The sequence below is a fragment of the Loxodonta africana genome, chromosome 21, assembly GCF_030014295.1.
Source record: "Loxodonta africana isolate mLoxAfr1 chromosome 21, mLoxAfr1.hap2, whole genome shotgun sequence".
In the NCBI taxonomy this organism is placed as follows: Eukaryota; Metazoa; Chordata; class Mammalia; order Proboscidea; family Elephantidae; genus Loxodonta; species Loxodonta africana.
In genome coordinates this window covers 78,112,591-78,239,416 of record NC_087362.1, presented here as the reverse complement: position 1 = coordinate 78,239,416, position 126,826 = coordinate 78,112,591, and the positions used below count along the sequence as shown (strand labels likewise).

The 126,826-nt window shown below is 40.6% G+C and overlaps 2 protein-coding genes across 6 annotated transcripts; both read right to left on the bottom strand.

Annotated features, from left to right (window-relative positions):
• Window positions 1-24,103: 24,103 nt before the first annotated feature.
• On the bottom strand, window positions 24,104-68,048 carry HEATR3 (HEAT repeat containing 3). 5 transcript variants are annotated; one of them, XM_010596162.3, is made up of 15 exons: window positions 67,917-68,048; window positions 67,610-67,782; window positions 65,836-65,923; window positions 64,198-64,310; window positions 62,229-62,338; window positions 59,063-59,203; window positions 57,881-58,158; window positions 48,489-48,579; window positions 48,226-48,383; window positions 47,855-47,937; window positions 45,938-46,074; window positions 39,262-39,350; window positions 34,243-34,386; window positions 32,029-32,205; window positions 24,104-26,761 (listed from the first exon to the last, which is right to left on the bottom strand). In XM_010596162.3, the coding sequence occupies exons 1-15, from the start codon at window positions 68,046-68,048 to the stop codon at window positions 26,639-26,641; spliced, it is 2,037 nt and encodes a 678-aa protein (XP_010594464.3). In that variant the 3' UTR covers window positions 24,104-26,638. The 5 variants fall into 5 exon arrangements, with proteins under 5 accessions (XP_010594464.3, XP_023411456.1, XP_064130219.1 ...); XM_023555688.2 differs by lacking the exon at window positions 67,610-67,782 and having other exon boundaries at window positions 67,917-68,020; XM_064274149.1 differs by lacking the exons at window positions 67,610-67,782; window positions 67,917-68,048 and adding an exon at window positions 66,047-67,517.
• A 21,613-nt stretch (window positions 68,049-89,661) lies between these two features.
• Window positions 89,662-109,812, bottom strand: CNEP1R1 (CTD nuclear envelope phosphatase 1 regulatory subunit 1). Its single transcript, XM_010596140.3, has 6 exons — window positions 109,680-109,812; window positions 108,334-108,405; window positions 105,295-105,368; window positions 100,490-100,599; window positions 100,313-100,367; window positions 89,662-96,040 (listed from the first exon to the last, which is right to left on the bottom strand). Exons 1-6 carry the CDS (start codon window positions 109,702-109,704, stop codon window positions 95,999-96,001), a joined length of 378 nt encoding a protein of 125 aa, XP_010594442.1. The 5' UTR covers window positions 109,705-109,812; the 3' UTR covers window positions 89,662-95,998.
• Between the last annotated feature and the right edge of the window lie 17,014 nt (window positions 109,813-126,826).

Here is a 126,826-nt window from a genome sequence, read left to right as displayed (position 1 = left end):
AATAATCACATCTTTGTAAAACTGTTCATATCTATTTCACATCATGACCAGGCAGTGGGGAAAACTTGACTCCAGTGGGTCTTGTGTTTATTTATAAAATGATATAATCTATAGCTAATTTTTCTAAATCACCATAAATATTTTAGAGTAAAAATATTTTACTGCCAAATATGAGAAAGCCAGAAATCACGGTCTTTTTCCTTTACATTTTTTGTTACCATTTCAACCCATGAGATACGCAAGAAGTGAAAGAAAGGAAAAGAACAGAGAACAAGAAAATGACTTGAAATGTCCCTGTGGAATTGGACAAGTTCTCAACTAGTATCACACAAAGGGTTTCCATGGATGAAGAGAAAGAGTCAAGACTGAACTCATTAAATACTCTCAAAATATTTGGGAAAATCCAAACTTCAATCTCTCATTAATATTAGATACCTAGCTTGTGTGCAGAGCCCTGGTGGTGCAGTGGTTAAGAGCTTGGTTGCTAACCAAAAGGCTGGCAGTTCAAATCCACCAGCCACTCCTTGGAAACCCTCTGGGGCAATTCTACTTTGTCTTATAGGGTCCATATGAGTCAGAATCGACTCAACAGCAATGGGTTTGGTTTTTTTGGTTTTTATTCTGTGTATTAGTCTGACAAAGATTAAATAATGGGATCATACCCAGTGCTAGGGAGGGTATGAAAGCAATAAGACTTGTTCACTGTATGTGGAAATGTAAAGCGGAACAAGATTTTTGGAGGCCAATATGTGTCCTATATAGCCCATTAAAAACCTACATGCCCTTTGACCCAGCAAACCCAATTTTAGTAATTTATTTTAGATATATGCTCTTATGTGCTCTCAAAGTTTCTAAATAAGAAGCTTATCTTGCACTGTATGCAGTAGTCAAGAACTGTAAACAACCTAAGCACCCACCAATAGGAAACAAGTTAAACGAAAGAAGGTACCTCCAATCAGTAAAATGTCACTCTGCCACTGTTAAAATAAGTGAGCTGGCACTGCACCTGTGGACATGAGAACTCACTAGAATATATCATTCAGTAGAAAAGGCATGGTACAGGGCAGAGTGCAGACCGTGATCCAATTTCTGTTTGTTTGTTTTTTCCTTTTAATGTATAAGCACCAAAGTTTTCTGGAAGGATTCACAAGAAACCTTTGGCAGTTGTCACCTCTACGCAGTGGACATGGAGGATGGGAAGGTTTCTTCCTTACACTTTTGAATACTGTTTGTCCTCTGCCCATCCTCACCCCTAGGTGTAGATATTACTTTCCTAATAACACTTTTTTAATTTTTTTTTTTTTAAGAAAAAGAATCTATGCATAGCCATGACTGTTTTCTGACCGTGCCTAACAAGTTCCTGGAGCTGTGGGCAGATGGACAAGAGAGTCTTTGCATTATGTCACAGTGAGTGTCTGGCTGAAGGTATTCAATTCACGACATTCATGTCTGAATGTTACTTTTTATTGGGTTTAAATATTTATACACCATGAAAAAGCTACATAGGACAAAATCTTGAAAGGTCTTTTGGCACAGTCTCTCATTATTTCTCTTAATTAAAGAAGTAATTTGGGTTTAACAATGTATTTTGTCTAGCGGGCTATTAAGATACCCTGTATAAAATGGACACTCCAATGTTCTTGCTGGTGAATTGAACTGTTTCAGTATATCTCAGATGGATACAAGTATTCTCTTGAAAACACTAATACCTTTAGACAAGATAGAAAGCAATAAGTATCAATTATCCTAATTTCAGAGAGGTATACTCAAAAAGTAACTATTGAACTCCTACTAAGGACACTGAGGACGTTGCAGTGAACAAAATACACAAAACATAACCCCTGCCTTTAAAGAGCTAACTGTCCAGTAGAGGAGACAAACAACAGGCAACAAAAATAAAAATTTTATATGTATATTAAAGGTCCCTAGGTAGCCCAAGCAGTTTGTGATTGGCTGCAAACCTGTAGGCTGACAGCTCAGATCCACCCTGGCAATCTGCTTCTGTAAAGATTACAGCCAAGAAAACTGTATGGAGCTCAGTTTCAGTCATTAACAAGAGGTCACCGTGAATCGGAATCACCTCAAGGGCAACAGATTTGGTATTGATATATACATACAAAGAGAGAGAGAGACAGAAACACACAGAGAGAGAACTAGTGGTGCAGTGGTTAAGCACTCCACTGCTAACGGAAAGCTGCTCCTTGGGACAAAGATGTGACAATCTGCTTCCATAAAGATTACGGCTTGGAAACCCTATGGAGCAGTTCTACCCAATCTATAGGATCGCTAGGAGTCAGAATCAACTTGCCAGCAATGGGGGTATGTGTGGGTGTGTATGCGTGTGTGTGTGTGTGTGTGTGTGTGTGTGTGTGTGTGTGTATGCTATTGTTAGGTGCTGCCGAGTTTGTTTGGACTCATAGTGACCCTGTATACGACAGAACAAAACACTACCCTCTCCTGTGCCATCCTCACAATGGTTTTTATGCTTAAGCCCACTATTACAGCCACTGTGTCAATCCGTCTCATTCAGGGTCTTCATTTTTTTCAGTGACCCTCTACTTTACCAAGCATGATGTCCATCTTCAGGGACTGGTCCCTCCTAAAAACATGTCCAAAGTAAGTGAGACTAAGTCGCACCATCCTTGCTTCTAAGGAGCTTTTTTTTTTTTTTTTTTTAATTTGATTGTGCTTTCAGTGAAAGTTTACATATCAAGTCAGTCTCTCATACAAAAATTTATATACACCTGGTGGCATAGTGATTAAGTGCTACAGCTGCTAACCAAAGGGTCAGCAGTTCAAATCCACCAGGTGCTCCTTGGAAACTCTATGGGGCAGTTCTACTCTGTCCTATAGGGTCCCTATAAGTCAGAATTGACTCAACAACACTGGGTTTGGTTTTCCTATATACTCCTAGTTGCTCTCCCCCTAGTGAGACAGCACACTCCTTCCCTCCACTCTCTCTTTTCATGTCCATTCGGCCAGCTTCTGCCCCCTCTGCCCTCTCATCTCCCCTCCAGACAGGAGATGCCCACATAGTCTCATGTGTCTACTTGGTCCAAGAAGCTCACTCTTCACGAGTATCATTTTCTATCCCATAGTCTAGTCCAATCCCTGTCTGAAGAGTTGGCTTTGGGAATGGTTACTGTCTTGGGCTAACAGAATGTCTGGAAACCATGACCTCCAGGGTCCTTCTAGTCTCAGTCAGACCATTAAGTCTGGTCTTTTTACGAGAATTTGGGGTCTGCATCCCACTGCTTTCCTGCTCCTTCAGGGGTTCTCTGTCATGTTCCCTGTGAGGGCAGTCATCAGTTGTAGCTGGGCACCATCTAGTTCTTCTGGTCTCAGGATGATGTAGTCTCAGGTTTATGAGGCCCTTCCTTTCACTTGGGCTCATAATTACCTTGTGTCTTTGGTGTTCCTCATTCTCCAGGTGGGTTGAGACCAATTGATGTATCTTAAATGGCCACTTGCTAGCGTGTAAGACCCCAGACACCACTCTCTAAGGTGGGATACAGAATGTTTTCTTAATAGATTTTATTATGCCAATTGACTTAGATGTCCCCTGAAACCATGGTTCCCAACTCCCCACCCCTGATACACTGGCCTTCGAAGCATTCCGTTTATTCAGCAAACTTCTTTGCTTTTGCTTTAGTCCAGTTGTGCTAACCTCTCCTATATTGTGTGTTGTCTTTCCCTTCATCTAAAATAGTTCTTATTGACTATCTAATCAGTGAAAACCCCTCTCTCTCTCTCCTTCCCCACTCTCATAACCATCAAAGAATATTTTCTTCTCTGTTTAAACCATTACTCAAGTTCTTATAATAGTGGTCTTATACAATATTTGTCCTTTTGCAACTGACTAATTTCACTCAGCATAATGCCTTCCATATTCCTCCATGTTATGAAATGTTTCATGGATTCACCATTGTTCTTTATCAATGAGTAGTATTCCATTGTATGAATATACCATAATTTATTCATCCATTCATCCACTGATGGGCACCTTGGTTGCTTCCATCTTTTTGCTATTGTAAACAGTGCTGCAATGAACATGGGTGTGCATATATCTGTTCGTGTAAAGGCTCTTATTTCTCTAGGATATATCCCAAGGATTGGGATTGCTAGATCGTAAGGTAGTTCTATTTCTAGTTTTTTTTAAAGAAGTGCCAAGTCGATTTCCAAAGTGGTTGTACCATTTTACATTCCCACCAGCTGTGTAGAAGTATTCCAATCTCTCTACAATCTTTCCAAAATTTATTATTTTGTGTTTTTTTGGATTAATGCCAGCCTTGTTGGAGTGAGATGGAATCTCGTTGTAGTTTTGATTTGCATTTCTCTAATGGCTAACAATCGTAAGCATGTCCTCATGTATCTGTTAGCTACCCGAACGTCTTCTTCAGTGAAGTGGCTGTTCATATCCTCTGCCCATTTTTGAATTGGGTTATTTGCCTTTTTGTAGTTGAGTTTTTGCAGTATCACGTAGATTTTAGGGATCAGATGCTGATCAGAAATGTCATAGCTAAAAACTTTTTCCCAGTCTGTAGGTAATCTTTTTACTCTTTTGGTGAAGTCTTTGGATAAGCACGGGTGTTTGATTTTTAAGAGCTCCCAGTTATCTAGTTTCTCTTCTGCATTGCTAGTAATGTTTTGTATACTGTTTATGCCATGTATTAGGGCTCCTAGCATTGTCCCTATTTTTTCTTCCACGATCTTTATCATTTTAGATTTTATACTTAGGTCTTTGGTCCATTTTGAGTTAGTTTTTGTGGATGGTGTGAGGTATGGGTCTTGTTTCATTTTTTTGCAGATGGATATCCAGTTATGCCAGCACCATTTGTTAAAGAGACTATCTTTTCCCCATTTAGCTGACTCTGGGCCTTTGTCAAATATCAGCTACTCATTTGTGGATGGATTTATGTCTGGATTCTCAATCCTGTTCCACTGGTCTTTGTATCTGTTGTTGCACCAGTACCAGGCTGTTTTGACTACTGTGGGAGTATAATAGGTTCTAAAATCAGGTAGAGTGAGGCCTCCCACTTTGTTCTTCTTCTTGAGTAATGCTTTACTTATCCTGAGCCTCTTTCCCTTCCATATGAAGTCGGTTTCTCCATCTCATTAAAAAATGTCATTGGAATTTGGATTGGAATTGCATTGTATCTATAGATTTCTTTTGGTAGAATAGACATTTTTACAATGTTAAGTCCTTCTATCCATGAGCAAGTATGTTTTTCCACTTATGTAGGCCTCTTTTGGTTTCTTGCAGTAGTGTCTTGTAGTTTTCTTTGTATAAGTCTTTCACATCTCTGATAAGATTTATTCCTAAGTATTTTATCTTCTTGGGGGCTACTGTAAATGGTATTGATTTGGTGATTTCCTCTTCGATGTTCTTTTCATTGGTGTAGAGGAATCCAACTGATTTTTGTATGTTTATCTTGTATCCTGATACTCTGCTGAACTCTTGTATTAGTTTCAGTAGTTTTCTTGAGGATTCTTCAGGGTTTTCTGTGTATAAGAGCATGTCATCTGCAAATACAGATACTTGTACTTCTTCCTTGCCAATCTGGATGCCCTTTCTTTCTTTATCTAGCCTCATTGTTCTGGCTAGGACCTCCAGCACAATGTTGAAAAGAGTGGTGATAAAGGGCATCCTTGTCTGGTTCCTGATCTCTAAGAAGCATTCTGACTACACTTTTCCAAGACAGGTTTGTTCATTCTTCTGGTAGTTCATGGTCTATTCAATACTCCTTACCAATACTGTAATTCAAACACATCAATTCTTCTTCTTTCTTCCTTATTCATTGTCCAGCTTTCACATAAATATGAGGCAACTGAAAACACCATGGCTTGGGTCAGCCAAGTCTTCCTATAATCCTAATGCCATGTTCTTCATATAGTCCAACTTCTTGGATTATTTGCTCAGCATACAGATTGAATAAGTATGGTAAAAGGATACAACACTAACACACACCCTGCCGACTTTAAACCATGCAGTGTCTCCCCATTCTGTTCAAATGACTGTCCTTGGTCAATGCATAGGTTCCACAAGAGCACAATAAAGTCTTCTAAAATTCCCATTCTTTGCAATGTTTCCATAATTTACTATGATCTACACAGTCGAATGCCTTTGCATAGTCAATAAAACACAGGTAATATCTTTCTCCACCACTCATGTGCCAGTGTCATACTGTGGTGGCTTGTATGTTGCTGTGATGCTGTAAGCTATGCCATTGGTATTTCAAATACCAGTAGGGTGACCCATGGTGGATAGGTTTCAGCGGGATTTCCAGACTAATACAGACTAGGAAGAAGGATCTGGCAGCCCACCTCTGAAAAAACTGGCCAGTAAAAACATTATGTACAGCAACAGAACACTGTCTGATATAGTGCCAAAAGATAAGTTCCTTGAAGCAGGAGATCAGTGGGATGCAGACCCCAAATTCTCATAAAAAGACCAGACTTAATGGTCTGACTGAGACTAGAGGAATCCCGGCGGTCATGGTCCCCAAACCTTCTGTTGGCCCAGGACAGGAACCATTCCCGAAGACAACTCATCAGACCTGGAAGGGACTGGAAAATGGGTTGGAGAGAGATGCTGACAAAGAGTGAGCTATTTGTATCAGGTGGACACTTGAGACTGTGTTGGCATCTCCTGTCTGGAGGGGGCATGGGAGGATAGAGAGAGTTGGAAGCTGGCAAAATTGTCACGAAAGGAGAGACTGGAAGGGCTGACTCATTAGGGGGAGAGCAAGTGGGAGTACGGAGTAAGGTGTATATAAACTTATATGTGACAGTTTGACTTGATTTGTAAATGTTCACTTGAAGCTCAATTAAAAAAAAAAAAAAAGATGAGTTCCTTGAGTTGGAAAAAAAAAAAAAAAAAAGGCACTCAAAATACCACCAGGGAAGAGCTGTCTCCTCAAAGTAGAGTCGACTTTTGTGACATGGATGGAGTAAAGCTTTCGAGACCTTCATTTGCTGATGTGGCAAGACTCAAAATGAGAAGAAACAACTACAAATACCCATTAATAACCAGAACGTGGAATGTACAAAGTATGAATCTAGGAAAATTGGAAGTCACCAAAAATGAAATGGACTTCATAAAGATCAATATCCTAGACATTAGTGACCTGAAATGGACTGGTATTGGCCATTTTTAATCAGGCAATCATATGGTCAACTCTGCTGGGAATGACAAATTGAAGAGGAATGGTGTCACATTGATCGTAAAAAAAAAAAAAAAAAAAATTTAAGATCTATCCTGAAGTACAACGCTGTCAGTGATAGGAAAATACCCATATGACTATAAACAACAAACAAAACCAGTTGCCATCAAGAACCACCCCATACGGTTTCCAAGGAGAGGCTGGTTGGATTTGCACTGTCAACCTTTTGATTAGAAGCTGAGCTCTTAACCACTGTGCCACCATGGCTCCTATGACTACAAGGAAGACCAATTTATACAACTATTTTTCAATTTTATGCACCAATCTTAACGTCCAAGATGAATAATTTGAAGATTTTACCAACTTCTACAGTGTGAAATTGATCAAACATGCAACCAAGATGCTTTGATAATTACTGGCGATTGGACCTCAAAAGTTGGAAACAAAAAAGAAGGATTGATAGCTGGAAAGTATGGCCTTGCTGATAGAAATGACACCAGAGATTGCATGATACAATTTTGCAAGACCAACAACTTCTTGATTGCAAATATCTATTTTCAACAACATAAGCATTGACCATACACATGGACCATGCAAGATGGAATACACAGGAATCAAATCAACTACATATGTGGAAAGAGTCGATGGAGAAACTCAATGTCATCAGACAGAATAAGGCCAAGGACCGACTGTGGAACAGACCATCAACTGCTCATATGCAAGTTCAGGTTGAAGTTGAAGAAAATTAGAGCAGGTCCACGAGAGCCAAAATATGGCCTTGAGTATATCCCACCTGAATTTAGAGACATCTCAAGAACAGGTTTGTTGCATTGAACACTAATGACTGAAGATCAGACACAACTGTGGAATGACATCCAGGACATCATATATGAAGAAAGCAAAAGGTCATTGCCTTAGTCATCTAGTGCTGCAATAACAGAAATACCACAAGTGGATGGCTGCAACAAACAGAAGTTTATTCTCGCACAATCTAGTAGGCTAGAATTCCATATTCAGTTCATCAGCTCTAGGGGAAAGTTTTCTCTCTCTCTGTCTGCTCTGGATGAAGGTCCTTGTCATCAATCTTCCCCTGGAGTAGGAGCTTCTCAGCACAGGGACCCTGGATCCAAAGGATGCACTATTCTCATGGCTCTTGCCTCTTGGTCCCCATTTCTCTCTGCTTGCTTCTGTCTTTTATATCTCAAAAGAGATGGGCTTAAAACACAATCTAATCTTGTAGATCTCATCAATATAACTGCCACTAATCCATCTCATTAACATTATAGTGATAGAATTTACAACACATAGGAAAATCTCATCAGATGACAAAATGGTGGACAATCCCAGAATACTGGAAGCCATGGCATAGCCAAATTGATACACAATTCAATCCACGACAGTCATTAAAAAGATAAGAAAGAAAACCCAAAATGGATGTCAGAAGAGACTCTGAAACTTGCTCTTGAGCGTACAGTAGCTAAAGCGAATGGAAGAAATGATGAAGTAAAAGAGCTGAAGAGAAGATCTCAAAGGGTAGCTTGAGAAGACAAAGTGAAGTATAATAATGAAATGCGCAAAGACTTGGAGTTAGAAAACCAAAAAGGAAGAACACTCAGCATCTCTCGAGCTGAGAAAACTGAAGAAAAAATCCAAGCCTTAAGTTGCAATATTGAAAGCTTCTATGAGGAAAATAACAAAAGACACTGGAATCATCAAAAGAAGATGGAAAGAATACACAGAGTCACTGTACCAAAAAGATTTGGTTGACGTTCACCTATTTCAGGAGGTAGCATATGATCAAGAACCAATGGTACCGAAGGAAGAAGTTCATGCTGTACTGAAGGCATTGGCAAAAAACAAGGCTCCAGGAATTGACAGACTATCAACTGAGATGTTTCAACAAACTGATGAAGGGCTGGAGATGCTCATTCGTCTATGCCAAGAAATTTGGAAGATGGCTAGCTACCTGGCCAACCACTGGAAGAGATCCATATTTGTGCCCATTCCAAAGAAAGGTGATCCAATAGAATGCGGAAATTATTGAACAATATAATTAGTATCACACAAAAGTAAAATATTGCTGAAGCTTGTTCAAAAGCAGTTGAGCAGTACATCGACAAGGAACTGCCAGAAATTCAAGCTGGATTCAGAAGAGGACGTGGAATGAGGGATATCATTGCTGATGTCAGATAAATCTTGGCTAAAAGCAGAGAATACCAGAAAGATGTTTACCTGTGTTTTATTGACTATGTATGGATCATAACAAATTACAGAGAACACTGAGAATAATGAGAATTCCAGAATACTGAATTGTGCTCATATGGAACCTGCACATAGACCAAGAAGCAGTCGTTCGAACAGAACAGGGGATACTGCGTGGTTTAAGGTCAGGAAAGGTGTTCATCAGGGTTGTATCTTTTCGCAACATTTATTCAACCTGTATGCTGAGCAAATAAGCTGAGAAACTGGATTAAATGAAGAAGAGCCTGGCATCAGAATTGGAGGAAGACTCATCAATAACCTGTGATATGCAGATAACACAACCTTGCTTGCTATTAATAAAGAGGACTTGAAGCACTTACTGATGAAGATGAAAGACTACAAACTTCAGTATGGATTGTACTTCAACAGAAAGAAAACAAAAATCCCCACAAGTGGACTGATAAGCAATGTCATCAAAAAAGAGAAAATATTGAAGTTGTTGAGGATTTCAATTTACTTGGACGCACAATGCCCATAGAAGCAGCAATCAAAAACCAAATGATATGTTTGTTGCATTGGGCAAATCTGCTGCAAAAGATTTCTTTAGGGTGTTTAAAAGCAAAAAAAAAATAAAATAAAATAAAAAAATTTCAGGATTAAGGTTTGTCTGACTCAAGCTATTAGTGTTCAATGTGTCGAATCTATTCTTGAGATGGTCTCTAAATTCAGATGGGATATACTCAAGGCTGTATTTTGGCTCTCATGGGCTTGCTCCAATTTTCTTCAGCTTTGATTTGAACTTGCATATGAGAAACTGATGATCTGTTCTGCAGTTGGCCCCGGGCCTTGTTATGACTGATGATACTGAGCTTTTCCATCATCTCTTTCCACAGATGTAGTTCATACGATTCCTGTCTATTCCATCTGGAGAGGTCCATGTGTATAGTTATCTATGTATGTGCATCTTAGTTCTTGTATTCATTAATATAATTACATACACACAAACTTAGATGCACCTACTTACATACCTATAGGAGAACATTAGCATCTTTCAGTTTTCTGTAACTTCCTTTTTGCTCAACAATCTTAGGGTTCTCTTAATGTTAGTAAAAGTAGATCTACTACTTTCCTACTTTTTAACTCCACACAGCATTCCACAGTGTGACGATACTGCAGTTATTTAGCCACATCTCCACAGGGGGTAGTAGGTAGTTTGCAATGTTTTGCTCTCATAAACACTTGGAAGACCATTGCAGAAGCTCATGTCATTCTATATCTTAAAAGCAGATCTTTTAACAAAACTAGACAATGACATCACAAGAAAACAAAACTACAGGCCTTATGAATATAGCTGAAAAATTCTCAACAGAATACTAGGAAACAAAATTCATCAGTATATTAAAGATTATATACTGTAACCAAGCAGATTTATCATAAGGATGTAAGGGTGACTCAACATAGGAAAATCAGCCAATGTAACAGAAGAAAAAATTAATAGAATAAATAAAGAAAAACACACAAGCACACATGATCATTTCAATTAATAAAGTCTTTGACAAAATCCAGTACTCTTCATGATAAAAATACTCAACAAACTAGAAACAGAAGGGAGCTTCATCAACATAATAGAAGACATAAATGAAAAAACACCCATGGCTAGTATCACACTCAATGGTGAAAGATTGAAAGCTTTCCCCGTTACATCAGGAAAAAGACAAGGATGCTCACTCTAGGCTCTTCTATTCAACATTGTATTGTAAATTCTAACCAGAACAATCAGGCAATAAAAAAATAAAAGGCATTCAAATAGGAAAAGAAGAAAACTATCTGTGTTCATAGATGACATGATCTTACATAGAAAAAATCTTAAACAATCCACGAAAAACTATTAGAATTAATATTAGCAAAGTTGCAGGATTCAAGATCAATACACAAAAGTAAGTTGTATTTCTGTACACTACCAATGAACAATCCAAAAAGGAAATTAAGGAACCAACTTCACTTACAAGAACATCAAAAAGACTAAAATACTTAAGAATAAATTTAATTGAGGAGGTGCAAGATTTATACACTAAAGCCTGCAAAACTCTGTTGAAAGAAATTAAAGAAGACCTAAATAAATGAAAAGACAGCTCACGTTCATGCATTAAGACTTAATATTAGTAAGGCGTCGACATTACCCAAAGCAATCTACAGGTTCAATGCAATCCCTATGACTTTTCTTTCAGAAATGGAAAAGTCAATTCTGAATTCATACAGAACTGCAAGTCACAAACTCTTGACAAAGAACAAAGTAGGAGGGGTTCACATGTTGTGATTTCAAAACATACTATAAAGCTACAGTGATCAAAACAGTGTGGTACTGACATAAGCCCATGTCATTCCGTATCTCTTAAAAGCAGGTTTTTTGACGAAGCTGGAAAATCACATCACAAGAAAACAAAACTACAGACCATATATATCTATATTCTTATGCCAGCACCACACTGTTTTGATGTATTTTTTAATTTCTAAAGCACAGCTCAAATGGGTCTTGTCTTGGTTTGCGTTCCAGCCGAAGCAAACACTGAGTCAAGTATTCAAGTAGAAGTGGTTTATTTGGGAGGTTGGTAAGTGAGACAGGGAAGGGAAGGTATCAAGAAAGGGTTTGTTTACAAGTAGGGTACCACTGTGAGTGAGGGGGCAATGGTGGTTCAACAGCAGCATTCTCACCTTCCATGAGGGAGACCAGGTTCGATTCCCAGCCGGTGCATGTCATGCACAGCCACCACCTGTCACTGGAGGCTTGTGTGTTGCTACGATGCTGAGCAGGTTTCAGCAGAGCTACCAGATGAAGGTAGACTAGGAAGAAAGGCCTGGCAATCTACTTCCAAAAATTAGCCAATGGAAACCTGTGGATCACAACAGTCCAATCCCATTGTGCATGAGTTAGGGGCGACTCTATGGCAGCTAACGACACCACCGCTGTGGGTAACTAAAGCATAACCTCACTGAAGACCTCGGGGAGACCATGTAGAACATGGACCTCAGCATCATTCCACCCAAGGGGCAGGAGAGGTATTTATACACTTTCATCTCCTAGTCATCATCGATGGAGGAATGGCGAGCGGTACGTCCATTCCCTGTGCTTCTGTCATGCTGGGGCATAGGAGGAGCTGGTGGCCAAACAAAGCCCACAGGCAAGGAAATGGCAGCTGAAAGTCAGGCTGGTATGCCCCCAAGTGGTAAGGATGAGGGCAGATAGGCAGGACCCCAACAGCATCTGCCAAATCTCTCTTCCTGAATCTCCTAAGTGGGATTAATTGCCTCTTTTTTCCTGTTTCCTTCAGGATTATTCAGCTGCTCACATCATTATGCACCCCACAGAGGCTCACTGGCCTCTCACCCTCAGGAGCAGCCCTGCAAACTCCTGGAAGGCAAGAAGAACAGTGTCTTCCTCACCTCCAGCACCAGCAGGGAGAGAGCGGTGAGTGCTGAGTGATGTGCGGTTTCCAGATTCCTACCTGTCCCTAGCCAGTTGCCATTGAGTCAATTCTGACCCATGGCAACCCATGTGTGTCAGAGTGGAACTGGGCTCCATAGAATTTTCAATGGCTGATTTTTCAGAAGTGGATTGCCAGGCCTTTCTTCCAAGGTGTTTCTGGGTGGACTCAAACTGTGAAGTTTTTGGTTAGCAGCTGAGGTAACCGTCTGCACCAGCCAGGGACTCTGCTTCTCTCCAAAGTCCTTTTTAAAGTAATGAGAAAATCTGGAACACAAAGGATCGTCCCTCTGAGGTTCCTGGTTATTTTTCTTTCCAAATGTAAAGAGAAGGTATCTGAGCAATTTAATTAAAAAATATATATTTTAAATAAGTGTATATGCCAAGTGGTGATAAGTACTGAAAAAGAAAATTATAGCAAAGTAAGGGGATAGAGAGTGTGCGTGGGGTGTGCTATTTTAGATGAGGGCGTGGGAAGATCTCTGACGAAGGGGCTTTTAGTTTCCTAGGGCCCATGTAACAAGGTACCACAAAGCAGCAGTCTTTAGATAACAGACATTTATCATCTCACAGTTATGGAGGCTAGTGGTCTGACTTCAGGGTGTCAGCAAGGCTATGTTCTCTCCCAAGACTCTAGAGGAAGATTCTTTATCTTTCTCTGCTTCTGGTAGCCCCAGGCTTTCTGTGGCATGTAGACTTATCTTCACATGGCTGTATTTCCTCTGTCTCTGTGTCTCTTTTCCTCTTTTATGAGGGTACCACTCAGATTGGATTAGGACCCACCCTACTCTGGTAGGACCTCACATTAACTGACAACATCTGCAAAGACCCTATTTCCAAACAAGGTTCTAGTTAAGACTTCAATGTATCTTTTTTGGGGGACACAATTCAATCCATAACAAGGGTGTGAATATACATACATGTATGTATATATACGTTTATGTATAAACCAAACCAAACCCAGTGCCGTCGAGTAGATTCCAACTTACAGCGACCCTGTAGGACAGAGTAGAACTGCCCCATAGAGTTTCAAAGGAGCGCCTGGCGGATTTGAACTGCCAACCCTTTGGTTAACCACTTAACCACTACGCCACCAGGGTTTCCATATATATGTATATACATACATATACGTACATACACAAACACATGTATATATATCCGAAAAACCAAACCCGTTGTCACTGAGTCGATTCCAACTCATAGCGACCCCCCCCCCCCAAAATCCAAAGCTGTTGCCTCTCAGTCAATTCTGACTAATAGTGACCCTATAGGACAGAGTGGAACTGCACCATTGGGTTTCCAAGGCTCAGTCTTTATGGAAGCAGACTGCTACATCTTTCTCCCATGGAGCGGCTGCTGGTTTCAAACTGCCAATCTTTTGGTTAGCAGCCAAACACTTTGACCACTGTGCTACCAGGGCTTCTTCTATATACATGCATACATATATATGATACTTCCTACCCTTCAGTAATTCATGTTCTAGGATATTACTTGCAGCATTGTTTACAGTAGCAAAGACTAGAAACAATCTAGACATTTAAGAAGATTGTATAGCATTTAATATGTATCACTGCTTTGTTTTACAAATATTAACTCATTGAGCCCATCAATAACAAACCTATAGAGTTGAAACTATCATCACCTCCTTTTTCAGACAAGAAAACTGAGGCACAGGAATTAAATAACTTTTCCAAGTTAACCCTCCACTCTTCCTCCCTAATACATGTTTTTAAGGATTTCATTTTCCAATTGCTCTTAGCATAAAGATGTAACATCTTACAAAGTTCTGGTGGTCTGACCCCTGCCTGCCTCACCAGTCACACCTTGCAACACATTTCTAATATCCTGGAGCTTCTTTGGGTCCCCTCATCCTTGCCTTTCTCCCTCTGGCCCGAGTCTTTGCACATGCTATTCTCTCTTCCTGAAACTATTCTCCCTGCTTCTTCACCTAGTTTACTGCTACTATTACTTCTCCAGGGAAGCCTTTGTGTCCTCTGTGACTAAGTCGAGTCTCTCTTATGGCCTCATAGCAGCAGGCACCCTCTCTTGGTAGCACTTCTCACTTTTGTAATTTTACAGTGATTATGTTTGTCTCTCCTACTAGCCTGTAAGCTCTGTAAGGACAAGGACCATGCCTGTTCTGCTCACCTTGGTATCCTCAGTAACCAGCAGAGTGCCTGGCACTAAGTTAGGTGCCTCAATAAATCTGATCAAGTGCTATGCATCTCTAAAGGTTAGGTGCTTAGAGGGCAGTGAGTTTATGTTAAAGGGAGAGGTGCAATTCAGAAAAGGAGGGTGAGAATGGTTGCACAACTTGAAGAATGTAATCAATGTCACTGCATCGTACAGGTACAAATTGTTGAATGGGTGTATATTCTACGTACGTTTTCAACAACAACAAAATTTTTTACACGAGTGTTGTGAAGGAAGGGCATATGGTATAAGATGTTCTAAGTGTCTAGAGCACTGACCACTGATCCTGTCTGGGGCGTTAGAGAGAGCTTTCCTATGGAATTGTCATCTGAGCTGAGTTTTGAAGGCTGAACGGGAATTAACCAGGGTCACATGGCAAAAGAAACCGGGCAGTGGGTAGGCATATGCACGTGGCAAGAAGGAGCACAGTGCAACAAATTAAAGGATGGAATGATTGAAGCTTAGATCACAAGACAGAGCAGGAGAAACCAGAGGGCTAAGCTGACCCAGACCACGCAGGGCTTTATGGATGATGACCATATAATGAATGCCTAAACCAGAGCACTTAAATTTACTGATTGTTTACATTTCGCTTCATTTGCTTTGTTATTCTTTCTGTTTACTTATAGGTAGATGAATATTATTTTTTCGGAATCATTTGAGAGTAAGTCGAAGACATCATGTTCCTTTACCTCTAAACACTTCAATGTATTTCCTTAAGAACAAAGACATTTTCTTATGTAAACACAACACAGTAATCAAATCAGGAAATTTTTCATTGATAAAAATCTAATTCATGTTACAAATTAAACTTGGTCAGTTGTCCCAATTACGTTCTTTATAGCTGTCTTTTTCTTGGTTCTGGATCCAGTCCTTGACCACACGCTGCATTTAAGCGTCATGTCTGATTAGTTTCCTTTCATCTTAAACCAGGGCACTTCTGATGGTCAAGTAGGGTGCTGCTAACAATTACGCTGGAACAATGGGCAGAAACCTGGGCTCGCTCAGGCAAACCTGGACATGTAACCATCCTACTTGCAGGTCATGGCAAGGATTTTTAACTTTCTCTTTTGTGTAATGGGATAGTGGGAACCTTTGAAGTGTTACCTCATAAAAGCAAGGAGGCAACCTGAGTTAGTTCATGTTTCAAAAAGATTACTCTCACTCCAATGCAGGAAAAGATAAAATGGGATCAATATTTGTTTAATAAAAAAGTAAACATTGAGTGAATAAAGATATCTGTTAGTAGACAATTACATCTAGACGTGTTCAGAAGACACTTCTGACCTTGAGTTTGAAGAGTAACCAACTCAACACAAAATCTATACATGAAAATAGGTAAAAATAGAAAACATGAACACTCTGAACTCTGATGTTACATGGAACATATGTGTATGTGCATGTGATGTTTTAAAAATATCTCCACAAATTCTTTGAAACTCCTCCCTTCAAAGGTGGAGCTTAATTCTCCTTCCTTGAGTGAGCTGGACTTAGTGATTCAAAGTAAGTAGAAAGTTGCAGAGCTGATGTTGTTACTTCCGAAGATAGGTAATAAAAGGTGTTTGGATTTCTCCTTGCTCCCTGTCTTGGATCACTCTCTCTGGGGGACGCCAGCTGCCACGTCCTGAGGACACTCAAGCAGCCTTATGGAGAGGTCCACACTGCATGGCACTGAGGCCTCCCACCAACAGCCATGGGAGTAAGCTATCCTGGAAGTGGATCCTCCACGCCAAGTCAAGCCTTCCGTTGCCTGAAGGCTCATGAGAGACCGGGGCAGAATAACCAGCTAAGCAATTCCTGAATTCCTGATCTATAGAAATGTAGATAAATAAAGTTTGTAGTTTTAAGCTAAGTCTTGAGGGTAATTTGTTACTTAAAAGATTTACATAGTGAATTTATTTGAGGAGTCAATAACTTTCATCAGATTCTCAGAACAATGAATGACTCCCCAAAGATTAAGAACTACTACTGTAAAATAAACACCAAAAACTTCTGTCCTCATCAATGGATTTATTTTTTTATACAAGTTTGGGATTAAGTCCAACGAGTGAGACGATTCAATTTTTCAAACTACTGGAAGGCTCAAAAGAATGTTTCAAAGTACTGTCTCAACAATGGGGGAGAAAGCAAACTTCTGTCTGTCAAGCTAAGATCTAACAGAAAATATAATGGAGATGAAGTAATTTCTCATGTTCAGGCAGAAAGGCCTATCCTAAAATTCTAAAATCATTACATGATTCTGTCACAGTATCAGACCCACGAGGAGGAATCAATCCCTGGAGGAGGTTTTACTGTTAAAGAAAAAAGCAGGTTGCGTAACATTAAGTTCCCATTACAAAAACAACGTATTCATGAATGTATAGATGGTGTGTCCAGAAAAAGTTCTAGAAGGGTAGTGTATCAATCAGGACTTTGGGCTGCAAACAGCAGAACTGATTATGGGTATGAAAAAATAAAGGGGGTTATCATAAAGGCCTAGAGAAGCTCACAGAAACCCTGGTGGTGTAGCGGTTAAGTGCTACGGCTGCTGACCAAAGGGCAGGCAGTTCAAATCCACCAGGCGCTCCTTGGAAACTCCATGGAGCAGTTCTACTCTGTCCTATAGGGTCACAATGAGTCGGAATCGACTCGACAGCACTGGGTTTTTGGTTAGAGAAGCTCACAAAACTGACAAGAGAGCAGGAGGATCAGCTTCTATGAACGGACAGGACCTGTGAATGCAGGGCAGCAGGGAACCCCGTGCAAAGTCTCACAGGAAACTGTCCCAGGAGAGGACACTACAGTGGCCACAGGCTTCTTGTTGCTGCCGTATTTCAGCTAGCCCAGACACTTTACCTTGCTTCCATTTCAAGTTCTGGGACAGAATCATCCAAAAGACCAAGAAATTCTTTGGTAACAATCTAACAGTATCATTGTTGTTGTTAGTTGCTGTCGACTTCAACTCATGGCAACCCCACATACAACGGAACAAAATGTTGCCTGGTCCTACATTATCCTCACAATTGCCGGCATGTTCTAGTCGAAACTTGTGGCCACTGTGCCAATCCATCTCACTGAGACATCTCCTTCAGCCTCGTTAACGCTCTACTTCACCAAACACGATGTCCTCTTCCAGTGATTGATTCCTCCTGATGACATGTCCAAAGCAAGTCAGACAATGCTTTGTTGTGATCCATAAGGTTTTCATTGGCTAAATTTTGGTAGCAGATCACCAGACCTTTCTATCTATGCTGTCTTAGTCTAGAAGCTCTGCTGAAACCTTTCTACCATGGGTGACCCTGCTGGTATTTGAAATAGTGGTGGCATAGCTTCCAGCTTAACAGCAACATGTGAGCCACCATAGTATGACAAACTGACAAATGGGTGGTGAAACAGTATTATGTTGTTGTTAGGTGCCATCGAGTCGGTTCCAACTCACAGCAACCCTATGTACCACAGAATGAAACACTGCCCGGTCCAATGCCACCCTTACAATCCTGGTTATGCTTGAGCCCATTGTTACAGTCACTGTGTCAATCTTCTTGAGGGTCTTCCTCTTTTCTGCTGACCCTGTACTTTACCAAGCATCATGTCCTTTTCCAGGGACTGATCTCTCATGACAACATGTCCAAAGTATGTAAGACGCAGTCTTGTCATCCTTGCTTCTAAGGAGCATTCTAGTTGTACTTCTTCCAAGACAGATCTGTTCCTTCTTTTGGCAGTCCATGGTGTATTCAATATTCTTCACCAACACCACAATTCAAAGGCGTCAATTCTACTTCGATCTTCCTTATTCATTGTCCGGCTTTCTCCTGCATTTGATACGATTGAAAATACCACAGTTTGTGTCAGGCATACCTTAGTCTTCAAGGCGACACTTTTGCTTTTCAACACTTCAAAGAGGTCCTTTGCAGCAGATTCGCCCAATGCAATGCATCTTTTGATTTCTTGACTACTGCTTCCATGGCTGTTGATTGTGGATCCAAGTAAAATGATATCCTTGACAAGGTCAGTCTTCTCTCCATTTATCGTGATGTGGCTTATTGGTCCATTTGTGAGGATTTTTGTTTTCTTTATGTTGAGGTGTAATCCACACTGAAGATTGTGGTCTTTGATCTTCATCAGGAAGTGCTTCAAGTCCTCTTCACTTTCAGCAAGCAAGGTTGTATCATCTGCATAACACAGGTTGTTGATGAATCTTCATCCAATCTGATGCCCCGTTCTTCTTCATGTAGTCCAGCTTCTTAGATTATTTGTTCAGCATACAGATTGAATAGGTATGGAGAAACGATACAACCCTGACAAACACCTTTCCTGACTTTTTAAACCACTCAGTATTCCCTTGTTCTGTCTGAACAACTGCCTCTTGATGTGTGTACAGGTTCCTCGTGAGCACAATTAAGTGTTCAGGAACTCCCATTCTTTGCAATGTTATCCATAATTTGTTATGATCCACAAAGTCAAATGCCTTTGCATAGTCAATAAAACACAGGAAAATATCCTTCTAGTATTCTCTGCTTTCAGCCCCAAACCATCCGACATCAGCAATGATACCCCTGGTTCCACGTTCTCTTACGAATCTGGTCTTAATTTCTGGCAGTTTTCTGTTGATATATTGCTGCAGCCACTTTTGAATGATCTTCAGCAAAATTGTGCTTGCGTGCGATATTAATGATATTGTTTGATAATTTCCACATTCGACTGAATCACCTTTCTTGGGAAAGGCATAAATATGGATCTCTTCCAGTTGGTTGGCCAAGTAGCTGTCTTCTAAATTTCTTGGCATAGACGAGTGAGCACTTCCAGTGCTGCATGCGTTTGTTGAAACATCTCAATTGATATTCTGTCAATTCTTGGAGCCTTGTTTTTTTCCAATGCCTTCAGTGCAGTTTGGACTTCTTCCTTCAGTACCATCGGTTCCTGATCATACGCCACCTCTTGAAATGGTTAAACGTCGACCAATTCCTTTTGGTATAATGACTCTGTATTCCTTCCCTCTTATTTTGATGATTCCTGTGCCTTCAATATGGCAACTCACGGCATGAATTTTTTCTTCAGTTCTTTCAGCTTGAGAAATGCCGAGGGTGTTCTTTCCCTTTTGGTTTTCTATCTCCAGCTCTTTGCACGTCATTATACTTTGTCTTCTCGAGCCACCCTTTGAAATCTTCCATTCAGTTCTTTTACTTCATCATTTCTTCCTCTTGCTTTAGCTGCTCGACGTTCAAATGCAAGTTTCAGAATCTCTCCTGACATCCATTTTGGTGTTTTCTTTCTTCCCTGTCTTTTCAATGACCTCTTGCTTTCTTCATGTATGATGTTCTTGATGTCATTCTACACCTCGTCTGGTCTTTTGTCATCAACGTTCAGCACATCAAATCTATTCTTGGGATGGTCTCTAAATTTAGGTGGGATACACTCAAGGTCATACTTTGGCTCTCATGGAGTTGTTCTAATTTTCTTCAGTTCCAACTTGAACTTGCATATGAGTAATCGAAGGTCTGACCTGCAGATGGCCCTTGGACTTGTTCTGATTGGTGATATTGAGCTTCTCCATTGTCTCTTTGCACAGATGTAGTCGATTTGATTCCCGTGTATTCCATCTGGTGAGGTCCACGTGCATAGTCCCCATTTATGGCGGTGAAAAAGTCATTGGTCTTGCAAAATTCTATCATGTGATCTCTGGCATTGTTTCTACCACCCAGGCTGTGTTTTCCAACTACTGATTCTTCTTTGTCTCCAACTTTCGCATTCCAAACTCTAGTAATTATCAACGCATCCTGATTGCATGTTCGATCAATTTCACACTGTAGAAGCTGATAAAAATCTTCCATTTCTTCATCTTTGGCCTTAGTGGTTGGTGTGTAAATTTGAATAATAGTTGTATTAACTGGCCTTCCTTGTAGGCATATGGATATTACCGTATCACTGACAGCATTGTACTTCATTCTTGAAATGTTCTTTTTGACGATGAATGCAACGTCATTCAAGTTGTCATTCCCAGCATAGTAGACCATATGATTGTCCAATTCAAAATGGCCAATACCAGTCCATTTCAGCTCACTAATGCCTAGGATATTGATATTTATGTGTTCAATTTCATTTTTGACAATTTCCAATTTTTGTAGATTTGTACTTCGTACATCCCAGGTTCCAATTATTAATGGATATTTGCAGCTGTTTCTTTTTGAGTCATGCCACATCATTAAATGAAGGTCCCGAAAGCTTGACTCCATCCACGTCATTAAGGTTGACTCTCTTTGAGGAGACAGCTCTTCCCCAATCGTCTTTTGATTATCTTCCAAGCTGGGGGGCTCATTTTCTGGCACTGCATCAGACAACTTTTTGTTGCTATTCATAAGGTTTCTCTAATTCTTTTCAGAAGTAGACTGCTGGGTTCTTCTTCCTAGTCTTAGTCTGGAAACTCAGCTGAAACCTGTCCACTAGGATGACCCTGCTAGTATCTGAATACCGGTGCCATAGCTTCCAGCATCACAGCAACACGCAAGCTCCCACAGTACAACAAACTGACAGACACGTGGGGAAAGCAGTATCATAGTGTACTTAAGACTTAAATGTACACACTGACAAGACAGAGATGATGATAGACCTTAGTTTCAAAGAGTATATATGGACGGTGTATGTACTATAAGCTTAAGAATCCACATTTTATAAAAATGAAATGACAAGGAAAGGGAAGTCTTCTGCTTCCAAAAGTGAATGTTTGTAATACTATTTCATAAATTTACTGTTTTTGCTGAAAACAAGTATCTTGATATAATGAAGAGAACATTAAAATTGCTCATGTCCTATACATGGGCTAAACACAACCAAACACAGGTTCATGGCAATTTCAGAAAAGTGGGAAACAAGCCTAAAATAGAACTGGAATGCTGAAGAAATAAGGATTTTTCTCTAACTTAACTCAAAGGTATTTTTTTTTTAAAAAATAGAGGCAGAAGATAAAACTGCCATTAAAGAAATGTAATTAAATGACTATTTCAAAATAAATTTCCATCTTACAAGCAAAAAAAAAAAAAACAAAAGCCAGGATGAAAAGTGCTGATTTTTATGTCCTTGGGCAAACATGCCATGGCAGGCTGAACACTTAAAAACATCTCTAACACAAAGGATCTCACATTAATGCACACTCCAACACTTATAAGTCTCTATTTCTAAGGGCTGTTTTGAATGATTTATAAATAAATGCATTTTAAAGCAGGCTATTTTTTCCCAAGTCATGTCTTCTTCATTATACTGTGCCATGAATAATGTTCTTGTCTCCTGCTGAGCTAGTATGTAAACAGCTACAGCTGTAAAGGATATTTAATCTTCATTTCCCTTTTGTTAGAATAACAACATTGCAGGGTGGCAACACAGACCTAACGATGCCCCAGAGTCTATAAATTTTTAGGATGGCACGTTTTCAGTGTAATAACTGATTCCATGGTTTTGTATGATGACTCTGCATCCGACAACTGCTTTAGAGCTTGCCTGATAAAACTTCACTAACATCTATTCATTCAACAAATATTTACCAATATCCTGCTATGTACTAGAATGGGAATTCCAGAACACTAACTTGTGCTCATGCGGAACCTGTACATAGACCAAGAGGCAGTTGTTTGAACAGAACAAGGGGATACTGTGTCGTTTAAAATCAGGAAAGACGTGCATCAGGGTTGTACCCTTTCACCATACTTATTCAATCTGTGTGCTGAGAAAATTAGCTGAAAAGCTGGACTACATGAAGAATGCAGCATCAGGACTGGAGGAAGATGCATTAATACCTGCGATATGCAGATGACACAACCTTGCTTGCTGTTAAGAGAGAGGACTTGAAGCACTTACTGATGGAAGATCAAAGACTACAACCTTCAGTATGGATTCCACCTCAACAAAAAGAAAACAAAAATCCTCACAACTGGACCAATAAGCAACATCATGATAAACAGAAAATATTGAAGTTCCATTTTATGTGGATCCACAATCAACACCCAGTCAAGAAATCAGACAACACATTGCATTGGGCAAATCTGCTGCAAAAGAGCTCTTTAAAGTGTTCAAAAGCAAAGATGTCACCTTGAGGACTAAGGTGTGCCTGACCAAGTCATATTTTCAATCGCCTCACATGCATATGAAAGCTGGACAATGAGTAAGAAAGACCGAAGAATTGATGGTTTTGAATTATGGTGTTGGTGAAGAATATTGAACATACCATGGACTGCCGGAAGAATGAACAAATATGTCTTGGAATTACAGTCAGGATGCTCCTTAGAAACAAGGTTTGCAAAAATTCGTCTCACGTACTTTGGACATGTTATCAGGAGGGACCAGTACCTGGAAAAGGATATTGTTTGGTAGAGGGTCAGCGAAAACGATGAAGACCCTCAATGAGATGGACTGATACAGCGACTGCACCAATGGGCTCAAACATAACGATTGTGAGGATGATGCAGGACTCGGTAGTGTTTCGTTCTGTTGTACATGGGGTTGCTATGAGTTGGAACTGGCTGGACAGCACCTAACAACTATGTACTAGGTCCTGTGCTAAATATCCTGCACAATGTTTATAGGTTGGAAAGCATGGGAAACAAGTAACAGAATTGGAGATGTTTTCCTCCTCGAAAATAATTATATTGTATAAATACATTTTTTAGTGGCTCTGAAACATTTCTTCACTGGAAGAATTATTTTCAAAGGATTCATACTATAAATTGCTTAGGTAAGACCATCATCACTAAACACACACACATCCCAAACTCATCATCCAGCAGTACAATGAAGCAACAGGAATTTTAAGGACCATGTATCACTTCTTATGGGTCCCTGGGTGACACAAAGGTTGGATTATCCGTCAAAAGGTTGGTGGTTCTAACCCACACAGAGGCACCCTGAAGACAGGCCTGGTGATGTGCTTCCAAAAGGTCACAGCCTTGAAAACCCAGTGGGGCAGTTCCACTCTGCACATGTGGAGTTGCCATTAGTTAGAACTGGCTAGATGGCAAAAAACATATCACTTTTTATTGGGAATCTTAGGATATACCACATGAAATTTTTTTTTAAGGAAAAGTAAAAACATTATAAATTGAGATGAAACAAATTTAATCAAAATGTGCTCCATTATGTTCAATTATCTTGTGCCAATGCTATGTTATATATCCCTCTCTTAAAAACTCTTCATCTTTTGAGACTATAAACTGCTCAAATGCTTCAACTACAGCTTCTTGATCTGCTAATCTTCTATTACATATGAAGAGTTCCAGGTGTTTGAGAAGGTGGTAATCCACTGGGGAGATGTCAGGTGAGTAAGGTGGTTCCAACAGAATCTCATAACCTCACTCCTGATTTCCGAGGGGTGGCTTGAGAAGCGTGGTCACACAGTGTCGCGTGGCAGAACTGGCCCATCTCTGCTGGCCAGTCTTTGCTGGTTGATCTGTTTTTCATGCATATGATCAATTTCCTGACAGTATGCGTTTGCACTATTTGACCCTCCTTGTTGCAGAAAAGAATAACGGATTATGCCTTTTGCAAACCACCATAACCTTTTTGGGATGCAATGGTTGCTTTGGACAATGTCTTGGAGACTGCTCTGCAACTAACCATTGCCCAGGTAGGTTGTTATTGTCAAACAGTATCATTTGTCATCACAAATAATGATGCGTTGCAAGAAAGGCTCATTTTTGTTGCAGGTTAGCAGGGCTGAGCACACCTCTAGACATTGAAATTTCTGATTTTCATGTGGAGCCCATTTGTACAACTTTTTCACTTTTCTGAGGGCACTCAAATGGTGGGAAACAGTCATAGGAGACACTCCAAGTCTGCTGCAAGACTTCAAACTATAATTGGGGGTTTGCTTTCCATAATTCTTTCCATTGGTCTTCGTTTATGACAGATTTTGGTTTTCCTTGAGGCTTACTGAAGGCTCTTGTCTCCACAGTGAAATTTCTGAAACCACCACTATATCGTTCACTGGTTAGCAACACCCTCCAAATGCCACATTCATGTTTTTCTTGGCCTCAGCTGCATTATGTCCTAATTTGAACTCATATAAAAATAGTCGTCATGACTGTTTAACAGTCAACATTATTGACAGGCAAAAAAAAAAATCAATGCTTACAAGACCCACCTAGAAAATGAAGTCAAATAATTTATGACAGCTAGCCTAGTAATACAAAATGGTGTAGCCTAATAGCCAATTACCCTAAAATGTCTTATCAGGACTCAAAAACGATTCATCTTGGATCTGACATTTCTTATGATACAACCAATACCCAGTCTTAAACAATCTCAGTGACTGTGAGAACTAGGAACAAATCTTGGATTCCCAATAATGTGTATCATACATAGAGTCCGTAAAATATGTTACAGCTCAGATAAAATGTAACACTACTAGCTCCTTTTATGTAGCTGTAAAAGTAGTAAATGAAAGTTAAGTCATACTAGGTACTGGCCTTTTAACAGGGCAACTGAGAACACTGCGGTGAAATTTCCAACTCTCCATCCACAACCCTCCTGTTCAGGCCGGCAGGGGTACCTCTCAGACAATGGCTCACACTGAAAGCTCCCCCTTGCTGCAGCTGTCACTTTGTCACTGCATCTTCACAGTCCTGTTGCTGCAAACCTTGTTTTTAAGGTCTCACATGTATTCAAAGCATATCTGCTAGCAAGCAAACACACAAGAACAGGACTATCTAGTATTTTAAAGAACACTTTGTAAGACAAAGTTTCAAATAAAAAGCTATTTATTAGAAAATAAGTATCTCTCAATTCCTGTTCCATATTAAATTAAATCAAGGAGTGATGCTAAAAAGCAATAATTAATCAGTTCATCCTGTATAAAAAACCAAAACCAAACTCACTGCCATCGAGTCAATTCCAACTCCTAACGACCCTGTAAGACAGAGTAGGGCTGCCCTATGGGATTTCCCAGGCTGTAGGTCTTTACAGGCTGCCACATCTTTCTCCCACGGAGCAGCTGGTGGGCTCCAGCTGCTGGTCGTCTGGTTAGCGGCCGTGCGCTTTAACCACTGAGCAACCAAGGCTCCTCATTTTGTATAGATGATGATAAGCTCACTAGCATAATCTAGTAAATAGTGAAATACAAATTCAACTCATTCACTTCTTCACAAAAGGTAAACAGTCAGTACACTTCATACCAAGAAACGGTTTTATAAAGCTTGTCTTCATCTTTCAGTTCAAGATTCAGCTGATATAAAATGATACTGACTTAAAAAAGCATCCAACCAATACTTTGGATTTTTTTTTTCTTTTTTCTTCGAAAAATTCAAGGAAAACATGATTGTTCGGAAGCTTCTTCCCTTTCAACGCTCATGAATTAGTTAAAGGCCACTTGAGATTCCTTGAGCTTCCTTGCTTCCACTCTTTGTGCTTCCAGTGATTAAAATATGCTGGAAACATAATTGATCAGAGAGGGCTGGGAATGCCACACAGATCCTAGATCTTAAAAGATAAGGTTCTTGAGAGGTTTTTGAAGTTTTTATGAAATTGCTATTAATGTACAGAACACTGGTACTTTCAGAAACACACACAGTCAATGGAAACCCTTCAGTATTCTTAGCATTGAACACTTAAGAGCAAAACGGGTCTCCCCTTTGATGGTTCAAGAACTCAGTCTTTTCTCAATAGTTTCTTGGTAAGTGATAAACCTTCTCAGGTTCATTTTCACATTGTCGAGAACACACAGCTGCTCTTGACTGTACTTACTTCTCCCTTCTTTTCGTATCTGCCGAAAGAGCAAAACGTGAGATTTGGTATATATTATTAATCCATTTAAATAAAGGAAGTGTTAATTTAGGGTACACTTGACCATCTTCTGAGCAAGACAGCTGCCAGGATCTGGTGAAAGATTTTCATTTCTAAGGTAAATGGAACAAAGTACATGAGCCATAAAGAAAAATTAAAAGTATGTACCTTTAAAATATCTACAAAAATGATTAAACTGTATACTTTAAAAAGGTGAATTTTACGGTACATTAATTATATCTCAATAAAAAAATTATAACTTCAAACTGAACAGTTACCAGCAAACAGACTACAATATAGCTTGAACTCAGTCTCACTGCCACAAAAACAGAACAGTGGATATCTGCACAATTCTATTAATGGCATCCAGTTTCAGTACATACTCTCCTCTAGTCTACAGCAGTGGTTTTAAAACTTCAGTGTACAACGATATCATCTGGAAGGCTTGTTAAAAAACAAACTGGTGGGTTTCTGAGGTCGGCCTGAGAATCAGCATTTCTAACGGTTACCGGGTGATGCTGCTGCTGCAGGTCCAGGGTTCGCTGAAAAACCACTGGTCTAGAGAAGTTAAGTCAGTAAAATGCCCTGAATTGTGTTTAAATGCGTTCTGGGTTAAAACATATGCTGAACAATAGCTTCTCCAGGTTAGTAAAGTACACCTGCTTTGGGAATTGTGCTCTTTTAGAGAACTATCTGTATGAGATCAAATTGACAATAGTTAATTTGAAAGGCTGGATGGGAAGCTCAGGTGGCAGTAAGTTTAAAATGTCAGTGGTGGAAAACTTGTAAAAGGATAGAAGAATGGTGACACAATTGGAAGAGTGTAACCAAGGTCACTGAATTATACACGTAGGAAGTGCTGAAATGGTGAATCTTTGGCTGAGTATACTTTCACCAAAATAAAATTTTAAAAAGAAAAAAACATACTGCACAGCCTTTATTGCAACTGTTCCTTCACTGCATACATTTTATACATATAAAATTTTATTCATTGTATATGCACTTTATACATTTTATAAAAAACTCCAAGCTTGAACAAAGCATGATTAAGTTGGTTTGATTGACCTTTTTCTTTAAGGATTAAGTCATCTCCTGGTGAAACGTAGCTCGACAGACAGTTCCACTATTACTAAAATTTTAAATGTAACATGCTAAAACATGAAAATGTTAAAACAAACCAATAATTACGTTCTTAAACCAACACGGATTTTAGACGTAAGGAAGACAAAGAACGTGCACTACCTATGTGGCTACTTTTCTTCTGAAAAAGAAGCCTATTTTTTAAAAATGCCTTAAACTTTTTTCAAAAAGCTCAAGTTTCTAGAAATATAATTGTATTCACCTAAAAACTCATGCATATTGAATTCTGTGTTAGGAGCTTGCCAGACAAAAGAAATACATTAACTGGTCATGTGCAAGTTCAAGCTGAAACTGAAGAAAATTAGAGCAAGTCCACGAGAGCCAAAATATGACCTTGAGTGTACTCCACTTGAATTTAGAGATCATCTTAAGAATACACTTGACATGTTGAACACTAATGACCGAAGATCAGGCAAGTTGTGGAATGACATCAAGGACATCATACATGAAGGAAGAGGTCATTGAAAATACAGGAAAGAAAGCAAAGACCAAGATGAATGTCAAAGGAGGCTCTGAAACTTGCTCTGGAACACCGAGCAGCTAAACCAAAAGGAGGAAATGACGAAGCAAAAGAAATGAACAGAAGATTTCAAAGGGCGGCTGGAGAAGAGGAAGTATTATAATAACATGCGCAGAGAGCCAGAGATAGAAAACCAAAAGGGAAGAACACGCTTGGCGTTTCTCAAGCTGAAAGAACTGAAGAAAAAATTCAAGCCTCCAGTTGCAACACTGAGAACTCCATGGGGAAAATATTAAGCTACGCAGGAAGCAACAAAAGAAGATGGAAGGAATACATGGAGTCATTATACCAAAAGAATTAGATGATGTTCAACCATTTCAAGAGGTAGCACATGACCAGGAACCGATGGTACTGAAGGAAGAAGTCCAAGCTGCATTGAAGGCACTGGCAAAAAACAAAGCTCCAGGAATTGATGGAATATCAATTGAGATGTTTCAACAAATGGATACAGCACTGGAAGTGCTCACTCATCTATGCCAAGAAATTTGGAAGGCAGCTACTTGGCCAACCAACTGGAAGAGATCCATATTTATGCCTATTCTCAAGAAAGGTGATCCAACTGAATGCAGAAATTATCAAACAATATCATTAATACCATATGTGAGCAAAATTTTGCTGAAGATCATTCAAAAGTGGCTGCAGCAATGTATCGACAGGTAACTGCCAGAAATTCAGGCCAGATACAGAAGAGGATGTGGAACCAGGGATATCATTGCTGATGTCAGATGGATCTTGGCTAAAAGCAGAGAATAGCACAAGGATGTTTACCTGTGTTTTACTGACCATGCAAGGCATTCAACTGTGTGGAACACAACAAATTAAGGACATTTAGAACAATGGGAATTCCAGTACACTTAATTGTGCTCATGAGGAACCTGTACACAGATCAAGAGGCAGTTGTTCAGACAGAACAAGGGGATACTGAGTGGTTTAAAAAGTCAGGAAAAGGTGTGTGTCATGGTTGTATCCTTTCACCATATTTATTCTACCTGTATGCTGAGCAAATAAATAATCCAAGAAGCTGGACTATGAAGAAGAACAGGGCACCAGGATTGGAGGAAGACTCATTAACAACCTGTGTTATGCAGATGACACAGCCTTGCTTGCTTAAAGTGAAGAGGACTTGAAGCACTTACTAATGAAGATCAAAGACCACAGCCTTCAGTATGAATTACACCTCAACATAAAGAAAACAAAAATCCTCACAAATGGACCAATAAGCCACATCATGATAAATGGAGAGAAGCCTGACTTTGTCAAGGATTTCATTTTACTTGGATCCACAATCAACACCCATAGAAGCAGCAGTCAAGAAATGAGACGACGTATTGCATTGGGTAAATCTGCTGCAAAGGGCCTCTTTAAAGTGTTGAAAAACAAAGATGTCACCTTGAAGACTAAGGTGCACCTGACCCAAGCAACAGTATTTTCAATCGCATTGTATGCATATGAAAGCTGGACAATGAGTAAGGGAGAAGGAAGAAGAACTGATGCCTTTGAATTGTGGTGCTGGCGAAGGATATTGAATATACCATCAACTGTCAAAAAAAAGCACAAATCTCTTGGAAGAAATATAACCAGAATGCTCCTTAGAAGCAAGGATGGTGAGGCTGTGTCTTACATGCTTTGGACATGTTGTCAGGAAGGATCAGCCCCTGGAGAAGGACATGATGCTTGGTAAAGTACAGGGTCAGCGGAAAAGAGGAAGACCCCCAATGAGATGGACTGACACGGCGGCTGCCACAACGGGCTCAAGCATAACGACTGTGAGGATGGCGCAGGACCGGGCATTCTGTGGTACACAATTCTGTGGTACACACGGTTGCATGAGTTGGAACCGACTTGATGGCACCTAGCAACAACAACAACAATGAAGGAAGGTGCATACTCTAATTCAGAGCGGTCTGGAGTTGTCTTGTTTTCAGGGCAACAAAAGGAATTATCCCTGACAATGAAATTGGCCTATAATGTATTACATGAAAAAAATTTTTTTTATCATACTTGTAGTGAAATGAGCTGTTTTATGTGGCCTTTTGCTTTCATTCTTTGGGAAAAAAGAAAAAAGTTTGAGAGATTTTTTCCTCTAAACTGTGAGGAGTTATCTCTGCCCTAGTTTTCTACTCCAGAGAGTCTGTTACTTTTGCTAGGTTGTTTGACATTTCCTGGGCAAGCTGTGAACAACCTGGTTTTGATACTTTTTGTCTGGTTCTGGGCTACAGCCTGCCCTGTGATTGCTATGTAACTTGCAGGGATTGGTCAATAGACTATGCAAATGAGGTGAGTTGTAGCATACTATGCAAATGAAGCACCTGTGGTCTACTGAGAGGGGATGGGTCAGTTCAGTTTGTGCCCGTGGTGGAGCATCATACCTTGAGATTGGCAAGGGGTTTGTATATTTAAGCAGACAGGCCCGCAGACGTTTTTCCAGATAGAAAAGAAGGAGGAAAAAAAGCAGCAGGAAGAAGAAGAGAGGGAGGTGGCGAGAAACCTCCTGAAAGAGCTGTAACACAGGTCAAGAAAGGGCTGTAGCACTGAGGGTGGCAAAAGACCCAGAAGGAGCCCATCAGCAGTTGGTGGTGACAGATGGCTGGGCCAAGAGGACCTGCTTCTGAGGGGGCCGAGAAGAGCCTGTCCTCAGGGGGGCCGAGAGGAGCCTGTCCTCAGGGGGGCCGAGAGGAGCCTGTCCTCAGGGGGGCCGAGAGGAGCCTGTCCTCAGGGGGGCCGAGAGGAGCCTGTCCTCAGGGGGGCCGAGAGGAGCCTGTCCTCAGGGGGGCCGAGAGGAGCCTGTCCTCAGGGGGGCCGAGAGGAGCCTGTCCTCAGGGGGGCCGAGAGGAGCCTGTCCTCAGGGGGGCCGAGAAGAGCCTGTCCTCAGGGGGGCCGAGAGGTGCCTGTCCTGCCAAGAGGAGCTGAACAGAGCTGTCCTGCACTGAAGAAGGGAGACTTACCCTCCGTGCTTCCTGATCCTGAGTTGCAGCCTGACGATCCTGATCCCAGGTTATACCCTGTTCCTTAATAAACCACTTAAGTGTAAGTACGGTCCCTGAGTTGTGTGTGACCATTGCGATGGATTACTGAACACAAAAGAGAAGGCGAGAGTGCCGTGGGAGGGACAGCTGATGTCAGAATTGATAAAAAGGTTGGAGAGTGGAGGTATAACTGACCTTCACCTTATAGGGATCAGCTTTGGGCTGATCTTGATTTGCATTACCCTCCCTGAAGTCCAACAGGTTCGGATGTTACTACTGATACTAGTCCCATTTTACAGAATGTAAACATGCTTTGTAAGCTACAGACCCTAGTAATTATATACATGAAGTACTGCTAACATTACTGAACTGTTAAAGGAAAGGAGAACTTGTCAGATACCATCCTGGCCTCAACTTACAATGACTCAACAGGAACACTGACGGAGCTATAAGTCAGTCAACAAGGATTTTACACAGCGCTGGGGATGAGGTGCTATATAAATCCCTGAGATTTGCAGAGATTCATTACGCACAAGCCACTGAACTGCAGGATGGCAGCCACGTACACCCTCATTGCCACAGAATGTTAGACCTGCTTTTCTCAATAAAACGGCTACATACCTTCATTTTGAAGACTGGCTGGAATTCTTTCAGAGCAGATAACAATTTAATTTGAACCGAAGCTTTTTCAGCTTCTTTACCATCTGCAAAAACATCAAAGAGGGCATCCAGAGCTTCTCCTGCTACTACAAGGGAGCAATCTTTGGTGGCGACCTCAAGCAGAAAGCACCCAATGGTCTGGAGACAACAACACACGTCGTTACAGTCTGATATTCTAAGGTGAGTCTTCAAAGTTAGCACTTTAAATGATGTATGAAAGACTGTTTTGTAAATCATTAAATTCTCCCTTCTACCTCCCTCAGAAAGCTTTCCCCATGGTGTCAAAATGCATAGAAATCCCATCTATAAAAACAGCAAAAAAAAAAAAAAAAAACTCTACTTTTAAAATTACATGAAAAATGCTCTAATTACAAAAAAATGAAAAAAAATTCAATACAATCTCATTTTGCTTGGAAAAATTTGAATATGGACTGGGTGGCAGACATCAATTATGAAATTACTGTTACGTAAGGTGCACTGGGGTTTAAGGTGTGATCAACGCAGTTATGTAAGAACTGTCCATTTTTAGAAATATATACTGAACCAATAGAGGCAAAATATCATATCTTTAATGGGCTTTAAAGTACCCAGCAAAGAATCTACATGAAGTATATATGGCGGAACATTAAAAAACTGTTAAATCTACTTGATGGGTACACAAAATTCACTGCAATTTCTCTCTACTTTTCTTCATGTTTGGGAAACTGAATAATGAAAACACTGCAAAAATCTTCTAATATTATGCCTGAGAAACACTTGCCGCTCCTCTAAAATGGACCTTGAAAATTATAGCCTTAAGGGGTGAAGATGAATTATATATAGATGAATTCATTTACGGATGTGTACACATTCATAGCCACCTAGCCAGATTCTCTTACCTACTTGTTTCTATATATATATATATATCCTACCCTTAGAATGATACAGAAGAAAGTGGTTAACACTGGCTGCCTCTCCTGGGTGAAGTGGGCGCCAGGGAATTTAAAGTAGAGATGAACCTTTTCACTACATATCCTTTTGCACGTTCCTAAATTTTTTCTATATGCATGTATCATTTAAAAAAAAAAGTTCTTAGATTTGGCCACCTCCATCAACAGATAATAGATAAACAAAATGCTATACATGCATACAATGGACATTACTCAGCCAGAGGGAGAAATAAAGTCCTGATACATGCCACAACATGGATGGACCTTGAAAACATCATGCTGGGTGAAATAAGACAGTCACAAAAGGACAAATGATCCCATTTATATAAAACAGGCAAACATACAGAAACCAAAATTTATTAGTGGTTACTGGGGAGGACGTGAGGGGGTGAGGGATGCGACTGCTCAGGGTGCACTGAGCTCTGTTAACAATGGTGAAATAATGCAGAACGGTGCGGTAATAATGGCTGCACAACATGAAGAATGTAAACGATGTCATTGAATTATACACGTAAAAATTGTTGAATTGGCAAATGTTTTCTTACGTATAGTAAGAAACACAGTAAAAACAATTTTAAAAAATTAGGTCATAATCATAAAGTTCTTAGCAGGGTAAGAAGTACTTTACAAAATCAGTTTATAAACCATTAGTAGCCAACACTTCAATTATTATCAGCACAATGAAGGATAATTTTACTCTTTTGAGTCACCAGTGACACTGCACCTCTCGAAGTGCAGTTCCAAGCAACTGTGCTGAGACGAAGTACTGAAAGCAGATGTGGGACTGAAGGCCTTAGTTCAGTGGCATCACCAGGGCTGCTGCTTAAAATTTGTAAGTGATACGGGAATAACTGCGGTGCTGTTCACATGCACTTCACCCCAGTGTGCAGAGAAACTAGTGGCCCCGTGGGAAAACGTGCATACACTTTAAGCAACAGCAAAGGAAGAAGACATATTTAAAAATCCTGAATTTGGCCTTTCACTGAAGGCAAATTTACTTTGAAAAAGTATCTCTGAAGTAAGATTAAATGGCAAAATGTGACTTAGCTTTTCAAGGACTATCTAATACATGTTGTTAGATCAAGCTGTAGGGTATATTCTAATAATACTGTACCTTCGTAAGCAACCTGTGGAAAAGATGCCTTTCCATGATGTCAGAGACTTTAAAAAAAATTCTACACCAACATTTACTCTTTCCCCATTTCTAAGTATTTCACATTTTATGATTGGAAGCTAACTGCTTTACCTTAAGGGTTTCAAAAGTACCATCTTCTTTGGCTAGGACGCTGCCAGTGATTCCTAAGATACTAACGACATTTACTCTAACCCCGGTATTACTGTTATAAATGCCTGCTTTGCATAATGTCATCAGCTGATCAGGAGTCATGCACTGTTGAAAGAAAAGAAAGCATTTACAGTGTTAAACAATTCGAACAGCATGTGAAAACAGGATTGACAAAACTCTCTTCTTAGGCTGTAGCTTCGAATAGTGACAAACTCCTAGCAGATATTACACATTCTCATCGCTCCCAAGTACAACTCTAGCTGTGTCTTCCAAATGAAACTGAGGCCTGATCATGTCACTGCCACCATCTACTATATCGGAGCTGCAAGCCTACACAGGAACTTCAGTTCCTACTAGTTTCATTTGAAGACGACTTGCTTTCATTCCAGATGTACACAGACTAAAGAGAGTCTAATTTCTTGCTTTAATACTAATCATAAAAGAAGGTTTGGAGAAATGTAAATAGTATCATGTAGCTTTAATAAAAATTAGCTGACTCTATACAAGGTAAGGGAGCCTTGGTGCTGTAGTGGCTAGGCTTTCAGCTTAACCAAAGCATCCAGCTGCTAACCAAAGGGTCGGCAGTTCGAATCCACCAGCTGCTCCTTGGAAACCCTATGGAACAGTTCTACTCTGTCCTATAGGGTCACTATGAGTCAGAATTGACTTGATGGCAAGGGGTATACAAGGTAAGGTCCCCAGGTTGCCCAAGTGGTTTGCAAATCTACCCCTTTGTTTCCTTTCCTTGTAAAGTATTAGAATGAGGGTATCCTTCTAACTCTAAAATTCCATCTCATGTCCAATACATAGTCAACCTGGGAAATTAAAAATTATTACCTTAATATATGAATGATGCCCGGAGGCAAGATGAGAAGGCAGAAAGGGACAGGAGTTGGTTGAATGGACACAGGAAATCCGGGGTGGAAAGGAGGAGTGTGGTGACATAGGGGCAATTAGGGTCACATAAAAATGTGTGTATAAATTTTTGTATGAGAAACTAACTTGAGCTGTAAACTTTCACTTAAAGCACAATAAAAAAATATATATATATACACGAATCATTTCCCATTAAATGAGCATGAGCCTACAGTTAATTTCTTTAATACCAGACTGACCCAGGAAGTCACTGCCTGCATACCATGGCAATTCATCAAAAATACCTTATAGAATATAGAAAACACTTCTACTGGTCCTACAGTTAGGGTTTTCTGATCCTCTCAACAGCTACCTGGCAGGCCAAGCATTATCACCATTCCCACTTGATAGAAACTGAGCGTCAGAAGTCATGTCCACAAAAAAAATAATAAATTCTCAAATACATGAAGAAACAATTTTTTTTTTTTTTAAATAAAGAGGATCTACTAGCCCTGATGGCACAGTGGTTAAGCACTCAGCTGCTAATCTAAAGGTCAGTGGTTTGAACCCACCAGCTGCTCCTCGGAAAAAAAGATGTGGCAGTCTGCTTCTATAAAGATTTAGGGCCTCAGAAACCCTATGGGGCAGTTTGACCCTGTCCTATAAAGAGCTGCTAAACCCTGGTGGCGTAGTGGTTAAGTGCCACGGCTGCTAACCAAAAAAGGTCAGCAGTTCAAATCCGCCAGGCGCTCCTTGGAAACTCTATGGGGCAGTTCTACTCTGTCCTATAGGGTCGCTATGAGTCGGAATCAACTCAACGGCACTGGGTTTGGTTTTTTTGGTTTATAGGGCTGCTATGAGTCGGAGCTGACTCAGCAGCAACAGGTACAGGTGCTAGAAGCCAACAGCATACATTGTACTTAACAGAAAAACACCACAGGTGTTCCCATTAAACCGGAACAAGGTCAAGTTGGGGAAGCACTGTGTCTGAAGGTACCACCATGGAATGCATGGCTAAGGAAGGATGGAAGACAAGCCCACTGATGAAGAAGAGGTCCAAGAACTGCAAAGCCAGGGTACTGGAAGTTCATCTACGTGGATACCAAAGTCACCTAAAATTATGATTATGACTATTTAGGAGTGACAGGGAATTGCTGGCAGAAATCTTGAAGCGAAGAGGAATGTCCCAGGGGATGGCAGATTACTGTAACCAGGAGAAGAAATGGGTGGTACGACCTAATGACACATTAATCAAAACAGGAAGACTGTGGAAAGGAAGAGGAGAGAATGACTGAGAAAGTGGTTCTCATTTCAGCAGACATCAGAATCACCTGGTGAGCTTATTAGAATACAGATTGTTTGGTTTTTCACAAAAGTTTTTGCTTTGGTAGATCTAGGGTGAGGTCCTAGAATTTGCCCTTACATACACAGAAGAAAAAGACCACCAACCCAATAGAAAAATGGTTAAATGAAAGGGAAGTCACAGACACCAAAATGAAAAGGCATTTAAAACATGTGAAAAGCTGTTCAACCTCCTCTCAACAAGTATAGATTAAAATTGAGATACATCTTCTCACCTGTCAAACTGACAAAAATCCAACAGTTTGATACCACAATGTTAAGCCTATGGCAAAACAGGTGCTCACATACATTGCGGTCAGGATGCTACATACTGCCACCCTACAGAGGGCAACACAGCAATGCCCAGCAAATTACAAATGCATCTGTTCTTTGGCCCACCAAGCTCACTTCTAGGAATCTATCCCAAAGACACAACGGAAAAATACAAAATAACATGTATAAAAACAGTTATTCATCACGGTTCTATTTGTTATAGCAAAAGACTGGCAACAACTCAAGTGTTCATCAGTACCAGGCAGACAGGTTGGATAAACCACGAAGTATCTACACAGTGGAGTATTACGTTATAAAAACAGAAACGAGAAAGATCTCTGTATACTACCATGACATAACCGCTTAGTGGGAAAAGAGAGCAATGTGCAGGAATGCTGCTTTTATGAAAAGGGATGAAATACGAATACATATTTGCTTACATATTTAATAAAAGAACAATGATAAATCAAAAATTATTACCAGGATGATTACCAACAGTGGAAGGAAAGAATAGGGGCAAAGGGGCAGAAGTCAGGCCTCTCTGAATATATTCTGATTCCTGGTTTTAACTCTGAAACTGTGTATTTTATATAACTAGAAAATAAAAGTTAAAGCAAGCCAAAAAAGTAATCCCTAAAAAAAAAAAAAAAGATAAAGCAAACGAAGAGAACTTGGTAACAAACTAAACAGAGAAGAATTTTTTTTTTTAAGTAACTTTCACAGTAATTTGACCGTACAGCTCTACAGGCAAAAGCAGTCACACTGAAACCTTAACCTGCATTCAGTAGTGTTGCTGGGCCACGATTCTCAGTGGTTTGGCAGTTATGTAATGACGTAGTTATTTATCCCACATTTTGTGATCTGAATTCATTTACTTCAGATCATCTCCTGGGCACTGAATGTGACAGGCTAGAGGAAACGCTGAAACCGTCTTGGTTAGTCCTAGGCTACCATAATTTTTCCATAACGACCTGTCTTTGGAACCTAACCATGTTGATAAGTGAGGAGTGAGTATACAAGATGAGTCTAGGACATCTTGTTGTGCCTAAAAGCAAAGACTGGATTCATGTCAAAGAGATACAGGAGCCAATGTGAAAGGGTTCCTCCTGTCTAAAGATGGGACAATTTTTATATCAGAAAGAACTTTAATAGAATGAAATACGAATATGAAAAACATGATGAGTTCACAGTGACACTAAAAACAAAACTTCGCTGCCACTTTCACAGGTTGTAGGGCATCAACTCGTTATTCTCGGGGAAAAAAAGGTGGGAGGAGGCAAATAATAGACTGATCTTACCCTTGTTTTGTACAATGCTTTACCTAAACTGTATAATTAAAAAAAAAAAAATTAACGAGAGAAAATTCTTTACTTACAGATGCATAGATAATAAGTGCAAAAAGAATGACAAAATTAGAATATCTCCACTTTGCAACCCCCAATGAGATAATGGACTACTGGTTGCTAAAACCATTAGGTGAACCCACTGATTCATCTTAACATCACTATTTACAGCATTATATGATTTGTGACATAAAAATAGAAAACATATATAGTACCACCTATGCTTTATTCTGGCCAAAAAATCTGAACCTGAACCTAATAAAGCCTCTAGACCCACCTCTCAGTTTACAGGAAATATGGAGGACAGAGGGACGTGTTAAACAACATCATCAGGATAAATGAGCCAAATCAAGAATGTGGAAAAACTACAAGACAAAGTGAGTGAATAAATGGTGTGGGGAAGGAACATGGGGAGGGAAAATGCTATACGTTTAAGCGATCAAGAGACCAAAATATCAAACAAAAGCAATGTCTGAGTCTTGCTTAGATCCTGATTTGAACAAACCAAATGTAAAAAGACATTTTTAAGGGAAAGTTGAACTCGACAGCATATCCAATAATAATAAAGAAATGTCTTAGTTTTTGGGTTTTGATTAATGGTATTGCGGTTATGTTGTTTTTGTAATTTTTTTAAAGTTGTTTTCTGTCAGAGACACAATGAAGCATATGATAAAGTATTGCTGGGGGAAATGACATGATGTCTGGGATTTGCTATAAAATACTCTAGGTAAAAAAATTAGGGTACGAATGAATTAAGAACAGCAGAAGGGTGACAGTGTTGAGGCTTGATGCTGGATGCACGTGGGTTCATTATACTGTTATCTCTACTTTTAGGAACGTCTGGAAATCTCCTTAATAAAAAGTTAAAAAAAAAAAAGGTGGTAAGGCACCTATCAGAGAGAACTGAAGAGCTATGGGAGGTCAGAATGGTGTGTCTGAAAATTCCTGTCATGAAATGTTAAAGACAAATAACCTGCAGAGATTATATTCATAACATATACATCAAACAAAAAGTTGTACAGAAAGAGATCCTACAATCAATAAAAAATAACCTGTGTGTGTGTTGAGGGGGAAGAAGATATTTTACTTTTTACTTTATGCACTCAAATTCTTTTTATAAGGATGATGCATTATTCTTGAAATAAAAATAAATATTTAAAAATCTTACCTGAGAAATGTTCTTGGAAGCCATTGTTTGCAAAAGGGCCCTCAAGGCGCTACTTATGGCTTCTGCAAAGTCGGTATGTTTAGCAAAATCTAAAACACAAAAATGAAATATAAGATATGTCCTTCTCTAAGTTATTCTGTAGAACAACCAAAAAGCAAAGTAGACAGAAATGGTAATATGCTATTATAATAAAAACTTCTGATTTGAAGACCCTGTGAACAGTGTACTTAAGCGTACATTCTTGCGCCACTACCCTAACAGGCTGATCTGTAAAAAGTTATCACTTTTGTCCTTTCCTAGGATGTATAAGCCAAAAAAACCCGTTGTCATCGAGTCAGTTGACTCCTAGCAACCTTCTAGGACAGAGGAGAACTGCCCCATAGGGTTTCCAAGGCTGTATTCTATATGGAAGCAGACGGCCACATCTTTCTCCTGCAGGGGAGCTGGTGGGTTTGAACCACGGACCTTTCGGTTAGCAGCCATGTGCTTAAGCACTGTGCTACCAGGGCTCCTTTTAGGACGTACAGGCAACTGAGAGATGACCACAATTGAGATAATTAAAGCAAAGGAGCATTCTACAGACAGGTGGTGACTTCCAGATGTTTGATTTTCATTTGATTCACACTTTAAGGCATGATAAACCTGAACAAGCTTTTGTAGACTGATTCAGCCTTTCACAGACCACCATCCTGGTGCTGCAGACCCATGATGGGGCTCAACTGATCAGAGTGCTTCCTTGTCACAGCAAACCCACTGCCTAAACATGAACTTTGTTGCCTGTGCAGGGTCAGGCCACTATGTCTCTATGGTTGTCACTGACCCTACTTCCCCTTCCCACTCATGCTTCTTGTCTTCATCTTTCCTTATTGTTCCTTCTTTCTTTCCACACAAACAGCAATAAACAATTATGTTCACACAGTCACACAGGAGGATAAAGGCCACCCAGGTGGGTCAGCTCCTTAACCCATTTTGTGGGAAGGGAAAGTGACTGACTTTGTGGGGCAGATTATATTTTCCAAAAATGGTCACAGTCCTACATGATCTTCCAGGACCTTGATACTTCCCATAAAGATGTAGTCTATCCCCTCCACTTGAATCAGGGTGGGACTCTGTGACTTCTTCAAACAACAAAAGACCACAGACGTGACAGGGCTAGCTCATAAAAGGCAGCAGCATGACTTCCACCTGACCCGTGTGTGTGTTTTCTCTCTCTCTCTTGCTCTTGGAAGCCCAGGTCACATGAACAGGCCACATGTGGTGTTCTGGCTGGCTGCCCCAACAACAAAAGCCAGACAGGTGACCACAACTTCAGATGACTCTGGCCCCTGTCTTCCAGCAGAGGCCCTAGTCTAGGGTTTCTCAATCACCAGATAATTCTTTGTTGTAGGTGGACGTCCTGTACGTTGTAGGCCTCTACCTCTATATACCAGTAGCAACACCCAGTTGAGATAACCAAAAATGTCTCTAGACATTGCCAAGTGTCTCTTCAGGGGCAAAATTGTCTCTAGTTGAGAACTAGTGCCCTGGACATTGTGAAACAGAGATGAGCCATCTTCACTGTGTCCTGTCTAAATTTCTGACCTATAAAAACTACAGGAAATAATACTATCAATCATTGTTTTAAGCCACAAAGTTTTGGAGTAATTTGTTATGTAGTGATACCTTGGCCTCCTGCCCTGTGGTGCTAGGGATCCTATAAAAGGTTCTGACCCCCTTTTTTTAGGTTGTCTGGGCCATCTGTGCAGACAGGACAAAAGCAGAGGGTTTCCTGTAAGTATCGAGAAAGCAGACCATAGTATAGCTGAGGGAGCAGACAGGCCTGGGCTGGAATCCGTCCTCTGATGTGACCCCCCTCACTTCGCTTTGGTCCCTGCTCACACAGCAGCTCCTCTTCCTGATACCACTCCAGCTGACGCAGCTCACGTTCAACGTGACTTCACGGCTGAAACCGCATTAAGTACTTATCGGAACGTGAGCTCCGTGAGCGCAGGGGCCTTGCCCGTCTCGTTCACGGCTGCACCCCTGGAACAGTGCTGATGCAAAACGTTCAATAAACGTGAGTTAAAAGAATGAACGACCCTGGAGAAGTTCCTTAAACTTTCTAAATCTCAGCTTCCTGATCAGGAAGATGGGATATCAATGTCCACCTCAAAAAGCCAATATATAAAAGACACTCAAAACTTTGTATGAAGTTATTTTAAAGTCACCATATTGACTCTGAAATGTAAGTTACATTTATATTTCATTAAAGCTGTAACTGCTCTCCTCAAAATCCATGAGCACATGAAACAAGCTACAGTATGAAGCACTAACTCAATACAAACTAGAACACAGCTCAGAAACTTTTTTTTTTTTTTACCCTCTATTCTCAGGAAAAAAAAAAAAATATATATATATATATTTTTTTATTCTCAGGAAAGTCATTACCTTAGAATCAAAACCCTAAACTACCTGTTTGTATTATGCTTAATTCATATTTTCCCTAAATTAAGGAAAACATTTGGGTAATTTTATTTAATTCACATTTCAGGTCACTTATCCAAATTTGGGAAAGAAACTTCAAACCACAATGCTTTTCTGATAAATTTTCTGTAAAAGGTCAATAAATGTGGAATTGTCAAAGATATTAAGTAAATGTCAAAAAAGGTGATTTAAAATGTCTTCCCTCTCAACAACTTTACATAGTATCTAAGAATTTGTAGTATGCCTAAATGTGGGTAAACAAGTAACCCACAAGTAACCAAGCAGCCAATTACATTTAGATGAATTTTTCAAACTGATTTTCCACATTCTAGTAAGAAACAGAAAGCATACACTGGAGTGAGTGCTACTGCCATTCTAATTTTGATGGAAAAAAGAGCTGTCTAAACAGTTTCCCAAAATCTGGGAAAATAAGGAACCCTGAATGATTTTGGAACCCAGGTAATGGAGCGCAATGATAGCCTGACCCAACATAAAAATAATATTGCTAAAAGTTTCTAGATATTTTGAAGATCAATTTTTGTTTTTTGGTGACGATACAGACAGCAAAACAAACATCAATTCAACAATTTCCACACACACAACTCAGTGACAAAGGCTACACTCTGCAAGTTGTGCTGTCTTTCTCACCCCCCTTTCTCAGGCTGTTTCGCCATCAACACAAACTCACTGCCCCTAAGTTTCTCATCTAACCTTCAGAGTTACTGTTGTCAATTTGAGAAGATCAACAGTTTCTTTAATGAGAGAGAAGATATTACTGTTTTGAATGCACGACCCAGTTCCTACCGAAAAAACCTTCTCCTTTTAGCAGCTGTAAGCATGATGTAGGTACATATAGAGAGTATCATAAATTTTATGACTATTTAGAACTATATTTTCTCCATGAAAACTAAAACGAGTTAGACAGAATATGATCCTCATGTATTTAACACCCATGGTAAACATCGTAAAACCGAAGTGTAGAGAAATTCAGTCCTATCCTCCCCACTGAATTCTCCAATAACCGTTCACACTATCAATACAGAACCCATAAGACTACATTATGTGATAAATTCCAAGTGTTGAAAGCCCAGAGCCATCTCAATGGCAATCTTCCCGCAACAGCTTTCCTCCTTGCTTATGATTTGAACCCATCAAAAGTAGAAGGTCAATTCAGATTACAAATCTCTAAAAATACCACAAAGCCCACATCATTAGATGAACAGATTTTCAAACTACTACAGTGACAGTGACCTGTAATAGGTTATTTCTGAAAAAACAGCATGACTTTCAGGATACATAAAGAAGTGTTCTTAACCTAGCAGTATGTCACATTTTTGTAGCTTAAAAAAAAAAAGATTCTGTCAATGAACAGCCATGAAATGGGAATTTAGTTAAAATCAAAGTGCTTAATTATATCTTCCTACAATTCAGAAACTTTCCATTACTTCTCCAGGCTCTGCTTGGTATAGGCTTCCTGTGATTTTTCTAGGTCATGGATATGTAAGCATCAGAAGTCACCAAGAGCCAGTGGAACTCGGAGAAACATATCTAAGTGTTTTCTGTATAGTGCAGGCACAGAGTATGTGTGTTTATTTCAAGTGAAGTAAACTTTTCATGCTAGTTGGAGATGGGGCTTATGGTATCTCAGAGAGATGGCCCAGAGGAAAGAGATGGCTGATCGTGGACCTAGGGCAGATGGGGTGACCTCTCGATGTTTGCAGGGCTTAGGGGCAATAAGAGAGTTGGATAACCTAGGGCCCTGCCTATGGACTCCCTCATTTGGCCGGGCTCCCAGTCTCAATCCACGGGAATAGACAGATGGGAATGGGCATGAGCAATAGCAGCCCTCCCCCACCTCCACCCCATGGGACACCCTGCTGGGCTGATAGCAACCAGAATGCTAGCAAAAGCCAGCGAAAGCTACCCCCACCCCACCCCAATATCATCCAGTCTTGTTCAGGTTTATAAGAAGGCTGGGAAGAAATACAAAGCTACAGATTGTTTCTGGCTTGCTCACACTGACGAGCCACCTCTGTACTCTTGCACTGGCCTAGTCCTGGCTTAGAATGGAATGGAGGGTAGCACTGCCCCTATAGTCTATCTACACAAAACGCTTGGGTAAGGCTGGGCATAGCTACCCCGTGATCACAGCCAGTGAGTGCACAAACAGCCTTAAATCACCTGAAAACTACATCTGTTAACAGACAAATGGTGAAATGCTGCTGGAGACAGACTAACAGCTGTATCGGTTTTTGAATAATACAGAAGAAGTTATCTGCTTAATTTTTAAAAATGAATCTAGAATAAAATATGCACCATTAAGTACATAGTACTTCCTATGAACTTCATGGAACACAGAAGAGATGTTTAAAAAACTGAAGCCCAGTTTCTGAATGTTTACACAGAAACTTGAATTTAGTCAAAAGCAAGCACACATTGATCTTTTAACTCTTACACTTAATGCTGCTGTCTGAGAAGTGTTGAGGAGTTTACAATGCAATACATGAATACAACATTCGATTGAACAGAGTTGTATCTTATTCGGTGGTTAGGTTCTAAAATCAGTGCAGAAAGCAGATATTACATATCTTCAAGTTTACCCTCAAAAACCCACAAAACCGAAAACCAATCCCGTTGCCATCGAGTCAATTTCAACTCAGCGACTCCATAGGACAGAGTAGAACTGCCCCATAGGGCTTCCAAGGAGCAGCTGGTAGATTTGAACTGCCAACCTTTTTGGTTAGCAGCCACTAGCTCTTAACCACTGTATCACCTTTTTTTTGGTGGGGGGGGGAGTTTTGGGGTTTTTTGGTGGTGCAGTGGTTAAGAGCTTGGCTGCTAACCAAAAAGTTCTGTAGTTCGAGTCCACCAGCTGCTACTCGGAAGCCCTGTGGGGCAGTTATGTCCTATATGGTTGCTATGAGTTAGATGAGAAATCCCTAAACCAAAAAAACCCAAACCCGTTGCCGTGGAGTCAATTCTGACCCATAGCAACCCTATAGGACAGAGCAGAACTGCCCCATGAAGTTTCCAAGGAGTGCCTGGTGGATTCAAATTGCCAACCTTTTGGTTAGCAGCCGTAGCACTTAACCACTATGCCACCAGGGTTGACAAACCCCTGAAGATACCCTAAAACCAAGAGGAGCTGAGAGAGCAGCTGATTCGCCCCTCCCTTCTGACCCTCACTCCAGATGCATGCTGGGTGCAGTGATGGGGAGAAAGGCCTTCACTACATATTTTTTCCTCTCTATTTTTTTTATTTGTTTGTTTGGTTTGAGCTCCTATAAAGTGCCAAGTTAAATGAGATTCTACTTAATGACCTATGAAAATCTACTAAAAGAACATGCATTAAACCATAAATAACTAGACTCTTTTACAAGAATAGTTAACTATGGTATCTCTCTAGGTTTCCGTGTACAAATGAAGTTAATCCATTTCAGAGACTTGCAACTTAGAGATTCAGCTCCTACTACGCAAAGGAGTTTGAAGAAATACACGTTAGATGAAAAAAGCAAGGTATGGAATTGTGTGCAGGGTTCCACCATCTCCTTGACAACAAGGCACTTTTACAGCCCGTGGATCTCTCTGGAATACACAAGAAACTGGTAACATTGGCTGACTATGGGAGAGGAATTGTGTGGCTATGGGTGGGACAAAGAAGAAGGCTTTCTACGTCCTCTAATAACTTTTGAATTCTGTACAACACATGTATTACCCAATCAAATATAAATCAAGTGATGGAAAAATATGGGAACAGATAAGGGTGACAGTAAACAACATTATGAACGTAAGTTAACGCCACTCCACTGTTCATGTGAAGAACTGTTCAAGTGGCAAACGTTTCGTTACATGTATATTTACAATTTAAGTACATATATATAAATAAATGGTTTTATATTTACAAAAACATAGATTACTCAAACAGCTTAATGTGGCCTAATATTTAAGCTATTTGTGATTCAGCCTTAACTGGCCTGACACGATAAGACACAAACAATTCTCATAAAAAAGAAAAAAAGAACCCATAGATCTGCCTCCACACCTTGTTCTGACTCTATGCTGCTGGCAACAATAAATACATGGCTGTTAGTGACTGGAAAAGCTTTCTGCAGGTTGGGCAGCAAAACGTGTATAATCACCAAGCCTAAGTTACTGCCCCTTTCCAATTCTGCTCCATCCAAGTTGCCCTTCACAATAAGGCCTAAGTACTTACCTGGCCGAGAAAAAAGCAGCTGGGACAGATGCTGAGCAAGCGTCTGAAGGGCTGGAGCCCCTCCCAGGTGGTCCACATCCAGGAGAGACACCAGAGTCTGGAGACAGATGAGGGCTCTGCACTGTATCGTGTTCATTCTGGAAAGGAAGTGAAATAATGCCATCTGCTCCTCTCAGCAATTAAGAGAATTATTAATAGAATTCAGGATTAACTTTTAATCTCAGCTTCAGGTTCTGACTGTGGATGCCTGTAAACAGAAGGAGGTCTATGGCAGTTCACAAAGAACCTTAAGGTGAACTGTTAATCTGCCAAATAAAATTGCTTGAGGACTCAGGCCTCTAAGTCATTCGTGTGTCATAAAGAATCTGCTTTATAAAAATTATTATGCAAGGCAGCATCTTTAGAAATTTTTTAATTGTGAAATATGACATATATACAGTAAAGTGCCTAACACACATAGAGTTTAACAAGTAGTTTATATAAAGCAATCACCCTTGAAACTGTCAAGCAGACAAGAAATAAACACTATGTCAACTTCGGTAAAGGGAAGGACAACACACAATACAGGGGAAGTCAGCACAACTGGACCAAAGCAAAAGCAGACAAGTTTCCTAGACACATCCAAACACTATGAGGGATGGAGTAGCTGGGGCTGGGGCCTGGGGACCATAGTTTCGGTGGACATCTAGATCAATTAGCACAACATCCCACTTTGGTGAGTAGTGTCTGGGGTCTTAAAAGCTTGTGAGCAGCCATCTAAGGTACATCTATTGGCCCCGTCACACCCAGAGCAAAGGAGAATGAAGAAAACCAAAGACACAAGGAAAATACTCGCCCAAAGGAATAAGGGACCATATGAACCACAGCCTCCACGAGCCTGAGACCAGAAAAACTAGATAGCGCCCAGCTACCACCAGTAACCACCCTCACAGGGAACACAACAGAGAGTCCTGGACAGAGCAAGAGAAAAATGCAGAGAGAATTCAAATTCACATAAAAAGATCAGACTTAATAGTCTGACGGAGTCTGGAGGAACCCCTGAAACTATGGCCCCTGGATGCTCTGCTAACCCAGAACTGAAACCATTCCTGAAGTCCACTTTTCAAACAAAGATTAGACAGACCTATAAAATAAAAAATCAATACACGTGAGGAACCTGCCTCTTGGTTCAAATATACAGACCAAACGGGCATCTCCTGTGCAAAGGCAGATGAGAGGGCAGGAAGGAACAGGAACTGGACAAATGGACACAGGAAACCAGGGTGGGAAGAGGGAGTGTGCTGTCACATTGTGGGGACTGCAACTAATGTCACAGAACAATGTGTGTATAAACTTTTGAATGAGAAATTAACTTGAGCTGTAAACTTTCACCTAAAACACGATAAAAAAAAGAAAAGAAACAAACACTGCTGGCACCCTCACAGCCCACTTCTCTCTTCCCAATCACACCCCAACTCCCTGACTTGCAGCAGTAACCACTAGCCAGACTTCCATGATAAACATCTCCTTGCTTTTCTTAATAGGTTAACCACTTACGCATGCATTCTTAAAAAATATAATTTAGTTTTGCCTGTTTTTGAACTTTATATGATGGAACCATACTGTGCATATTTGCTGTCTTTCTTTTTTGGTCCACGTTGTAAGTTTCATCCATGTTGTGAGTAGTTCCAGTTCAGATCCTTTTTATTGCTTATGTACTCTACTGCATAATTATATCAAATTTGTTTATCCATTCTACCACTGATGGACACTGGGGTTCTCATACATGTAGCCTCGTACCATATGCATACATTTCCCTATGGTATGTATCTAGAAAGGGAACGGCTGGGTCTCAGGGGAGTCGGCATCTCTATTTAACGGTCTATCATTTCATTTAATAAGATAGTGACAAATATTTTTGAAAACAGAAATGCTTACTTTCTAATCAAAGGTTTCCAAGCGGGGTTCTTAGAACATATGTCAACTGCAGTGCTGTTTGGAAAGGCAGTTTTCTCAACAATCTATAGATTTAAGAAAGGCAGTAAAGCAACAGGTTATAAGAGTAGCATCATTTTACACATCATGTTTTTATAGAAATTCCAACATATTACTTCTCAGCAGAATGGTTAGGCTTGAAAAGGATATAATGACTTTGTAGGCTGCTTCCAGAACTGTTGTTTCCTTTCCCAGATCTTATCAATCACCTACAACCTGGAAGAGCGAGCTTATTCTTCCTCTCCATACAGAATGAACAGCTCTCTCAAGCCTTTCCCACGCTCTATAATGACCCTAGGATGAAGACAGATCACCTTCTTTGGGATGAGATAGTTGGTGAGCGTGGTGTGAATCTCATGAGAGAGACACAGGGGAGACAGCAGCTGCCCACCACACTCACTGAGGGAAGTCTCCATAAACGCATCACTTTCATCACTGCTAGACAGCTCTTCCCACTCATCATCGGAAGGATCTGGAAAGATACAAAAGACATGTAACTGTAATATTTAAGAAAATCCTCAGGAAAGCTGCCCTCTCAGCCCAGGGAAAAACGTCTAAACGTAAACTTGTAACGAACCTTCACTGCAGCACATGTTGACAATAATTTCCAGAGCAGTCTGCTGGGCTGACAGCAGTGCTGTGGTCTGTCTCAGTTCCTTGTCAGTGGGCTAAAAAAAGCAAACAACCAACTCTCAACGTTTGGGAAAATATTTTTGAGTGAATTTTCTGAGTTAAAACCTACAAGAAGATTTTTGCACTTGGAACACAGGACACGGGAGGTGGGGGATGTGGGAGAAGTCACAAAGTGCTACAACCATACACAGGCACCACAGCTCCTCTGGGCACTGCGCAGCATGCACCCTTAGCTGGGTTTCCATCTTGCAACACTGTTATTCTCCACCTTGCCTAGTTAGCTGGAGAGAGCAGGTAAATATTCAGCAATTCTGAACTGAAGTCATCCTGCAACTTAACCTAATGTGTTAAGTAGCTTGGCATACTAAGGCTAAAACAGGAGCTCATTTCAGACACCAAGCACTCACACACCACAAACCTGCCTCTAGAGGCTTAACCGTCTTCTTGGAAAGAGGTGCAGTAACAAGTACTACTAACAAACCCTTACATGACCAACAGAGCTTGGCAGGGAGCAGACAGGCTTACTTCCTGGGTTGCTCTGAAAACTACTTCACCAAGCATTTCAAGACTGAAGAAAGTGGGGGATTTTTTCTCTGAAAAATCTGTAACATGACCTCCACTTTATCGATTAACATTTCTAAAAACAGTACAAATTCACGATTTCAAATCACCTAGGAAAAGAGCCATGCTGATATTTACAGTGTATAAACTAAAAATAATGGATTTTTTCATATATCTTGTCTGAATGCTTCCAAATTTCAAGTTTTCTGTGTTTTTAATGGCTGCATAATATTCCATTAAATGGATGTACAATAATTTACCAAGCATTCCACTAGCATGGAATATTTTAGATTATCTGGGTATCTTGTTTTCTTAGATTTACCTGGGTCAGAGGTTAAAAACACATCCACAAACCCTGTGATGGTCCCATTTTCCTCTCTACAACGCTAATATTCATTTACAATCCCAACAGGAACTTCTTTGTACAACGATTTAACTGCAGCTTTGAACTGTGTTCTTTAAAAAAAAAGCTGATTTCATAACTGTAGCTCAGGGATTCCTCAATTTGTATCCATTTATTATTAGCATGAACGTACACAAGCTCAATTAGTAAAGAAGTCTGCCTTGAGAGGAACCCCCGAAACTATGGTCCCTCGATGCTCTGCTAACCCAGAACTGAAAACATTTCTAAAGTCCACTTTTCAGACAAAGATTAGACTGGCCTATAATACAAAAAATAACACACGTGAAGAATGTGTTTCTTGGTTCAATCAGATATACAAGACCAAATGGGCAGCTACTGTCCCAAAGCAGGATGAGAAGGCAGGAAGGGACAAGAACTAGAAGACTGGACACAGGGAATCCCAGGTGGAAAGGGGGAGCGTGTGGTCACATTGTGGGGATTGCAACCAATGTCGCAAAACAATATGTACATAAAATTCAATGGGAAATTAACTTGAGCTGTAAACTTTCACCTAAAGCACAATAAAAAAAAAAAAAGTTTGCCTTGAGCATTGTGTTCTTTTAAAGAATATCTATATGAGATCAAACTGACATCAGTAACTCTACAGAGCAGATGAGAAGTTTGGGGAACAGTGACTCTAAGTTAATGGCGATGAAATAATTTGTGAATAGATAGCGAGAACGGCTGCACGATGTGAAGAATCTAACAACAGATGTCACTGAACTGTACAGGTAGATACTGTTGAACGGATGTATGTTTGGCTGTGTATATTTTCACCAAAAGAAAAAAAGAATGTATATAAAACTTACTATTTGCTTTGTATGTACATGCTCCTCAGCTAAACGTTTATTAGAGACTATAAGCTAAATAAGACATGTCACTGGGCTTTCATCCACTTAAAAATGTACAAAGATCTGGCTTAGAAGGAACTGTGAAATTAAGTCCCCTTTCTTCACGTAACTCTCCTACTCGGAACACTTCCCTATTTATCGTTATCAAACTAACATTAAAAAAAAAACTAGATGAAATAATATCTGAGATTTGCTATAAAATACTTGAAAAAGGGAAGAGTGGATCAAGAGATGAAGAAATAAATGAAATAAAGCAGACCATGAATCGGTAATTTGTAACTTCTGAAACTGGGCAGGGCACTCTACTTTTACCTGTTAGAAAAGCAAAACGAAATAACCCTTGGGTTGAACTGCTCTTTCTTACTTATTTGTGGTTATACCTCCCTAAGTTAAATAATGTAAGGAAGGCTTTGATTCTAAAGGACTCCTGCACGAGCCGCCCAGCCTCAGGCTGAGCGAAAGGCCACAGCTGACTGTAACTTCGTATTCTGGGCACACATCAGCAGGAAGTTCAGCACCCTACTGGCACTGACAGCAGTGGCTGACTGACGAGCCTGCTTACTCATCCAGTCTACTCAGTTACGTTAACAAGACTTCGAAAAGCAAGTTTCTGCTGTAAGAAAACACTTCCTTTTATAAGCACCAAAATTCTATTTTTAAACAACGCTTAGGAAAATAAATCTCTAAGTAACAGTTAAAAACCAAGTTTTTCCACATGGGCAACGCCTGCCCCAAAAGCAAGACAGGAAGGCAGGAACGGACAGGAAAAATGGACAGACACGGGGAACTGGGGTGAAAAGGAGAGTGCTGTCACATTGCAGGGATTACAACCAATGTCACAAAACACTATGTACATAAATTTTGGAACGAGAATTTACTTGAGCTGTAAACTTTCACATAAAGCACAATAAACTGAAATTAAGGAAAAAAAAAATCAATAGTCTTTAAAAAAAAAAAAATTTTAGGCAGTGGCAAATCCCATCTTAATCTCAGCAGACGTGGGTCTTGGCTCCTCGATAGCTCCCTTTTGAAGGCTCCTGAAGCAAGGCTGGAGATGGGGACATGGCCCAGGAATACCATCTTCCCCTTTTCCAGGAGTTCCTGACAACAGAACTGTAGTTCCATGTCTGCTCTGACAGGAATAGGGAGTGCTGAAACATGTTATACCTGCACCTGTTAGATAAACTCAGGCCTGATCAGTATAACGCAAACGATGACAAGGAGCCTCAGAGCACTAATTTACCACATCCTGACTTTCCACATATGGATACTAAACCAAGTACACTCCAGATCTATAACTTAACCTTCCTGTGATTACTGAAGAGATGACACTGCGAGGGTTTTTATAAACGTCCCTGTTGGAGGGCAAGGAGCACAGCTGAGCCTTTATCCATCTAGCTTCACTGATTTTAAGTTCTATTCAAACTCACACAGTCAGATGCAACAAGTGGGGTTCTAGACCCTGCCCCCTGCACTAAAAGCTGGCGCTATGATTTCCAACCACTTTATGATTTGCAGGCAACTTAAAAACAGGAAGGCCTTTACATTTCTGCATCTTCTCCAGCACTTAACACAATGCTTTGGACCTAACAGTTATTTGTGGAAAGAAAATTTTTTATTTCTTTAAAACATCGCCAATTTATACCTCTCAAGACTTCATGAACACAAAGAAAGTAATATACTATTCCATTTACTTTCAATATATTCTGCTTAAAGAATTCTTACTGGGTAAAAATTTATCAAAATTCTAAGATACTGACTTAAGACAATCTTAGTTCATTTTATATGAATCAGGATAGGCCACCTTTGAAATTTTAGAAAAAGTGACAGAATGTTAATACCATTCTCTTCCAGTTCAGGCTTTGTCATTGTTCTTCAAAACGACTTCAGTAGCCTCTTTACAGGTCTCCCTACCTCTGGGCTCCTTATATTCTTTCCCATCTGGCTGCCTGAATCGTCTGTCTAAACAACACTAACCTGCTTTTATCATGCGGCTTCCACCATGCTGCTTCTTACCTCCCTCTTCCCTAAGACAGCTCATGCATTTTGCCCAAAAAGTCTTCTCTGGCAACTGCTTCTTTTCCTCTCCCACCAGGGATGGGTTAGACATGCCTACTCTACAGGAAACTCCTTAGAATTGGTGCACAGCTCTGTAACTGTTCAAAGTAAAGGCATTATAACTATGGGTTTATACGTCTGTCTTCGCCAAATAGGAGAGGTTGACGAGGACAGAAGTATGTCTTAATCACCTTTCTAGCTTTGGTATCTAGCACTGCACCTGGCACATCAGATAAATGCAGTAAATGTGCACCTGAATGAATAAAACTCACTGTTCTGTCTTCTACACCTTGACGAAATGCTCTCCCAAAGTTTGCCTCCTTCTCTGCTGACTGGCTCACTGAAATATTTCTTGTATCCAAGATAGCTCCCCCTTACTCCAACATTACACCCACTAGTACAAATACGCTACAATCATTCAGTCTGCAAAAACTACAAACCATCATTAACTCCCCCAATCACCCAACCTCCTCTGCTCAACAGTAGTAAATAAATGAAAGTTTGACTTACCACTCTGGTAAGGCTAAATACTAAAAGAAAAGAGAGAATGAGAAGATCAGAGTAGGGAGACTCACATTTCCTAATCTCAAAACGTACTATAAAGCTACATTAATCAAAACAGTCTGGTATAATGACAGACATACAGACCAAGGGAACAGAATTGAGATTCAACAAGGGTACTAAGAACATTTGATAAGGAGAGAATACTTTCTTTAATAAATGGTGTTGGAACAACTGGATTTCCACATGCAAAAGAATTAAGATGTAAATGACATATGGAATGAAGAAGAAATAAATAAAAAAGAAGATGCACCCATATGTCATATCTCATAAGAAAATTAACTCAAAATGGATCAAAGACCTCAAAGTAAGAACTAAACCATAAAACTCTTAGAAGAAAACATAGAAGGAATGCTTTGGGACTTAGTATTTAACCATGGATTCATAGATATGACACCAAACACACGAGAAACAAAGACAAAATAGGTGAGTTGACCTTCATCAAAGGACTTTATCAATAAACAACCTACCTACAGATTTGGGAGAAAATTTTGGGGAACCAAATTATTTGAAAAGGGTTTAATATTCAGAAAATGTATTTAGAATGCCTACAAATTAGCAAAGACAAGCCAATCAAAAAATGGGCAAAGACTTAGTAAGTGGATGAGCAAAACGTGGTATGTACACACAACAGAATGTTACTCATCCACAAGGAAAAATGAAGTTGTGACACTACAACAGGGTGAACTCTGAAAACATGATGCTGTGTGAAATTAGTCAGTCACGGAAGGACAAATATTGCATGATCCTACTTATGTGAAATATCTACAACTGGAAAATCACAGACCAAAGTTTCCTAGTGATTACCAGGGGCAGCCAGGAAAGGGAAATGATGTGTCATTGCTTATGGGGCACTGAGTCTCTGTTAAGTAGGATGGAAAACTAGGAAATGGATACTGCTAATGGCTGCACACCAAGATGAATCTAATTAACGGCACTGAATCGCACATGTGAAAACGAGCAGCAAATGCTGTCATATACATGTTTACTACAATGAGAGACGAGAATGCAAGGGACAATCCAGGCAAATTAGGAGGCAAGGCCAAGACGGCAGAAGAGTCAGACACTCCTGTGGTCCCTCTTACAACAAAGACCTGAAAAACAAGTGAATCGGTTTTATGTGACAATCTAGGAGCCCCGATCGTCAAAGACAAAGCTGAACAGTCAGACTGAGTGGCAGGGAAAGGAGAGACAATTCAAGAGAAGCGAAGAAGTGCCAGTCACGAGACTGCTGGCATCCTGCTGGCTGGGTCGTCTGGTGCGTGCAGGCTGAGGTGAGCAACAGCGTTCAGACATGTCTCACCACGTCAGGAGAGGATAGGCAGTGGCAAGTCTGCACAAGCCTCAGGAGCCGTTGGAAGTGGCACTGGACTTGCGAAAGTTAAGGTAAGCATCTAACCTATCATGCGGGGGAAAAATAACCCCTCCACCTCAGGGAGTTTCACAGCTTCACAGCTTCCTTGCCCCGTCACACACCCCCAACCCACTCCCTTCATACACCAGTCGGGCAGTATTCAACAACTGCCATGCCCCCTAAGCAGGAACACACCAGTCTCATGGCTTTAAAAAACACCACGTCCCCTAAGCCAGGAGCCCAGGGCAGGTTGGGAGGCCCTGCCCTTTCGTCCAGCCACAGACAGAAGGGGTCCACAGACTTGCAGCGTCCTTAACCTCTGACTAGACCTGTGTGGGCTGATCCAACACAGCATACCTTCATTAGCGTAAAACAACAAGGCATACACCTGAGCCCATTTTCAACTGCAGCAGCCAAGGGGGAGTGGCAGGTTCCTGATATTTGACACTGCCATGCCCATTAGGCTGGGACCTCACCCACCCACATTAGGGGCCTGAGGGCTGCTGGTACCACCCACTCCATCTAGCCACCCATGGTAGCGGTCTGAGAATAAGTGCCACCTCCCAGTCCCTCCAGCCAAGAGCACTGGCTGCTGCAATACCCCACCCACGATGCACTCTAGGGGACAGGGATATGCCCTTTACCAAGGGGCGGCCATCAGCCCCTGCCTTGCTCCGCACATAGCCCCATATTGCAGCCAGATACCTGTGCCTGCTCCAAACACCCCTATGCAGCCTTGCTTATCTAGGACTGTAGGTGAGAGTCTACAGCACGCGCTCGGCGATCAATGACCTGCTCACCTGTGCCGCATCTGCACAAGAAAAGTGAACAGACTCCTGGGCTCACATACCTAGTAGCTGCTTTAACCACCTGAAGGCAGGACGTGAGAACTTCATAGATGCCAATAACCAAAGCAGCACACAGGCCCAGCCTACTTGGGCAATATCAAAACAAAACAAAAAGCTAAACATAAACATAAATAAAAAACAAATAAAATAAAATAACTTACTGATGGCTCAGAAACAGTCAATATCAAATCACATTAAAAAAGCAGGTCAACCATACTTAATGGTCTGATTGAGACTAGAGGAATCCCGGCGGTCATGGTCTCCAAACCTTCTGTTGGCCTAGGACGGGAACCATTCCCAAAGACAACTCATCAGACATGAAAGGGACTGGACAGTGGGTAGAACAGAGATGCTGATGAAGAGTGAGCTATTTGTATCAGGTGGACACTTGAGACTGTGTTGGCATCTCCTGTCTGGAGGGGGGATGGGAGGATAGAGAGAGAGGGAAGATGGCAAAATTGTCACGAAAGGCGAGACTGGAAGGGCTGACTCATTAGGGGGAGAGCAAGTAGGAGTACGGAGTAAGGTGTATATAAACTTATATGTGACAGTTTGACTTGATTTGTAAACTTTCACTAGAAGCTCAATAAAAGTTAATAATAAAAAAAAAAAAAGCAGGTCAAGATGGCTCCAGCAAGCGAACAAAATAAAGAACCAGGAAACTTTCCAGAGGAAGATAAGGTCATGGAATTATCTGTGATAGAATTCAAAAGACTAATACACAGAGCTCTCCAAGAGATTAGGAAGGACACCAGACAAAACTCTGACCAAGCCAAGGAACACACAAACAGAGCAATAGAGAAATTCAGGAAAACAATACAAGAACAAAACGACAGATTTAACAGGTTGCTAGAAAGAACAGAGAGACAGCAACTAGAAATCCAAAAGATTAACCATAAAATTTCAGAATTAGACAACTCAATAGAAGATCACAGAAGCAGAATTGAGCCAATGGAAGTCAGAATTAGTAAGACTAAAGATAAATCCCTTGACACCAATTATTTTGAGGAAAAATCAGAAAAAACAATGAAAAATAATAATGAAAAGTTTAAGAATCATGTGGGACACTATCAACAGGAAAAACCTATGAGTGACGGGTGTACCAGAACCGGGGGTGGGGTGGGGTGGGGATAACAGAGAAAAGAGAGAGAATTGTTGAAAATCTGCTAGCAGAAAACTTCCCTGATACCATGAAAGATGAGAAGGTATCTATCCAAGACACTCAACGAACCCCACACAGGGTAGATCCCAAAAGAAAGTCACCAAGACGTAACATAATTAAACTGGCCAAAACCAAAGACAAAGATAGAATCTTGGGAGCAGCTAGGGATAAACGAAAAGTCACCTGCAAAGGAGAACTAGTAAGACTAAACTCTGACTACTCCGTAGAAACCATGCAGGCAAAAAAGCAACGGAATGGTATGTATAAAGCCTTGAAGGAAAAAAATTGCCAGCCAAGAATTATATAGCCAGGAAAACTGTCTCTCAAATACAATGGCGAAATTAGGTCATTTTCAGATAACAGAAGTTAAGGGAATTTGTAAAAACCAAACCAAAATACAAGAAATATTAAAGGGAGTCCTCCAGTTAGAGAACTAACAATATCAGACAACAACCCAAGACTTGGACACAGGACAGATCAACCAGTTATCAACCCAGGTAAGGAAGTCACAAAGACAAGTCAAAGCTAAAAGAGGAGAATCAGAGGTGTCAATATGCAGACGATGACAAAGTCAAAAGGAATAAACAGAGTATTCATAGAATTTCCATATGTAGAGGATGTGAAGGTGATATCAAGAAATAAAAGGTCAGTTTAAACTTAGAAAAATAAAGGTAAATTTTTAAGTAGCCACAAAGGAAGCTACCAAACTTGGACATCAAAATAAAAAAGGAAAACATAAAGACTCAGCAAACAAAAAATCAACAATAATGAAAAAGATGAAAAGAAAATACATAAAGAAAAACAACTCAGCACAGAAAAATTAAGTGGAACAAAGAAACTGTCAACACATAAAAAAAAAAACACATCAAAGTAAGAGCAGTAAACTCAAACTTATCAATAATTACACTGAACGTAAATGGACTAAGTGCACCAATAAAGATAGAGTGGCAGAATGGATTGAAAAAGCATGATCTGTCTATATGCTGCCTACAAGAGACTCAAAGACACAAGCTAAAACTCAAAGGAGAAAAAACATATCAAGCAAACAAAACAGTGCAGAAGTGGCAATATTAATCTCTGACAAAATAGGTTTTAAAGCAAGATCCACCACAAAGAATAAGGAAGAACACTATATGGTTAAAGGGTCAATACACCAGGATGACATAACCATAATAAACACACATGCACCCAAGCAAATTAAAAATCCCTTTAGCTTAAAGACAGTCTAGAACATAGTATGTATCTGAAGTGGGCAACACAAGAGCTGGGGGAGATGATCGCACGTTTCTAGAGTGTTGCAAAAGTACTGGTCTGTCCCATTTTTTAAATCTCCTGTATATAAATTTCATTTTAGACAAAATGTTTTTCCCTCGTTTGGAAGTAGACTTCTAGTGTTTTAATGAGAGTTGATAGGAAAATATGATTTTTGCTGATTCACTTTATAGCTAACTTTGTGGTAAATTTCTGCTATAAAGCTAAGGACATTAATGACAGAAAGCTGGTATAAATCTATGTTTGACAGCATCGACCTGACTTACTGGAAGTAAATCTGAAATGAAAGTCTTCCTTCTTGCTTTTCTTTTATGAGGAATTTCTTCCATTTCATCATCTTCAATCAAAACATCACCATTAGCATTCTCTAATATTTCCTCAGTCTCTGCAGCAGTTTTCAACCTTTGAGTTTCAGCCTCCTTCATCTGAACAACCGTTTCACCAGCATCCATTTCCAAAACTTCAGCTAGGATCTTTAGTACAGCACTTATGATTTCTGCCTGACTCTTTGAAGGAATAAGGTCCTTTAGATTCCAAACTGTGCCTGGAAAAAAATGAATGCAAGGACAAAGGAATCACCTGCGAAATCTTTTATTAAGTGCAATTTCCACAAGATTGGTTCTTTAAGCTCAGGTGTAATTTCAAAAATCTCAACCCCACTGCCTTTGTTCAATTTTTGTAAAACGTCAAAAAGCTCCCTTTATGATAATCCTTCATTATCACCTCCCTTCCTCAGTACACAATATGTTTCTCTAATACACTATACATCAGCAGACCAAGAGAACGTAGATCAAGTTTTTTTTAAACTATAAATCAAGTTGCCTCATTTTCTTTCATCTCTTCCTGGGCTGCTCTCCTCAGCAGTTTCTTGTACTCCAAGAATGGAATGGAATGTACTAAAATTCCTCTTATCAAAAAAGAACAGTAGCTATCATTAAGTAGTTAGACTAATTTAAAAATACCTTTCAAGACTAATTACCTCCATGAGGCCAAAGGGCAAGAGCACAGATGCAGAATTATATGAAATACGTACTACTCAACAGACCATCAGATTATTTCTAATTTGTGTATTTAGAAATTCTGGGAAGATAAGCATTGCAAGTAAAGAACTTTTGGAAAAGTAAGTGGCCTTGGATCCCCAGAGCCAATTTCTAAACTCACTGGTTCATACAGAAAAAGGGATCCTGATCACAGCATTTCTTTGTCACATAACAGTAGTTTCTTTCACTGAAAACAAATCTAGTCTAGAAGGCTTCACAAATATAGAGAACTGCTTGAGTTAAGGGTCTCCACTTTAATATTAAAATCTTCAGAACGGGCATATAAGCACAGAACAGGCTTATAAGAAGGCCAGGTGTGATGAAATGAAGAAATGATTGCAACACCAGCCCCCAATGCTACACTGAGAAGTTACTAAAAAGGTACATTACCCCATGGCTAAATTTTACCTGCCACTAACGTCTTTAATAGAAGGTACTCCATGGAACTGACAGGCGACAACATTGCTGATTCCAGTACACGCAATCCTGCAGCACTAAAGGATTTCAGTAACTCTGGATTATCTTCCGTCACGGTCTGCAAACAATAGGCTATTTAATGCAAAAATTAAATATTTAGAAACAAATGAATTCTGCTTAGGATACCTTAAAACAATATAACTTATCAAAAAACGTTCATCTTTACAAATGCTTTAGACACATGTATACAGATTTTACTTCAAGGCAAATCAGGGTTTTTAAACTTCAATACTGCAAAAGACTTTTTTTTTTTAATTTCTAATCCTGTACAGAATGAAATTTTATAAAATGTAATAAAAAAGCTCTTAAATGTCATGACCATGTCAAGTTACTGTAAACATTTATAAAGGCTTATCCTCAATTTCTGTACGTATTGTGTAACATCATCAGCCCATGGTCCACAGTCTCAGTAGCTCTGTTGTAGATAACAAGCCCTAGGTTTACAGACATTCTGGCTTCCTTTAAATTCAGCATGACCTATAAAGTTAGGGTTATTTCTGGTGAAGCAACAGTTCTTAAAGAAAAAAAATTTACATTCACATAAAAATATGAACAAGTTAAGAAATGGGTAAAATACTGATAGTGACATATGATGCATTTAGTACTTAACTCCTTCCCTCAAATTATAACAGGACAATGGATTACAGCCTGCATATTAGAAATATTTCACCGAAAGTATAAAAACACCCTGAGGGATCAAATTACTGGGATGAGAGTTATGGGGACCATGGTCTCGGTGAACATCTAGCTCAAATGGCATAATACAGCTTATAAAGAAAATATTCTATATTCTACATCGGTGAATATCGTCTCGGGTCTTAAAACTTTGTGAACGGCCATCTAAGATACCCGACTGGTTTCACCCCACTGGAGCAAGGGAGAATGAAGAAAACCAAAGACATAAGGGAAAGATTAGTTCAAAGGACTAATGGACCAAAAGTACCACAGCCTCCACCAAAATGAATACAGCACAACTAGATGGTACCCGGCTACCACCACTGACTGCTTCCACAGGGATCACAACAGAGGGTCCTGGAGAGAGCTGAAGGAAAATGTAGAACAAAATTCTAACTCTCTCTCTCTCTCACACACACACACAAAGACCAGACTTACTGGTCTGACAGAGACTGGAGAAACCCCAAGAGTATGGCTCCCAGACACCCTTTTAGCTCAGTAATGAAGTCACTCCTGAGGCTCACCCTTCGGCCAAAGATTAGACAGACCCACAAAACAAAACCAGACTATATGGGCATACCAGCCCAGGGGCAAGGAAGAAAAGACAGGAAGGGACAGGAAAGCTGGTAATGGGGAACCCAAGGTTGAGAAGTGGAGAGTGGTGACATGTCATGGGGCTGGCAACCAATGTCAAGAAACAATGCGTATTAGTTGTTTAATGAGAAACTGTAAACCTTCATCTAAAGTACAATTAAAAAAAAAAAAAAGGAGGTGTGAAAATAACTGGGACTACACGAAAAGGCTTGAGAAGAAACCTCTGAAACACAAAAGAGGAAGCAAGCCCAGGATGATTTTTTATGAAATTTCATACAGACCCATTTCTGTCCAGATCTAAATATTCCAAAATAGATCATACCCACCCAAATTAAACACATACTACTGCTGTAATCTAGTTTGGTACCCCAAATACCCATATATATATTTGAATGTAATATTTTTTCATTAAGAGCCTGATGAAATTCACTTTAGTAAAAAGTCAGGTCGTGATTGATACCATAAAAAGACAACATAATAATGGTGTGATGGCTGAACAACACGATAAACATAATTAAAGTCACTGAACTGTACATGTGAAGATTACTGAAATGCTAAACGTTTGTTACCTATATACTTACCATGATAAAAATTTTTTTCAAAAAAAAAAGAAAATACAAGTTCAAAGAAAGCTATATTAAAATACAGGATGGAATCTCCTGTGTTCACTTTACTATACCTAAGCCTTGCTTGACTTTCAAAACAAAAGGAACCGACATTTGTTAAGTAAATCATAAGCCTGACTAAATGCAAAAGAGAAACTATTACACAATGCAAAATGACCACAGTCTATTTCAAAGAAGTTCATTAGGAGAAAAAGCAAAATTAAAAAATTAACTAAATTTACAACAAAAGTCATAGAAATAGAACTGGTTTTTCTTTTAAAAGTTATAAACTAACTCTTCTAAAATTCTTATTGTAATAAAAACTGTCCTCTGAGATTAAAAGTCCCCTACCAACTGTTTTTAAAATCCACATTTACTCACAAATCCTCACTCTGCCGAGATTCCATTTAAGAAACTGATTTTTAAGTTTTCCCAAGTAGTATTTATTCCCCTCCCCCTTTTTTCTTTTCTGTTCTCTTGAAAGTACCCATTAGAGCCAAGAGAAACATCAATGAGGGTATGCACTTCGTCCTTGCCAGCATTAATGCAGAGTTAGATAAAGAACAACTGGAAGCCTGCCACTATGTGGAGAAAAAAGAAATGCTATTCATCAATTATTTCTTCACTCTCACCCTCTGGTTCTGTCTTCCCCTCCTGCTGAGCTAAGGGCCCCCAATGGCTCTCTAAGCCAATACAGAGAAGAGTAGGAGCCAAGACAGCTGAAGTTGCTGGATTCTGCTTTCCCTGCTGACAGAAGGAAAGCAGACCTAAGCGAAATTTCAGTCACTTATTGTCCTCTCTCAAGAAAACCACACAGCTTATCTGCTTTCTGCTGGAAGTATGACAGTGGGACAAGATGTTTAAGTCAGTCTAGATGATTCCAATCAAATCTGGCTCAAAGGTCTGGTAGCTGTGGGGTTACTGTTTCATAGTAAATGGAGATGAAAACGAATTTAAAAACTAAGGCTTCTAAGAATGGCAGCAGGCTAGAAATCACATACGCTCACTTACATTCTGCTCCTTCCTTTCCAAGTGAAAAGCAGAAAACCTGTGAGTAATCAAAGCATTCATCACAGATTTTCAAAGAGAAGAAACAGAACAGCTACATATTTACATACAATGAGAAAAAAATCGCTCCTGTAGAATAAGCATGCTATATCTGAGCAAACAATTTTTCGTAAGGCTACACACACTCAATAAATTATCACTTTTTCTTCACTTACCTACTGAAATAGCCAGGTCAACATTGGTGGAAAACCTGCTTAAGTACTTTAACACGATCTCCAAACAGCCTTCTTTGTTGAATACAGATACTGCTCTACTATCGCATTCACTAAATTAAAGGGAAAAAGTTTCACTCTTCACATTGTAACATTAATAAATCAGCACAGAAACCCATGAAAAGAACTAGGGTTTACAGAACTGAAGAACCGCAAACACCCGCCGTTTTATAAAAACCAGTGTCCACCCATATTCACTGTATATTTTATTTCTAGCACAGTGGGACCTTTGAGCCAACGCCTTTACCTCTTGGTACCAGTATCCTTATAGAAGGTCAGAGCTGGAAGAGATCTGAGAAATTATTTAATTCAATTCCCCATTTTACAGATGAAGAAACTGAGGTCCTAAAAGTAAAGTGATCTATCCAAAGATGACATATTTTGTTAGCGGTAGAGCTAGGTCCCTTGGGTCCAGCCTATTCTTCTTTCTACCATAACACAGTGATAAGTTAGAGTAAGGATAGAAGGCCCTGTACTTATCACACACAAAAAGCACTGATTTAAAAACAGCAAAATTATGCTTTATTCATTCCTTCTAAGACACTTTTATAATTTCATCAAGCAGGACTTACCATCTACAACAGAGAAATTACTGTAATAATTACATGAGAAATTACAGTATCTTTAAGAAAAAAGAATCAGAAAACTTATCAATGTTTTTAATAAGCACCCATGCTAAACAGAGTCAACAGAGCTAGTTATAATACTTTACTCATATTCCCAGAGAAAGGTATCCTCCGTGCATACTACACATAAACATGACAAACAGCTAACAGAACTAAATTATTAAATCAACTCTATCTAAAAATAAACTATTCTATCTATCTCGTTACTGAGACACTGCTATAACCCTGTTCTTGAGAAGCCCACAATACAGTCTAGAAGACAAATCACATGTAAAGGTAATTTAAAATATATGAAGCAAAAAGGTTAAGAGCTAGGATAATTGTAAATGATACAGATGGGGCTTACAGGCACTTAAAAAAGAAATCACTTTGGAGGTATATTCAGGCTTTTTCCAAAGAATTAAGAAATATTTCCAAGTTCAACAATGTATGAAAAGGTAAAGTTACTGTGGTACAACAGAAAAACTGCGTCTGCCAGCGTGCTCTGACGCCACTTTCCTACATCTGATCTCTCCCGTCTTCCCGGTGGAACGCATCCAGGAGTTTAAAATGTGATCATAGGCAAGTTGGGATTGCTGTGGAGGCAGCTTTTCAGGATCCTACCAATCTCACATTCTAAGAAATGCCTGTGCACTTTGGACAGAGGTTATAATCATTGCTGACTGAACATAAGGAACTATGACAGAATCTTGCTAGAAATGTGGGACATCAAACGGGATGGGGAAAAAAAAAATCCAGGCTGTGTTCTGAGCCATTTCCATTCCTAGCAGCAAGTGCGCCCCAGCCCACCACTGCCACTAACAGTGGGGAGTGGTCTGAGCTTGGCCTCTACCTCCCACTGGACCAAGGAGGCTCTTCTGTGCATCTGCTTTCCTGTCAGTGGTAACTCCAGGAGCAGAGGAGAGAAGCACCAGCCATGGCTTGGGATCCTCGTTTCTCCAGATACCAAACCAAAGCAGCTATTGCACCGGGACCTGACCAGCTTTACGACAAATGCTGCCTAGGGTATGTGGGTACTGGAGGAAAAAGGGGGTACACTAAGTGCTAATGGTCACGTTTCATCTTGTTTTGTCAGTAGTAACGACTGGGGAGAAGAGATGTCAAACACACACACAAAGGACTTGGAAAAGACGGCTTATCTTGGGTCACCCAGTACCATCTCCTGCTAAGTTATCAGTATCACAATTTCCAGGCCTACCAAACGGAAAAGATTCCTAAGTAGCTTGACAGAAAGAGCAGCAGCCAGCGCAGCAATGTGGCAGCAGCTGTGCTGGAAAGCATCTTACCATATATTCCACAGCACATTCACAGCCTCATTGGCTATGTTCTCAACAGAATTTCTGTTCTCATCTTTTTTTTCATGTGGAGACATCTCATTTGAATTCAATCCAGCACTACACTGAAACCAAATATCATGATTAGCACCCAGGTTCAAAAGAATTAAGCAGTGCAGTTACCACGACCCTGCTTCCCTTCTGGCAAAAGCCACATACAAAAAAGGTTCCCCAGTTATTGTGCAAACTGGATATAATTCATATTTTTAATGAAAACATAAAATCAATACAAGGTATTTTATCTAACATGATAAAAGACAGTTAAGACAGGGAAGAAAAATAACACGTAATAGGAGCTAACGTCTGTATAGGAGCCCTAGTAGTGCAACGGTTAACGCATTCGCCTGCTAACCGAAGGTCGGCGGTTAGAACCCACCAACCATGCTTCGGGAGAAAAGATCTGGCAATCTGCTCCCATACAGATTACAGCCTAGAAAACCCTATGGGACAGGTCTACTCTGTCATATACGGTCGCTAGGAGTTGGAATTGGCTCAAAGGCACAAAACAACATCTATGTTGCACCTTCCATGTACAAGGCACTATTCTAAACACCTTACATATATTAAGTCATTTAATCCTCACTACAAACCTATGAGGTAGATGAATTATTTTCCCCAATCTTCCATTACAAATAGGAAATTGAGGTACAGGGAGGTTGTTGAAGGTAGCTTAGTATACACCAAAGCCAGGATTTAGACCCAGGCATCATGGCTCCAAAATTAGTGCTCTGAAGCACTCTCAAGTACTGCTCCTTGAATAAAATTTGTGGCATCCCTAAAGCAGAGTTTCTTGATATCGGTGCTATTGACATTTTGGAAAGAATAATTCTATGTTGTAGGGGGCTGTCCTGTGCATTGTAGCACGTTTAGCAGCATCCCTGACCTCTACCCACTAGATGCCAGCACAAACCTCCCACTCCCAGTTATGACCATTGAAAATGTCTCAAAATGTTCCCTGCAGGGCAAAATCGCTCCCAGTTGAGAACCACTGCTCTAAAACGAACATGAATGAGGCCTGCCATCAAAACTGGATATCCTTTATATAGCCCTAAGTGAAAGTTATCCACCCATACAGAAGAGTGTGCCAGAGGGACACCAGAGTGAGAGCTCCCTGACCCCTGAACACATCTCACAATAAGACTGGGTGTGATATTAATTATGAGACCTTAATGTAATCTTTATGGCTAGTTCCTAATGTCTGTGCATCAACTTCCTTGTTTGTAAAAGGCGAGTAAGAACATGGTGCAGATTAAATAACACACAGTACACCAAGCAGTGCCTCGTACATAAGTAAAAAAACAATAAATGCTAATGACTTTTATTGTTATCAAGTTTAAACTCTAAAGAGCCAGTCATGAAAAAATAGGAGGGTCTTTTTCAATGAAGGTGATGGAGACAAAGTAACAGAGACCTGCAAAGAAATGAAAGTAGATGAGTATTCCCAGGAAAAGAAACTAAATCCTCACAGGATATTTTGAGGGAAGACAAATTAGTTAACACCAAATTACTAAATCAAAAAAAGGAAACTAAGTTTGTATATGAAAAGCTACATTTAGAAACTACCATCCAGAGGCTCTAAAAACTGCATACCTCTTTTAGCAGTGCCACTAGGGGCGTCATGACATCCTTAGTCACCATGTCATCACAAACCTCAAAACCGCCACAAGCACTGAGATTTCTACAAAAGAAGGTAAAATATATTTCACATTCAGATCATATGTCACAAAACTCTATCAAACTCTCAAATGTATTTCTATTGTTAACCATATCGAAGGTTTTGGAGAGAAAATCCGCTTATTACCTCTGTAAAGTGCTGTGGAACCTCGTTTACATCCTATGAGATGTAAACAAATGACTTGTCATGTAAGCACCCAGTTCTGAAGAGAAGGTCTGAGACAGGACACAGCTTCATGAATATAGGAACGGAGATGGGAGAAGACTTTTTCTACTCAGTGTGGATAAATCATGGCCTGATCATCTATGAAGGGGCCTTTTCTTGCAATCAAGATTTCAAGGGCAGGGGTAAAGCTACTGAGGATGACATCCCCTGAAAGAGCCCTGGCTAAATTAAATTTTAAACTGAAAAGACATGCTCGCCTTCTTAGCGCACAGCACTGTGCTAGGCACTGGGGAAACAAAGACAAATCATAAGACACACACCATCTTCCAGGAGCTCCCAGTGTGTCTACATCTGGTGGGGAGGGGGCTTTTCTACTCCTCCATGGAACGGTTAACCCTCTCTCCTCCTTCAGCTCTCAGCTCAAACATCATTCCCTCAGGGTTTTCTTCCCTGAACTTCTCACAGTACCCTTTGTAATTATTGTGAGTTGTAATACACACTTCTGTGACCATTTGGTTAATGTCTATCTGCCTCATTAAACTGTTAAGATACACTATGGACCAGGGCTATGTCTGTCTTGCTCACTATCACACGGCCAGAGCCTAACACAGTGCCTGGCATACAGAAAGCATGCAACATACATTTGCTAAACCACTGAATGAGACATAAATAGCAAATACAGAGCTACCATAAGAACCACAAATACTACTACTCTTGCCCCCTCTGCAGTCCACTCTCTGCTAGCCACTAGGGTGATCGTTAGATCACGTCACTCCCTGCTTAGAGTAAGCCCTGGACCTACACTATCTGGTCCCGGTCCTCCTCTCCGGCCCCATCTCCTGTAATTCCTCACTCCCCGAACCTTTGTGCTCTCTGACGCACCACGCCCTTTGTCCCTTCACGTCTTTGCCCTAGCTGCTCCCTACGTCATGAACGCTCCTCACCACGTTTTTCCCAGGCCTGGCTCTCCTGTCCTTCAGGGCTCAGCTCAAACGTCATCTAGAGAGAACTCACCAGGCTGTTTCCCCACAGCACCTCTCACTACGCTCTCACCTACCTGTTTGCTAGTTTCCTGCCTGTCTCAACACAGGCTCTGTGAAAGCAGGGGGCCGTCCGTCGCCCTCCTGTCCTACCTGCTCAAAATCCCCTGCCCCAAGCGTAAGTCCCGGCACACTGACGGGCCTGCGCGCTTCAGAGAAGAGCAGGGGGGCGAACGCGCTAAGTCAACCGCAGGGCTCCACGGAGCTTCCAGGAGCAGGCAAGGGCGCGGCGTAGTCCAGGGCGTCTGCAAGGGGCTGTCGCCCGGAAGCAGCAGGCTGACAGTGCAGGCGGGGTCCGGGCCCCTCCGGGTCCCACCGTCCGGGCTCAAATCCCCTCCCCACCCACCGCCGCAGTGGGGCTGAGAAGAGAAGGCGGGGCAGACGCGCTGGACGAAGGGTGCTCCCGCCCGGGCGCGAGGTCCGGGGGAGCTGGCGGCGCACCCCGCACGCCCGCCCGCCGCCCGCCCGCCCGCCGCCCACTCACCGGAGCGCGCCGGCCGCTGTCTCCCTCACCGCCAGGCTGGGGTCCAGCAGCAGCGGCCCGAGCATGCGCACGGCGTCCCGGCGAGCCAGCCCCGGGCACAGCCGCCGCTGCTGCACCAGCCGAGCCAGCCCCGCGCAGGCGCACTCGCGGACCTCGGCGCTCGGGTGCTGGAGCTGCTGACACGGGCGGGACGTCAGGGCGGGGCACGCACGGGCGGAGCCGCGCGACCCCGAGAGGACAGCGCCCGCGAGGGCTCCGCGGACGGCGCGCCGCCCTGCCCCCGCTCCCGGCCGGGCCCTCACCTCACCTTCTCCAACAGCTCCGCCGCCGGGCCGTCGTCCTCCTCTCCCTCCGTGCCGTCCGCCGCCGCCTCAGCCTGACAGTCGCCCGTGGGGGAGAACTGAGGTCGCTTGAAGCGCTTCGTCCGGCTCTTGCCCATGGCGTGTGCGCTGTGGGAGCAGAGGGAGCGAGGAGGACAGCGGCAGACGGTGGGGGCTGCCAAGCCTGTGACAGGGACTTGTCCCAAAGGGGACTGACTTCGTGCCGCTCAGCTGGACCGAACACGCATGGGGAAGCAGTGCGCAGGCGCGTGGTGCGTCTCTGGTGAGGAGGGGGCTGGCGCGGAGAGCGCGCAGGCGCAAAAGAGGGGATGGGCGGAGCCAGACCCGGCAGAGGGGTGGAGTCCCGTGGTTTTCCGCGGACGTGGGAGGAGGCTGGATTCCGCCTCCTCCCGCCCTTGTGGAGTTTGTCAAGTTATTGAACCCGGCCAAGCCTGTATTTCCTTTCTAATAAATAGAATTAATAGTACCTAATTTGCAAGGCTATTGTGAGGCTTAAGTTATGAGTTTGGGAGTTATTCCATTCCTTTTCTATGCTCTGAAATGCCTTTAGTAGTGGTGCTAACTCTTCTTTGAAAGTTTTAGAATTCTCCAGTGAAGCCATTAGGGCCAGGGCTTTTTTTGTTGGGAGTTTTTAAATTACCTTTTCAATCTTTTTTGTTGTTGTTGTTGTTATAGGCTTATTTAGTGGTTCTACCTGTGTTTGTGTTAGTTTAGGTAGGTAGTGTGTTCCCAGAAATTTTTCCATTTCCTCTAGGTTTTTAAATTGTTAGAGTACAGTTATTCATAGTATTCTGTTATGATTCTTTTAATTCCAGTTGGGTCTGTTGTGACATCTCCCATCTCATTTCTTATTTGGGTTATTTGCTTCCTGTCCTGTTTTTCTTTTGTCAATTTGGCCAGTGGTTTATTGGTTTTGTTGATCTTTTCGAAGCAGCAGCTTTTGGTCTTGTTAACTCATTCAATTGTTTTTCTATTCTCTTATTTCATTTAATTCTTCTCCAATTTTTATTATTTCCTTTCTTCTGATGCCTGAGGGCTTCTTTTGCTGCTCCCTTTCTAGGGTTGTAGGGTTAATGTTTTGATTTTGGCCCTTCTTTTTGGATGTGTGCGTTTATTGCTATAAATTGACCTCTAAGCGCTGCTTTTGCTGTGTCCCAAAAGTTCTAGTAGGGTGTGTTTTCATTCTCATTTGATTTTGTAAATTTCTTTTTTCCATCCTTAATTTCTTCTAAAACCCAGTAGTTTGTGAGCAAGGTCTTGTTCAGTTTCCATGTGTTTGATTTTTTTTCCTTGCTTTTTCTGTTATTGATTTCTACTTTTATGGCTTTATGGTCAGAAACGATGCTTTGTAATATTTTGATGTTTTGGATTCTGTTAACATTTGCTTTGTGGCCTAATATGTGGTCTATTCTGCAGAATGTTGCATGTGCATTGGAAAAGAAAAAATACTTGGCTGCTGTTGGGTGGAGTGTTCTGTTGGTTGATTGTGGCATTTAGAGCTTCCATATCTTTATTGAGCTTCTCTCTGGATGCACTGTCCTTCATCAAAAATGGTGTGTTGAAGTCTCCTACTATTATTGTGGAGCTGTCTATCTCTCTTTTAAATGCTGTTAGAGTTTGTTTTATGTATTTTGGAGCCTTGTTGGGTGTGTAAATATTTATTATGGTTATGTCCTCCTGGTGTATTGACCCTTTAATCATTATATAGTGTCCTTCTTTATCCTTTATGGTGGATTTTACTTTAAAGTCTGTTTTATCAGAGATTAATATTGCCATTCTTGCTCTTTTTTGAGTGTTGTTTGTTTGATATATTTTTTTCCATCTTTAGAGTTTTAGTTTGTTTGTGTCTTTAAGTCTAAGGTGTATCTCTTGTAGGCAGCATATAGACAGATTGTGTTTTTTAATCCATTCTGCCATTCTTTGTCTGTTTATTGGTGCATTTAGTCTGTTCAGTGTAATTATCGATACGTATGAGTTTAGTGCTGTCATTTTGATGGCTTTTGTGTGTGTGTGTTCTGTTGACACTTTATTTGTTTCACTTAATTTTCTGTGCTGAGTCCTTTTCTTAATGTATTTTTTTCATCTTTTTCCTTGTCGTTGATTTTGTATTTGTTGAGTATGTTTTTCTTGTATTTTATTTTGATGCGTAGGATTGTTAGTTTCCTTTGTGGTTACCTTAATATTTACCCCTATATTTCTAAGTTTAAACCAATCTTTTATTTCTTTATATTGCCTTGAATTCCTCTCCATATGAAAGATCTGTGACTACATTTTTTAGTCCCTCTTTTGTGTTTTAATGTTGTCATCTTCTACATATTGAGGTTTCCATTTCCCTATGTTTAGTGTTTTAGCTTTGATTTATTTTTGGGACTTCCCTATCTGCATTCGTATCTGGTTGCTCTGTCCTATGTTCTAGTCTTGGGTTGTTATCTGATGTTATTGGTTTTCTAACTGGAGGCCTCCCTTTAGTATTTCTTGTAATTTTGGTTTGGTTTTTACAAATTCCCTAAGCTTCTGTTTGTCTGGAAATACCCTAATTTTGCCTTCATATTTGAGAGACAGTTTTGCTGGATATACGATTCTTGGCTAGCAGTTATTTTCGTTAAAGGCTTTGTGTATGTCATCCCCTTGCCTTCTTGTCTTCATGGCTTCTGCAGAGTAGTCGAGCTTAGTCTTATCAACTTTTCTTTGTAGGTGACTTTTCATTTATCCCTAGCCACTCTTAAAATTCTCTCTTTATCTTTGGTTTTGGCAAGTTTGATTATAATATGTTTTGATGACTTTCTTTTGGGTTAAATAATATTATGTAAAGTGCTTAACACCAAGCCTGACATAAATTTCATGATGTTATTTTGTGTCCCCAGCACAGCTCCTGTCATAAAGCCGGTCAATGTTTTAGAATGAATGCATATCCGTATTTCATAGGACGAACTCTCATACGAAGTTACCTAGTATCGCTGCCTCAGTTTCCTCATCAGTGAAATGGGATAAAGCTGTCATAAGGATTAAATATGTTAATATGTTTAAGGCACTAAGAACAGAGACTACCACATAATAAGCAGTATGTAAATGTTTGGTTGAAACATTTAACATTAAAAAAATTCTTTCACAAGTAGTTATTGCACACCAGATTGAGTGCTGGGCCTTGGGATTAATCAGTGACCGAGACAGATTTGGTCTGTCTTTATGGAGTTTATACTCCCGCGAGAAGTGTGTTAAATATATGGTTATATGACCAGTTAAACCAGTTGCCATCAAGTATTTTCTGACTCATGGCAACATGTATCAGAGTAGAACTGTGCTCCATAGTGTTTGCAATAGTCAATTTTTCAGAAGTAGGTTGCCAGGTCTTTCTTCCACTGTACCTCTGGGTTGACTTGAACCTGCAACATTTCAGTTAACAGCCAAGTGCATTAAAAATTTGCACCACCCAGAAACTCCATGACTATATGAATAATGATTTAGTTACACTTGTGGTAAGTGTAGGAAGCTAAGGGAGGAAAAGCACAGGAGACTCTTAGTGTTTATAATTTAACATGTATCTATTGAGCACCTAATAAATGCAAAACTTTCAGGTCATCACTGTGTGGGAGAAATGTTCCACCTCGTGGCAACCCTCAGAGAGTCAAGAATAGTAAGAGAGATAACATTAATTACTATAGCACATTTTAGAAAATTATCACAAAGTTTTAGCTGAGGTTTTACAGAAGCTGGGGCCTCTTAAAGGCCAACTTTAGGGGCAAGAAAACTTTGGTAGAAGATTAAAGAACCCACTCAGCATATTAAATATATATTGGTATACAGACAATAGTTTAGTTTAACTAGTAAAGAATGTCTACCTTGAACATTGTGCTCTTTTAAGAACTATCTACGTGTGATCAAATTGACAACAATAACTTGAAAGATTAGGTAGGAAACTTAGGGGGCAGTGAGTTTATCAATGGGAGAGGAACAACTGGAAACAGGAGGTGAGAATGACCGCACAACTTCAAGAATAATCAGTGTCACTGAATTATACATGGAGAAAGTGTTGAACTGGTGCAAGTTCTGCTAGGTATATTCTCAATGACAACAACAACAACAAATAAAATCTGAAAGAAAACAAAAACGTGTATGTATGTATACACACACTGGTGTGTTTTATTCCCTAGATCTCTCTGTCTTCACAAGTGCCACTGTCTTCTTTGTCTTCTTTTATTTTGACCACATGGCCTTCTGGTCTTTCCATTTTCACCCTGCCCCATCCCTCATCCATACAGCAGCTAAAATGATATTTTCAAAATGAATGTTGTCCTGTCATATTTCTCACTATATTCATTCCCTTGCTTAAAATGGCTTCCTTTTCTCTTAGGATAAAGATCAAAATTTTAGCTGGGCTGCAGGGTCTCACCCCAGACTCCAGCTTCATCTCACTTCACCTCTTGCACTCTGCTCTTCATCCACCCTTGCCTTAGGTGTCCTCCAAGGGATCAAGCTTTCTTCTGCCTCAGGGCTTTTTTTTTTCCTTTAAATATTTTATTGTGTTTTGGGGGAAAGTGCCCAGTAAATTAAGTTTTCACTTAACACTCACTATACATATTGTTCAGTGACATTGGTTACATTTTTCACATTATATCAACATTCTTATTTCTGTTCTAGTTGTTTCCACCCCCTCCCCACCCCACATTCTCATCTTTGCTTTAGGGTCGGTGTTGACCATTTGGTCTATATAGATGATTTTTTTTTTTTTAACCTCAGGGCTTTGCACAAGCCCCAGCTCCACCTTGAGTACTAGTTAATGTGACTGTGAATTCTTAGTATGTGACTCCTGTGACTTCCCAGTATGAGTCAGGTCTCTCTTGAGACAGCACTTAACTTACACCTTTGCTTCAAAGCACACCTCAAAATTATAGTTACAATTTTAAATGTCTTTCTGTAGTTATGTAACTGCCTATATCCCAACTAGATACTAAACCCCTTGAGGACTAGACTGTTTTCATATATTGCTTCATCCCCAACACTAGTCCAGGGCCGAGCACTTAATAGGCATGTAATTTTTGAATGAATGGAGACCACTTAATCAATCTAAATAGAATCAGATGAAATAAAAACAGAGATTCCTGCTGTTCCTCTCACTTTCTAATATGACACTGGTGATGAGCAAAAAATAGTTCAAAACCTTGTTGTCAGGTGCTGTCAGGTTGATTCCGACTCATAGCGACCCTGTGTACAACAGAACGAAATGCTGCCTGGTCCTGCGCCATCCTTAAAATCATTATGCTTGAGCCCATTGTTGCTGCCACTGTGTAGTCCATCTCGTTGAGGGTCTTCCTCTTTTTCGATGACCCTCTACTTTACCAAGCACGATGTCCTTGTCTAGGGACTGATCTCTCCTGATAATATGTCCAAAGTATGTGAGATGTAGTCTTGCCATCTTTGATTCTAAGGAGTGTTATGGTTGTACTTCCTAGTTAGGGTAAATCCTTGTGGTCCATTATCAGTGTTTATTCTTTGGGCGATAAATTAGCATTTCTGCTAAAATGATTGATAAGCTATAAAGAGCTCATAAACCTGTGAACCACTTCCAGTTTGTTATTAGTCTTAAGAGGAGCCCAGTGACCTTTGAAGACTGGTAATCTTTAACCAGACATTTAAAAAAATCCAAACAATGATTATCTTGTTGTTGTTAGTTGCCTCATGTCACCCCAGGTACAACAGAATGAAATGTTGCTTGGTCGTGAACCATTTGACGATTGTTGGCATGTTTGAGTCCACTGTTGTGGCCACAGTATTTTGAGTGCTGTCCAACCTACAGGCTCATCTTCCAGTGCAGTCTTGGATAGTATTCTGCTGTATTGGATGGGGTTTCATTGGCTAATTTTCAGAAGTAAATCTTTTGGCTTTTTTTCCTAGTCTGTCTTAGTCTAGAAGCTCTGCTGAAACCTGCCTGCCATGGTGACCCCAATGTTATTTGAAATACTGGTGGCGTAGCTCTTAGCATCATAGCAACAAGCAAGCCACCACAGTGGGACAAACTGACAGATGCATGGTGGTGCCTGGTGTTAGGCTGATTTAAAGCCCATGGGGTGTATACTCCCTTTACATGGTGACTGCCCTCTGCCTCAGCTGGCACTATGTAAAGTGACTGAGTAGTCATCAGTAAGGAGTGTCACTGCTGGTAATGTCATCTGTAGATAAACAGCTCTGCCTCCAGTGATCAAGGGAGGTCATGTCCCTCTTCTAGACCTCAGTTTCTTCATTTACAAAGACTCTTTAAGGGTCTTTGAAATATCAGAGGGCTGTGAGCCATTTTGATTATTTCTGTCCCAGGCCCTGACACCTCCTGCTCAGGTGGGATAGGCTCTTGAGTCTGATCCTCCCGTTTGGTCCTCAGAACTTCCTGAGGTAAGTGTTACGATCGTGTAATTGCTGACAAGCACCTGGTGAAGTCACTGCAGAGGGTCTGCTGCCTGTTAGGAATTCCATATCATTTGTTCATTTAACAAATATTTATTGGGTGCTGCTGTGGATTGAATTGTTCCCCCCCCCCCCGTATCTCCCCCCCACCCCAAATATGTGTTGGAATCCTGACTCCTATACCTGTGGATGTAATCCCATTTGGGAATAGGGTTTTCTTTGTTATTTTAATGAGGCCATATCAGTGTAGGGTGACTTTTAAACCAATCAGTTTTGAGACACAAAAGACCAGATTGGATATAGAATCAGTCTCAGAAAAAAATACAACCAGAATGTTCCTTACAAGTGAGGAGGGTGAGACTTTAGCTCCCTTTGGACAAATCATCAGGAAAGCCAATCACTGGAAAAGGACATCAAGTTTGGTAGAGAATCAGCAAAAACAAGGAAGTCCCCCAAACCCTCTGTGATATGGATTAAGACACAGTAGCCACAAGGGACTCAAGCATCCCAAGGGTCGTGAAGATGGTACAGGATTTGAGACAGATAGGGCTAACTGTGCTGCCGGCTGGACAAAGGAGGTGTTAAAAGATTACCGTCTAGACGTTGGGTAAGCAGGAACCCACCCTGTCAACAGGAGATAAGATTGAAACAATCCATAAATTACTATCTCCTTCTTAATGTTTTTCTAGTCACCTCCTCCTTTACAGGCTCTGCACAAAGCATGACCGCTGTTCAACCTTCCTCAGTCCTCCGAAGATGGCAGTGTAGTGCCGAAGATCAAGTGAGCTTGCACTATATGCCATAATAAGTGATGCCAAGGGCTGCCTAGAGGACTCCATCTTGAATATCAGCGGGTTCTATGTTAGATTCCAGATGTGTGGGCAACCTAATTAACATGCACCACCATTCCGAGAAGTACCTGTCCCTATAAAGAAGCCCACTAAGTATTCATCACTCTGTTGTCTCCACCAAACCCATATAAGCCCTAGCCTTGCTTCCCTTTTCGAGTCAGTCTTTTGGAGAGGCTTAGACTCCTTTTGCTTGACTCAAGCAAAATAAAGCTTGCTGAAGATAAAGTTTCTCTTTTGCGTGTATTCTTACTCAGGAAAAGACAAGGACACTTTTTGTCAGATTGGCGATTGGTAAGAGATTGGGCAAAGTTTTGTTGTGTTGTAGGGAGGCAGCCTTGAGTAGGAGGTGGCCCGATGGAAACTAACAATATCTGTGACACTGCTATATATATTTCCAGAAGATAAAAAAGGGAGAGGGTCTAAAAATGCCTCAGCTTTACCCACCAACCCTTCATTTTTAGTTTCTATTATGTTTTGCCAATACTATTGTTATTTGGATGCTTCTTTTCTTGTTTCATGGGTGTAATTTTGCTTCTTGCTCAAAAGATATTAATTACAGCTTTTTTTTTTTTTAATTGTGCTTTAGGTGAAGGTTTACAGTTCAAGCTAATTTCTTGTTAAAAAATTTATACATACACTGTTTTGTGACTTTGGCTGCAATCCCCACAATGTGACAGCACTCCCCCTTTCCACCCCAGGTTCCCTGTGTCCATTTGACTAATTCTGTCCCTTCCTGCCTTCTATCCTGCTTTCAGACGGGAGCCACCCATTTGGTCTCGTGTATCTGATTGAACTAAGAAGCATGTTATTGGTGTGTATTGTTTTTTGTTTTACAGTCCTGTGTAACCTTTGAAGAGTGGGCTTTGGGAATGGTTTCAGTTCTGGATTAATAGAGTGTCCGGGAGCCACAGTTTAAGAGGTTCCTCCAGTCTCTGTCAGACCATTAAGTCTGGTCTTTTTTATGTGTAATTAAAACTTTTTTTGAACTTTTATACTGCTCTTTGTATTACCTGTTTTATCTGGATTGCTTGTCCTGTTTTTTTGTTTGTTTGTTTGTTTTGGTTTCCTCTTTTTTGTTAAAGGTTTTTCTCAAATTTCTGGTGATCCTTGGCTACCCAGATTCTAGACAGGCCTAAAAAGCTTTACTAGATTAGAAAGTTTGCATGCCAACTGCAGTTTATTGATGGTTAGACTTTACTGATGTGCATTCAAATGATAATCTGGCTTTTTGGGAAGTAGGACCAAGGGCATAAGCCTGGCTAGAAGAAAAATGAGGGAAAGGAAGCCAGTGGGCAGACTCTCGCCGGAAACCCTGGTGGCGTAGTGCCTAAGTGCTACAGCTGTTGACCAAGAGGTTGGCAGTTCAAATCCACCAGGCGCTCCTTGGAAACTCTATGGGGCAGTTCTACTCTGTCCCATAGGGTCGCTATGAGTCAGAATTGACTCGACGGCAGTGGGTGTTTGGGTGGGTGGGTGGGCAGACTCTCAGCTGATGCCCCTTTGCAGGCCTGCACTTCACCCTTCCAGCTTTGATTTCTCCAGAGCAGTGGTTCTCGGCATGTGGCCCCCACACCAGCAGCAGCTTCATCATACAGAAACTAGGTAAAAATGCAAATTCTGGACCCAATCCCAAACCAAAAAAAACCCACTCCCATTGAGTCAATGACTTGTAGCGACCCTGTAGAACAGAGTAGAATAGTCCCATAGGGTATTCAAGGCTGTAAATCCTCACGAAGGAGCCCTGGTGGTGCAGTGGTTAAAGCTCTCAACTGCTAACCAGAAGGCTGGCAGTTTGAAGCCACCAGCTGCTCCGTGGAAGAGAGATGTGGCAGTCTGCTTTTGTAAAAATTTAAACTTTTGGTTAGCACCTGAGCACTATAACCACTTTGTCACCAGGGCTCCTACTGAATTAGAAGCTGTGAGGGCGGACCCCAGCACTGTGTGTTTTAATAAGCCTTCCAGGTCAAGCGTTTGTGATGCGTGCTGAAGTTTGAGAACCACTGCATGAGGGAATACATCTCCCAGCTCCTATGATGGAGATGGGGTGGGCTGGGATGGGTGGAGGGCTGTCTGCCTGGCTGTACCGGGTCAGGGGAAAACCTTGGGGCTCTAACCATTCTGAATAAAAGTTTTCAACTAGTTCTCCTGTTTTTAGCCCTCCGGTTACCCATGTGTTCTGTGGCATCTAAGCCTTTCCAGAGTGCTGAGAGGCAAAGTGATTCCTTTCCTTCGGAGATTGCTCCTTTACAGGAACAAAGGATGCAGGCTCTTATTCCTGCCTAAATCAGCCACTGCTCCTGTGTCTGCTTCCCATCATGAGAACTTTTTGAAATTTCTTATCCATTGTACCTTCTCCCACTCTCCTAGTACTCACAGGGGTGTATCTTTTTGTTTCCTTAGTGTGATTTTTGGAAGGGAGAGAAAATCTGCTCAGTCTGCCCTGGTTAAACTGAAAGTTTCATAATTTTTTTTTTAAATTTTCCTTAGCATTAGCACCATGTAGTTATAGTCGCATGTGCATGACTTTATTGTTAGGTGCCGTCAAGTTGGTTCTAACTCATAGCAACCCCGTGTACAACAGAACAAAACACTGCCCAGTGCTGCGCTGTCCCCACAATCGTTGTTGTGCTTGAGCCCATTGTTGCAGATACTGTGTCAGTCCATCTCTTTGAGGGTCCTCTTTTTTGCTGACCCTCTACTCTACCAAGCATGATGTCCTACTCCATGGACTGGTCCCTCCTGTTACCATGTCCAAAGTATGGAGATGAAGTCTTACCATCCTTGCTTCCAGGAAGCATTCTAGTGGTACTTTTCTTCCGAAACAGATTTATTCGTTCTTCTGGCAGTCTATGATATAGTCAGTGTTCTTCACCAACACTATATTTCAAAGGGATCAATTATTCTTTGGTCTTATTTATTCATTGTCCAGCTCTTGCATGAATATGAGGCATGAATATGGCTTGGGTCAGGTGCATATTAGTGCTCAAAATGACATCTTTGCTTCCTAACACTTTAAAGAGGTCTTTTGCAGCAGATTTTCCCAATACAGTGTTTTGTCTGATTTCTTTACTGCTGCTTCCAAGGGTGTTGATTGTGTATCCAAGTAAAAGGAAATCTTGACAGCTTTAATATTTTCTCCATTTATCATGATGTTGTTTATTGGGCCAGTTGTGAGGACTTTTGTTTTCTTTATGTTAAGGTGTAATCCATACTGAAGGTTGTAGTCTTTGATCTTCGCCAATAAGTATTTGAAGTCCTCCTCACTTTCAGCGAGCAAGGTTGTGCCATTGGCACATCACAGGTTGTTAGTGAGTCTTCTACCAATCTTGATACCCTGTTCTTCTTCCTATAATCCAGCTTCTCGGATTATTCGCTCAGCATACAGAGTGAATAAGTATGATGAAAGGATACAATCCTGATGCACACCTTTCCTGATTTTAAACCATGCAGTATCCCCTTGTTCTCTTTGAACAACTGCCTCTTGGTCTACTTACAGGTTCTACATGAGCACTATTAAAAGTTCTGAAATTCACATTCTTTGTAATGTTATCCATAATTTATTATGACCTACAAAAGTGAATGCCTTTGCATGGTCAATAAAACACAGGTAAACATCTTTCGGGTATTCTCTGCTTTCAGCCAGGATCCATCTGACATCCCTCATTCCACATCCTCTTCTGAGTCCAGCTTGAATTTCTGGCAAATCCCTGTCAATGTACTGCTGCAACCATTTTTGAATGATCTTCACATGCAAAATTTTACTTGCATGTGATATTAATGATATTGTTTGATAATTTCCACATTCTGTTGGATCACCTTTCTTTGGAATGGGTACAAATATGGATCTCTTCCAGTGGGTTGGCCAGGTAGCTGTCTTCCAAATTTCTTGGCATAGACAAGTGAGTGCTTTTAGCACTGCATCTGTTTGTTGAAACATCTTGATTGTTATTCTGTCAATTCCTGAAGCATTGTATTTTTGCCAATGCCTTCAGTTCAGCTTGGACTTCTTCCTTCAGTACCATCAGTTCTTGGTCATGTGCCACTTTTTGAAATACTTAAAGGTCAACCAGTTCTTTTTGGTAACTCTTCTTGGTAACTTTTCATATTCCTTCCATCTTCTTTTGATGCTTCCTGCTTTGTTCGATATTTTCCCCGTAGAATCCTTCAAAATTGCAACTTGAGGCTTGAATTTTTTCTTCAGTTCTTTCAGCTTGAGAAATGCTGAGCGTGTTCTTCTATTTTGGTTTTCTAACTCTAGGCCTTTGCACATTTCATTATAATACTTTGTCTGCTGGAGCTGCCCTTTGAAATCTTCTGTTCAGCTCTTTTACTTCATCATTGCTTCCACTTGTTTTCTGTCATCCATTTTGGTCTTTTCTTTCTTTCCTGTCTTTTAATGGCCTCTTGCTTTCTTCATGTATGATGTCATTCCACAACTCATCTGGTCTTTGCTCATTAGTGTTTAATGAGTCAAATCTATTCCTGAGATGATCTCTGAGTTCAGGTTGAATATACTCAAGGTCATACTTTGGCTTTTGTGGACTTGTTTTAATTTTCTTCATCTTCAACTTGAACTTCCATATGAGCAACTGGTGGCCTGTTCCACGGTCGGCCTCTGGCCTTGTTCTGACCGATGATGTTGAGCTTTTCCATCACCTCTTTTCACAGATGTAGTCAGCTGGTTTCCTGAGTATTCCATCTGGCGAGGTCTACGTGTATTGTCAATGTTTACGTTGGTAAAAAGAGGTATTTGTAATGAAGAAGTCATTGGACTTGCAAAATACTATCAGGTGATCTCCAGCATCATCTCTATAACCAAGGCCATGTTTTCCAACCACTGTTCCTTCTTTGTTTCTAGTTTTTGCATTCTAATCACCAGTAATTATCAATGTGTCTTAATTGCATGTTTGATCAATTTTAGAGTGCAGAAGCTCTTAAAGATCTTCAGTTTTCTCATCTTTGGCATTAGTGGTTGGTGCATAAATTTGAATAATAGTCTGTTAACTGGTCTTCCATGTAGGCATATGGGTATTATCCAATCACTGATAGCATTGTACTTCAGGATAGATCTTGAAATGTTCTTTTTGACGACGAATGTAACGCCATTCCTCTTCAATTTTTCATTCTCAGTATAGTAGACCATATGATTGCCTGATTCAACATGGCCACTACCAGTCCATTTCAGCTTACTAATGCCTAGGATATTGATGGTTATGCATTCTATTTCATTTTTGACAACCTCCAGTTTTTCCAGATTCATACTTTGTACATTCCACTTTCCCATTATTAATGGTTGTTTACTGCTGTTTCTTCTCATTTTGAGTCATGCCATATCAGCAAATGAAGGTCTCAAAAGCTTTACTGTATCCATGTCATTAAGGCTGACTCTACTTTGAGGAGGCAGCTCTTCCCCAGTCTCTTTTGAGTGCCCTACCACCCGAGGGCTCATCTTCTGGCACTGTCTGCAGTGTGCCACTGCTATTCATAAGGTTTTCACTGGCTGATTTTTTCAGAAGTAGACTGCTGGGTCCTTCTTCCTAGTCTGTTTTATTCTGGAAGCTCAGCTGAAACCTATCCCCCATGGATGACACTGCTGGTGTTTGAAACACTGGTGGCATAACTTCCAGCTTCACAGCAACAGGCAAGCCACCATAGTACGACACAGTGACACGTGTGGGGTTTCAAAATGTGCTAGCTTTACCGTAGGGCTTCTGAGGCTATGCAGTTGTTACTACATAGAGAGACGGTAGTGGCAGCAGTGGTATTTACTGTGATCATGCTGCTGTTCACTGTGGAAACTTCTGACAAGTCACTCTACATTATTTATTGGCAACGTATTATGTATAAAGTTAAGAAATAAGTTAAATTCACAAATTCAACCAGATACGCTGTTGTTAGGTGCCATGATCCAGTTGTTTTTTGACTCATGGTGAACCCACATGACAGAGCCCCATATGGTTTTCTGGGCGATAATCTTTACACCAAGCCCTGGTGCCACAGCGGTTAAGAACTTGGCTGGTAACCAAAAGGTCAGCAGTTAGAATCCATCAGCTGGCTGCTCCTTGGAAACCCTATGGGGCAGTTCAGCCGTGTCCTGTTAGTTTGCTATCAGTCAGAATCTACCCGATGGCAGTAGGTTTTTGGTTTAATCTTTACGGCAACTGATTTCCAGGTCTTTCTCCAGTGGAGCCGCTAGGTGTGTTTGAACCGACATCCTTTCGGTTAGCAGCTGAGTGCCTGCTTAACTGTTTGTGACACCAGGGCTCCTTCCAGTCAGATATGGTGAAGCCTATGAGAGCCAGAGCTTGACTGGACTGCCTTGTTTTTCCAGGTCTTGCAAGCTTTCACCCTTTGAAAGGGTGCCTACCACTTTTCAATCATTCTCTATTAAAAATCTTACCTCATCAACACCCAGTGAGTTTTCCTTCTCTTACAGGTTTCCACCTTACACAGGCTCTGGCTTTTGCAGGTTTTACTGTAATTCCTCTTAAATAGTCCCCTCAGTTGTGTTTCCCAAACTACTGCTATTCAAGCTTACTTTACCCGGATCCTGATTCAAACAACTCCCCCCAAAAAATTTGTGAGGCAATTGGATAGTTTATGGTATGTCGTTATTGTTGGTTTTTTTAGCTGTGATAGGGTATTTTGGTTATGTTAAGAATTATTACCTCTGGAGATATTTACTGAAATATTTACAGATGAATGATGTCTGGGATTTACCTCAAAATAATCCTTTGTAGGGGTGAGGGAGGAAGTAGAAATAGAGGGGTATATAAGAAACAAAGGAGTCCTGGTGGCGCAATGGTTAAGTGCTCTGCTGCTAAGGGAAAGGTTGGTGGTTTCAAACCCACCCAGCAGCTGCGCAGGAGAAAAGACCTGGCAATCTGTTGTGTTGCTAATTGTTGAAGCTGGGTGATGGATATGTAGTGTTCATTATACTATTCTCTCTACTTTTGTATGTGTTTAAAACTTTTCATAATAAGTTTGGTTTTGACATAACCTTGCTCGCTGAAAGTGCAGAGGACTTGAAGCACTTACTCTTGAAGATCAAAGACCACAGCCTTCAGTATGGATTGCATTTCAACACAAAGAAAAATAAAAATCCTCATAGCTGAACCAATAAGCCACATCATGATAAACGGAGAAAAGATTGAAGCTGTCAAGGATTTCATTTTACTTGGATCCACAATCAACACCCATGGAAGCAGCAGTCGGGAAATCAAAAGACGCATTGCATTGGGTAAATCTGCAAAGGACCTCTTTGAAGTGTCGAAGAGCAAAAATGTCACCTTGAAGACTAAGGTGTGCCTGACCCAAGCCATGGTATTTTCAATTGCATCATATGCATGTGAAAGCTGGTTAATGAATAAGGAAGACCGAAGAAGAATTGATGCCTTTGAATTGTGGTGGTGAAGAATATTGAATATACAATGGGCTGCCAAAAGAACAAACAAATCTGTCTTGGAGGAAGTCCAACCAGAATTCTCCTTAGAAGCAAGGATGGCGAGACTGTGTCTTACACACTTTGGACATGTTGTCAGGAGGGATCAGTCCCTGGAGAAGGACATCATGTTTGGTAAAGTACAGGGTCAGCAGAAAAGAGGAAGACCCTCAAAGAGATGGATTGACACGGTGGCTGCAACAACGGGCTCAAGCATCACTATGATTGTAAGGATGGCACAGGACTGGGCAGTGTTTTGTTCTGTGGTACATAGGGTGGCTATGAGTCGGAACCAATTCGAGGGCACCTAACAACAACAACAAGGCTGACGATATTCATAAATACTTGTAGGAAATTTAAACTTTAAAAAGCAGCTTCTACACACTAGCCTGGGGCAAGGATGAGAAGGCAGGAGGAGACAGGAAAGTTGGATGAATGGAAATGGGGGACCTGAGGTTGAGAAGGGGAGAGTGTTGACACGTGTCGCGGTTGGCAACCAATGTCACAAAACAATGTATTAATTGTTTAATGAGAAACTAATTTGCTCTGTAAACTTTCATCTGAAGCACAATTTAAAAAAACAAAAGGAGGTAAATAAAAAGCAGCTTCTAGCAAGGATATGGAAACTCTGGTGGCGTAGTTTGGTTTTTTTGGTTAGCAAGGATATACTTCTCTTTTGGCTTACCTGCTGAATTTATAATAGATTTGCCTATTTTAGTTTTCCTACTGTTATTTAGGAAGCCCCAGTGCTGTAGTGGTTAAGTGCTATGGCTGCTAACCAAAAGGTTGGCACTTTGAATCCACCAGGCACTCCTTGGGGCAGTTCTCCCCTGTCCTTTAGGGTCGCTATGAGTCAGAATCTACTCGATGGCAATGGGCTTTTTTTTTTTTAAACAGTTATTTATGGAGCCCTGGTGGTGCAGTGATTAAGAGCTTGGCTGCTAACCAGCTTGTCGGCAGTTCAAATCTACCAGCTGTTTCTTGGAAACCCTGTGGGGTAGTTCTACTCTGTCCTATACGGTCGCTATGAATCAGAATCAACTCAAGGGCAATGGGTTTGTGTTTTTTTGTGTGTTTACTGTTATTTAAATTACAAATCTGTGCATTTAGTTTTATATCTCAAGAACCTCCCCTAAAATGAGATAAAAAATTTAAGAAAATTTATGATTTAGTATATTTATGTACAAACCCAATTTCAAAACTAAAGTCAAGATTCACCCATTTATTCAGCCAGTGGTAATTGAGCCCCTTCCATATGCCAGATACTCTTGGATACTAAAGATACACAAATGACAAGAACTCGGAATAGAGACTTAAAGTTAGTTTGTAGTAACAAAATGTAGTTATATTTCTTACACATCTGAATTTGCAGTCAAAGATACATAGGTGTTATATATAATTAAGGTATAAAGATATAATGTGGCAAGTATTTATAAAAAAGTACCAAGGGGACAAAGAGGAGGGAGTTAATTGGATGAGGGAAAAGATACTGTCAGAAAAGGCTTCACAACAGAAGTACACCTCATCCTTCACATATATGATTTCATTTAATGGTTATAACAAATAGGCAAGATAGCTATTACCCGTTGCCATTGAGTTGATTCCAAACCATAGTGACCCTACAGGACAGAACTGTCCCATAGGATTTCCAAGGAGGTGCTGGTGGATTCAAGCTGCCAACCTTGGTTAGCAACCTGAGCTCTTAGCCACTGCACCACCAGGGCCCCAAGATAGCTATTAATAGGCCCATATCTTAAATGAGGAAAGGAAGGTTCAAACAGAATAAATCACTTGCCCAAGGTCACAGAGCTGTTTAATGGAAGAACTAAGGTTATAAACCAAGTCAATCTATTAGTAAGCCTGGCCTCTTCCACTGCACATTGCTCACTGCAACATTATGCTTGACTTGAAGCAGCTCCCACGAGTGTTCCTCAGGTGGCCTCTCCTCAAAGCATGTTCCTTGAAATACTGCATCTGTGTAACGTTCTATCAGTCAGGGTCTCAGCTGCATGAAGAGAAACTGACCTTGGCAATTGTCTTAGTCATCTAGTACTGCTGTAGGACAAAGACCACAAGTGAATAGCTTTAACAAAGAGAAATTTATTTCCTCACAGTAAAGTAGGCTAAAAGTCCGAATTCAAGGCATCAGCTCCAGGGGAAGACTTTCTCTCTCTGTCAGCTGTGGAGGAAGATCTTTGTCCTCAATCTTCCCACGATCGAGGAGCTTCTCAGGCGCAGGGACCCCAGGTCCAAAGGGCTTGCTCTGCTCCTTGTGCTGCTTTCTTGGTGGTATGAGGCCCCCAACTCTCTGCTTACTTCCCTTACATCTCTTGAGAGATAAAAGGTGGTGCAGGCCACACCCCAGGGAAACTCCATTTACATTGGTTCAGGGAGGTGACCTGAGTAAGGGTGGTGTTACAATCCCACCCTGATTCTCTTAACATAAAATTACAATCACATTATAGTAACCCCACGTACAACAGAATAAAATGTTGCCCAGTAAAAAAAAAAAAAAAAAAATTACAATCACAAAATGGAGGACAACCACACATGGCCTAACCAAATTGATATACAGATTTTTGGGGGGACATAATTCAATCCATGACAGCGATTAAGCAGAAATTAGATTATTACAAGGATATCGGGTACCTTATAGAATTTTTTCAGAAGATGACGTGGAACCAGGGGTATCATTGCTGATGTCAGGTGGATCCTGGCTGAAAGCAGAGAATACCAGAAGGATGTATACCTGTGTTTTATTGACTATGCAAAGGCATTTGACTGTGTGGATCATAACAAACTGGATAACATCGCGAAGAATGGGAATTCCAGAACACTTAATTATGCTCATGAGGAACCTTTACACAGATCAAGAGGTGGTTGTTTGGACAGAACAAGGGGATACTGACTGGTTTAAAGTCAGGAAAGGTATGCGTCAGGGTTGTATTCTTTCACCATACCTATTTAATCTGTATGCTGAGCAAATAATCTGAGAAGCTGGACTGTATGAAGAAGAACGGGGCATCAGGATTGGAGGAAGACCGATTAACAACATGCGTTATGCAGATGACACAACCTTGTCTGCTGAAAGTGAAGAGGACTTGAAGCACTTACTGATGAAGATCAGACCACAGCCTTAAGTATGGATTCCACCTCAACATAAAGAAAACAAAAATCCTCACAACTGGACCAATGAGCAACATCACGATAAACGGAGAAAAGATAGAAGTTGTCAAGGATTTCATTTTACTTGGATCCACAATCAACAGCCATGGAAGCAGCAGTCAAGAAATCAAAAGATGCATTGGGTAAATCTGCTGCAAAGGACCTCTTCAAAGTGTTGAAGAGCAAAGATGTCAACCTGAAGACGAAGGTGTGCCAGACCCAAGCCATGGTATTTTCAGTCGCATCATATGCATGTGAAAGCTGGACAATGAATAAGGAAGACCAAAGAAGAATTGATGCCTTTGGATTATGGTGTTGGCGAAGAATATTGAATATACCATGGACTGCCAAAAGAACAAACGAATCCGTCTTAGAAGTACAGCCAGAATGCTCCTTAGAAGCAAAGATGGCGAGACTGCATCTTACATACTTTGGACATGTTGTCAGGAGGGATCAGTCCCTGGAGAAGGACATCATGCTTGGCAGAGTACAGCGTCAGCAGAAAAGAGGAAAACCTTCAACGAGGTGGGTTGACACAGTGGCTGCAACAATGGGCTCAAGCATGACAACGATTGTAAGGATGGCTGAGGACTGGGCAGTGTTTTGTTCTGTTGTGCATAGGGTCACTATGAGTTGGAACCGACTCGATGGCACCTAACAACAACAACAATAGAATTTTTTGGAGCTCTGGCAACACAGTGGATAAGAGCTATGTCTGCTTACCAAAAGGTCAGCAGTTCGAATCTACCAGCCATTCTGGCAGAGCTTGCTTGCTTGCTCTGGATCCTGCATCCAGCTCATCATCATCTGACCTCCAGTTCTTGGGACTTAAGTCAGTGGCCTGCTGTATTGCCTGTTGACCTAGGATTCGTCAGCCTCTGTAGCCCTTGAGCCAGCAGCCTGCTGTCTGACCTGCTGATCTTGGGTTCATCAGCCCCTGCAGCTACGATAGCCAGGAGATGCCTCCAGCCTGACACCTGGCTCATGAACTTGGGACTTGCCATCCTCTACAACCTTGTGAGCCATTTCCTTGAGATAAACCTCTATGTATACATAGATATACACTTCAGTGGTTTTGCTTCTCTAGAGAACCCAGCCTAAGACATTTGCTACTGAGAATGGTTCTAGAGAAACAGAACTGTAAGGATGAGTTTTCTATATTGATTTGCAAGTTTGAGTAGTCTTAAAGATGCTGACGATTCTGACTGCAGTTGTAAAGAGGGTGCTGCTAATCCATGGCATGAAATGGCAAGGTTAATACACAAAATATCACCACCGGTAGATCAGTTATTGGTGAGAGGTGAGGCTCTGGGTGATCACATATTTGATACTTTTCTACAGTTTTGTCAGAATGAGAAACATAAGGAAGCTGGTAAGTTGGTCCTACTTTCATTAGATAAAATGGCGAAAGAAAGAGATGAGCTCAGGGCTTCAAAATTACAATCCAAGCACCACATAAAAGACCTCAAAGTTGCCACTTGTGCCTTGAAAGAAGGGCTTATTTCCTGTAGTAACAGAGCTGATAGTGCCAAAAACCAAAACCAGTCTTATCAGAAGAGTGGCTGAATTACAATGTGCACTGAATTTCCAACCTCAAATGGTATATGAAGTTAAAGTGAGGGTTGGTTGAACAGATGGGATCCAGAAACTTGGGATGGGGACATATGGGCAGATAATCAGGAAGCTGGGGACATTGAGCCCCTAAATTCTGTTGAATCACTCCTGCCAACAGAACCAGCCCTCTTGCTCCCATCTGAAGAGAGTACTCCATCAGTGTCTGCTAAGCCACCCTGCCCACTAAAATCATCAGCCCTTCCACCCCCATCTGATGAGGTTAACCCAGCTGTGTCTGAAGAGCCTTTGTCTGAGATATCCCCTGGGGTGGCACCTGAGTTATCACGTGGGGCAGTGTCTGAATCATTTTCTGGGGCATTGCCTGGGGTAGATACAAGACATTGCCGAATGTTCCCAAGACCCAACTGCATCACCCATTTTTTGCTTCTAGACCTATAACTAAAGTCCCAGGGAGCTCCAAAAGATGAAGTACAAAGTGTGACCCAGGAGGAGGCACACTACATTCCAAAAGAACTGCTTGGCTTTTCTAATATATACAAACAGAAACCTAGGGAATATGTGTGGGAATGGCTATTAAGGGTGTGGGAACATAAAGTTGGTTCAGTCTGAGTTTATTGATATGGAGCTACTAAGCACAGATTCTACATTCAATAGTTCTGTTTCATAGGTTAGGAAAGAATCTAATAGTTTATCTGGCTAGTTCACTGAAGCATGTATTACATGGTGGCCTACACTAAATCTAGTTGAAGTACCAGACCCGCCTTGGTATACTATAGAAGAAGCTATCCAAAGGCTTAGGGAAAATGGCATTCCTGAGTGGATTTATCAGGTTAGACCCACACATGGAATGCTCAGAGGACACACCTTTTGTGATGGCTCGTTAAAGTCAGATTTGACAGTGGGAACTGCCCTAACTGAATTAAGACACCCAACCACTCTGCAGCTGATTGGACCCCTGTGGTGGTAGGGACCAAGTGGTCAGCACTCCGTTAACAAAGACAAGGTGGGCATAGTTACCATAATGAATAGCTTAGTCAAAGAAGTAATCAGAATAGTCTGACTCATATGGACTTAAGGTGTCCCTAGGAGTGAAATAGATGGGGGAAATCTACTAAATAATTTACTTCACCTGTACAAGTGGACGAATTCTAGGTCAAGTGAATGGCAGTCTTAACTCAAATTGCCAGAATAGTCATGGCCTGTCTTAGTTATCTAGTGTTGCTATAACAGAAATACCACAAGTGGATGGCTTTAACAAAGAGGAATGTGTTCCCTCTCAGTTTAGGAGGCTAGAAGTCTGGATTCAGGGTGCCAGCTCCAGGGGAAGGCTTTCTTTGTTGGCTCAGGGGGAAGGTGCTTGTCATTAATCTTCTCCTGGTTTAGGAGCTTCTCAGCACAGGGACCCTGGGTCCAAAGGACACACTTTGCTCCTGGCACTATTTTCTTGGTGGTATAAGGTCCCTGGAAACCCTGGTGGCATAGTGGTTAAGTGCTACGGCTGCTAACCAAAGGGTCCGCAGTTCTAATCTGCCAGGCGCTCCTTGGAAACTCATTAACATCATAGAGGCAGAATTTACAACACAGGAAAAATGAATTAGATGACAAAATGGTGGACAATTCCCCAATACTGGGAATCACAGCCTAGCCAAGTTGACATGTATTTTGGGGGGACACAATTCAATCCATAACAGCCCTTCTTGACCAGACTCGAGCCAGTTTACAGACCCACAATCCTTTCAGAAAAGGGGAGGCCAGGTCCCCTTGAGGAAGGACCCCACTACACTGCCGAAAATTCATCCTGTTAATCTTTCTCCCGGCCTTCCCCTAAGGGATCTGTGACCTTTTACAAGAGTGACTGTTCATTGGGGAAAAGGAAATAAGATTTTGAGGAGATTACTGGATACTGGTCTGAGCTGACATTAGTTCTGGGAGAACCAGAACATCACTGTGGCCCACAAGTCAGCATGGGGGCATGTGGAGGTCAGGTTAGTGGTGATTTCCCCAGTTCTAGAATGTATAATTGGGATAGATATACTCAGCAACTGGCAGAACCCCCACATTGGATCCTTGACAAGTGGAGTAAGGGCTATTATTGTAGGAAAAGCCAAGGGGAAGCCATTAGAGCTGTTCCTATCTAGGAAAATAATAAACCAAAAGCAATGTTGTTTTCATGGAGGGACTGCAGAGATGACTGCCACCATGAAGAACTTAAAGGATGCAGGGTTGTGATTCCCACCACATCCCCATTCAACTCGCCTGTTTTGCCTGTGCAAAAAACAGATGCATCTTGGAGAATGACAGTAGATTATCATAAACTTAACCAGGTGGTGCCTGCATCTGCTGTTCCAGATGAGATTTCATTGCTTGAGCAAATTAATACAGCTTCTCTTATCTGGTATGCAGCTATAGATACGGACAATTCCTTTTTCTCGATTCTGGTTTCAAAGGAACACTACAGTTTGCCTTCAGCTGGTAAGGCCAGCAACACATCTGCACTGTCCTACCTCAAGGGTATATCAATTCTCCAGTCCATGTCATAATTTAGTCCGCAGGGACCTTGATTGCCTTTCCCTTCCACAAGACATCACACTGGCCCGTTACCTTGATGACTCTATGCTTATTGGTCCTAGTAAGGAAGAAGTATCAATGAATCTGGTCTTACTGGTAAAACATTTGAGTACTAGAGGGTGGGAAATTAATCCCACAAAAATTCAGGTGCCTTCCACCTCAGTGAAATTTCTAGGAATTCAGTGATGTGGGGCATGTTGAGATACTCCTTCTTAAGTGAAGCATAAGTTGTACATCTGGCCCCTCCCGCAACTAAAAAAGGAGGCACTATCCCTCATTTGGGTGTGCTACCCCAGCCTATTTGTCAAGTGATGCAAAAAGCTGCTAGTTTTGAATTAGGCCCAGAACAAGAGAAGGCTCTGCAACAGGTTCAGGCTAGCATGCAAGCTGCTCTGCCACTTGGGCCCTATGATCTGGCTGACCCAGTGGTGCTTGAAGTGGCAGTGGCAGATGCAAATGCTGTTTGGAGTCTTTGGCAGGCCCCTATCGGTGAAGCACAGTGCAGACCCTTAGGATTTTGGAGCATTGCCTTTACGTCCTCTGCAGATAACTACTCTCCTTTTGAGAAATAGCTTTCGGCTTGTTCCTGGGTATTAGTAGACACTGAATGCTTAACCATGGGCTACCAAGTCACCATGTGGCCTGAGGTGCCATCATGAACTGGGTGTTGTCTGACCCACAGAGCCATAAAGTCAGATGTGCACAGCAGTACTCCATCCTTAAACGGGAGTGGTATATATGAGATCAGGCCTCAGTGGGGCCTGAAAGCACAAGTACTTTGCATGAGGAAGTGGCCCAAATGCTCACAGTCTCCACTCCTGTCACATTTTTTGCTCTCTCCCAGTTTGCACCTATGGCCTCACTGGGAGTTCCTCATGGTCAGTTGACTAAAGAAGAGAAAACTCATGCCTGGTTTACAGATGGTTCTACGCGATATGCAGGCACCACTCAGAAGTGGACAGCGGCAGCACTACAACCCCTGTCTGGGACCTCCCTGAAGGCCAGTGGTGAAGGGAAATCCTCTCAATGGGCAGAACTTTGAGCAGTGCACCTGGTTGTTCACTTTGCTTGGAAGGAGAAATGGCCAGATGTGCGATTGTGTATTGATTCATGGGCTGTGGCCAATGGTTTGGCTGGATGGTCAGGTACTTGGAAGGAACGTGATTGGAAATTTGGTGGCAAGGAGGTATGGGGAAGAGGTATATGGATAGACCGCTCTGAATGGGCCAAGTGAACATATTTGTGTCTCCTGTGAATTCTCACCAAAGGGTGTCCTCGGCAGAGGATTTTAACAATCAAGTGGATAGAAATGACATCTGTGGAAACCACTCATCCTCTTTTCCCAGCCCGTCTCATCATTGCTCAATGGACTCCTGAACAAAGTGGCCATGGAGGAGGTTATGCATGGGCGTAGCAACATGGACTTCCATTCACCAAGGCTGACTTGGCTACAATCGGCCAGGAGAAGAGACCAGCATGGAGCCTTCAACATGGCACCATTCCTCGAAGTGATCAGCCAGCAACCCTGTGACAGATTGATTACATTGGACTGCTTCCATTATGGAAAGGGCAGTGTTTTGTTCTTACTGGGATAGACACTCTGGATATGGATTTGCCCTCCCTACATGCAATGCTTCTGCCAAAACTACCATCTGTGGACTCACAGAATGACCTACCCACCATTATGGTGTCCCATACGGCATTGGAAACCCCCGCGGTGCAGTGGTTAAGTGTAATGGCCGCTAACCAAGAGGTCGGCAGCTCGAATCTGCCAGGCGTGCCTTGGAAACTCTATGGGGCAGTTCTACTCTGTCCTGTAGGGTTGCTGTGAGGCAGTGGGTTTTTTATTTTGATACAGCATTGCCTCACATCAAGGGACTCATTTCACAGCAAATCAAGTGTAGAAATGGGCCCATGCTTGTGGAATTCACTGGTCTTACCATGTCCCCCGTTATCCTGAAGGCCTGGCTTGTTAGAATGATGGAATGGCCCCCCACTAAAGACACAATTATAGTGCCAGCTAGGTGGCAATACCTTGTAAGATTGGGCATGTTACCCAGGAGGCTGTATATGCTCTAAGCCAGTGTCCAACATATGGTGCTGTTTTTCCCATAGCTAGGATACATGGTTCCAGGAATCAAGGGGTACAAATGGGAGTTACATCACTCACTATTACTCCTAGTGACCCACTCATAAAATTTTTGCTTCCTGCCCCCACGACCCTATGCTCTGCAGGTCTTGAGGTCTTAGTTCCAAAGGGAGGAATGCTCCCATCTGGAGACACATTACTGATTCCACTGAACTGGAAGAATGCTACCCAGCCACTTCGGGCTTCTCGTGCTTCTTGATCAACAGGCAAAGGGAGGTACTGTATTGGCTGGTGTGATTTATCCTGATTACCAAGAGGAAATCAGTTTGATATTGCATAATGGAGGTGAAGAAGAGTACGTCTGGAATACAGGACAACCCTTAGGGCATCTCTTAGCACTTCCATGCCCTGTGATTATTAAAGTCAGTGGAAAACTACAGCAACCCAATTCTGACATGACTACAATTGACCCAGACCCTTCTGGAATGAAGGTTTGGGTCAACCCACCAGGCAAAGAACTACGACCAGCTATGGTGCTTACTGAGGGTAAAGGGAATATGGAATGGGTGGTGGAAGAAGGTAGTTTTGAATACCAGTTATGACCTTGTGACATTTTGTAGAAATGAGGATTGTAATTGAGTATTTTTTCTTTGTTCATGTGCATCAAATATTTTTGGTTGCTTCACTTATAAAAGATGTAGATGGGGCTAGTGCCATTTTCAGTTGTACACATTAGTTGTATCATGTAAGGCTCAGGAATGACTTTGTGACTGTCTTTATTGTGTATCATTTAAGGCACCGTTACAGGTGCCAAGCTGGCAAGGGGTGGACTGTGATGGTTAATGTTGTGTGCCAACTTGGCTGAGCCATGATTCTCAGTGGTTTGGCAGTTACATAATGATACAGTTTGGCAATTATGTAATGATGTAGTCATCGTCCATGATGTGATGCGATCAGCTAATCTGTGTAAGGGGAGTTGCCTGGGGAGTGTGGCCTGCATCCATATATACGGATGTTTTGGCAAAGCTTGCTTGCTTGCTCTGTATCTTACACCGAGATCATCATCATCTGACCTTTGGTTCTTGGGACTTGAGCCAATGGCCTTCCATACTGGCTGCTGGTCTTGGGATTTGTCGGCCTCCACAGCCTGTGAGCCAGCAGCCTGCCGTCTTACTTGTTGATCTTGCATTCCTCTGTTCTCGCCGCCTGTGAGCCAGTGGCCTGTCTGACCTGCCGATCTTGGGTTCATCAGCCTCTGCAGCTATGTAAGTCAGAAGCCTCCAGCCTGACACCTTACCCACGGACTTGCGACTTGCCAGCCTCTATAACTGAGCGAGCTATTTCCTTGAGATAAATCTCTGCATATATAAACATATACGCTTCACTAGTTTTGCTACTCTAGACACCAGGTCTCCACAAAATACCAATCAAGAAGTTAGTTCTGTAAGAGAAAGGAGCCCCTTGAAAGCATCACTATCAGCTTTAAGTTTTTCGTGAAATTAAGAGAAGGAAAACACCTACAGCCATTTTAGGTCTCTTGATCATCAGAAGCAAAATATTCTTCTCTTTGCATTTAAACTGTATTCAGGAGTCTGCTTCGTTCAAAAGATACACAGATTTTCCTCACAGTTACCTTGAATAAGATGCTGATTTTGGGTAAAGTCGTAACAATCAAATCTTTTCATTGTTACTTTTCTTTGATTTTGTTTAACAAAATTACTTAACATTGACTATGTGATCAGGCACTGTTCGAATGCTTTACATGAATTAACACTTTTAATCTTTGTTATAAACCTAGGAGACTGCCATTTTACCCATTTTGTAAATGAGAAAACTAATTTTACATAACTGTGTAAAGTTACAAGTAACATATCTGAGGTTCAAATCTAGACAGTCTCATGCAAGAGTCTACACTTTTAACCATATAGTGACTTTTAAATTCAATACAGACAGACACACAGCATCCTTACAGTGTTGGTTTCTGGTACAGCTCTGTTATTGACAAGTTGTGGGGACCTTCAGTAAAATTACTTTGCAAATCTGAGACTGTTTTTTTTACTTGTAAAATTAGAGGGCTGGACTTAATAACTTCCTAACAGTGCTGCGGTGGCTGAGGGGCTAACCTGGAAAATAGTTGTTCTGCTAGAAGTAAAAGTAGGAAAAGCCTCCAGACCTTTAATGAGGTTTCCTTCTTGGAGCCAATGGTCCAGGTAGTCTGGCTTCAGGAAATCCCTGAAATTATCTCCAGGTACATACAAAGTGTATGTATGTACACAGGTATATTTTTCTAGGGGAGAAGATCCAAGGTTTTCATCAAATATTCAAAGTAACTTGGGACTCCAAAAAGGATTAACGATAACTGACCTATGAAATCACTTTTCAGCTTTATATACACTCTTGGAGGAAAACTGGAATCCAAGGTAAAGGGCTAAGGCCATATGATATGAAAAATAAAACCTGTATTTCCTGATTAAGAGCCAAGTGCTGTTAGACAATGATGAATAAGACAATAAAAATAATCACAATCTAAAACTGGGTACTGCCAATTGCTATTTAAAATCTGCTCTACTGGACAGAGTTAAAGTAAAATATCTCATTTAGAACTAGCCTATATCTGACACACACAATCTTTTTTTTTCCCCCAGAGTTACAGATTTATAATAAACCAAACAAAAAGTACAATCACAATTTATATATAAAGTATTTTATTTTTATGCACATATTTACCTACAAAATTGACAGAAAATAAAACAATGCTGAATATATATAATCCCCTCTTAAAGACTTCTTAGGAGCAGAGGGTTTTATTGCTGCAGTTGAAGAATATTACACATGTGAAAGCTAAGATGGTCACGTTTTAAGTTAAATGGCAGTCTTGTTAAAAAGTTTTTGTCCTGTTATTGAATTTTCAGCTTTATGTTAAATGGAAATTTACAAGATTGCTCATGAAATAATTTAAACTTTTCAAAATCTGCTCATAAACAAGTAAAAAGGCACCTCCAGTACTTTAAAATATTTACAGCAATCCCAACAGTTTGATCTTAAGGGCTCTTATAGTACATGTGGTTATTATACATACACAGTATGTCATGAAGACTCTGGGGACAGTGAGGACTGTCAGCTCCAGGTTGTGGCACTGCTCCCACGTTATCCTTGTGATGGAGGAGGATGATCAATCACACCTATGCGGTACTAGCACGCCTACCACAGCATAAAATCCAATTATCTGTAACAATCTGACTGTCAAATTCCCAGACAATACATAATTTATAACTGAATTTACATATTCAGAAACCTTTCGAGCACTCTTAAAATTACGTAAAAAATAAAAAGTATACTTAGCAGTAAATGAAAACAATGAACTGAAAAATATAACCACAATAGTGGCTGGAATTCAGTATCTGGCTTAACAAAAACTGGTTCTTAAAACATGTATAATCTCTTAAAACATAATGGAATTTTCCTGAGTCTAAACTCAGTCTGATGCTTTTCCTGCAGTATGGTTACAGGAATGCAGGGCACAGCTAGACATAACAGCTGGTTTTAAAGAGCTGTGGAATGGCAAGCAGATGTTCCTGAAATACTGGTGCAGGAAAACAAAGTCCACGCAACGTTTTCCTCTTTGTTTAAAACTGGCGTTGATTTGCTATTTACAGTAGTTTGCAAAAATACATTATAAAAACTAAAGGAGGTTCTGTTTCTAAGTTTAACTTAGTAACATACATACATACTTCATTTGCCAAAGTCTCTGCAGAACGTGAAGTACTAAAGTGACAGTAATACTGAAACACAGGTAATCCAAGGTCCCAAAGCAACAACAACGCTGTTGTCCAGGTAGTCTGGGTAAATATTGCACGCTTCTTGTCAGCTGTTGCCCTTGACCTATCCAGCTGTAGAAGGATCCTGTATGGCACTTTGCTGTCTTTGAAGCAAGGCTGTTTCAAGTCCTATGAGTGTAGACTGTCACTGAACATGAGGCCTAGGTTTCAAAATCAGCTTTCCTGTCTGTAAAAATAAATACACAGTTCTATGAAAAACTCCACCACTTATCTATCTGCCTTACAGGGCACTTGCAGGCATCACAACACTTCCATTTAGTCAGGATTAAGCAATCAACACCTAGGTTTTCAAAGTTCTTTTTGTGGCACTTTCTTCTGAAACTTTTATTACTTTAAAACAAACACATCTTTATCTGATGACTTTCTTGCCTACTGTCTACCTCGAAATCAGTCAGTCGATCTACTTCATAAAATAAAATGCCAACTTGTATTAATTCATGCTCCTTACCGAAGGAAGTTTATAAAACATAATTAGAACTACATACTTGAGCAAAATATTTCTCCTTTTCTAACATACAAAAGTTTAATTTCCTCAAGTTAAAAAGTAAACCAACAGTTGGAGCAATGGATATTTGTACACTGCTGGTATTCAGTTTAAACTGGTACAAGTCTTCTGGAGGGCCAGCTGAGCCATATTTACATTAAAAAAAAAAAAAAAGGTATATACCACATAATCCAACAATTTCACTCCTAGGTATCTATCTGAAGAAAACCAAATGTAAGAGTAAAGATGTACATGCACGTGTTTTTAGTTCATTCGTTCAACATTCACTGAGTGTTTCCTATGTCAAGTGCTGTGCTAAGTGCTAGAGATCTAGTAATAAATAAGACAAAGTCCCTGCCCTTATGGAGCTTAAGTTCTAGTGGCAAAGACAGACAATAAACATGTAAGATGGAAAACATGGAAACTGTATGTCCAATAAAGGATTAAATTATGGTACATCCATAAAACAATATATAATTAAATAAAATGGAAGACCTTAACTGAGATAATGCAGGCAAAGAAAGGGATAAGCCCAGGGACTGACACATACTTCCTGTTGTTGGGTGCCTTCAACTCACAGTGACTCCATGTGACAGAGAACTGCCCCATAGGGTTTTCTCAGCTGTAATCATTACAAAAGCAGATCGCCAGGTCTTTCTCCCACGGAACTGCTAGGTAGGCTCCAACCACAACCTTTCATTTAGCAGCTAAGTAAGCCTAACTGTATTCACCAGAAAGGCTCCTTGGCACATGTTTAAAGCTCAATAAATGGCAACTATTATTAAGTTCTATTGTTGAGTAGGAGACGCAGGTTTCAAAAACCTGTAACATCCTGCTTTTATAAAATGTCAATGACAATATACAATGAGATATAAAATGTGATTATATTTGCTTGGTGAGATTTTAGGTAGTTTTAATTATTTTCATCCTTAGTCAAGTGTTTCCAGTATTTTGATCACCTCTCGGTTCTTTTACTTAACTTTGGTCATTTTTTTTTAATCACTCAATATTTATTGACTGAATCACTCAATATTTATTGACTGAATGAATCAAGGTGCATTGAACAGTATTTTTTTTTTGGACAGATCTCTAATACTAATTTCTCCACTGTGTTACTGAGGTCTAACTTATATATAGTCAAATGCTCAAATCTTCCAGTTTAGAGTTTGGACAACAGGACATCTCCACCAATCAGAAAGTTCCTTCATGCCCCTTTCCAGTCCATGTTACCTGTCCCCCCTTTCACATGGACATAACTACTTTTCTTAATTCTCTTACCATAGACTAAATTTGCTTGTTTTTGATCTTTAAATAAATGGAACCACACATTGTGTGGTTTTTCGCATCTGGCTTCTTTCACTCAATGTTTCTTAGGTTCATCCGCATCACTAGTTTCAGTAGTTTGTGCCTTTTTATATTGCTGAGTAGTATTCCACTGTACGAATATACCGCTGTTTGTTTATTCACGGTTTTAACCTATTTTAAATTGTACTTTTTATTACATGAGTAAGATATTAATGAAACTTCAAAATTCAAATAATTCCGATAAGCTGAAGTCACACGTTCCATCTACCTCAAATTCTAGTCCACTCTCCAGAAGCAACCAGCTTTAGCATGAATTCTTCTACATCATTTTCTATGGATTTATATTTGCATAAATAATATGAAATATTTTCAAGTGAAACGTATCACTTGGGATTTGCTTCAAAATATTCGACGGCAGTGGGGTTTTTTTTTTTTTTTTTAATTCCAGTGGAAGGGAAGGCAGGCAAGGATACAGATGAAATAAGAATGGACATGAGTTGGTGACTGTTGACACTGGCCAGTGGGTACACAGGACTCCATTATACTCCTCTACTTTATGTTTGTAAATTTTCATAATTACATAGTTTCTTAGAAAATGGTACCAAACTGAGCATATTGTTTGGTAACTTGCTTTCTATACCTAACATTGAGCCATGGAGGTCTTTCCATGCCCACATTTGCAGGTTTACTGGTTTTCTATGGTATAACTATACCACAGCCTATTTTACCACTCCCTATGGAGAAACATAATGAGTGTTTCCATTTTTTCACTACTGCAAATCATGTTGCAATGAGCAGCCCTGTACTGGTCTCCATGTGTGCATGATTGCTCTCCCTGAGGAAGATAACGAAGAGTAAAATGGTTGGGTCATGTACACTTTACCTTTTCAAAGAATGATGAAAAACTGCCCTTGAAAATGACTATCAATTTATATTCCCAACTAGTATATGGGTGTATCCATTTCACAATATTGGAGTTATAAAATATTTTATTTTTGCCAAGCAGGTAAAACAAAATGGAAACTCATTGCTTTAAGGTCTTTACATATGTTTACTGGCCACAGGTATTTACTCTTCTGTGATGTGGCTGTATCCTTTTCCCAATTTTTAATGTACTGTTTTCTTACTGGTTTTTTAAGTTTTAGTGAGAGATAATTCATTTACCACACAATTCACTTATTTAAAATGTATAATTCAATGATTTTTAATATATTCATTCCTTTTTATGGCCATATAATATTCTGAATATACCACGTTTTGTTTACCCACTCGTTCAACATTCACATACAAGTTTTTGTGTGGACATATATTTTCATTGCTCTTCAGTGTATATATACCTAGGAGTGGAATTACTGGGTCATACGGTAACTCTAATAATTTGAGGAAATGCCAGAGTATTTTCCAAAGTGGCCGTACCATTTTACATCCCCATCAGCAATTTAGGAGAGTTCTGATCTCTCTATATTCTTGACAACACCTGTTATTGCCTCATTTTCTGACCTAGCCATTGTAATGGGTGGGAGGTGGTATCTCATTGTGGTTTTGAATTTCATTTCCCTGATGACTAATATGTTCATTTCTTCTTATTGATTTTTAATACATCTTTAATTCTTCTGGATACTACCCCTATTATATACCTTGCAAATACTTTCTTCTAATCATTGCCTAATATCTTGCCTTTTACTGTACAAAAGTCTTAAACTTTGGTGCAGTAAAAATGTATCCTTATTCCATATGGCCTTTGTTTTGTGTCTTCAGAAAGTTTTTTCTATCCCAGGGTTATATTTGTCTATATTTCCTTCTAGCAGTTTTATAAAGGGATGTGTATTTTTAAAAAACATATTTGATTATGTAGAATTTAGTTTTCTTACTGATGTGAGGTAGATATCTAAATTGATTTTTTCCAAATGAAGAGCCAATTGTCTTAACAGTACTAAATAGCCTGGTTCCTTCCTTAGTGACTTGAAATACTGCTCTTAAAAAAACCTCTACAAATTAAAAAAAAAATCTACGTGTCTGGTCTCTATCTTCTTGCGTTGATCCAGTTGTCTTCTTGCCCTAACCCTTTTCTTTTTGCTGTTTATTCTAATTTTCTATAATTAATAGTTATTACTTGTTTAATTGTTCTTTAATTGAAGGTAAAAACATTTTTATAAATAAAGAAAACCAAAATAGAAGCTACCAACCAAAATTGTGACACACCCCATTCATAATACATTGGTACATAACCTATTTTTTAAAACACAGACGTCATATATATTTATCTGTAGTTGCTAAATTAATCTATTTTCAGATCCTATATACAGAATACCATTACATAAATAAAAGTAGTTCACAAGACCAACATCCACAGAACCGTTTTTGGCCAATAATAACCACTGTATTTCACTGACTCTAAGCCTCAATTATAAGATGCATAATTATTTTATAAATCATTAAGAAAAATTAAAACTGTCAAATGTATTTGTAAGTACCATTGACTATTAAATGCATCTCAATTTCAGAGATGATAAAATGTAAAAAAATGTGTCTAGAATCAATGGTATAAGGTATATTCCCATTATTAATTCCACAGAGACAATGTTTTTCTAAAGCTAAACATTTCAGTCCTCTCATATATATAATTTTCAAATGAAAAAGAGTACTTACATCGTCACAAGACATATTATACTCTGCTAATACAGTTCGGCATCGAGCAGCTATACTGAACAGAAGTGGTCAAAGGAAAATTTATCATTTCAAGAGTAAGTTTTTAACAATCACCTCTATCATCTAGGAGGTGTATTATTTTGGTTCAGAGAATAACTCAGTCAGTGTAAAGGATACATTGATGGTGCAACCACTCTCTTGTGTATTCCAGCAAAGAACAAGCCTATGAGAGTGATACAGCTAATGGTGAAGAATGGATGATTCCACAGTGAGGTGAAGAAAGACACCTGCAAAAGAAGAGTTCCAAACACCATACTGTTAGACATCTTAGAACACTACTGATTCCTACCTCTCAGTCACATAGAAACATAATCTTCTTATCATCTAAATTATGAGGATCTGAAGATTTCTAACAATCCCAGTTCTCTGTATTACTACACTGAAAAATAAAAATAATGTATGTTTTCTATCTTCTCTATAGCGAAGAAATCTGGCACTGTTCCCTCCATTGACTGCAAGTACTCAAACCATTATAAACCCATTCCTATATTAAAAAAACAACCCTACCAAAAACATGTAGGGTTCAGTAAATGCACTTAAATCAGTGTGAAGCAATAGAAGAAGTGCAAGACTGTATAAGCTCCACAAGAGCAAGGACACTGTTTTGTTTACTGCTGCCGTCCCAACACTTGGCAAATACAGGTTTTCAACATATACTGCTGGATGAATGAAGATGAGGCCTCTGATCTCCATGAAAGCACAAGTTAAATGTACTATAGTTAAAATGTAATAGAGTTATTTTATTTGTTATTTTTTCCTTAAGGGATTTAAGCAAACTCTGCTATCATAACCTGGTCCTAATCTAATCATCACCTGCCACGTTTCCATATATATGTTACCACCTGGCTAACTCCACCATATCTCTGTAAGACTCAGCTCCAGCATCACCCTTCCTCTTTGCAGAAGTGAAACAATCAGTTTGACTTTGGAGCTACTAAGATTTAGATGGTCACAGGAATGGGGGCACTTAAGCAGTTTAAAAAAAATCAGTAGCTATCCATCGGAAATTAAAGTTCAAAAGAAAGGGCTAATTTTAGATTTGGGTGTAATCAGATGACAATAGAAAACATGACAATAAACGATTAAAAGAATGTGTAGAGACAGGGCCCAGGGTCCAGGATTGTAACAGGAATAAGCACCAAACCCAGACTACTGGAGAATAACAGTGTTTATCAAAGAAGCAAGAAGGTAAGTATTTAGAGTCTCAAAACAGAAATGAATGGCCTAGTTAGATGGGAGCAAGAGAATCAACCTAAATGTATTCCCATCCCCACACGAAGAGACGTGTATACATTCCAAGATAGTTAAATCTATGAAAGGCACCAGGAATATGGCCTGGCATGGTACTGTTTAAATAAATTTGTCAAATGAAGAAATGAGAGGCTGAAAACATCAGGAGAGAAGCTCCTGGAAGGATGAGATCCAGAATATCCTAATATTCCAGAGGAATGTCTTCTTAAAACCTGAGAACAGTTCAACTGCCACTAGCCAGCTATGTTTTTGTGGCCTGCACAATTTAACAGACAGTGTTTTAATTTTAATTAGATCAGTCAGCAACAGCCTTCTTTCCTCCATGGGAACAATTAACTACAACCAAACAGCAGTTGTTCCCTGTAGCTCAGGCCCTCCTGTGCTTTCCAATTTGCCACATTCCTTCTCTCCCTGGTTCATCCCAGATAACCACTGGCTTTTGAGCTTGCAACTCCTGTACAGACACAACTGGTAGCTACATCTCTGTCAGGGCTGAGGTTATTAAACAGTGAAGTATAAAGAGCCAACCCTTAGGCTAATAGCTTTATTCTCATCTAATTTAGAAAATTATATTAACTGTAGAATTTTGGTCCATTTTCAAATTACATTTAATTCTGTGTTTTATTAAGATCTCAACTAGTTGAAATCAGCTTATATTTTTCCCAATTAGAAGTGAGACTCATTTCCCAAGATAGACCTTTTCAATCTTCTTGCCAGCCTTCCACTCCTCCTCTAAAATGAGTACCAAGCACAGCCTTAGGATGAGATTTTTACAAATGAACACACAGGAGAGTTTCCTGTCTGTCATGAAGATCCCTCCATTAGCATAACGTTCCATCATCAATCTCTCCTGTCTTTAACACCTCCACCTCAGTGGATAAAACCTGGGAGATTGCATGTGAAACAAACTCCTGGCTACATGACCTGTCGTTGAGACTGAAAACAAAAAGCCTTACTATTAAGTGTTTTTCTTCTGTATAACCTAAAAGGTTACAAATAAAGTTACAGTTAAATACAGTTTAAGAAAAGGGAGGAGATCTTTTAAGATCTATAAAAATTAAACCATCATTAGTACCTAAAGAAAGCTGCACTACGGGAAAAAAACTTGACTGAAAAACTAGAGACACTTAGTTTTCTAGCAAAAAGTTTGCAGTTGAAACTAAGGCACAAGTTAGTAGAAAGAAGCAGAAATATAAAAAACATGCTATCAGCTTTCATCAACAGAGGCTTCAAGAAATAGTCTTATCTGTCAGCGGAGCAGGGGCTGGGGTCTGGGGAACTTGGTTTGAGGGGACTTCTAAGTCAATGGGCAAAATAATTCTATTATGAAAACATTCTGCATCCCACTTTGAATTGTGGCGCCTGGGGTCCTAAATGCCAACAAGCGGCCATCTAAGATACATCAATTGGTCTCAACCCACCTGGAGCAAAGGCAAAGGAAGCACACCAAGGTCACACGACAACTAAGAACCCAAGAGACAGAAAGGGCCACATGAACCAGAGACCTACATTATCCTGAGACCAGAAGAACTAGTTGGTGCCCGGCCACAATCGATGTCTGCCCTGTCAGGGAGCACAACAGACAACTCCTGAGGGAGCAGGAGGCCAATGGGATACAGACCCCAAATTCTCATAAAAAGGACTGGTCAGTGGCGGGGAGAGAGATGCTGATGAAGAGTGAGCTAATTAAATCAGGTGGACACTGGAGAGTGTGTTGGCAACTCTTGACTGGAGGGGGGATGGGAAGATAGAGAGAGAGAAGATGGCAAAATTGGCACGAAACGAGAGACTGAAAGGGCTGACTCAATAGGGGGAGAGCAAGTGGGAGAAGGGAGTATGATGTATGTAAACCTACATGTGACAGACTGATTGGAATGGTAAATGTTCACTTGAAGCTTAATAAAAATTAATTAAAAAAAAAAAGATGCAAAAGAAACAAACAAACAAAAAAGAAATAGTCTTATCTAATGGACCACATGAACCACGGCCTCCACCAGCCTGTGCCTAGAAGAACTAGATGGTATCCAGCTATCACCACTGACCACTCTGACAGGGATTACAAAAGAGGGTCCTGGGCAAAGCAAGAGAGAAATGTAGACAAAATTCAAATTCACAGAAAGACCAGACTTACTGGTCAGACAGAGACAGGAGGAACACCCCAGACTACGGCCCCCAGACATCCTGGTAACTCAGAACTGAAGCCACTCCCAAAGTCCACCTTTCAGCCAAAGATCAGAGAGAGGGTAAGCAGAAAAGATGAAGACCCTCAACAAGATGGACTGACACAATGGCTGCAACAATGGGCTCAAACACAGCAACAATTGTGAGGATGGCATAGAATCAGGCAGTGTTTTGTTCTGTTGTATATGGGGTCGCTATGAGCTGGAACAGGCTCCACAGCACCTAACAACAACATAGAACAAACAATAATACATGTGAGAAATGTGTTTCTTAGTTCAATCAAGTATACAAGACCAAATGGGCAACACCTGTCCAAAAGCAATGACAAGAAGGCAGGGAAGGGACAGGAAAACTGGACGAATAGACACAGGGAGCCCTGGGATGTGAAGGGAAGGGGGGGCAGGGATTGCAACCAATGTCACAAGACAACTTAGGTATACATTTTTGAATGAGAAACTAATTTGCACTGTACACTTTCACCTCAAGCACAATAAAATTAAAAAAAAAAATTTAATAGAGGGAAAAAAGACACCACCAAAAAAAAAGGAAATAACCTTATAAAATCTGTTACTGCATTTGGTGTAGTCATATTCTTGGACAGAGTCAACTAGGAGATCTCTCAGTATCTCCTATACTAAACTTCTGGCAAGAAATTTTTTTTAAAGAGGTAAATGCTAATAAAAGCTTTGCTTTACCATAGAACTGACTGTGACTTTATTGATCAGGTAACTTAGAGACTAATTTATAACTCAATTCTGGTAGCTCTGCCAGACTACATGGCCTACATATCCACGACTTGCTTCCCCTCTCGATTTTGGATTTTGACTTCCTAAGCCAATCTGCACTTCATCTAATCCTGACTTCTTATATTTACATTTTGCTATTTTATCATGTGTGTTTCCTGTAAAGTTGTCTCAAAAATACTTCATGGAATGTGGAAAGGTATTAACAGAGATGACTCAAATTGAAAAATGTTATAATTTTTAAAAGCTGGCACCAATGACACTAAATTAGCCAAGCAGAACAAAAAGAAAAGTTCACAATGAAGTATTTAAAAATGTACAAAAGTTCAGAAATGAATAAGGAGTAATGTAAGTGGAATAGTGCTTCGGTCTTTTCCCCTGTTGGTGTTGTGTGCTGTTGAGTTGATTCTGACTCTCAGTGACCCTACAAGGCAGGGCAGAACAGCCCCACAGGGCTCCCTAAGCTATAATCCTTACAGGAGCAGATCACCAGGTCTCTTCTCCTGTGGAGCAGCTGAGCTCTTCAGCACAGCACCACCAGGGCTCCTTGTAAAGATATTTAATTTATAATAGCCAGCCAAAGTTTTCTTTAAGCAAATTAATATGTGACATATTTTTTAATATAATGATTAATATTACCATTAGTAGTAATAAGAAACACTTGAATAACACTTTTACAATGAATAAAACATTCCTGTATCTATTATCTCATTTAATCGATTAAAGATTTAAAAACAAAACTTCTACCTTTTGTGTCTCGGGATCTATTAGCCAGTTCCAGGCACCAGTAGCTGTACAGACAGATACCACTATAAGAAGCACTGGTGAAAGATAAACATGAAATTAGTAGGCAAACCCTACCTGTGTGATACCACCACCACCAGTTTCTCTCAGGTGACAACCAAAGGACGTGGCACTTCATTACACGGAAAACGCATCGAACTCAAGAACTGGAGACTTGCCATATGACGCTGAAGAATTTGCTTAAACATTGTGAATCTCAAAAATTAAGTGAAGATGATACTGTCCCTCTTATTTCTTGGTCAGAATTTATGAAGATTAATGAAACCGAAACCAACAAGAGCCAAGATGATAAAACCTCAACCTAAGATTCTATGTTATATAGCTTTCAACGTGCTTTGTGCTGATTTTGCTGATCTTATAAATCCAAATAAAAAAACAACCACCATCAAAACAAAAACAAACAAAAGAGTCCTTCATTTTCTAACATGAACAAACCAGACAAAACTCCTTTTTGAATGCACTGGGAGTCTGCCTAAAGGACCTGCCTGTGGACAACTGCCTGCTACTGAATTAAACAAAGTGCGGCGTTAGGAAGTGTGGATCCGGGTGGAGTACACCAATTCTTATCAGGTTTTCTTTAACGTACTTAAAGAAGTTCAAAGCATAAACTGCTAGTGGTAGACTTAGGAAATGTTTCTTTCTCCCCATGAAGCTGGGCTTATTTTAGAAATTCTAAACAGATCGTAAGTAAAACTTAGGAATATGTAGCATTACTAAAAAATAATAAACAGATATTAAAACCTAGCAAATATTCTGGGAATTGAGACAGTTACTTGTCTTTCAGTTGGGATGCATACATTTTAAAAATGTAGAAATCAAGCTTCAAAGAAAAATAACAGTAAAATCTTAATTATTCCTGGTGCTATATTTTTCAAAAATGTAAACACAATCTCATTTCAGGTATTTAATAACAGAATCAAAATTTCAAAATAATGTCCTAAGCTGAGAACAAATTAAATTTCTTATAATTCTATATTACCAGTAAAAATACACTATTTTACACAGGTATTTTTAAAAACTGAAGCAAAAAAAAAAAAAGCTGAAGCAAAACAAAAAATTATGACCCACTTAGAAGGGCCCTCTTAAAAAGCCTTCTTTTATTTGATTGGTACATTACCCCAGCTGGTATCATTTACGTGTAAGCACAGAAACCATGACTCAGAAAAAAACTAAAATACATTCATTATATTACATTTTATAAGATAAAAACGTATATAAAATCATATACATTTTAAAAGGTTCTCAAGTAACGGGGAAGCAAAGGTTTGGGGGAGGCCCCTAAGTAAACCAGAGAACAGGAGAAAACCATTCCTAGTCAATTCTAAGCAATCATAATTCGCACGGTATGTAATTACAACTATGCAAATAGATCTAATAAAAATTACATAAAAATCTTGACATGAGAAAATATCCCTAACTTCAATCACGCTCTTATGGTTCCACAAAATAAACGGTGTCTTCAGTGTATTCATGGCTGTATTTCCTTCTTGGATTACATTTCAATAATAAACATCTAAACAATCCAGACTGGTCCCAACGGAGGCTGCTCAGGAGGGTTGTTTGCTGACATCAACGCTTGTATGTGTGTCTGCAGTTCATATATGTTACCATGAGGCATTAATTAATTCTTCCATTAACCACATTTTGCAGCACACCTTTCATATAGAATTCTCATGATATTTATGAATAAACGGCAATAATGTGAATTTTTCCCCCAGGTCAGCCTCCAAAGCAGCACAATTACACTCTGTTAAAAATCAATTAATGGTAATTTTTTCTTCTTCAATTCATAGTGTTTGCAAGTATATCTATAATTTAAAAATATGATTTCTCTTAAAACTTCAATAAAACCCAAACCCACCACTGGTGGGTCAATTCTGACTCACAGGGACCCTATAGCATGTTGGTAAACTGTGAAATTGCTAAACGGGTTTGGTGCAGTGAATTACTTAATATGCCTTTTGTCGCTCCCACCAAATGGCTGGGTGGGGCTATGGAAATGAGGTGCTTATGGCCTGTCAAGGAGATTGGATAGCTTGCTGATAATGTAAATAAGGTGCAGGTGGGACCATGCAAATAAGGTGTATGGAACCCTAATGAGGGGATTGGTCAGTTTTGTCATCTCGATAGGCTTAAAGGGAAATGCAGAGAGAGGGAAGGGAACAGTAACACAGAAGGCAGTGAGAGACTGCAGTGCGGATTAGCAAGAGCAACAGCAGCAAGAAACGGCAGGAACCAGGAGAACTGCACGACGTTGCTATGGGGTTTCACGTGGCTAAGGGTTTAACACTTGCCCAAGACAGCCCCCAGCAGGGGCCAGTAGTAGAGGGTGAGAAGAAAGTGTCCTGATCAAGGAAGTGTGTCCTGAGGTTTTCTGTTACTTCTGAGTTGTTTCTGACCCTGAGTTTGTACCCTGTTACTTCCCTAATAAACCACTGAGCTGTAAGTATGGTTCCTGAGTTCTGTGAGACTTGCAGCACCCGAAGACAGCAGGGAGAGTACTAAGCGGAGGTAAAGTAGTTGATGTTGGAGATGATGGAGTGGTACAGCAGTTTGGAAAAGTTGGACATTTGGGGTATCTTTAACCTCCACCTCATAGGAACCAACTCTGTGCTGATCCTTATAAAAGAAATTATTCATTTAACAGGCTACTGAAATTTTTATTATGTTCGTACTTAACAAAGTTGTGATATTCATTTAATAAAAAATCATGTATTTTAATGAAAAAAATTTCAATTACACAAAATAGATCATTCTTTTAGGATGACTAGTCATGAATTTTTAAAAATTTCCTTATAATGCACAATGTAGAATGCTAAGTTAAAAACCTTGTCAAAACAAAAGGAAATCTGACGGTTTAGTGACACATTAAATGCAAGGACTTGTTAGTCAAGTTTTACATAAAAAGCAAGTCATTCCTAGGCAGGCGTAAACTATCAACTGTCCATTTCTTTTCACTTAAAAAACATTCAGGGAACTTACTTCTCCAACGTCCAGTGGCAGGTTGCAGACAATGAATATATTCAGTAAGTCTTCTCTCAAAGGCCTTGAGATCTAGGTAAAAAGATTTCAATTTTCTAATCAGCCACTCATCGGTGTGAGTGTATTACGATGAAACTTCAGATACTCGAATTTCTTCAGTTCTTACAAACCAACTTACACGTATCATGCACTGTCCACCTCATTTACCACCACAGCCTTAGGCACCTGACAAAAACAGTAAGCTTCTTTAGTTTTAATTTCACGCATAAGGATGCCGGCCGGTTCATTTTTAGAAGCTTTTTAAAACGGTAAATGGAAAGCCAACAGCAGGCTCAGCCAGTGCCAAAAGCTAGGTTTCAGGGAGTTGCAAATACAAATAAAAAAAAAAAGAAGGATCAAAATCAGGTTGAGCTTTAATTCTGTTGGCACCAAAAACTTTCTATCAGACATAACAACGTATTAATTACCTAACACCAAGTCCTAGAGATCTATCCGACTGCAATTATCCGTTTCCTATTTCTAGCTCCTATATTTAATTAAGGAAACCCTGGTACCGTAGTGATTAAGTGCTAAATGGCTGCTAACCAAAGGGTCGGCAGTTCGAATCCACCAGGCGCTCCTTGGAAACTCTATGGGGCAGTTCTACTCTGTCCTATAAGATCGCTATGAGTCGGAATCGACTCGACGGCACTGGGTTTGGTTTTTTTTTTTTTTTTTTTAATTAATGGTTCCGCTTGCTGTCTGGTCTTACTAGGCTGGTTGACACCGCTAAGATCTCCTTAGAAGGAGTGCGAAAAGACACTCCCTTCTCCTCCGAATGGGTTACAGGTGATCTTCGTGGCGCTACTCGTGCCTTGTTCTAAAACACTGGGGCCTCCACGGTGCCCCCTCGGAACGCGCAGGGTGGGGTACCCTTTCCACAGCCACATTCCTTAAACTTCAAAAGGAGCCCGGGGAGGACTTCCTCATCCCGGCAGGATTCCAGAAACCACATCAGGAATCAGAAATGTAACTCGTAAGGCAAACAAAACAAAAGGGAGGTAAAGTGGACGTTCGTACAACACACAACAGGCAAGTGCTCCCAGTAAACGGAAGCAGAGCCCCACGGCCTAAGCTAGGAGGGGCCGGAGGAACGCACGCGTCGCCACAGCGGCCGCCGAGGCCCCGCGCTGGCTCCGGCCACCCCGTGACCCCACAAGGCGCCCCCCGAGCCCCGGGCTCCGTCAGCCCATCATCCACGGCCTCCGCTCCCCGGGGCGGAGTCTACACCTCCAGCCCTCGGCTGCCTCACCGCCTTCCGCGAGGCAACCCGGGGCGAAACCGAGCGGCCAGATGGCCCGCCCTACCTTCCGCCTGCTCCAGCGAGTTCATGTCGGGCAGCAGCTCCGGTCACCGTCTCGGCCCCGTCCACATCGCAGCTCCACGACCACTGCCGGCTCACAGCGCCAACTCCCACCCCCAACCGCTCCGCTCTAGCCCTCCCTGGCGCACCGCACCTGTCTAGACCCGCTACTCTCATTGGGCATTTCTGCCAAACCCTCCAACTAAGACAGTTTTCTATTGGCTAATTCCGGCAGTGACCCGGGTCCCAGCGTCCGACGGTCAGCTGGAGGGACCAAGAATGGCTCCGCCGGGGCTGGCGTAACGCTGGCGCCGCCTCCTGCCCTGGGGAGGAACTGCGGCCTGTCTGAGCCCAATTCGCTCTTCTAGTGTTTATTGAACAGAGACCAAGGAGATGCTCCTGTTCTCAAACAACTTACAGTCTAATAGGGGAAACGAGATAAGAACAGGCTATGTGCTAACTAGACCCAAAGTAATGGGTTTCCTTAATTATGGCCATCTCTTTCCTAGTTACCCAACCCCTTAAATATTTCTTAATTCTCCCATTTCTCCCTTGGTTACTCTTTCTCATGTAACTTAACTTTCATAAACCATAAAGGAGGTAAACAACAAATACTCATTACTTAAAAAAAAACTGTAAGTTCTTGAAAAAGAGGAACACAGTATTATCAGCAATTCTGCTCCTAAGTATATACCCCAAAGAATTGAAAGCAGGGACTCAGATACTTGTATTATTGCAGCATCATTCACAAGAGCCAAAAAATGAAACAACCAAGTGTCCATCAACAGATGAATGGATAACTGAAATGTGGTATACAAGTGCACTGGCATATTATTCAGCCGTAAAGAGAAAGGACGTTCTGACATACGCCATGACATGGAAGAAATTGAAAACATTATGCTGAGTGAAATAAGTCACACATGAAAGGACAAACATTGTATGATCTCACAAGATCTAGGATAGGCAAATTCATAGAGACCAAATTTATTTGTGGTTACCAGGGGCAGGTAGGACAAGGAAAGGGGGGGTTATTACTGAAGGGATAGTGAGTTTCCGTTAAGGGTGAATGAAAAATTTGACAACAGTGGTGATGGTCGAACAACGTGGTAAACATAATTAATGTTACTAAATTGTACACATGGAATGGTTGAAATGGCAAATGTCTTGTATATTTTATAACAATGAAAAATCACAATAAAAAATCTGTACAGCTACACACTCAATGACAGGGCTCTGAAACACATAAAACAAACTCTAGCAGCACTGAAAAGAGAAATTGATAGTTCCACAAAAATAGTAAGAGACTTCAACACACCACTGTTGGTAAAGGACAGAACATCTAGAGAGAAGCTCAACAAAGATACAGAAGATCTAAAGCCAAAATCAACCAACTTGACCTCATAGACATATATAGAACACTCCATTGAACAGCAACACACTATATATTCTTTTCCAACACACATGGAACATTATTCAGAATAGACTATATTTTAGGCCACATAGCAACCCTCAATAAAATCCAAAACATCAAAATAATACAAAGCATTCTCTCTGATCACAACCCCATAAGTAGAAACCAATATTTTAGGAAGAGCAAAAAAAAAAAAAGCAATACATGGGAACTGAAGAACGCTTTGCTTAAGAAACAACTGGGCAATAGAAGAAATCAAAAACGGAATTAGAAAAATTCCTAGAATCAAATGAGAATGAAAACACATCATACCCAAACCTCTGGCACACAGTGAAGGCAGTGCTCAGAGGTCAATTTACAGCAATGAACACGCACATCAAAAAGTAACGGGCCAAAATCAAAATGTTAGCCATACAACTCAAAAAAATAGAAAGAGAACAGCAAAACAAAAACAAAACCAAGAATCAGAAGAAAGAAAATAATAAAAATTGGAGCAGAAATAAATGAAATAGAGAATAGAAAAACAATAGAATCAATAACACCAAAAGTTGGTTCTTTGAAAAGATTAAAAAAAAAAAAAAAAAAAGGACAAACCATTGGCCAAACTGACAAAAGAAAAACAGGAAAGGAAGCAAATAACCTGTAAAACAACATAGAGGCGGTGTCTGACCTCCTCTAACTTCACAAGGGGAAAGAAGAACCAATAGCAACAGCCCAAGGCTGATTCCTTTGAGGGAGGACAGACCTTCTCTCTTCACTATCTTTACCAATTCTGACATCAACCATCCCTCCCACAGCACTCTCCATTTCTCTGCTTGGTTCAATTATTCATTGCAATGCCACACAGAACTCACAGACCACACTCACGATTATGGGGTTTATTAGGGAGGTAACAGTTACTTGTCTGTCAGTTTGTCGTACTATGAAGGCTTGCATGTTGCTGTGATGCTGGAAGCTCTAACACCAGTATTGAGATAGCAGCAGGGTCACCCACAGAGGGCAGGTTTCAGCTGAGTTTCAGACTAAGACAGACTAGGAGGAAGGACCCAACAGTCTACTTCTGAAAAGCATTAGCCAGTGAAAATCTTACGAATAGCAGTGGAAAATTGTCTGATCTAGCTGAGAATACCAGAAGGATGTTTATCTGTGTTTTATTGACTATGCAATGGCATTTGACTATGTGGATCATAATAAATTATGGATAATATTGTGAAGAATGGGAATTCCAGAACACTTAATTGTGCTCACAAGGAACCTTTAGATAGGTCAAGAGGCAGTTGTTTGGTCAGAACAAGGGGATACTGACTGGTTTAAAGTCAGGGAAGGTGTGCGTCAGGGTTGAATTCTTCCACCATACCTATTCAGTCTGTATACTGAGCAAATAATCTGAGAAGCTGGACTATATGAAGAAGAATGGGGCATCAGGATTGGAGGAAGACTCATTAACCTGAGTTATGCAGGTGACACAACCTTGCTTGCTGAAAGTGAAAAGGAATTGAAGCACTTACTAATGAAGATCAAAGACCACAGCCTTCGGTACGGATTCTACCTCGACATAAAGAAAACAAAAATCCTCACAACTGGACCAATGAGCAACATCATGATAAACGGAGAAAAGATTGAAGTTGTCAAGGATTTCATTTTACTTGGATCCACAATCAACAGCCATGGAAGCAACATTCAAGAAATCAAAAGACGCGTTGCATTGGGAAAATCTGCTGCAAAAGACCTCTTTAAAGAGTTGAAAAGCAAAGATGTCACCTTGAAGACTAAGGTGCACCTGACCCAAGCCATGATGTTTTCAACAGCAAAAGCTGGACAATGAATAAGGAAGACGGAAGAAGAATTGACGCCTTTGAATTTTGGTGCTGGCAAAGAATATTGCATATACCATGGACTGCCAAAATAACTAACAAATCTGTCTTAGAAGAAGTACAATCAGAGTGCTCCTTAGAAGCAGGGATGGTGAGAGTGCATCTTACATACTTTGGACGTGCTGTCAGGGGGGATCAGTCCCTGGAGAAGGATATCATGCTTGGCAAAGTACAGGGTCATCAGAAAAGAGGAAAACCCTCAAGGAGGTGGATTGACATAGCGGCTGCAACAAAGAGCTCAAGCATAGAAACGATTGTAAGGATGGCACAGGACCAGACAGTGTTTTGTTCTGTGGTACATAGGGTCGCTATGAGTTGGAACCGACTCGATGGCACCTAACAACAACAACAACAGTTACAATTCAGGCTCAGGAAGACTCAGGATACAGTTCTTCCACCAGGACAGCTTCTTCCCAGCCATGTTTGCAGGCACTCCTCTCCCTGGTCCTAGGCCTTTCCCCATAGGCACTCAGCTTTCTCTCTCTGTGGACACGGAAGCCCACTGTACCGTCTATGCTGCTGGGTCTCTGTTGTTGGGCCTCTCCTGCCACCACTTCTCACTGTCTTCAAGGTTACAGCTTGCTCTCTGTCTCCTGGATCCAGGAGCTCCTCAGTGCAGGGATCCCAGGTCCAAAGGACATGATGGCTCCTGGCTGTTCTTCTGTGGTTGTGCTGGGATTCTCCTCTCTGCACTGGAATTGGCTCTCTTTTAAGGCAAAACTGACCAATCCTTTTGGTGGGTCACAATTACCTTGTTTGCACAGCTCTGCCCAGCCACCTGGGTGGGAGTTAAAAGGCCATGGCAAGAAAGGCCATACTAAGTAATTCGTCACAACCTAGAGGAAATGGACAAATTTCTACAAACACACTACCTACCTAAACTAACACAAATTGAGGTAGAAAATCTGAAGAGACTGATAATGAGAAGGTATTGAAGAAGTAATTTAAACCCTGGCTCCCCCGCCCCCCAAAAAAAGCCCAGACCAGATGGCTTCACTGGAGAATTCTACCAAACATTCAGACCAGTATTACTTATACCAGTATTACTAAAACTATTTCAGGGCACAGAAAAGGAAGGAATATTCCTGAATTCATTCTATAAAGCCAACATAACCTCGATACCAAACCCAGGCAAAGACACTGCAAAAAAAGAAAATTACGGACCAATGTCTCTCATGAATATAGATGCAAAAATTCTCAACAAAATTCTAACCAATAGAATTCATCATCCTATCAAAAAAATTATACACCATGACCAAGTGGGACTAATACCAGGTATGCAAGGATGGTTCAACATTAGAAAATCAATCAATGTAATCCACCACATAAAAAGAACAAAAGAAAGAATCACATCATCGTCTCAACTGATGCAGAAAAGGCATCTGATAAAGTCCAACACCCATTCCTGATAAAAACTCTCAACAAAATAGGGATAGAAGGGAAATTCCTCAAAATAATAAAAAGCTTCTGTACAAAACAAACAGCCAAAATCATTCGCAACAAAGAAAGGCTGAAAGCATTCGCCTGAGAACAAAACAAGACAAGGATACCCTTCAGCAACACTCCTATTTAACATTGTGCTGGCTGTCCCAGATAGAGCAATAAAGCAAGAAAAAGAAGTAAAGGCCATCCAAATCAGAAAGGAAGAAGTAAAACTATCCCTATTCGCAGATGATATGATCTCATACATACAGAACCCCAAAGATTCCAAAAGAAAACTACTGGAACTGATAGATTCAGCAGAATAGCTGGATATAAGACCAACATACAAAAATCAGCTGGACTTCTGTACACCAATAAAGAGAACTTCAAAACGGAAATAGGAAAACAATAATATTTATAACAGCCCCTAAAAAGAGAAAATACTTAAGAATTAATCTAACCAGGGATATAAAAGATCTATACAAAGAAAACTAGAAAACACTATTGCAAGCAACCAAAAGATACCTGTATAAATGGAAAAACATACCATGCTCACAGATAGACTCAGCATTGTGAAAATGTCAATTCTACCCAAAGCGATCTACAGATATAATGCAATCCCAATCCAAGTACCTACGGCATTCTTTAACAAGATGGAAAAACTAATCACCAATTTTATATGGAAAGGAAAGAGGCTCTGGATAAGCAAAGCAACATTGAAAAAAAAGAACAAAATTGGAGGCCTCACACTACCTGATCTCAGAACCTACTATACAGCCACAGTAGTCAAAACAGCCTGATACTGCTGCAATGATAGACACATAGACTAACGGACCAGAATCGAGAAGCCAGACGTAAATGCATCCACCCATGGCCAGCTGATCTGTGACAAATGACCGGAGTTCATTAAATGGGGAAAAGACGGTCTTCTTAACAAATGGTGCTTGCAAAACTGGATGTCCATCTGTAAAAAAATGAAACAGGACCCATACCTCACACCATACACAAAAACTAACTCAAAATAGATCAAAGACCTAAATACAAAACCTAAAACAATGATGATCATGGAAGAAAAAATAGAGACAGCACTAGGGACCCTAATGCATGACACAAATAGTATACAAGTCATAACTAACAATGTACAAACACCAAAAGAGAAACTAGATAACCGGGAGCTCCTAAAAAGTTGACGGTTTTGCTCATCAAAAGACTTCACCAGAAGAGTAAATAGAAAACTTACACACTGGGAAAAAATTTTTGGCTACAACATATCCAACAAGGGTCTCATCTCTAAAATCTATAAAATACTTTAACATCTCAACAACAAAAGGACAGTTCAGTTAAAAAATGGGCAAAGGATATGAACAGACACTTCCCCAAAGAAGATATTCAGGTGGCTAACTGATGCATGAGGAAATGCTCAGTCATTAGCCATTGTTGTTTTTAGGCGCCGTCAAGTCGGTTCCGACTCACAGTGACCCTGTGTACAACAGAATGAAACACCGCCCAGTCCTGCACCATTCTCATGATTATTGCTATGTTTGAGCCCATTGTTGCAGCAACTGTATCAATCCATCTCGTTGAGAGTCTTCTTTTTTACTGACCCTCTACTTTACCAAGCATGGTGTCAGTCTCCAGGGACTGATCCCTCCTGATAACATGTCCAAAGTATGTGAGACGTAGTCTCGCCATTCTTGCTTCTAGGGAGCATTCTGGCTGTATTTCTTCCAAAACAGATTTGTTTGTTCTTTTGGCAGTCCATGGTATAGTCAATATTCTTCACCAACACTACAATTGAAAGGTGTCAATTCTTCTTCCGTCTTCCTTATTCGTTGTCCAGATTTCACATGCATATGAGGCAATTCAAAACACTATGGCTTGGGTCAGGCACATCTTAGTCTTCAAGGTGATATCTTTGCGTTTTAACACTTTAAAGAGGTCTTTTGCAACAGATTTGCCCAATGCAATGCATCCTTTGATTTCTTGACTGCTGCTTCCATGGGTGTTGATTGTGAATCCAGGTAAAATGAAATTCTTGACAGCTTCAATCTTCTCTCCATTTATGATGATGCTGTTTATTGGTCCAGTAGTGAGGATTTTTGTTTTCTTTATGCTGAGGTGCAACCCATACTGAAAGCTGTGGTCTTTGATCTTCATCAGTAAGTGCTTCAAGTCCTCTTTGCTTTCAGCATGCAAGGTTGTGTCATCTGCATAACTCAGGTTGTTAATGAGTCTTCCACCAATCCTGATGCAGTGCTCTTCATACAGTCCAATTTCTCAGATTATTTGCTCAGCATACAGATTGAATAGCTATGGTGAAAGGATACAACCCTGACGCACACCTTTCCTGACTTTAAACCATGCAGTATCTCCTTGTTCTGTCTGAACAACTGCCTCTTGGTAGGTATACAGGTTCTGCATGAGCACAATGAAGTATTCTGGAATTCCCATTCTTCTAAATGTTACCCATAATTTGTTAGGATCCACACAGTCAAATGCCTTTGCATAGTCAATAAAACTCAGGTAAACATCTTTCTGGTATTCTCTGCTTTCAGCCAGGATCCACCTGACATCAGCAATGATATCCTTGGTTCCAAGTCCTCTTCTGAATCCAGCTTGAATTTCTGGCAGTTCTCTGTTGATATACTGCTGAAGCTGCTTTTGAATGATCTTCAGCAAAATTTTATTTGTGTACAATATTAATGATATTATTCCATTATTTCCGCATTCTGTTGGATCAACTTCTTTGGAATAGGCACAAATACGGATCACTTCCAGTCAGTTGGCCAGGTAGCTGTATTCCAAATTTCTTGGCATAGATGAGTGAGCACCTCCAGCGCTGCATCCATTTGTTGAAACATCTCAATTGTTATTCCACCAATTCCTGGAGCGTTGTTTTTGGCCAAGACCTTCAGAGCAGCTTGGACCTCTTCCTTCAGTACCATCAGTTCCTGATCATATGCTCCTTCCTGAAATTGTTCAATGTTGACGAATTCTTTTTGATATAGTGACTCTGTGTATTCCTTTCATCCTCTTTTGAGGCTTCCTGCATCGTTTAATATTTTTCCCGAAGAATCCTTCAGTATTGCAACTTGAGGATTGAATTTTTTCTTCAGTTCTTTCAGCTTAAGAAATGCCAAGTGTGTTCTTCCCTTTTGGTTTTCTATCTCCAGCTCTTTGCACATGTCATTATAACACTTTACTTTGTCTTTTCAAGCTGCCCTTTGAAATCTTCTGTTCAGCTCTTTTACTTCATCATTAGCCATCAGGGAAATGCAAATCAAAACTACAATGAGATACCCGCTCACCCTGATGTTACTGGCACGAATCAAAATAATAGAAAATAACAAATGTTGGAGAGGTTGCGGGGAGACTGGAACTCTTATGCATTGCTGCTGGAAGTGTAACCTGGTACAGCCACTGTAGAAAACCAAATGGTGCCTCCTTAAAAAGCTAGAGATAGAAATATCATATGATCCAGCAATCCTACTCCTAGGAATATATCCTGGAGAAATAAGAGCCATCACAGGAATAGACATATGCACACCCATATTCATTGCAATATTATTCATGACAGCAAAAGATGTAAACAATCTAAGTGCCCATCAACAGATGAATGGAAAAACAAATTATGGTACATATACACAATGGAATACTATGAAACAATAAAGAACAATGATGAATCCGCAAAGGGTTTCACAACATGGATTAATTTGAAGGGCATTATGCTGAGTGAAATAAGCCAATCAGGAAAGGAAGAATATTGTATGAGACCCTATTATAAAAATTCAAGGAAAGTTATAACCAACTAAGCCTTTGCCATTGAGTCAATTCTGACTCGTAGCAACCCTATAGGACAGAGTAGAACTGCCCCATAGAGTTTCCAAGTTGCACCTGGTGGATTTGAACAGTCGACCTTTTGGTTAGCAGCTGTAGCTCTTAACCACTGCACCGCCAGGGCTCCAAGAAAAGATTTGCACACAAAAATAAACAATCTTTGAATGTTTTGAGGGAGGGAGAGAGTAGGGAGCGGGGAGCCACTAATTAGATAGTAGACAAGTGTTAACTTTGGTGAAGGGAAAGACAACATACAACATACGGGAAGTCAGCACAACCTGCCCAAAGGAAAGTCATAGAAGCTTTCTAGAGACATCCACACAACTTGTGGAGCCAAGTTACTGGGGCTGAGGGCTAGGGACCACCGTCTAAGGGGACATCTAGGTCAATTGGCATAACATAGTTCATAAAGAAAATATTCTACATCCTACTTTGGTGAGTAGCATCTGGGGTCTTAAAAGCTTGTGAGCTCCCGTCTGAGATACATCTATTGGTTCCATCACGTTTGGAGAAAGGAGAATGAAGAAAACCAAAGACACAAGGAAAACAGTCGAAAGGACTAATGGACCACTTGAACCACACTCTCCCCCAGCCTGAGCCCAGAAGAACTAGATGGTGCTCAACTACCACCACCAACAGCTCCGACAGGGATTACAAAAGAGGGTCTTGGGAGAAAAAAACCAAATCAAACCTGTTGCCGTCTAGTAGATCCTGACTCATAGCTACCCTGTAGGACAGAGTAGAACTGCCCATAGGGTTTCCAAGGAGCAGTCTGTGAAATTCAAACTGCTGACCTTTTGGTTAGCAGCCGTAGCTCGTAAACACTGTGCCACCAGGGCTGCTAAACGTAGAACAAAATTCAAATTTACAAAAAAGGACCAGACTTACTGGTCTGACAGAGGCTGAAGGAACCCCTGGGACTATGGCCCCTGGACACCCTGCTAACTCAGAACTGAAGCCCCTCCCGAAGCTCACCTTTCAGCCAAAGATTGGACAGGCCTATAGAATGAATGGTAACACACGTTAGGAATGTGCTTCTTAGTTCAGTCAAGCATACGAGACCAAATGAGCAACATCTGCCCAAAAGCAAAGAAGAGAAGGCTGGAAGGGAAAGGAAAACTGGATGAATGGATAAGGGAACCCGGGATATAAAGGGGGAGATTGTTGACACTATGTGACGATTGCAAAGGATGTCACAAAACAATTTTTGAATGAAAAACTAAGAAAAAGAAATCCGTACAGCACATGGGTTAAAATGCCTTCTTGCTCATTTCCTTGTGGTGATCCATTCGTTTACTCATTTGTTCAAGAACTATTTACTGAGTGACCTGCTCGGCACTGTATTTATCGGAGCTATGAGTGAGCAGACAAGATCTTGCCTTCAAAGTCGAAGGGGTACAGAAGGAGAAAAACACATAGACAAGTAATTAATTTCAGATAAGGATCATTCTATGAAGGAAGTAAGGGTAATGAGACAGTGAGAAGACAGAGGGGTGCAGTAGGAGCCAGTGGTCCTAAAGTGCTTCTCTGGAGAGGGGACATTTGAGCTGAAAACCCAAAGATAGAGGAGAAGAAACTACCCATGCGAAGACGAGAGTGAAGAAGGCCCCAGGCAGCACAGGAATTTTGTTCATTGCTGGTATTTTGTGTGTCTTATTCATCCTTCAACCTTCTTCCTTCCCACTGCCAGCAAAATTTATTGATTCTCCACTCCCAGCCCCCATTAATTTACTTTGTAGGTTCTTCTACCTTAGTCCTTTTCAAAGTTTCCATTTAGGGAGACTTCCTGTGGACCAAACACTTTACGTACAGTGTCTCATTTAACCCACCAAGTCAATATTTTTTTTAAACTGTGGGTCAAAACCCATGAGAGAGTCATGAAATCTGTTTAATGAGTTGTGGCCATTATTTTCCCCCTCCCCCCCTTTTTTTTAAGTATTTTTTATTGTGCTTTAAGTGAAAGTTTACAGATCAAGTCAGTCTGTCACATATAAGCTTATATACACCTTACTCCATACTCCCACTTACTTTCCCCCTAATGAGTCAGCCCGCTCCCTCCTTCCAGTCTCTCCTTTCATGACGATTTTGCCAGTTTCTAACCCTCTTTACCCTCCTATCTCCCCTCCAGACAGGAGATGCCAACACAGTCTCAAGTGTCCACCTGATACAAGTAACTCACTCTTTGTCAGCATCTCTCTCCAACCCATTGTCCAGTCCCTTCCAGGTCTGCTGAGTTGTCTTCGGGAATGGTTCCTGTCCTGGGCCAACAGAAGGTTCGGGGACCATGACCGCCGGGATTCCTCTAGTCTCAGTCAGACCATTAAGTCTGGTCTTTTTATGAGAATTTGGGGTCTGCGTCCCACTGTTCTTCTGCTCCCTCAGGGGTTCTCTGTTGTGCTCCCTGTCAGGGCAGTGCCATTATTTTTTTAAATGAACTAACATAGGATTTAAAATACTAGCATCACTGAAAGTAAAGGAAAATATTGTTTCATGGCCTTTTGTTTCAGTTGTGTGTGTGTGATCTGGTCGCAATTAAAGTATATACCCAACTGAGAGTTTTAGTAGAAATAAAATTTTGAAAGCCTGCAAGGTAGGTATTAATAGGCCCATTTTGTAACTGAGAAAAATAAAAGCAAGTTTGCCCATATCTTGCAATTATTATCATAGCCTGGCTTTGAGCCTGAAGTCAAGCTACCTATTTTGACTTCCCGTTCAATGTTCCACTTTCCCATCTCCAAGTCTTATTCATTACATTTCCCTCTGGCGTCCAGCAGTGCTTCAAGAATGGCTACTGAACATCTGGTATATGACAGGCTCCCCTGGGCTAGATCCCAGTGAGTAAGGAGTGAGACAGACTGATGAATGATGGGACATTGCAAAGCATTGTGAGAAGTGAAAGCTTTGCTGACTTGACTTCTAAGGAGGCAGGTTCTGTTAATTGCAGGGCTTTCATTTGCCTGAGAGTGGGATGCAGGTTTACAGCAATAATTTGGGACAACAGAAGGAAGACTAAGGGCTACCTCCAGGGAGCCTCCCTCTACCCTTCACCTTCAACTCTGCTCAGCTAAGTGTTTAACCTACCTTTGAAAGGGTGCAAAATTATTAGCCTATCATTGGCACCCGCATTCATGGATCATAGGGTACTGGGGGCAGCAGATGAGTGGGCCTCAGAGGCAGGTAAACGTGTTTGGAACCTGAAGTAATGAGGAGACCAAAGGGAACAGATTCATAGATACATCATTTTGATTGGTTTTGGCAAGAAAAAGATAGTCAATAAGCAATTAAGAAGTGCATGTTCTGGGTACTGGGATATGAGTGGAGAAGACAGATTTATAAGACTCATTCCTGCTTCTGGAAGCTTAGGATTTAGTGTAAAAACGAGAGAATACAAAACACAAAAAGCTCTTGCAACATGAGTGACATGATGACAGCTAGCATCTAAAAGGGATAAAAAAAAAAAATCCTCTCAAAAGTTAAAGTTTGTTGTTTTTACTAGGGGCCTGGCCCTGTGCCCACCACAGTTCAGAGGTGTTGCTGTGAGCTGCCAACTCACGGCGACCTCACGCACAACAGAACAAGACCCTGGTTGGTCCAGTGCCATCCCCGTGATCAGTTGTGGATAAGATTGTTGTGTTCCACAGGATTTTTACTGGCTGATCTTTGGAATTAGATTGTCAAGCCTTTCTTCCTAGTCTATCTTAGTCTGGAAGCTCAGCTGAAATTGCCTTTAAACTTCACAACAACTCTATGAGCCAAGGTGTCTTATCAGACACGTTTCAGAGATGAGTTTATAGACTAGTTGATCAGACCCAAACCTTGGAGCTACCCTTGATTTCTCTCTCTCTTTCTTTGTCTTTTTTTTTTCTCTCTCTCTCTCCTTTCTACATGGTACATCACAACAGTTAGCAAATCTTGTTGACTTCGCTCTAAACACATATTAGAAACTTAAACACTTCTCATCAACTCCACTGCTACCACTCTGGTCTAAAAGCTACCATCCCCGTGGGATTCCTGCAATGGCCTCTAAGTGACCTCCTGGCTCCATCCTTGTCCTGAACAGTGGTTTTTAAAAACTGAAAAATCACATTATTCCCTTGCATGAAACCCTCTAATGGCTTCCCAAAGTTGCTACAACAGTGATCTTCAGATCATTTCACTTGCTGCACATTCTAAAACAATGGTGACAAACGATATGCCTCCTTACATGTTTTTAAAGGGATGTGTAAAGTTTTCATCATGGGTTTGAATAGCTGTAAAATTTGTAATTTATGGTATATTGTAGATATTGACGTACGGAAATAAAACTGTTACATCACTCTTCAAATGTATTCAGTGGAAACTAAATACCATGGTAAGTTGATATCCATTGTAATTCCTTTAAAAATACATGAGTAGGAGTCCCTGGGTGGTGCAAATGGTTAAGCACTCAACTACTAGCTGAAAGTTTGGCAGTTTGAATACACCCAGAGGTGCCTCAGAAGACAGGTGTGGCAATCTGCTTCTGAAAGGTCACAACCTTGAAAGCTGTATGGAGCAGTTCTACTCTGCACACATGAGCTCACCATGAGTCAGAATCGACTCAATGGCAACTAACATTAACCTTTTAGGTGTAGAATTTCAACAAATAAAGTTCAAAAGGGTATTTTCACTCCAAGATACAGCAAGAATGCTGACCATGTATTCACAATGAATCCAGGTCATTACAACAAAAACACATGAGTAACTTCTACGAAAACAGATGCAAAAACCCTAAAAAAAATTTAGCAAACTGAATTCAGTGACATATAAAAAGGATTATACACCATGATGAAGTGTGATTTATCCAAGGAATGCAAGGTTGGTTTAGCATCAGAAAATGAATTAATATAATATACCATATCGACAGAACAAAGGACAAAAATCACATGATCTGCTGACATTGTGGAGAAATTGGAACCTTATTGTCATGGATTGAATTGTTTGCTCCTCAAAAATGTGCGTCAACTTGGCTAGGCCATGATTCCCAGTATTGTGTGATTGTCCACCGTTCTGTCATCTGATGTGATTTTCCTATGTGTTGTAAATCCTACCTCTATGATGTTAATGAGGCAGGATTAGAGGCAGCTATGCTAATGAGACAGGACTCAACCCTCAAGATTAGGTTGTGTCTTAAATCAATCTCTTTCGCGATATAAAAGAGAGAAGGGAGCAGAGGACAGAGGGACTTCATACCACCAAGAATGAAGAGCCTTTGGACCTGGGGTTCCTGTGCTGAGACGCTCCCAGGCCCAGGGGAAGGTTGATGACAAGAAGCTTCCTCCAGAGCCAACATAGAGAAAAAGCCTTCCCCTGGAGTTGGCGCCCTAAATTCAGACTTCTAGCCTCCTAGACTGTGAGAGAATGAATTTCTTTTTCTTAAAGCCACCCATTGGTGGTGTTTCTGTTATAGCAGCACTAGATAACTAAGACACTCATGCACTCTAAAATGTAAAATGATGCAGGTGCTTTAGAAAACTGTCTGGCAGTTCCTCAAATGATTAAACATAGTTAGAATAAAAAAAAAATACAACCAAACCCGTTGCTGTGGAGTTGATTACATCTCACAGAGACCCTACAGGAGAGAGTAGAACTGCCGCATAGAGTTTCCAAGGAGCGCCAAGGATTCAAACTGCTGACCTTTTGGTTAGCAGCTATAGCACTTAACCACTATGCCACCAGGGTTTCCAGAGATATGTCTTCCTCAGAATTGAAAACTTGTATAAGAACGTGCATAACAGCTTAATTTATAATACCCAAAAAGTAGAAATAATGCAAATATCCACCGGTTGATGAATGTATTAAGAAAATGTGGTATATCCATACAATGAATATTACTTGACCACAAAAAGGAACGAAGTATTGACTGATACATATTACAACGTGATGAGCCTTGAAAAGCATTCTGCTAAGTAGAAGAAGCCAGACACAAAAGGCCACGTATTACATGGTCCCAGTTATATGAAATGTTCAGAATAGGTAAATTTATGGAGACAGAAAGTAGATCAGTGTTTGCCAGGGTTTGGGGAAGGAAAGAATGGAGAATGGTTGCTGATAGGTACTGAGGGTCTTTTTAGGGTGATGAAAGTATTCTGGAATTAGATAATGATGATGTTTGTACAACCTTGTAAAGACAGACAAAAAACCCTGAAATTGTATACTTTAATAGAGTAAATTTTATAGTATGCAAACTGTCTCTCAAAAAAGAGTGAGGAAAAAACATGATCATATAAATAAACACAAAAAAAGCCTTTGACAAACTCAACACCCTTTCGTGATAAAAACACTCAACTTGGAAATAGAGCGAAACTTCTTTAACCTGACAAAGGGAATCTACAAAAACCCATTGTTGACATCACATTTAATGGTGGAAGACCAAATGCTTTCCCCCCACAATCAGGAAAAGAGAAGGATGTCTGCTCTCATCACGTTTATACAACATCGTATAGCAGTTTCTAGCCGAGGCAACTAGAAAATGAAATCAAAGGAATCCAGATTGGAAAGGAAGAAGTAAAATTATCTCTATTTGCAGATAACATGATCTTGCATACAGGAAATACTAAGAAATTCACTAATAAACCACTAGAACAAATAAATTCAGCAAGGTGGCAGGGAACAAGTTAAACAGACAAAAATCAGTTGTATTTCTACCTACTAACAATAAACTATTCAAAAAGAAAATTAAGAAAACAATTTCATTTACAATAGCATCAAAAAGAATAAAATACTTAAGAATAAATTCAATAAAAAAGAGTAAAACCTGTACTCTGAAAACTATAAAACATTGTAAAAAGGAATTAATGTAGACCTAAATAAACAAACTAAGGAGCCCTGGTGGCACAGTGGTTAAGCACTGGGATGTTAACCAAAAGGCCGGCAGTTTGAGCCCACCAGCAGCTCCTTGGAAACTAAATTAGGGAAGGTCTACTTTGTCCTATAGGGTCGCTATGAGTTGAGTCGACTTGACAGCAACTTTTTTTTTTAAATGGAAGGAATCCCTGAGTGGCACAAGCCGTTGAGTACTTGGCTACTAACTGAAAGGTTGGCGGTTCAAACCCAACCAGAGGTGTTTCAGAAGAGAGGCCTGGCAATCTGCCTCCAAAAGGTCACAGCCATTGAAAACCCTAGGGACCACAGTTCTATCTGAAACATATAGGGTCACTATGAGTTGGAATCAACTGGATGCCAACTTGTTTGTTTTTTTTGGAAATAAATGGAAAGACATCTAGCGTTCATAAATTGAAAAACTTAATATTACTAAAATGACAATACTCCCCAAATTGATCTACAGATTCAACAACCTACCTATCAAAATCCCGACTGGCTCTTTTTGCAGAAACAGACAAGCTGATCTTAAAATTCGTATGGAAATGGAAGGGACCCAGAATAGCCAAAATAATGAAAAAGAATAACAAAGAGGACTCACACTTTCTGTTTTCAAATCTTAATAGACAGCTACAGTAATCAAGAGAGTGTGGTACTGGCTGTGAGGACTGGCAAGTCCAAAATCCCTAGGTCAGGTGGTGGGAAGAGAGAAGAATCTTGGTAGAATGTCTGTTTATAGTCTGGAAGCAGAATTCTCCCTCGAGAAAACCTCCAGTTTTACTCTTAAGGCCTTCAACTGATTGAATGAGGCCCACTCACATTATGAAGGTCATCCGCTTTACTTAAGGCCAACTGATTTAAATACTATTGTTTTTGTTGTTAGCTGCCATCAAGTCAATTCTGGCCGTATCAGCCCCATGTGACAGAGTAGAGCTGCCCCATAGGGTTTTCTTGGCTGTAATCTTTACAGATTGAAGCACTTACTCAAGAAGACCAAAGACCACTGCCTTCAGTATGGATTACATAGAGAAAACAAAAATCCTCACAATTGAGCCAGTAAACAACATCATGATAAATGGAGAAAAGGTTGAAGTTGTCAAGGATTTAATTTTACTTGGATCCACAATCAACAGCCATGGACGGAGCAGTCAAGAAATCAAAAGACGCACTGCACTGGGCAAATCTGCTGCAAAGGACCTCTTTAAAGTATTGACAAGCAAAGATGTCACCTTGAAGACTAAGCTGCACCTGACCCAAGCCATGGTGTTTTTAATCACTTTGTATACATGCAAAAGCTGGACAATGAATAAGGAAGACCGAAGAAGAATTGACGCTTTTGAATTACAGTGTTGGCAAAGAATATTGAATATACCATGGACTGCCAAAAGAACGAACAGATCTGTCTTAGAAGAAGTACAACCAGAATACTCCTTAGAGGCAAGGATGGCGAGACTAGGTTTCACATACTCTGGTCATGTTGTCAGGAGGGATCAGTCCCTGGAGAAGGACATAATGCTTGGTAAAGTGGAGGGTCAGCAAAAAAGAGGGCGACCCTTAACGAGATGGATTGACACAGTGGCTGCATCAATGGGCTCAGGCATAACAATGATTGAGGATAGTGCAAGACTGGGCAGTGTTTTGTTCTGTTGTACCTAGGGTCGCTATGAGTCAGAGCTGACTCAACGGCACCTAACAACAATAACAACCTTTATAGAAACAGATTGTCAGGTCATTTTCTTGTGGTGCCACTGGATGGGTTTGAGTGTT

Excerpts from the sequence above, each read along its gene's own strand:
- HEATR3 (XM_010596162.3), bottom strand. The coding sequence starts at position 68,048 with ATGGGCAAGAGCCGGACGAAGCGCTTCAAGCGACCTCAGTTCTCCCCC. Across the intron at positions 67,783-67,916 it reads CGGCGGAGCTGTTGGAGAAG|CTCCAGCACCCGAGCGCCGA; the intron begins GTGAGGTGAGGG and ends CCGTGTCAGCAG. Across the intron at positions 48,580-57,880 it reads TCATTTCAGATTTACTTCCA|CCCACTGACAAGGAACTGAG; the intron begins GTAAGTCAGGTC and ends TGCTTTTTTTAG.
- CNEP1R1 (XM_010596140.3), bottom strand. The coding sequence starts at position 109,704 with ATGAACTCGCTGGAGCAGGCGGAAG. Across the intron at positions 100,600-105,294 it reads TAGATCCCGAGACACAAAAG|GTGTCTTTCTTCACCTCACT; the intron begins GTAGAAGTTTTG and ends CTTCTTTTGCAG. Across the intron at positions 100,368-100,489 it reads AGAGTGGTTGCACCATCAAT|TATAGCTGCTCGATGCCGAA; the intron begins GTATCCTTTACA and ends ACTTCTGTTCAG.